The sequence below is a fragment of the Mesoplodon bidens genome, assembly GCF_964165515.1.
Source record: "Mesoplodon bidens genome assembly, chromosome: 3".
Taxonomy (NCBI): Eukaryota; Metazoa; Chordata; class Mammalia; order Artiodactyla; family Ziphiidae; genus Mesoplodon; species Mesoplodon bidens.
The window spans coordinates 107,760,716-107,904,894 of NC_138178.1; the positions used below are offsets into that span (position 1 = coordinate 107,760,716).

General features: G+C 35.7%; 1 protein-coding gene and 1 long non-coding RNA gene across 2 annotated transcripts; both read left to right on the plus strand.

The window, feature by feature from the left end:
- The first annotated feature begins 18,386 nt into the window (after positions 1-18,386).
- Positions 18,387-81,684, plus strand: LOC308613579. Its single transcript, XR_014015272.1, has 3 exons — positions 18,387-18,432; positions 53,575-53,733; positions 81,423-81,684. It is a non-coding gene; the product is annotated as an uncharacterized lncRNA (long non-coding RNA).
- LOC308614629 (sorbitol dehydrogenase-like) lies at positions 46,062-47,318 on the plus strand. Its single transcript, XM_081229154.1, has one exon. It carries the CDS (start codon positions 46,131-46,133, stop codon positions 47,199-47,201), a length of 1,071 nt encoding a protein of 356 aa, XP_081085280.1. The 5' UTR covers positions 46,062-46,130; the 3' UTR covers positions 47,202-47,318.
- Positions 81,685-144,179: the final 62,495 nt, after the last annotated feature.

Below are 144,179 nucleotides of genomic sequence, written 5' to 3' on the forward strand. Positions count from 1 at the left end.
AAGAAAAAGTTTCTTGCCTCTTCGGCAGCTCCAGACTTTTTCCTGGACTCCCTCCGGGCCAGCCGTGGTGCACTAACCCCTTCAGGCTCTCTTCCCGCCGCCAACCCCAGTTCTCTCCCTGAGCTCCGACGGAAGCTCGAGCCTCAGCTCCCAGCCCCGCCCGCCCCGGCGGGTGAGCAGACAAGCCTCTCGGACTGGTGAGTGCCGGTCGGCACCGATCCTCTGTGCGGCAATCTCTCCGCTTTGCCCTCTGCACCCCTGTTGCTGTGCTCTCCTCCGCGGCCCCGAAGCTCCCCCCTCCACCACTCGCAGTCTCCACCCGCGAAGGGACTGCCTAGTGTGTGGAAACCTTTCCTCCTTCACGGCTCCCTCCCACTGGTGCAGGTCCCGTCCCTATTCCTTTTGTCTCTGTTTATTCTTTTTTCTTTTGCCCTACCCAGGTACGTGGGGGAGTTTCTTGCCTTTTGGGGGGGTCTGAGGTCTTCTGTCAGCGTTCAGTAGGTGTTCTGTAGGAGTTGTTCCACGTGTAGCTGTATTTCCGGTGTATCTGTGGGGAGGAAGGTGATATCCGCGTCTTACTCTTCCGCCATCTTCCCCCGGCCTCCTGAAGTGACAATTTAAATAAATGATGGAACATTTACATAACAGAATAACATACCAAATCTATATGTATTGATATGGATCAATATGTAACCTATGGTTTTCAAGAAAAAAATTCAAGATGTTGTGTCATGTTAGAATTTCTATAAAGCAATATTTATGTAGCACAGAATATTTCTGGAAGTTCATGCATGAAACTGACATGGTTACCTGTGTGGAGCAGTAATGAATAGACAGTAGTGATGTGGTAGGGGGTACAGACTGTTCTCAGATTATTATTATTTTTTTTTTTTGCGGTACGCGGGCCTCTCACTGTTGTGGCCTCTCCCGTTGTGGAGCACAGCCTCCGGATGCGCAGGCCCAGCAGCCATGGCTCACGGGCCCAGCCGCTCCGTGGCATGTGGGATCTTCCCAGCCTGGGGCACGAACCTGCCTCCCCTGCATCGGCAGGCGGACTCTCAACCACTGCGCCACTAGGGAAGCTCTCAGATTATTTTTTTATACTTAAAATATTTCAGCTTAAAGTAGTTTAGCAAAGAAAACTATATTTTAAGATTGAGAGGGCACTTTAAACCTTATCTCAAAGTGGTCTACATTTTTTCAAAAAACTTTGGAAGATTAGTAATATAGGTAGAGGCAATATTGATTTATGCCTAGTGCTCTCCCCTTAGTATTCTAGATAATCTCCGGGTTTATTCTATCTTTGTCAGCAGAAAGTATGATTAGCATTTAGTGAAGGTATTATTTTTCATCTAGAAATTGAAAATGTGAATTCTTTAAAAAAAAAAAAAGAAAGGACAGAGCATTCACCTATTTTACTTAAGCAATTTACACTTTCAAAGTGGTGAAGAGGCCAGATTGATAACACTGAACTGGTACATCAAAATAATTAAGCTCTAATCTCTGATTCAAAGACTTCAGCTTAGGGGTCATGAGATATCAAGAAGTCTTTTTCTTTGTAATCAGTCTGAGATGATTAGTAACTTTGCTTGTAGAATGATCATTTTCCAAATACAGCAATGCAATGTTGTAGCAAAATAGGGGGAAAAGATTAAGGAGTTTAATTTACTTGGCATGTTATAACTATGTTTATTAAAACACTAAGAATTACAACAAAACTTTATTATTTGTTAATATTACTTTTGCCTCAATGGGGGTTATATTGAGAAAGTAATATTCTAGACATAAAGGCCACTGCCAAGCTGTATTTTTAAAAAATATAATTTTCTACTTTCTTGTACAATAACCCCCTGGGTACTTAAAATGAAACCTACTTCTTTGTTGGAGTGTAATTCCTCCCCCTCCCTCAATAAGCTTTCCATCTCTGGTTTATTGTTGCAATGTTGTTCAAATAAAAAGACAGGTTTAGAATACTGATATATTAATCAGCATGCCTTATACCATAAGAAATAGGATAAAGGGGGCTGTGAATTATTTCTCAACAAATGTTTTGTTTGCATAATGCCACACTTGGGATCTTCCTTCTGGTTTTATCATGAAATTAATTGAATTCAGTAAATACATGCAAAAAACAAAACCTGTTTTAAATGTAGAAAACCCATGTCAAATAAAAAAATACCTTCCCCAAAATAGGATTGAAGCTTTTATAAAGAGGTCAATGATTTTAACTTACCAGGTCTTATAACTTGTGCTTGTTTTAGTAGGCAGAGAGTCTTTTTCAGAATCAATAGGTAATCTTTGGTTTCCAAGAATGAAAGTTGACAGAAAGTTTGTTTTAATAGGGTTGAAATATGCAAAACAAACACCAAGAAAATATGGGCAGTTTTCTAAGCATTTCTCAAGTCAGTAGTATATTATTTAATAATACCTTATGATGGAAACCATCTTTACTATGAGAAAAATGATATATTTAGAAATGACATGAATATATTTATCAGGCCCTGAATAATATTTGGTAGGGTTTCCTGAGAGTTTAAAGAAAAAAATGTACTAAAAAAGTTGGTAAAGATGTATGTTTTGCTTCCAAACAGCAGCTTGTCTTACCAGCCTGCTCTTGTGATCTATGCCCTTCATGGTAGGATCCATAATGTTTTTGCTGTATTGAGAATTTTATGTCATGTACAAAATCTATGAGACACTCATCTTTTAGTGGACTAATTACTGTTTGTTAGAGCTTTCAGAACTCCCCAAGTTCCCAAATGGACTACTATTTTAAGATTTCCCTGTTAATTTTTGACACATTTTAAATTTACATACAGTGAAATTCACTCATTTTTTTTTTTTTTTTTTTTTTAACCAAACTCAGGTCTGGCTATTCACTGTTCAAAAGCCAACACTCGAGAGACAGGTGCTAGTAGGAACGGAAAGATTGCTTTATTCAGGAGGCTGGCAACCTGGGGAGAAGGCAGATTTGTGTCCTGTTCCAGAGCCAACCCTGAAGATTCTGCTCAGCCATGAAAGTTTTTAAAGGGAAAAAAAAGGGGGAAGTAATCTCAGTTAATCGTTGAGTTAGGGGACCAGATTCTTTGCCATTTCCCACTGTGTACAGGCTTGTTGACTCCTTGTGAGCTTTCTTTAGATGCTATATTGTTCATACCACCTGCTCGTGAGCTTACTGAAGGGGAAACTGGGGGAAAGATCTAGTCATCCGTTAATTACTTATTCTTAATTTCTACTTCTTTGATCTAAAAGAAGAATCAACAGTTTAGGCAAGGTATTGTGTAATCAAAAACTTTGAAAGTTGTGCTTGGGCTGGAGGTTAGTTAAGCATGGGGGCATCTGGTGTAAAGGTTAGTTAAAAATATAGCTTTGCTAAAGTGACAAGACAAAAGGGGCCTCCTGCACAGAGCTACTGCCTGCAAAGAGCTGTTTACAAATCCCCACTGTCAGACATTATTCCATTTCTGTGGGATTATGGGTGAAGGTCTGTCTTCTGTAACTTCTTCAGACTGACACAGGGCACCATATTCTTAGAGTGGAAGATGTAGATGTGGGTCTGTAGCATCTCTTTGCTAACAATTTTAGTTACCCACTTATATATACTGGCAGAACAAGCTACAATTATTTTGATGCCCACAAAGATACAGATTATTATGAGCAATAGTGTTTATTAATCCTATTCTCTTGAGGCCAGTTCTTGGAACTGTGCTAGCCAAAGATTCAGTACTGCTCAAGATGGAGTAGCTTATGTCATGGCTATAGTCTGGTCATCACACAATTAGCTTTTTCCCTCTGGTGACAGTTATTGTATCTGTAAAACAACTCAGGAATGCACATCAGACGCTGAAAGATTCTGTGACTCTGTTGTCCAAATCATTAATTGTTTTGAGCATACTCTTTGGTGACTCAGGAGGCTTGAGAGACTTCAGCTCTTCTGTAAACTAGAGGAAGGGGGCATGGAGGAGCCTTGGTACTTGGGAGGACCCTGCAGTGTTCTACTTGGTTTCCGTTTTGGTATATAGTATTCCTTGAGTTTTGACAAATGCATAGAGTTGTGTAACTACCACAATGAGCAAGGTATGGGGCAATGCCATTATCCAGAATATTTCTCAATGCTGCCCTTAGTAATCAACCCCTTTCCTTACCCCTAAAACCTGGCATCTACCATTTGATTTTATTCTCTGTAGTTTGGCCTTTTCCAGTATTTCATACAAATGGAATCATGAAGCACATAGCCTTTTGAGCCTGGCATTTTTCCCTTCTTATAATGCACTTGAAATATGTATGTATTGTTGCTTGTATCGATAATTTGTTCCTTCTTATTGCTGAGTAATATTGCATTTTATGAATTTACCAAAGTTTGTTTATCCTTTCACCAGCTGAAGAGCATTTAGGTTGTTCCCAGTTTGTAGATCACATGAATAAAACTACTATGAACATTCATGTACAGGATTTTCTTGAACATAAGTTTTATTTCGCTTGGGTAAATACCTAGGAGGGAGATTCTTGGGTCATATGGTAAATATATGTTTAATTTTATAAGAAAATGCCAAACTCTTGGCTGTACCACTTTTACATTGCTACCAGCAATATATGAAAGTAATGGTTGCTTTGCAAACTTACCAGCACATGTGGCTTTATCAGGTTGTTGTTGTTTGCTGATCTAATAGATGTGCAGTGGTATCTCTTTTGGTTTTAATTCACATTACCCCTAATGACTAATGATATTGAACATTTTTACATATACCTATTTGCCACCGGTATATCTTCTTTGGTGAAGTGGGGTTTTTTTTCTAATATTTTTCTTATTTTTTTATTGCGTTTTCTTATTTTTGAGTTTTGAAAGTCCTTTATATTTTATGGATCTAAGTTCCTTGTGAGATATCACCTTTGCAAATATTTTTTCCCAATCTGTAGTTTGTTTTTAAATTCTTTTAATAGTATCATTCACAGAAAAAAAATATATTTTTAATTTTGATGAAGTCTGATCTATCAATATTTTCTTTGGGAATCATGCTCTTGATATATATATGAACACTTTGCCTGTTCTAAGGGTCACCAAAATGATTTCCTATGTTTTCCTTTACAAGTGTTAGAGTTTTACATTTTATAGGTTTATGATCTGTTTTGAGTTAATTATTACATAAGATGAGAGGTCTGGTCAAAGCTTTTTTTTTTTTTTTTCTGTTTTTGCATGTGGATATGCAAATATTCCAGCAACTTTTGTTAAAAAGCTTGTTTTAAACATTGGCTTGCGTTTGCATATTTGACAAAAATCAATTGACCATAGTTGTGTTTCTCTGTTTCTGGATATTCTGTCCCATTGATCTACATGTCCATCCTTTCACTGATACCACCTGTTGTGATTATTGCAGCTTTATATCAGATAGTGTGACTCTTCCAACTTTGCTCTTTTTTGCAAACTATTTTTGTTATTCTAATTCCCTTCCCTTTCCATATGAAGTGTGGTCATCTTGTCAATATTTACAATAATCCTGTTGTGGTATTAGTTTGGATTATATTAAATCTATAGGTCAGTTTGAAAAAAAAATAACATTTTAAGAATATTGTCTTATGATCCATGAACATGATATATCTCTCTTTTTATTTAGAGATGTTGCTTTCTTTATTGATGTTTTATAGTTTTCATCATGCAGATCCTGTACATATTTTGTTAAATTTATATCTAACTATTTTATTATTTGGGAGAACTATTTTAAGTGGCACTTTTAAAATTTTGACTATTATTTGTTTATTACTATCATGTAGAAATACAATTGATTTTTGTATATTGATTTTGTTTCTGGTGACATTGCTATACTCACTTATTAGTTCTAAGAACTTTTATTGTATAGTCTAAAGGATTTACAGCATAGAAAATCATGTTATCTGAGAATAGAGACACTTGAAAAAATTCCTGAGAAAAGTGTATGGCCAGTACAAGCCACACTAAAAGCCAAGACTACAGCCAATGTCACTACAGTGCATTTGTTGGAGAGCTACTATAGCGTTAATTGGACATTGATACTGACCCAAACACCATCTGACAATATATGTCACTGATGACATTACTGCCACTGGATAATGGATAGCATACCACCACCAGTGGAATGACCTGCAGAATTGTTGATTTGTTACTATGTTCCCCCCAAGAGTAACATATTAACACATTTCCTAAATGAAATAGGAGGTTCATATGCTGGAAGAAGAAAAAGAAAAGATGGACAAACGTACACTAAATTTTTCTAATTTCTTTTTAAGCTGCACTATTGTCATCCTAGAATTCTTTTTATTACACTTGTAGATTATGCCTGCTCTTTCATTGATATTGCATCATGTGCATTCTTTGGTACTTTTAATGTTGGGGTGAGGCACATCTTCAAATATTTCTCATATTACAAGTGACTGATACTGCTTTCCTCTACCTTTCTGTAAGTCAGATTCCCCAAATTGTTACTCTTTTGGATGGGAGGGCTGACTCTCAGCATTTCCATTAATGGGCTTTTGGTAAGGAGGAGGAAAAGACATATGTGCTAACTTCACTGTCTGAACCAGAAACACCTAGAGGAATTCTAATATGAACTTATAACCACTCATAATAAGGAATTAGTGAAACTCCTTTGCCATGTTTGGCAAATGAATCATCTCTGGGGGGATGAACTTTCCTAAACTTTTCTGTTATATTATTTTTTTTCTGTGTTTCTCATTTTTCAAGTTTCCCACGTCAGAACTAGTATGTTGATTGTGTTCATTCCTCCTATCAGGATTCCTATAACTAATTGCATAAATGTTTAATATTCTTTCTAATTATCATTTTTAATGTTCTCATTTTAAATAACAAATTTGCTTGTTAATTAATCTCAAAATATTTCCATTGATATGGAATGAACAGTGACATTAATCAAACTACCTAGGGCAGAAAGTTAACTTAGGGCAGAAAGATAAACTTGGAGCTTGCATTATTAACCATTATTGTGTATGGTTTTCCTTTAAATCATTTTAATGTTTTAAAAGAGTGAATTTTTCTGCCAAGTTACCTGTCTTACACTCGTATAATAGTTTAAGGACAGGGAGAGCACACTTCAATCCACAGACTCCTATATTTTCAGAACTGGAAAGTACAGGGGTATCGCTCTAGCTCAGCCTCACTTTCTCACACATGCTAAACAAATCCTAGAGCTTAAATGATATGTTGATAAGTTCAACTATTATGAGAACTGTTACAAGGTTCTTCATTCTCATACCCATTGTTCTCCTAAAACTTCTAATTTCTTTACTTTTGTTAGAATACCACCACTACTGAAACAAACAGTCCATACTCTTTTAGCCTCATCAGTCCATTGCTGTATTCTGTGTTGATGTGCAAATGCCAGATCTATTAAGCATCTGAGGTAAGGTGACTAAATTCAGGTGCATATCACATGCAGTTTGACCAGTAGTATGTAACATGGTAATTTACATTTACATAAAATATTCCTGATCCAGTGGTTTTCTGAGCAGCATTAGAATCTGTGTCATGTTTACATGTTTCAGACTTTATGAATATATTATTTGCAAATGTTTGAGCAATAAGATAATAAAATTATAAAATACTTTCAGGATCCGCAAAGCACTATGTATACATAATAATTAAAACATTATAAAATTATAATAAGCAATCACCCACTAAGATAAATTCAGGGAGAAAAAGTTTAGAATAGTGTTACATAAATGTAAAGAGGATTAAATGTAAATTCAAAAAAGGACTGCAAACATGATTAAATGCAAAGACAAACACAAATCTTGCTGAACACATTTGTCTTTGGGAAAGAAATTATAAAAATGTTCGGCAGTGAAAGGAAATCGCTTATAAATCATTTCAAAATAATAATACACCCTGGATGATTTTATTATTTTTATAACTTTAAATCTGTGACCCAGTGCCTTGTATGTGCTTTCCTGTAAAGTTACAATTTAATTATGAATTGACCAAATATTAAAGAGCTGCTGTGAATCTGCTGCTGCCTCCAAATGTTAACTTTTGCTGTTTAAAAGTCTTCTAATGAAAATTGCATGCACTATCAATAGAAAAAGATTAAATACTATAGTGCAGTCAAATGAAGCAGAGAGTGGTTTTTCTCCCTGTTAAGGTTATGATTGAATTATTGTGAACTTAATATTGGTTCCAAAAGAAAATGATTTCTTTCTTTAAATATACATTACAATGATTGAATAAACAAGGTTATTCCTGGAAGTTAAGGGGTATTTTAAAACCATTAGAAATAGTTGTATATTGTGTCTTCCCTCTACTCTAAATGCCCCTTTCCCTCAACACCAACTCTGCTGTAATGTTATGAAAACACTATACAATGCTGCAGGGGAAAGAAACTGCAGCAACTTATTGGAATATTTTCTTGTACCTCTATTTCTATTTAGGCGTGTGTGTGTGGTGTTTGAGTTATTGATAAAAGAGGAGGGACATCTAAGTTCTGCTTAACTTACTTAGCTCATTACTGTCATTCACATCCCATAGGAAAACTGCTTTATGGTTCTTTATTGTCTCTGTCTCACTCATTCTTCTACTTTCTAGAATCCCTTTCAAGAATGCCACATTTCAGTATTCCACTCTTCAGCTTTCCTCTGGGAAATACCTCTCCAAGCTCTAAAATCACAGTTTCATCCTATATTTTCCTTTTCATGTCTACAGTTCTTATTCCTTAGGGCAAATTTCAGTTTTTAAAAGTTAATATTCTTACTTAACTCACTCACAGTAAAATGTGAATGTGAATAATGACTATATTGTCATGTTTAGGAATAATAATTTAATAAAAGTCTATTTATATATTCAAATAAATATATAACAGATGATGAAATTTCAGGCAAGATGCATATGGCAGGTGAGTTTGGCTCCCAATAAGATTCTACACCCCAATCGCCAGGCTGTGAATATGTTAACATATCAAAAAGAACTTTGTAGATGTAAATTTCCTAATCAGTTGAATTTAAAACAGGAAAATTATCCAGGATTATCCAGCAGCAGGGGCCCAATATGATCACATGATCCCTTAAAAGCACAAGACAAGGCAGAAAGGGAATCTAGAGAAATTCAAAGCGCAAAAAGAATTCAGTGCTCCTTTGCTTGAATTTGAAGAGTGTAATGTGTCAAGAAAACAGGGACTTAGTTCTACAACCACAAGAAGCTGAATTCTGTCAACAACCTTGAAAGAAACTAATATGGTACTCCAGAAGAGAATCATAGCCCTGAGAGGTATCCTTATACCTTAATACTACTGCACCATTCATCCGTTTAAAAATACTGCTTGTTAAAATATAAGCTATTTAAAAAATAAATCAATTAAAGCTCCAGTCCTTAAAACTTTCTAGAGGAACAGAAGAGATAAAGTACATGTTAAATGTATGGAACCACTGAAAGACAATTTTTTTCATAAAATTGCTCTGAGACCCCAGAAAAGTGAATTATTAAAGTTGGAACATGTTGGAAGGCTTCTTGGAGTAATTGGAGTCTAGGCTGAGTTGATTCAAATTTCACCATTTTATTTTATTAACGTGTACAGGTACATAATGTATACAACATTTTATTAGCACTGAGTTGGTAAAACGACATTTCAATATATTAACGTTCCATAATATTTTCCACTAAAAATATTACAATAAAAAAGTGCTTTTATTAACTAAATAATATTATTTAGAAAGGAAAACTGGTTCATGGTATCATCCTGAGATTTTTTTTTTATGGATTGATCCTCTCTTCAAGGATATAGTACAATCAAATTATTATTCAGTAATTGGGGTTTAACTGGGTACAATAGTGCTGATTTAAGCCATGCACAGAAGAAGGTGCATTAACAAATTCATGATTGCTATCCTCCCTTTTTAAAAATAAATTTATTTATTTATTTTTGGCTGCATTGGGTCTTCGTTGCTGTGCACAGGCTTTCCCTAGTTGCGGCTAGCGGGGGCTACTCTTCGTTGTGCTGTGCGGGCTTCTCATTGCAGTGGCTTCTCTTGTTGCAGAGCACAGGCTCTAGGCACGCGGGCTTCAGTAGTTGTGGCATGCGGGCTCAATAGTTGTGGCTCACAGGCTCTAGAGCATGGACTCAGTCGTCGTGGCGCACAGGCTTAGTTACTCCACGGCATGTGGGATCTTCCTGGACCAGGGCTTGAACTTGTGTCCCCTGCATTGGCAGCCAGATTCTTAACCCCTGTGCCACCAGGGAAGTCTCCCCCCCCCTTTTTTTTAATAGAGCAAATTTGCACAACACCTCAGGTCAAAAGATAAGCACAGCCAGGTTAATCTCCTACATGGTCTCCCCTACATTTCTAACTCCCACTTTACCCACCTGCCAACTAAGATAGGCATAGATACCTTTGTGTAATCTTTTCTAAATTTATCCCTAACATGTTTTTATGTGCCAACATTCATATTCATGTCTTTTGTTTTCCAATATTATCCTGACCGATGTGTTTATTCAATTCTGTTACATATAATTAAACATCTCAATGCTGAGCTGCCAACTTGTGATAGCTAATCTATATTTATTTTTCAGCATCCTCATATACTCTTTCAGAACTTTGTCACCTCTCTAGCTGGAAAGACTTATGAACAAAATGTGAAGACTAATGTTTGCAGAACAGAGGGTTTCATACTACCCATCTCCCTGGCTGCATATTTTCAAATTTTATGCCTCATCTGCTAAAATCTCTTTCAACACAAACCCCGACTGTACAGCTGTGTAAATCATGCTTTCCTGTGACCAGGTGTGCCAAGGATGACTGTGGAGATACCCCTGTTAAAGTAATCCTCCCACCAGAAGAGATACTGATAACATTGATTTTCAGATGTTGACAGGCTGGATGGCTTAGAAGCCAGATAGTTTAAGATTGTTCCAGAATGTTTTCATTTGAAGCATGATGACTAACAGTGTGTTATAAAGTTTGGGAACAGTAGGAGCATCTTTTCTGTGCTAATAATTACTGGAAAGCATTGTCCTTTGCAGACTCAGGAATCCTTAACACATAGGCTGCTCTTACCCTGCTAAGATTTTCCTGTTTTCCTTTTGCTGATGCTGAAAAAACAAATAATAAAAATCATAGTTTTCTGTCTAATGAGCATCAATTACTCAACAGAATCAAAAGAAGACATTCATTTTTCTTTTCTTTTTTTTTTTTTTGTGGTATGCGGGCCTCTCACTGTTGTGGCCTCTCCCGTTGCGGAGCACAGGCTCTGGACGCGCAGGCTCAGAGGCCATGGCTCACGGGCCCAGCCGCTCCGCGGCATGTGGGATCTTCCCCGTCTGGGGCACGAACCCGCGTTCCCTGCATCGGCAGGCAGACTCTCAACCACTGCGCCACCAGGGAAGCCCAGTGTTTTGCATTTTTGTCATCCTAAAAGGTGTGTGGTGGTATCTCACTGTTGTTTTAACTTGCATTTCTCTGATGACGTATGATGTTGAACATATTTTCATATACTTGTCGTTTGTGTGTCTTCTTCGGTAAGATGTCTGTTAAGGTCTTTGACCCATTTTTTAATCAGATTGTTTTCTAAAGGCTGAGTTTTAAGAGTTCTCTGTATGTTCAGAATAACAGTCCTTTATCAAATTTATTTTTTGCAAATATTTTCTCCCAGTCTGTGGCTTATCTTCTCATTTACTTCATAGTGTCTCTCACAGAACAGATTTTTATTTTAATTAAGTCCAACTTATCAATTATTTATTTTACTGATCATGCTTTAGATGTATCTGAAATGTCATCACTAAACCCATTTTCTCCTACCTTATCTTCTAGGAGATTTATAGTTTTGTGTTTTACATTTAGATCTATGTTGTGAAAGGTGTAAAGTCTGTGTCTGGATTCATCTCTAGGCATGTGGATATCTACTTGTTCTAGCACCATTAGTTAAAAAGACGGTATTTTCTCTGTTGTACTGTGTTTCCTCCTTGGTCAAAGATCAGTGTTTTACTTGAAACCCTGCATAATAATTAGTCGAATCCATTTCATCTGCCTTTCACTAATCAAGGTCATTTTAAGACTTGCCTGTGCTCCAAGAGGCAAGCAGCCTAAACAATAAGACATTTGCCTGAGTTGTTTTCCAGAAACTTGAAGTCAGCTGTGTCTAGTTGAAGCTGAGCTGGTTAAGACCGGACAGAACCACTGACCCTACAACTGGGCATGCTCTGTGACCTTTTGAACGTGCAGAGGCCTGTAGCTTGGTTATGTCTGTGTGCAGAACGATTACTGCACCTTTCCCCACGCCTCAGACCACCCAGCTTCTTTGTTATCCATAAATACCCGGAGCTCCTTACCTTTAGGGAGGCAAATTTGACAGTAGTTCTCCAGTCTCCTTGGCCTTGCGGAGAAACTTTCTCTTTGCTGCAAACCTCGGCGTCTCACTGTTTTGGCTTGCTGTGCACGGAGCGAAACCAACCTGGTTTGGTAACATACTTTTAATTGTTTCTCTTTATTTGTTTTCTATATGCAAAATACTACTGTGTCTTCATGTTTTTTCTATAATTTAAACTTAGTTTAAACTTGCTACTGCATTAGCAGTAACTAATGCCAAATATAAATAATTTTGCTCCTTAGCTTTTTAGAAGTTCCTTCTAAATTCACTGATCTTTTAAGTTCAGTACAGCAGCTAATTAATGGAAGCAGAAGCTAACCATACCTAAAAGGAGAAGAGTCTTATATTTCAATGAAGATGCAAATATTGATTACAATTTTGAAGTAACACAATATTTCTGAGTTGAAACTGTACTATAACCTGAAATGTTGAATGTCTGAGACTGAGGAATGAGCGAAAAAATGATGAGGGTTGCCGAATTTTCATACAATGGTAGGAGGGAAGCCTCTCTCTCTACATGCATTTTAAATTGGTAGTGGGAGACCAAACATATTTGTATTTTGATATCATCCAATGTGAGATGCTTGTTCAACACTGCACTAGTAAACTAAATGTGGTAATTTCAGTCAAAGTTAACAATGTCAGATATGGTATTGGGAACAGAGAAAGTGGCTGAGAGAGAATGCATTCTCAAGATTGTTAAAAATAAAAGTAAAAATAGTGAAATATGTGGAAAAAAGATTGTGTAGGAGTCAATAGACTTAGGTTCTAGAACCACGTTGCTCTCACTTAAAGTTATCTGTCTCTTTTATTTGTTTTATTTCTTCAACCATAAAATGGAGAATGAATACGTAGTTATTTTTTCTCTTCTTCAACTTGAAAATTCCAAGCTTCTAGTACAAGAAAAGTCAAATACAATTCTGGGTTAATCTGGTTCAATTAGCCAGCTTTAGTGACTCATTTAAACACATGTTTACTTGAAATTAAATGCATTTTAATAAAAACATATGTAAGAAATTTAAATCTTAAGTGGACTATAAAAGCTGACTTTTCCCACTATTTTTCTTTTAAAAGAAAATCAATAATAAACACACATGCAAATGATTGTAATGATTTGAATGCTCTACAAATTTGTGATTTTATATTCTGCATTTTTGAAATCCAACTCAAGTACTTGGAATTATAGGATTTTAGAATTAATAGGGGCATTTTAATTCCATACTTATCCCAACCTCAATTTAGGAAAGTGTAAACTGTGGTCCAGAGAACTTAAATGATTTGTACAGGGTCACACAGCTAATTTATGGCACAGCTGGAAGAATTAGCTAGATTTCCTGATCTTCAGCCCAGTGACCTTTCCACAATAAGCTTAAAGTCCTTAGCAATTAGTATTGCTTCAATAATCCATTGATAAGACATTTAATGCTTATTTGACAGAAATAAGTTTTGACACACATTGATTCATTTTATGCTTTAAACATCCCTGCAAGGTTATTATCAGTCTCTTTTGTGTGTGTGTGTGTGTGTGTGTGGTACACGGCCTCTTACTGTTGTGGCCTCTCCCGTTGCGGAGCACAGGCTCTGGACGCGCAGGCTTAGCGGCCATGGCTCACGGGCCCAGCCGCTCCGTGGCATGTGGGATCTTCCTGGACCAGGGCACGAACCCGTGTCCCCTGCATCGGCAGGCAGACTCTCAGCCACTGCGCCACCAGGGAAGCCCTATCATTCTCAATTTTATACACACACTAGAACAGATTAAATAATATGCCCAAGGTCATATAACTAATAAGGGGTGAAGTGTGAATTTGAAGAATCACTTTTGCCTGACTCCAGATCCCAACCTGTTTCAAAGCATTATGTTAACTTCTTCAAGTTTCCATTGAGCATTAGTATTATAACTATTCTGAGGGCACCTTATTTTTGTCTTTCACATTAGTCTTTATCAGGGCTGAGTAATAATCCAAATTTATCATGATTATTTTCTAGTACTGCTCTATCATGAGACTTTCCTTAAAGTGAGGTTCACATTAGGATATGTGCAATAATGAATGGGGTGCATATATAAATTATCAAGTAACCTTTACAATTGATTACTCTAAAAGTGATAAACTCATTTCATGCTTTAAACATATTTTTATTGTATTTGTGTGTTTGCATACACATATGAGAATTGTACTGATAATCTTCTTCTCACCCTATCAAGATGGTCTTAAATGCTGATCCAAGGTCCAATGTATAACTTCTCCGAGAATGCTAGCATCAACTTTCAGAATAAAACGTTGTCACTAGGGTTTCCCTGGTGGCGCAGTGGTTGGGAGTCCGCCTGCCGATGCAGGGGACACAGGTTCGTGCCCTGGTCCGGGAGGATCCCGCATGCCGCGGATCAGCTGGGCCCGTGGGCCATGGCCGCTGGGCCTGCGCGCCCGGAGCCTGTGCTCCGCAACAGGAGGGGCCGCAGCAGTGAGAGGCCCACGTATCGCAAAAAAAAAAAAAGTTGTCATTAGAGGCATTTCTCAATGCCTTTCTACTGCATTTCTGAATTAACAACAAATGCAGATTTTTCTTTGATGGCTCTTTTATAGCTGCATGCAGCTGGAGAAAAACTAACTGCCAAGGGAACTCAATTTTCTTTATCATCAATTTGACATTGGTTAACAGATGGCTTCTGGATACCATGGTAGTCTTCATAATTTGTCTTTTTATGTAGTGCTGCAGATACTCTTGGTTAATTGCCTGATTATTACATTTAATTCTTTGTCAACAACATACCTCATTGTTTTGGAACATATCCTAGGATATAGGTTATAAAAGGCAGATATTTGAGTGTTGAACTTCTACCATGCCTTTAAAACATAAAGCAGAATAATAAAGGTAGGCAAATACGTTCAAATATCCCCGTCTTAAAATGCAGGATGCTTTTTCTGAAATATGCCATTTCTCCAGAATACAGTTGATTTTCAAGAGCTAATACAAAAGGTAGAAGAAAGGAGATCTACCAAAAAAAAAAAATTGGAAATAAATTCAGAGACATTTTAAGGTAAAACATCTTTTTTTTTGCTATACGCGGGCCTCTCACTGCTGTGGCCTACTCCCGTTGCAGAGCCCAGGCTCCGGACGCGCAGGCTCAGTGGCCATGGCTCACAGGCCCAGCCGCTCCACGGCATGTGGGATCTTCCCGGACCGGGGCACGAACCCGTGTCCCCTGCATCGGCAGACGGACTCTCAACCACTGCGCCACCAGGGGAGCCCTAGGGTAAAACATCTTTGCAATTCAATATTAACCTAAGGTTAACTGCAACTGAAGTCTTTTTTTCTTTTTTTAGAATTTAAGTTGAATTTAAATGTTATACTTGGGATAGTGAAAATTTTTCCACTGTTTCAAAGGGTATGTAAAAATCAGCTTACAGTTGATTGAATCTTTGGCATTCCTTAAAATGCAAATGTGAACCCTTTCTCTGACTGCTTTGATAATTCAAAGAAATGAACAAACTTTAAAAATATATAGGGTTTGAGGAAGCTAATTCAATCAGAAAATATTGCATACAGTATTACACATACATGCATTCTTGTACATATATAAAGAGGAGAGTTCCATACATGATAAGAGAATTCATTTATCATTATAGTATTACCTTATGTTATCAATTCTGACAGTAGTATATTGACCACCCAAACATACCAATTAAAACAATTATTAATTTTTTATTTTAATCCTAGTTTTTTATTTTCATTTACTGATTGTTAAATGGTAAGGCTAAAGCTTTCTCAAAAAATAACACAGAATTAAAATTTTACTTACTATTGTACTTTAACAAAATAAATTACTCATTTCCTTCTTTAAGCATTTAAATAGATTAAAAAATGGGCTCAATGGAATCAGAAAACCCTCAAAATAGTACTTTGCTGCCATTATGATAGAAGATCTGAACTATTGCTAATAGTGAATATTCTATTGAAGTTTATGCTGCCACCTATGGGAAATGAAAATTCTTAGCAATTAATCTAAAATGTAGACATTTCTGTTGCCAATTATGAAAAAAAATGGAAACTTCTAAGTTGATTTTATTACTGTTTAACTGTCAAAGAAAGGTCTATTTGGAGAAAGCTGTAAATTCTTAGCTGTTCCTTAGAAAACCCAGATTTAGAAATTGAGCTACATAATCCACAAGGCTCATTTCTAAGGAATGTCTTCAGTATCAGAGCAGTATATTTGCAATTAAGTAATTAAAAATAGTACAAAGAGAGTTAACTATTCATTGTGAAATCTTATGTAAGATTTTGATTACATAAGATTTTGATTTGTATCTTGATTTAATAATGCTTCTATTGTCTTCACACCCCTTTCTTTTCACTTCTGCCCTTTTAACATATACCATCTTTTTCAAAGTGATGAGCAAATGAAACCATTTTATAGCCTCTAGCTTGCCGATATAATAATGTAGTAGAATGGAAAGAGAAAAGCTTGGATTAGAGGAAGTCTTTGGTTAAAATTCATGCTCTGACACTTGCTACTTGTGTCACACAAGGAAAATAACTGAGTCGTTATCAGAAAATAGCACTGGTAGTACCTATTTTATAGGAATGCCATAAGAAATACTATATGGAAATATAGTGCTTAACAGAATACAAAATTGTCTCAATAAATATTTTCTTTCCTTCCAAAATATAATCTCTGTTATGTCAACTAGATCCAGAAAAACGGAGTCATAACTCATCCTGTGGCTTTCTTTTAATCAATAAAATATGGGAAAGGTAATGAGATGTCACTCCCATGATTATGTTATGTAAGACTCCCTTGCTGCTTTTGAAGAAGTAAATAACCATTTTGGGAGGCCCAGTTCACAAGGAACTGAGGGAGGCCTCTAGGAGCTGAAGGCACCTTCCAGCCAACAGGGAGCAAGAAGTCAGTTCCCTTAGTCTATAATCACAAAAAAATGAAGTCCTTCATCATTTCAAGTGACTCTGGAAGTAGAATTTTCCCTAGTCTGTTCTCCACATGAGAACACAGCCTTGCTCATTACATGAACAACATTCTTCCAGAGGACCCAGTTAAGATATGCCTAGATTCCTGATTCACAGACACTGTAGGATAATAAATTTATGTCTTTTAAGCTGCTAAGTTTATGCTAATTTATTATGCAGCAATAGGAAAACTAATCTAGTGAAATAGAGATTTAAAATTTATTTATTTTAAGCTTTTTCTAATATTTGTCATGTACAAAGGTGAAATTTTTTATTGGTCTTTGGTTTTAAAGAGATTTGAAAGCTAATGCAAGAAACTACCATACTGTGTACATTGTCTTAAATTTCATGGACTATCTGTGTGAACTGAATAAAAAGGGAAGCAATGAACCCAGCCAGTGGAAGACTATTTTAATAAGCTTAGGTTCTTATGCAGTATTGCTGCCAACTGGCCATATATTACAGAAACTACTTTTTTCTATACCCTTAACTTACACATTTCAGATTTCAAGTTACATTTTTTAGATACATGCACTTTATGATTTGTGTGGGTTTTCTCTTTCGTAATGGTGCCTGGTGATTTTCAAACCTGGCTGATCACAGAAATCATACCCAAAGTTTATTATTCTTCTTCTCATTATTGTTGATGTTATTATTTTCATCATTATCAACTAGTTGTCATCTCTGGATATTCTGATTTAGTAAATTTTGGATGTGGTTATGGAATCTGTGTTACAATAACTTCACAGATTATTCAGATCAACTTGATTGGGAAACAATTTAGGTATTTTATTTATACACATATAACACTGTAAGATAATGGTATTCAATTCACTGTAAGCTACATGATAGAGAAAGCAATCACTCTGGTTGTAGACTATCCGAAAAGGCAATTGCAAATGAAAACAGTTAAGAAATCTTCATTTAACCTTTGATTCTCCTGTCTCATTTGTTCTATTTTTATTGATTCTTGCTCTGGAGGTTACTTTTGTGTCCTTAACAAAGCACGTATTCTCCTTGTCCCCTATCCAGAAATCCTCCTCCTTCCTTTAGAAGCTCTGATGCTGGGAAGACATGAGAGTTCCTCTTTGGAAATGTTTAAAGTCATCAGCCAAGGTTGGAGCATGCAGGTAAGTGTTTCCAGTTTTCCTTTCTTGTTTTTGACTTCCTATTCTCCTGGGTGGATCAAACCAGGGAGATGACAGCATCATCTGGTATCCTGATGTAATTAAGTTCTTTAGCTATATTTCCGATTCAAAAGTTGCTTTTGACTTATGCATTGTTAACTTATGTTAATTTTTTTGACATCACATTCTTCAGACCTAGCAAATGGTGTCTGTACTTTGTTATAAATATGCAATGTGTTGGCTATACATGACCAGGAAATGAAGATGGTAGTGGCTGTTTTTTAGTTTTTGAGACTGAAGCAATTATAAGAGGATCTAACCTCAAATATAAGAGGACTGTAGCTGCCTTCCTCTCATCTTCCCTAATTCTTTTAAATAGGTAGCTAGCTAGCTAGAATTCACATACCGTAAAATTTACCCTTTCAAAGTATATAACTCATTGGCTTTTAGTATATTTAGAGTTTTGCAATTATCACTGCTATCGAATTTTAGAACATTTTTTTGCCACCCCCAAAAGAAACCCCATATCCATTACTCACTTTCTGTCTCCCAAGTCTCTGACCGCAAATCTACTTGCTGTCTCTATGGATTTTACTATTCTGGAAATTTCATATAAATTGAATCATACAATATGTGTTCTGTTGTGACTGGCTTATTTTACTTAGGATGTTTTCAAGGTTCACCTATATAGCAGCATGTATCAGTACTTCATTCCATTTTGTGGCAGCATAATATATTGTATGAGTACACCACATTTTGTTTACCCATTCATTAGTTGATGAACTTTAGGTTGTTTCCACTTTTGGATCATTATAAACAATGCCTCTATGAACAGTCATGCACATGGTTTTTAATGTACATATTTTTTTCATTTACCTTGGGTATATACCTGGGAGTGAAATTGCTGGTTTATATGGTAACTTTATGTCTAACATTTTGAGGAAATGCCAAAATGTTTTCCAAAGTGGCTGCACCATTTTACATTCCCATCATCGAAATATGAAGTTTGTAATTTCTCCACATTCTTGTTTACACTTGTTATTGCCTGTCTTTTTTATTTTAACCATCTTAGTGGGTATCTCAGTGTGGATTTCATTTGCAATCCCCTAATAACTAATGATATTAGCATCTCTTATGCAGTTATTGGCCATTTGTCTTATCTTTTTTGAAAGAACATCTGTTCAAAACCTTTGCCTGTTTTTTAATTGGGTTGTCTTTGTATTGTTGAGTTCTAAGAGTTCTTTTTATATTCTGGATATAAATTTCTTATCACATTCTTATTTATTTATTTATTTATTTATTTTTTGCTTTATAACAAATTAAATCAGTTATACATATACATATGTTCCCATATCCCCTCCCTTTTGCGTCTCCCTCCCACCCTTCCTATCCCACCCCTCCAGGCGGTCACAAAGCACCGAGCTGATCTCCCTGTGCTATGCGGCTGCTTCCCACTAGCTATCTACCTTACGTTTGGTAGTGTATATATGTCCATGCCGCTCTTTCACTTTGTCACAGCTTACCCTTCCCCCTCCCCATATCCTCAAGTCCATTCTCTAGTAGGTCTGTGTCTTTATTCCTGTCTTACCCCTATGTTCTTCATGACATTTTTTTTTCTTAAATTCCATATATATGTGTCAGCATACAGTATTTGTCTTTCTCTTTCTGACTTACTTCACTCTGTATGACAGACTCTAGGTCCATCCACCTCATTACAAATAGCTCAATTTCATTTCTTTTTATGGCTGAGTAATATTCCATTGTATATATGTGCCACATCTTCTTTACCCATTCATCCGATGATGGACACTTAGGTTGTTTCCATCTCCGGGCTATTGTAAATAGGGCTGCTATGAACATTTTGGGACATGTCTCTTTTTGAATTATGGTTTTCTCAGGGTATATGCCCAGTAGTGGGATTGCTGGGTCATATGGTAGTTCTATTTGTAGTTTTTTAGGGAACCTCCATACCGTTCTCCATAGTGGCTGTACCAATTCACATTCCCACCAGCAGTGCAAGAGTGTTCCCTTTTTTCCACACCCTCTCCAGCATTTATTGTTTCTAGATTTTTTGATAATGGCCATTCTCTTATCACATTCTTGATGGTGTCATTTGAATCAGGAAAGAAATTTCATTTTGATTAAATCCAATTTACTTACCTTTTCTTTTGTTACTTATGATTTTGGTATCATCTGTAAGAAACCATTGTCTAATCTAAAATCACAAAAATGTCTGTGGTTTCTTCTAAGAGTTTTATAGTTTTAGCTTTTTTCATTTAGGCCTGTGATCCATTTGTAGTTAATACTTTATATGGTGTGAGGTAGGTGGTCCAGATTCATTCTTTTGCATGTTGGTATGCAGTTGTCCTCGTACAATTCAGTAGTTCAGAAGACTATTCTTTCCCCTATTGGATTGTCTCAGCACCTATGTCAAAAATCAATTAGCCATAAATTAATCTATATGTTACCCTTCCTGTATTTACCACTTATATGTTCCTTTATATATGTACCGTACTCTCTTGATCACTCTACCTTTGTAGTAAGTTTTAAAATCAGATCGAGTGAGTCCTCCAGTTTTGTTCTTCTTCAAGATGATTTTCGCTATTCTGGGTCCCTTGAATTTCCTTATAAACATTAGGATCAATTTGCCATTTCTTACAAAAATGCAACTGAGATTTTGATAAGGATAGCTTTGAATGTATAGATGAAGTTTGGAAGAACTGACTTATCAATATTGGGTTATTTAATCCATGAACATAGATTATCTTATTTATTTAGATCATCTTGATTTCTTTCCTCAGTGTGCTATATATACTTTTCTGCATACAGATACCATGCATACTTTTTAGGTTTACACTTAAGTATTTCATTTCTTTGGATGATATTGTGGTTGATTTTTTTTTTAATTTCAAATTCCAATTACTCATTGCTGGCATATATAAAAGCAATGAACTTTGTATATGGACAGTGTATCCTGGGACCTTGATATAATTACTTAGTTCCAAGAGTTTGAAGATTCTTTGGAATTTTCTACATAGACAGTCATGTTGTTTGCAAATAAAGACTGTTTTATTTCTTTTCAAACTACATATTTTAAAGTTATTTTTATAGTCTTTGTGCCATAGCTAGAACTTCTTATACAATACTGATTAGGAATGGAGAGAGAGGTGATTACTGAATTGCTCTCTAGAAGGGAAAGCCTCTTACCATTAAGTAAGATGTTAGCTGTGTTTGCTATCAGTGTTATAATTAGTTTAATATGCTACTGAATCTTGTTTGCTCGTATTTTATTGAGAATTTCTGCATGTATGTTCACAGGAGTATTGGTGTTTAGCTTTCTTTTCTTGTGATGTTTTTTGTCTGGTTTTAGTATGGTCATATTGACCTAGTAGAATGAGTTGGGAAATATTTCTTTCTATTCTTTTATTTGGAAGATTATGTGAAGAATTGATGTTGATTTTTCTATAGATGTTTAAGATTCACCAGTTAACCATCTTGACATAGGCTTTTCTCTGTGGAAAGTTTTTAAATGACAAATTTAATATCTTTACTTGTTACAGTTTTTTTCAGGTTTTATATTTTATATTGAGTCACTTTTAGTAGTCTGTTTCTAGGAAAATTTCCTTTCTACTTTGTTGGCATATAGTTGATCACAGTATTCTTATAATTCTTTTTACCTCTATAAAGTGAGTAGTGACAACTCCTTTCTAATTACTTATTTTAGTGATTTGATTTCTCTCTCCCATTCTTTCTCTCTCTCTCTTTGGTTCAGTGTAATGAAAGATTAGTGACCCAACTTTTGATTCCATTGATTTTTCTCTATTTTTTTTCTATTCTCTATTTATTTCCACTATAATTTCTATTATTTCCTTCCTTATACTTGCTTTGGGATTAATTTGCTTTTTTACTAGTTTCTTAATGTGGATGGTTAAGTTGATTAGATATCTTTCTTTTTTATTAATAAGTATTCATAAATATAAATTCTCTCCATGCACAGTTTTAACTGAATCCCTTAATTTTGGGCATGTTGTATATTCATCTTCATACATCTCAAAGTATTTTCTAATTTTTCTTTTTCTTCTTTAACCCACTGGAAATTTAATAGAGCATTGTTTAATTTCCACATATTTGTGAAGTTCTATAGTTTGCATCTGTTATTTCTAATGTTATTATATTGTGGTAATAAAACACACTTTTCATGATTTCTGCCATTTTAATTTTATATAATTAATATGACTTTACATTTATTAAGGCTTGCTTTATGGCCTAACATATGGTCTATACTAGAGAATGTTCTATGTGCACTTAAGAACACGTTTACCTCTGTCATTGGGTGGAGTGTTTTTTAGATGTCTATTAGGTCTACTTGGTTTATAGTGTTGTTCAAGTCTTCTGTTTCCTTGTTAATCTTATGCCTAGTCTTGCTATCCATTATTCAAAGTGGGGTGTTGAAGTTTCCAACTATTATTGTTGAATTATCTATCTATCCCTTCACTTATGTCAGTTTTTGCTTTATGCATTTTGGGGTCTCTCTTACTAAGTACATATGTGCTTATAATTGTTATGTCTTCTTAATGATTGGCCCCCTTTTTCATTGTAAAAGGTTTTTTTCTAGTAACAATTTTTATCTTAAAGTTTATTGGATCTGATATTAATGTAGCCACTTCAGCTCTCTTTTGGTTATTGTTTGCATGGTATAAATTTTTCCATTCTTTTATTTTCAGTCTGTGTCTTTGTATATAAAGTGTATCTCTTATAGGCAGGACAGAGTTGGATCATTAAAAAAAAAAATTCAGCCAATTCCTGCCTTTGGATTGGAGTGCTTAACCCACTTATATTTAATGTAATTACTGGTGAGGTAAAGTTTAGATCTGCTGTTTTGCAATTTGTTTTCTACATGCCTTATGTCTTCTTTGGTTCTCTATTCCATCATTACTGCCTTCTTTTATGCAAAATAGGCATTTTTCTTGGGTACTATATTCATTTCTTGGTTGTTTATTTTACTGTGTTTGAGCTATCTTTTTAAATTTTTGCCCTGGGGATTACAAGTAACATCTTAATTTAAAACAATCTAGTTTAGTTTAATGTCAACTTAATTCCAATAGTATACAAAAATTTTGTGTCCAGAATCTGGATGTAGAATTCTTGGTTGACAGCCTCTTTCAGCACTTTGAGTATATAACCCCACTGCCTTCTGGCCTCTATTATTTCTGATGCAAAGTCAACTCTTAATCTTATTGAAGATACCTTGTATATGATTCCACCCCCTCTCTTGCTGACAACTCCACAGATTAAAGAGTACAGTTTAAGAACTACATTGAAGGCATTGAATACTCACAGTTCATAAACAATAGCTCTGACCTTTCAGTAGGACTTTCTAGGCCCATCATTTTAGTGCTTTAAAATACAGATTGTGTTTATCTAAATTGCATAGATTTCTATTTTATTCCCATTATTAAATAGTGATTGGTACTATATGTACTAATCACAGTATCTATGAGATCTTTTCTTAGACTGTAATTTCTTTGAGGACTGAGTCTTCAGTGTATTGAGTTATTAATACCTCATGTCTTGTAAAGTGTCTGGTACTTTTGTTGCTTACTCAATTAAGAAAATATATTTAGAACCTAATATATACCAATCACTGTGAATTATACCAGAGATATAAGATGGAAAAAAGTCTAGTCTTGAAGCCCTCATTTCTCTTAGAAATTTAATGAATAATCTTCATTTGTATCATCAACACATTATACTCCTGTAAGTGTTTAAATGTTCCTGCATCTTACTGAGTACTATGAGTAACCAGAGAGACCGAATGAGACCATAATAGAACATTGAATGTAAAGTATCACAGTGTGCTTAATTTGTACATTTATGAAAATTGCACAGAGATCCGTAGGGAGACTGGTTCCAGGTATCAGAATTATCACTACATTTAGCTGAAATGATCCAGCTAATTTGCAAGTTCATCAATAATAATTGCTGAGTCCTTTTAATACTGAAATATTATAAAAATTTAAATATAAATAAAGATATAACATGCTAAGTAAATTAAATATAAATTAAGTTATTAAATATAAATTAGGAAAAATATTTTGCTGTCTTCCAGAAAGTTCAGTTATTAAAAATATCCTAACTTACATGTAGATTATTATGTTCTTCAGTTGAAAGAGACAGAAAACTGTATGGAATTTTTAATTGACATATTAAAATTGTGTCTTTGACACTTTAATTGTGTCTTTTCTGTAAGAGTAGGGTATAGAATATCGTTTCAGAATTAGCATTTCATGATAACAGGAATATTCCATATTCCATTCCCATGGGTAAAAGAAGGAGGCGTAGTTGAATACATGAAATGGATGTCATTTGAAGGAATACACAATGACTAAAAAAATGATTTTTATGTTTAAGGATCAAAAATATCTTAGCTCAGGCTGCTGTAAAAAAAATACCATAGATAGACTGAGAGGCTAAAACAATAGACATTTATTTCACACAGTTCTGGAGGCTGGGAAGTCCAACCAAGATCAAGCTGCTGACATATTCAATTCCTGGTGAGAGTCTTCTTCCTTACAGATGACCACGTTCTAGCTGTATCCTCACATGGCAGAAAAAAATATTTTCTTAATTTATATTTAATAACTTAATTATATTTAATTTTCTTCTTATAAGGACCCTAATCCCACAATGGGTCCCTACCTTCATGACCTCATCTAAACCTAATTACCTCCCAAGGGATCCATCTCCAAATACCATCACAACAGGAAGTTAGGGCTGCAGCATATGAATTTGGGGGGACAAAAACATTTGGTCCATAACAAAGCATAATGTAAATGAACATATAGTTTTATAACTGAATGCAGAGGATAATTCTTGAGATTTAACATTTTACAAGCATTGAGGGGAAAAAGATAATCAGACAAGGAAATGAAAGACATTGGTTTGGTCCTCGAGTTTAGTTTCCACTTTAGTGTCCAGATGGAAAGACAGAACAATCACAGAATACAGTGTCATATGCATCCCACAATAGCAATAATGTGATGCTTATGATGTGGATATACTGGAGACCACTTTTGGAGTTTACCTTTGATATTTTGAGGGAATCCTTTCTAACAGCTCTCCCCTATCCCCTACACACCTTCTCCTAAAAATGAATTTCTGTGCTTACAGGAGAACATATTATCCGAATGAATTAGCAAATACTTTCCAGATATCAAGGCTAAAGAGTGTTTATTTGCAGTCTTGTTTTATGTAGGTTTTAACAATTTTTGTTTATAACTTTATACAACTGCTTAATTTGACTTTTTATTACCATATCATCCTCAGGTTCGCTTAATAATATCATAAAATATAAAACCATATATGTGTATTAATAAAATATATTTCCCCTTTGGTATTTAACATATGCTTTATGATAGGTCTCTCATGGTATCTCTCCATGTATTTATGTTTATGAAACCTTAACATAAAGGGAGTTTCTGTAAGAACACTTAAAATATAGACTCTCAGCAAAATTCCTCCTTCATTAACACCCTTTAGAGGCAAGAGAAAACATATTATAAGTAGAGCAAGGTTAAAACCTCACATTTTGTTCATATTAGGATTTGCTTTGATTTACTTGTTTTTTTTAAGTAAATGAATACAATCCAGGGATTAATGATATGCCTCTGGGTTTTCTTGATGCAAATTTATAGAATATTTAAGATGTTTAAGACCACACTTGTTTAACTAAGTATTGGATCCATCTTTGAAACCCAGTTAGCTATAAAATTTATGTGTCTCCAAACTCTATCTTCCAACACTGAGAAAATCTGAGACATGCTGTGAGCACCTTCATTTCACATGATTGCTTTGAAATGACTACTACAGGCTTCTATTAAGGAGGCATTGTGGAAAGAACAGTTTAAAGAATTATAGTGGGGGAAAGTCATGGAATTTGATACTACTACTTATTAATTGCTCTAGGTGCTGAGTGTGAAACTTAATTTGTCTTAATCAATGTGAGGTGAAGAGAGCACAAATTAATTTGACATGCAGATTTCATGCTTTCGTAATGATGCTGAAAGTACTCTGGTCCCAAGAAAAAAGCAGTATATTCATTTCATAGCTCAGTGACTGTACTATGTCCTGTCTGTAGCAACATCGTACACATCTTTCTTAAGGCTGAACTGGGTGAAATCTCTAATCTAGTCCTATTGGTCTTTTTGATAATAAACTGATAAAGCGAAACTGACCTCTTGCCTCACAGCCATTGTGACTAAGCATGTCATATACCACAGTGCGGGGTCAGGAAGCAACACACTAAATCTGGAGATAAACTTACAAAAAGTAACTGTACCTTAGCTAACAGTAGTCCTCAAAGAAAACTTTGAACCTTTTCTCACTACTTTCTGAGTCCTTAGTGAAAGCAAAGAAATCCTTGACTTATCCGCTTCTGATGTCTACAGATATGATAAGCATGTGATGAAACTGTTCCTTTTACAGTTTGAACAGCCTTGTTAAATTAGTAATTATGTGTTTATTTCTGTTAAGAAAAAGTTACTGTGAACTGTGTTCAGAGAGCTCAGTATTTTGAAATCTGTACTCCCTTAAAACATTGCAGGTATTTTATTAATGTCTATGACTCAGTTTTCCCTTTCAGAAAAATATAGAGAGCTAAAAATAGAGGAGAGCAACAGACCTGCCTAACATAATGCCTGTTCAGTTAACAGCTATTTACCATAATAGCTCTTGAATATTTTTACTATGTTTTCAACGAAATCTCCTTTTGTTCCAGTATGATGACTTTTCAGTTAAAGGCACACTAAATTAATATGCTATAAAAAGTCATACTTTGACATTTTAATTTCAGGCAAAGACACAGTCAATAATTTATTAGACAAAACTGTTCCTAGAAAAATAATAGAAAAAAATAATTGAATTGTATCCCATGTCTGGATAAACCCCAAATATTTTTCTTTTGTATGTATGTCAGTAAAAGGGATGAAGAAATAGCATCTTTTGTTTACTCTTGCATCTCTTGTGCACATGAACAATTTCCATGTATTTCAAAGTGCTCTTATGTTTGATTGGCTTTTCTGTTTTGCTCTAAATATATTAAGTGAGGTTTGAGTGCAGGATGACCGTGAGCCACAGAGAGGGTGAAAAATCGGCGATGTGAAAATGGTGCAGTGAAAGAATGCACCACCCAAAAAAAGCCTGCATCTCATATTTTTTTCACAACTACTATCTTTTCCTTCTTAAGAATAATAAATTTATGTTGCATAACTTCTAGGTAAAATACATATTCTTTTGCAAATTGTTTTTTCCTTATATAAACATATTTTATTGTCAATTGATTTTTTTCTATGTGTGAATATATTTGTGTATCTATATATATGTAAATTTTCAAAACTTTTCACTTAGTGATGAGGTTTCCAACAGTGAATTAAGGCCCTTAAGAGATGGATGAATTTCCAAAGGTCATGGTGAAGAATATTTTTATTTCTTTTGATCTAGAATCATACTTTGATTCACAGTCTGAAACACTCTTCATGAAGAAATGAGATACTCCATCCAACTCTGCCTCCAATGTTTCCTATATAATTCTCTCAGATGAAGTCATTTTACTTTTGTAAACCCTTTCATCCAATTTGTCATCCATACCAAGATTCATAGCACCTATGAGATCTTAATTTCAGTAATTATTCAGATATTAAAAAAGTAATTATTGAACACTCTTGCTGTGTCAGTAATCACTCTAGGTGGTTGGGGATATGCTTAGTAAATAAGACAAACAAGATCCCAGTCCTCAAGAAAGAAGAACATACTAAGTTTTAATAGGTGCTAAAAACAACATGCTGGTGAGATAGAGAATAACTGTGTGAGAGAAGTTATTTCTGGTCATACTATTCTATACTTGCAAATTTCTCACTTCTTTATTTCTATCACTTTGATCACATCAGAACTTTCATTTCATAGATATTTTCATTTTCACATAGTGTATCCCTACACCCATTATCCAGTTTCACTTATTTTCTTATATAGTAGAGCTTCTATAATTCAGTATGTCAACTACTTTCTAACTAACTTTTTCATTTCCCATATTTTTCTTTATTTTTCCTTTGCCCTTCTGACAACCAACCTTGGACTAAAACTATGAACTACTTTCTGGAGAAGAATTATACCATGCTGATTGACCCATTAAAATGTATTATCTCTATCTTCAGTTAGGCCTTTAGCATTTCTCAGCCATCTTTGTATTTGTCTCTGATCAGCTCTTTGTTCCTGGTTCCCATATTGCTATTGAACAACATAATCGCTTTTCTCATAATCTCTACCCCTGCTCCTTAAAGTAACAGGTGATTTTCTTACTTTACTTAAAAAAAAAAAAAACTAGATATAACATACAAACTTTCTCAGTGGTGTGCTCTTGATATCAATGACATTTTCAATTAGTCCTCATCTTCTTTTTTCTGCCTGCCCTGCACATTTTAGAGGGAGTAACGTCCTTCCTTCAGTTTACTTATACTATATCCATATATCCTTCTTTCTTTCCATGGGCATTTCCCCATCCATAATGCAACATTTTCTTCTAAGCAAGTACACATGCTTATACCACTCTGGAGAAAAAAAATAATAATGATAATGAAATTCTCAACATTTATTCCTATTTCATTTTGGCATTTTTCCTTCTTCATTTCTCCTTTGAATTAAATGTAAGTGGGAAGAGTGTTTATTGAGTGACCTTAAAGCTTGAGGCTATGGGGTGCTGCAAGCCAGATAATTCTGTAGTCATTGTAGGGTGGAGTCTGTCAGGCTGACCAGAAACTTGTGTCCGCTGGCCAGCACCCGTCTCCCCTGGGCAATGCTAGAGGAAAACAGAGTAACCCTTACTTTTTGGCTGAACCTTTTATAACCTCACCCTTCAGATAGCATAAGCCTGCATAGTTTGAAACCTCACTAAACTAACTTGGGTATTACTAAATGTCCAGACTCATATTTATAGATAATTACCTTATTTTCATTTATAAATTCCTATATTTCTGCATAAAAATTATTATGTTGATACTTTAAGCTCTAGGTTTTGTTTTTTTTAATAGCTATGTAATGTAAGATTAGACAGTATTCAAATACTTATTTACTAAATTTCCTGATGGTGGACATATAGGATATCTCTTTTTTTTTTTTTTTTTGTAATGAAAAACCACTCAGTTATAAAGATTCTTATTCATGAATTCTTGTATTAAATATCTGTTTTCACTGTAGAATTTCATTTGTTTATGTTTATTTCATTTGCCAGTCTGTATTTTCCCTTCAGCTACTTTCAAATTTTGTCATTGTCTTTGGTTTCTGTAGTTATATTAATATCTGTCTAGGTATCTATCCTGCTGCATGTTTGTTTCTCAAATCTAAAAATTCATGTGTTTCTTCAATTATGGAAAATCCTTAGCCATTATGTCTACAAATCATTTTTTATCTCAGCCTTTTAGTTCTCCATAATCTCTCTTTAGACCTTATTCTGTTTTTCATGTTTCTTAATCTCTCTTTTATTTGGTTAGTTTATATCTTAATGTTAGAGTCTAGATTTCTTTATATTTTTACTTATCTCTAATCTACTGTTTCACCCAGCTATCCCGTTTAAAAAGTTTAAAGCAGTGTTTCTCATGTCTAGATTTTTATTTTGCTTCTGAAACTTCTAAAACTAAAGGTACTCTATCTCCATATCTTCCTGCTCTAAACCATGAACTTTCTTGACTTGGGGAAATATATCTTTATTTTAAAAAGCTCTGATATAACTTTGATTATTTTCTCCCTTGTACTCTCTCTTCATCATAGATGACAGATGGAATTTCTGGAACTAATCTCTGTGAATCTCAATTTGGATTTTTTAGTTATGTTAATAATTTTGTTTATTTTCATCTTATTTTTCCAGAGACTGCCCTTTAAATGTTATAATTTGCTAATCTTTTTCAGATAATTCCTAAGGTATTTATATGCAAATGACTTTGTTTTTAGTTCTAAAGTCCATAATCTTTTTTTTTTTAATAACTACAGTGTCATGGATTTAATATTCTTTTTAACCCACTAGATGTATTATTTACAGGTTTTACATTTTTGTTATTTTTCTAATAACTGTTTTCTCTGTTAGCTCTTCTGATTATTGAGTTTGGTGCTCATCTAATAATATTTTTAAAACTTTGCTTATATGATCATCTTTGTTTTTGAGATTCCCCCTAGTTATTTTCTGATGTTCTACTAGTTTCTCAAATCCTTACTCAGTGGGTCATGAATAATGGTGAGATGTGCTACCAGACACTAGAATTTTGACTTCTGGATATTAGACCTCATTGCTTTTCCAGAGTCTTGCCATTGGCCTGTCACTTCAATGAAAATTGCTATCACTATTGCTCCAGTGTAAGGGCAAGTGATTCTCTTGCCAACACTTAAGTACAGTGTTCAGAAAGGGGCTGACCTACACAGCTGATAGGGCTTTCTCAAACTCTCTAGTCTTCTGATAGTACTTTGCTTATTTGTATTTCAAGTATATTACAGCTCTTTCTATTTTTTACAAAAAAATTATGTACTTTGAAGCTAGAGATTTAAGACTATGAGTTATGCTTTTGTAATCATTTTGCCATTTTAATCTGTTCTCTTATTGTGTTTAAATCACAATATCACAATATCATTAAGAATTAAACGATCCTTTTTTCTTTTTTTTTTTTTTTTTGCGTTACGCGGGCCTCTCACCGTTGTGGCCTCTCCCGTCGTGGAGCACAGGCTCCAGACACGCAGGCTCAGCGGCCATGGCTCACAGGCCCAGCCGCTCCGTGGCATGTGGGATCCTCCCGGACCGGGGCACGAACCCGTGTCCCCTGCATTGGCAGGCAGACTCCCAACCACTACAATCCTTTTTTCTTTAACACAATTGATTTTTCTGTTGCTAAGTCCTCTTAAGTTGTCTCCTAATTTCCAAAGCTTCTTTACCCCTTGTTTCCTTTCTTTGCCTCATGTGACTTTTGAATTCTCCTTCCCTCATTTTTTTTTAGTTGGTTTGTTTATATGTTTTACTTCACTTATGACACAATTCTCTCTATATATATATATTTTTGTTCTTTTTTTGCCTTCTAGTAATTTTTATTTTACTTTTTTTTGGTTATGTAAAAAGCTAGAACATATTTACTGTATACAGTTCAATGAGTTTGGGTTAAGTATACACCCATGAAAACAGCACCACCATGAGGGCCATAGATATATCCATCAACTCCCAAAGTTTCCTCCCAACCCCTTTATTATTATTATTATTAATTTTTTCTTTGGAAATAACAGTTAATATAAGGTCTACCTTCTTAGAAAATTTTAAGTATATAATACAGTATTGTTAGCTGTAGGCACCATGCTATCCATTAGATCTTCACACTGGAAGATTTATATATTTGCATAACTGAAACTCTCCATATCAAAAGGGAAGATGTAAAATTGTCTCTTTTTGCAGTTGACATAGTCATATGTAGAGAATCCTAAATACTCTACTAAAAAACTCTTTGAACTGATAAATGAATTTAGTAAAGTTAGAAGATACAATCATACAAAAATCAGTTGTGATTTTGTATACTAACCATGGACTATCTGCAAAAACATATTAAGAAAAGAATTCCATTTACAATAGCATCAAAAATAATAAAATACCTAGGAACAAATTTAACCAAGAAGAAGAAAGATCGGTACATTGAAAACTATAAAACTATGATGAAAGAAATTGAGGACAGAAATAAATGGAAAGACACGCCATGGTCATGGATTTGAAGAATTAATATTGTTAAAATATCCATAATAACCAAAGTGATCTACAGACTGAATCCCTTTCAAAACTCCAATGGCATTTTTTCAGATACAGGGAAAAAAAAAATCCTAAAATTCATGTGGAATTACAAAAGACCCTGAGTAGCAAAAGCAAGCTTAAGCAAAAATAACAAAGCTGGGGCTTCGCTGGTGGATCAGTGGTTGAGAGTCCACCTGCCGATGCAGGGAACACGGGTTCGTGCCCCGGTCCGGGAAGATCCCACATGCCACGGAGCAGCTAGGCCCGTGAGCCATGGCTGCTGAGCCTGCGTGTCCGGAGCCTGTGCTCCACAACGGGAGAGGCCATGGCAGTGAGAGGCCTGTGTACCGCAAAAAAACCCAAAAAACAAAAAACAAAGCTGGAGGTATCACACTTCCCGATTCAAATTATATTAAAAGCTATAGCAATGAGAAGTGTATGGTACTGGCTTAAAAGTTGACATATAGACTAATGGAACAGAATAGAGAGCACAGAAATAAACCCATACATGTACAGTCAATTAACTTTTGACAAGGGCTCCAAGAATACAAGGTGGGGAAAGGATAGTTTCTTCAAGAAATAGTGCTGGGAAAACTGGATATCCATTTGCAAAAGAATGAAATTGGACACATATCTTATGCCATGCAAAAATCAAGTCAAAATGTATTAAAGACTTAAATGTAAGACCTGAAACCACAAAACTCCTAGAAGAAAACATAGGGGAAAAACTCCTAGACATTGGTTTTGGCAATGATTTTTTTTGAATATGACACCAAAAGACCAGGTAACAAACACATAAATAAAAAGTGGGACTACATCAAACTAAAATATTTCTTCACAGCAAAGAAAACAATCAACAAAATGAAGAGGCAGTCTACATAATGGGAGAAAATATTTGCAAATTATATATCTTATAAGGAGTTAATATCTAAAATATATGAGAAACTCCTACAACTCAATAGCAAAAAAAAAAAAAAGCACCTGATAAAAATTGGGCAAAGTTCTTAAACAGACATCTCTCCAAAGAAGACGTACAAATGGTCAATAGGCATATGAAAATATGTTCAACATCAGTAATTATTAGGAAAATGCAAATCAAAACCACAATGAGATATCACCTCATACTTTTTTAAATGCCTGTTATTAAAAATACAGCTACAAGTGTTAGTGTTGGAGAGGATGTGGAGCAGAAAGAACCATGGTATGTGCTGTTGATAGGAATGTAAATTGGTACAGCCATTATGAAAGACAGTCTGGAGGTTCCTCAAAAAATGAAAAATAGAACTGTCATATGATTCAGCAACCTCACTTCTGGGTATGTATGTAAAGGAAATGAAATTAGGATCCTGAAGGTAATATCTGCACTCCTGTGTTCATTGCAGCACTATTCACAATAGCCAAGATAGGGAAACAACCTACATTTCCGTCAATGGATGAATGGATAAAGAAGATGTGATATATACCAGGGAATATTAGTCAGCCTTAAAAAAAGAAAGGATATCCTGCCATCTGAGACAACATGGATGGACCCGGAGAACATTATGCCAAGTGAAATAAGCCAGACACAGAGAGTCAAATACTGTATGATCTCATTTATATGTGGAATCTAAAATAGTCAAGTTCATAGGAGCAGAGAACAGAATGGTTCTTTCCAGGATTTCGTGGGGGCAGGATGGGAAGATGATAGTCAAAGGATACAAAGTGATACAACTCTTCTGAATCACCTAATTTTTTTCTCAGAAGTTTTTCTCATCATTTTTGTCCATGTTAATAAATGATAAAAATACCCCGAGTTTTATTCCTCAATTGGTCATCATTGTTTTTCATATTTAACAACCATCCATGATAATTTGCTCAACATAAATGAATTACCACCTAAACCTAGATCTTATTATCTAGTACATCTTCAACTCAGTATATACTCTAAATTATTACCCATTAATCTTGTGAATTTGTTTTAAATATATGATCACATGACAACTTTGCAATTTCTAAGCTTCTTTAGATTCTGGGATTGTGAGAATCTACTAATAACAAAGCAATAGAAGCAATATACCTGTAATAAAAACATGTCCTTATAACAGTTAATGTCTGAGGAGTTCATGAGATCTGAGTAATTGAAACTGCTGTAATATTATTTCAGACATAAAACACCTGCAAAAAAAGCCATGGTTATCAAAAATAAATATTATTCTAAATAGCAAAGGCCATGCCATATTTTGTCCAACTATTTGAATTTTACCTGAAGGAAACATTAACTTGGAGGGACTGGTGTAATATAGGTACTATGCCAGGTATGTATGACAGATTATACCTTGCTGATGGTACTGTTCTCATCCAAAATGGCATCTAAAATATTCATCACTAATGGCCATGTATTCCTTGCATACAATTCTGGCAACTGAGTAGAATACTCTGTGTGGGGTTTTCAGAAAAGAATATTTACAATCTTGATATGAGGGACTCTCTTCTTTCATTTCTGAGTCTCTGTGGTTTTCTGTTCTCTGTCATCATAAGCTGTTTGCAATTTCTTTGGGCATTGAGCCATTCTGGTGTGGTGTATAATCTGTTTTGTTCAGTGGTTTCTCATCATGCAAAGATGAAATGCCTTTTTTAATCACTCATTTAAATTATTATTTTCCTCTTGTGATGGATTTTTGCAGCTTCTGTATTTACTTTATTACTTGTGACTAAGGCATATTTTCTCATCAGGAGCCCATCAGAGTTTTGCATTTAGTATTACTTCACCATCATTCAGCACTACATTCTCAACAATATCTCTACTCAAAGCGAGGCAAGGAGTCTGTGGGTTAAATAGTTTCAGTGAAATAACTCCTGCCTTCCTCATAGCCTCAGACTACACTGCAAATTATTTTAGGCTACTACTACCTATATTAACACAGTTAATTTATTTCCTGTGTCCTATATTTTATATGGTTATGTTTTTGCCTTGAACAGAAAGAAAGAAGCTATAAAGTAACATTAACAGTTTCCTTCCCATCTTTTCTTTCCAAACTCAAATATGGATATAAATTTCTTGTGGACAGCTAAACTTATCCCTGAAGATTTAAGTGAGTGAATAAACTATAGCCAAACTTTTGGAAATTTCTCTAAATCAACTGAGGATCTTACATCATTCACCAAAAAAAAAAAAAAAAGGAAAGAAAGAAACCATAAAAATTTTGAGTTATATTCTTAATAGCTGTATTTCTTCTAAATTTTCTTCTTAGTTAATTTCAATGGACCCAAATTTCTTCATTCATTCATAAAATTAAATAACTGGAAAGAAGTTTTAAGTGTTTTTAAATCCCATCCCCATTCTTCAGATAGAACCACTTGGAAGTTGTCATGGAAGATAAAAATCTGTCCTGTTTGTTAAGATCCTCATAGGTGAAAAGTCCACTTCCTTCTTTAATAATTATTCTACATCTCTCATCTCTTACTGTCAATATTTTCTAAGGCCTAACTAAAATTTTGATAATAATTGAAGTTTATGTCACTTATTCAGAAGCAAATACAACAATTTTTTTCAGCAAGTCACGGTGCTAGTGTATTTGTATTTCAGTCAGACACTGATCTTGCCATTATAAAATGTTTTAGCCTTCTAAAATGAATAAGCTAAGTAATTAAACAGCTGTGGAAACTAATGACAAAAAAAATGCACATAGTGGCATTATTGTTCATAGAAATGTTCAGTTCCTTTCAGTTGGAAGGACAAGGACATACTCTTGGGAAGAGCTGAGTTGAAGATGTGTCAGTGCTTGAAGAAGAGTTATATGAAACCCAGGGCATTAGGACGTATTAGTTAAGATCTAAGATGCCAGAAGAAAGAAGTTGGAGTTTATTCTGGTAGGAGCAGAGCAAAAGCTTATTTGAATCCAGGTCTGTTTTACGGCTTCAGGCAATCTACAGAAACATCTCTAAGCCTCAGTTTCTCACCTATAATCTAATGATAATAACATATAGATTTCAGCATATTTGTGAGGATAAAGTGAGATAGAATGTTCAGTGTTTATTACAGTTTTTGACACATAGAAAGTGATCAGTAAAAGAAAAGCTGATATCAATAATGATGACATTATAATAATATTTTATGGTGGCAGTAGGAAACCATCAAGAAATTTTGAGCAGTGAGTGTGATTATAGCCATATTTCAAGAAAATTAATCCAACAGTACTATGTAAATGTAACAAAACAGTGGAGATACAGGAAGTAAGGGGCTTAGTTTTATAAAAAATAAATATTTTAAAGGCTCAATTAAGGATAGTGACAATAATGAAGATGGATATGGGGAAGATTATGGAGACAATATTAAATCAAGGAGAAAAGTTTTTCATTCTAAGTATAGTGAAGTTTTATATATTTAATTAATTTTTATTTTTAAAAAAAATCCAATTCCTTTTGCTTACTGCTTATATTTTATAAACTATTTGGTCACCCCTGAAACTTGCCCCATCTTGCTTGTGCTGTGGATTAAGTAATTAAAACCTTCATCTCAATCAATTGTCATAAAGCTTTTCAAAAGTTGGCAGTTGGCAGTTCCTATCAATTGAATAATTGAATTTCACAAAATTTAAGTTAGGACACATATTAACTAGTAATAGATCATAATAAATTATAACTTTACTTTCCTATAATTCCTTCAAGAAATAGTCATTTCTAGCACATGAATGGAAGGAAGAATTTCTTCTGGGAAATTCCTCTACAACAGAGTAGTGTAAACTTCATTGAATTTTGGTAAATGTATTTCATAGCAGTTGAGAATTTATCGTCAGGTATCAAAAGGACTTATGTTTAATTCAAACACCGTCATTTACTTGAGCAAATTTACTTTTTTAAGTCGTAGCTTATTTATCTGTAAGTTAGAGGCAATGAGAGTACTCAACTCATAAGGTTGTTGTGAGGATTAAATAAAATATATATTTATCACATTGCCTGGTACTCAAGTATGCAATAGTATAATTGCCATTATTATCATTAACATTAAGCTTCAAAGCATGGTAGGTACTCTCCATTTGTTGGCCCTGAATTGTTCATGGTCCTGTTTTGCTCCATTTCCTTTAATTCTTAACCACCAATTTATAAATGAATGAGAAATAAACTAGTTTTGTATTATCAAGTTTGTTTCTAAAAGGCTCAACATTAATATGTTATGTGCTGTCAAGATCCAAGATTGTTGAAATATTGCAAAGATATTCAGAGTTCATGAATCAAACTGCTTCCATATTGGTGACTAGAAAGGAGTTAACCTCCAAATAATCTTGGATTCCATGGTAAAGAAATTGAGTTTAAAGACATGATCTCAGTTGACTTTGGACTCAACTCCTATTCTGCTTCCTGAGGGCAAATATGAAATCATTGTTACTGTTTTGAAATCTGTTGCTTTTCTTCCTCCTCTGACTGCTTAAATCTTACTACTAGTTTGGCTTTTAGTTAATCTCTAAGAAATCTTGTCCCCAATTTATGCAAATAATCAGAGAGAAATAAGGCAGGAGGAACCCTCAAACAGATCTGTATCTAAACAGTATCAGACAGATGTCAGAGACTGCGTAATTTCCTTTGGTGGTCTGCCATTGTGCTTATATTCCCTTATTTTCTGAAAGTAATGTCTGTCCTTGATCTCTCTGGCTGAACTTTAAGCTGATTTAATCTTGTTCTTTCCACTGTAGAGATCAAGAACATCTGGTTACCATCTCCTCCTTACTAATCTTTTACACATTTGAAAACTATTAATATATTATCACTAAATTTTTTCTCCTGCAAGCTAAATTATTTCAATTTCTTTAATCTTATCATTACTCAAAAGACCTGTTTGCCAACTCTTTAATCATTTGTGTGGCTTGTGTATAGCCTCTTGTTTACTTCTCCAAGCCCACTCAAAATTAGTAACTTTGAAAAGACAGGATTTTCTGAAAATTGTAGGCATCATTCATGAACAGGTGGAGAAATTATGCTTTCCAGAGTGTATGCTCTGGAAAAATTTTAAACTGTGACCTAAAATATGGTATATCACTTCTAGGATAATTCTTTCCAGCATGAGCTTAATAAAACCTCCCTACTTCTATTACTTGTCCTCTCCCTCTAAATTCCATAAACTGCAATCCATACAGTCTTCAGAATGAATTGCACACTTAGAGGAAAAACTGTTTTAGCTAGAAACTTAAGATGTTTATATCGAATTATAAGTTTTATAATAACCCCAGAGTAAGAAATAGAAAAGACCATTAAGTGAAATTTTGGGTTAAAAAAAATCATATATTAAGAGCAGAATCATTTATGAGTAAATCTTTCTCTCTGTTCTGTTCCCCCAAAGTCTCACCTTTAAAATTTTTCACAGAAGCTTGTGCTTTATATTTATGGAATTTATCACAGTTTGGAGCGTTCTATTTCTTTATGTGGTTAACATCTAGCCTCCCACCATACTTTAAGCTCCATGAGGGAAGGAGTCTAGGCTATTTTTCTCAAACTTGTATCTCTGGTATTTAACATGTAGTAGATAATCTAGATATATTTGTTGATTGCATAAATGAATGATATGTTATTTGTGGTTGCACCTGAAGAGATGTACAACTGCTATTTTCCTATTAAGTCTGAAACCATTTGATTTATTCCATTAAGGTACATGATTATTAAAAGGAAACACAGTCTAGGAGAAGATAATATGTCATTATTGAAAGTAAACATATTAACCCAAATTTATCGACCCATTCTTAAAAAGAAAGCAAAGACCTAAAAAAATATGGGAGATAGCAGAGGTCAGTTCTGATGAGTGTGGGAAAAGTAGATGAGAAATCAGTGGTCTTTTGCTACTTTAGTTGGAATCTGTACCAGGAAGACCTAGATAGCAAGGTATGGCTTCTGTGAAATGTCTTCTCTCTTTGGAATAAATTGGTCTCGAGAGTTTTAGGGGTAGGGAGAGCACTATATGGCCGAATAAAACTTTAGTAAAATAAATGCTATAAAAGTGAATGGCTTGGGGCTTCCTTGGTGGTGCAGTGGTTGGGAGTCTGCCTGCCAATGCAGGGGACACAGGTTCGAGCCCTGGTCTGGGAGGATCCCGCATGCCGCGGAGCGACTAGCCCCGTGAGCCACAATTACTGAGCCTGCGCATCTGGAGCCTGTGCTCCGCAGCGAGAGAGGCCGCGATAGTGAGAGGCCCGCGCACCACGATGAGGAGTGGCCCCCACTTGCCGCAACTAGAGAAAGCCCTTGCACAGAAACGAAGACCCAACACAGCCATAAATAAATAAATAAAAATTAAAAAAAAAAAGTGAATGGCTTTTTATCAAAGAGTCAACACCAGGATTTTAAAATAACCTCTCTATAATAATTTATCTGCTTGTAGCAAATTTTCTATGATAAATATGCAAATAAAATATTCTCAGTCTCTATCACTACAGGATAATTCTCTTCAGTTTCTAATCTTTTAGAGGAAGCCTATACATTTTGTTTACTTCTTGTTTCTGTAGGCTAGAAATGTAATTTCCAGCAATATTCTTATAATATATTAGCATAAATGTACTATAACTATTTTGAAAGATAATAAATAGTAGTAAAAATAATCTAAAATTTACTAGATTCTAGATTTCCTAATCTTCATGCAACTCAAAAGAATTTACTATATCTATAAAATGTAAATTCTTATTAAAATACATTTATATAAAATACAACATGTCATGGAAATGATATGTGAAAATGGTATAGTACTAGACTAAGAATTAGAAAATGAGTTTGGCCAAGGCTGTGTCACTGATGCTTTGTAAAGTTGAACACATCTCTGACCTTTTCTATGTTTTAAATCAGGAAAATCAGGAAACTGGTTTTCCTGATTTGAAATCAGTTTCAAATCAGGAAACTGATCTTACAAATACTTTAAAACTTTAACAGGCTGGAAAATGTGTAATCTTTACTTTTCTCTGGCTTTTAACACCTGTGTAAAATGGCATCCTGTTCAGGTATGGAAATATCTCCTCTACTGTTTCCTTATCTCTATCAGTACACAAATACAGGCCCTCTTTACATTTTATATGAGATGGCAACATTGTTCTAGGTCATTTGCCTGCCTCCTTCCATGATCGCCTCTCTTTTTTCCATATCACTGCTGCCAAACTCAGTTTTATGAAGCACTGATTCTCTTCCCAATTGCCTTGTTAAGGAACTTCTAATAGTTTATTACTACCTATTGATGCCGAGAGCTTGGCATCTGTGCACCAGTGCCAAATCAAATCTTGGAGACAGTTTGGGTGAAGTAGAAAAGAATAGTTTTATTGCTTTGCCAGGCAGAGAGGGGCACAGTGGGATCCTGCCTTTGAAAACTGTGTGTCCCAAACTGGGAGGATTTAGTGAGGAGTTTTATATCAGTAGTTCAAGGGTGGGGTTGCTGACAAGATTAGGATGTGTGCAGGGCCTGTACTGCTTTACACTTCTCCCAGGTAATCTTCTTGATGAGCTTCTCTGGTTCCTTTAGTCTGGCCTCAGGTGGTCTTCTCTGGTATAAAGAATGCTGACATCTTCCATTTGCTGGGTTTTAGTTCTATAAAGGGCTTAAAGACATTGTCATGTGTATCCCTTGAGTCAGAGCCAATACCCTGCCCCAAGGCTGCACTATTGTTTCTTGGCTGTTCCTCCCTTGACTCTGCATTCCTTCCCTTCCCCAGATTAGCAACTGTTCGAATCTGCCCTTTGGAACTCAGGGAAGGTCATGGAGGCTGGAGACTGTTTCCTACAAGAAATGGGGGACACTGAAAGGCTTCTGTGCCCAGGAACCCCACAGGGTCCTGCTTGGTTTCACCATCACATTGCATTTTTTTTTTTGAAACTTTTGGACCTATCTTAAGCAGATACTGCATGTTGCTTTCTGAATATACATTTTCCCCTTATTCCCTCTTCTCTGATGCATAAGTATGCCACTGTAGACTGCTAAGAATAAAATAGAACATGTTTTCCCAAGTCCCTTGTACATGGAGGTGACCATATGACATAACTGGATAATGAGAGGTGAGTTTACTGGAAGCTTTCAGGAAGGTAGGTTTCTCTTTGCCTTTCATCTGTCTGGAACACAGATACTCTTCTGGCAGTGCAGGAACTAAGTTGTAACCAGCAGGCTAAAGATGGTAAAACTGGCAGAACAGAAAGAGAGAAGGATCCAGGTAATAGTGCCTTAGAGCTTCCATACTATCCCCAAGCTGTCTACCTCTAGATTTCTTGTTTCATGGGAAAAATAATCCCACTTTTGGTTAAGCCACTGCTATCAAGTCTCTGTTACACACAACTGAGCATAATAATAAACTGATACATGCTCCTGACCCAAGTCTCACTTTTTCTGTGAAGCCGCCTCTAACAGACCAACCAGTCTTTGATTTCTGCAGCACATATGCTTTCTACTACACTACATTAAACCGTTATTTGTTCTGTAATTTTGTTCACTTGTAATTTGTTAACTCTAACACTCTGCTAGATTGTACATTCTTTAAGGGCTGGGGCTATTCCCAAATTTATTAGAATATAAATTCCTTAGAGGCAGAGGCAAATTTTATATCCAAATCTATTCACCACTTTTCTCTTCCTTCAGCACCACTTGTACATCATAAGTACTCAAAATAGGCTTTGGGTATATATGCATATATATATATATATGAGATTTTAATTAACTCAATGATTAATGCTTAATGATATTTATTCTAAATTTATTTCTTTAATCAAGAAATTTATCCTTTAGCCATATCCCTTATTGGGGATGTTCTCACTCCAAAATGTGTAGCAGATAATTAAAATAAAACAAATCTTGTATGCTCAATTTTTTTTTCCCCTCTTGTAATTGTATAGGAACTTTGTGAGGAATTATAGATGAAGTTGAAAACAAAATTAACCTCTATGTCTGGTTATTGCCCAAAGTCAGGTAAAACATAATGCAAAAATAATAAATTTACATGTTTTTTTATACTTCTATCCCCAATGAATTACCTTTGAATAAAGGGATACTTAAAGTACAAACCTTTGAAGAGTGAAACAGCTGCAACTTAAAGATTTTCTGACAATCTTAAGTCTTTCTAATAAAGAATCTTGTGTATTATTTTAAAACTCTAATCACTCTCTCCTAGGTCTGGGTGAACAGATTGTGTTAGTATTAAAATCACAGCAGTCATTCTAACATAAAGATCACCAAGGGAGACATGAAGATATGAATGCAATAGGATTTTTTCACACTCTATAAAGTTTTCCTCTTGTTAAGCTTTAAAGATTTTCTAGTGTGTGCCCATATTAGCACTATTTCTAAAATATCTGACAGTTGTTAAACTGCCTATAATAAATGAACTAGTATTGAAGATAAAGAATGTGCCTACACTAGCCATTTAAAATGAAGTACTTTGGAGAAAGTGGAATTGCTTCCTTCCTAAGAAAGCCTTTACAGTCTATATAGGCACTTACTGTTTTATGTGCTTTGTATTGTGCAAGTTTCGAATGTGTTACTTTGTGTTCAGTCCTCTTAATTTTACAAAGCACACTCCTGCTCTTGTTGGAAGAGAGTGGTCTGAAGTCTATGGCAGTGCTAACATAAGCTTGAGCTTATGTTAGCCCATAACATAAGGCCCAAGTATCACACTACTTGGGCCTTAATTGGTTTCCTGACTAATCACCTCTGAATGCCCACTCACATATCTCTTCCCGACACACACCATCTTCTCTACCTCACCTTTCACGTTTTGTGCTGGATTAGGCCCATGCTATAAAGTTTATATTGTTACATTATTAGCTTGATGTGTAAACTTGAATCTTTCTGGAAAAAGGTCTTTCGGATTCTGTGGGTGGGTAGTGAACCAGGATATTATGAGAACTTTTCCCTGACACAATATACCAAAGGCAAATGGAGGCAAAGATGAAGTGTAGATCCTTCTCTCCTAAAGCTGGTTGTCTGTGGCAGTTCCAGGGCTCCATGGCTCCATGGCTTCATGGTCTCTATGAAGACCAGGAGGCAGAAATGTCCAGATAAGCCTCATCAATTTGTGTAGCAGCCCTGATTGGCTGAAGCTTCTTATTAAGTGTCTTTGCTTTGGAGTAGTGAAATGAATCATTCATCTATTACTTCAGAGTTTAAGCTGTACCCCTTTTAAAGCGATCTGCTCCTCCATAATTAAAAAAGGAAACCTTGTATTAATACTGTAAAGAGTATGAGTTTAGGAAATAAAGTAATCTTTAGGCTAATTACATTTCCTAAATCTAAAATACTCAAAGGTCCATGTGATTTTTACTCTTTACCTTGGCCTTTGGTGATCAGTAAGACGTCATTAAGAATCTCAGAGCAAGTGAGACTCACAGGTCCTTATAGAATTAAAAGAATTTGGGCCGTTAGGAAGTTCTGGCCATAAAACCAGGATTCAGATGCAGAACTCCGATCCTTGAAGTGACCTTATTCAGAAAACAAATACTCCATCCCAGAAAGACTTGTTGTATGGTGGGTTATCAAGTCAGATACTCAGGTACGAGAACTTGACACACCAGAAGGGTTTTTTTTTTCAATGTGTGCCCAGAGCATAAAGTTAGGGTCAGATTAGCCCCAAGGAAGCTTCAGTTTTGAAACAGAGCTAAATAAATTCATCCATATTATAAACATGACCGATTTGTGAGTATATATTTGGGATCAAGGTGATGAGCGATTCAGTGGCTAAAACTAGGTATATATGTGTGTGTGTTTAGGTCCATATGTTGAAATACTGCACATGCTTAGGCTTTTGACAGCTTCTACTGCCCACCAAATATTCAGCTTGGATAATAGAGGTATATTTTTCAAAGATATTTACATTTTGCCTACCTACTTGATAGCATTGTATTTGGAAACGACATTAATTTTCTGAAAATACAAACTACTTGTGTGAAACTCATAAGTTTTCCTCTGATTTTTAAGTGTATATAAATCATTATTATTATCTCTAAAAGCTGGTTCTCAGGGTCAAATTCTGCCAGCAGAACAGCAGCAGAGATAGAGTGCATGGTAAATACAGCTGCAATCCTAAAACTGCACAGATCCTTAATGCTTTCCTTTGCACTTTTTGTTGGTGACCAGTGTTGAGGGAAAGTGATTGCTTTCTTTCTTTTATCAGTTTCTATTTGTGTGGTAAACTTTGCTTTCTTATCTTTCCTAATTTACTAGCAACAATGAGGTTAGCTTACTTGCTGATGATTGCACAATTTTCTTACTTCCTATAATGCTCTCTGTGATAACAAGGATAATCATGAAGATCTGAAGGTGCTTTCTGTGATTTAAAAACAAAACCAAATCGTTACTTGTTCTGTTAATTGAGGGCTTTGCAACTAATTTTCTCCTACTTTACTTCTTCTGTATCCATGAAGTCTATACAATGCCATCCATATGGTTTTAAATTTTTTAAATTTTATTTGTTTTACACATGAGACTCATCACTAAATTGTAAACATCTCAAGGGTAAAAATTAATGTTTTTGATGTGAGGGGGTAAGTAAGTGAATAAGATTTTATCCACATACCATGGTGTTTTAAAACCTAAGTCTGACCCTCTCAGAAGCAAGTAAATGGGAGGATACTGAAAGGTTCTGAGAAATCAAAAGTCAAATAAACGGTTGTTATTTCATTGTTCACTGCTGTTTGCTAATCCCACTGTCTGTGGCTGAAATATCAGTCAAAAAGCATCTCCCGAGGACAAATCTAGTTGTCGTATTTCTATATCCATGGATAGAATGTGGACGTGTTCACTACCTGCATGTTGACTTTAAATATAAATTGTCTGTCTGAAAATCAAACAAAAACGATGACTTGTCACTTTTTTCTAGCAAATTAGGAAACTTAAAAAGAAAAGTTTAATGACATTTATTTTTGAAAAGAGTAGGGAGCAATAGGTACCCCAGTATAGTTTTGATAGGTGTATATATTGGAAAAATATTTTAGAAGTCAGTTTTTATCTATAAAAATTTCCCAAACTTTATTACCCAATAATCTTAAGAAACTGTTCTACAAAAATAATAAAATGAAAAATAGAAAAGGTAGAAAAATATGTGCTGTAGCATTTGTTGTAGTCTTGATTTTAATAAAAATTGCCATCTGTCTAAATTGACTTTAGTAAGAAATTGGTTGAATAAAGTATGAACATACATGCAATGTACTATATCAATTAAAAGGAATGAATCTGTGTATATACACTAATTTAAAGAGGTGTACTCAAAAGGTTTTAGCTTTAAACAGTAACAGGAATAGTTTGATTTCATTGTGTTGAAAAACTTTGAAAAAATATATGTATACATACACAAATTTGTGTATATCTGACTTACTTACAAAATATAAGAAATATGAATTTTGCAGGCCTAGAGAGAAATATGGAATAATGTATATCAAAAACTTAGAAATTATTCCTTTGGTGGAGAAACACCAAGGCAAATTTCATTTACTTCTTTTATTTACAATGGGTAATTTTTACTTTTGGAGGCATTTTAATGTGTGTGTGTGGGGGGGAGGTTCATTTTCAAGTAATAATAATAATAAAAAAAACCCCACCAATTTTGTACTTAAAAATCAGGTAAACATATCTCTCTTTACTATTTGTATGAGCAAAAGCAATCACATATGTAAAAGACATGGCATATATTTGGCTTTCAAATTCACAAATGCATAGTTATCAAGCTGTCGTGCTCAACTGTTGTGATGAGGACAATCTTATAATCAGTTTGCTGTTCAAACAATTCACAATTATTGTCAAATACCCACAGCACAAAATTCTTTTGTAATTCTTAAGATGATTATCGGAACCTTCCCTCATCTTTCTCAGGATTTTAGGAGTTTATAAAATCTATAGAGCTCTGCACGGGACCGCCAACCGAACCACCTCAAGAGCTGCGGATTGCAGCCTTGGCGGACCCAAGAGGTAGAGAGCGACATGGCAGCGGCCAAGCCCAAGAACCTCTCCCTGGTGGTACACGGACCCGGAGACCTGCGCTTGGAGAACTATCCTATCCCTGAACCAGGCCCAAATGAGGTGCTGCTGAAGATGCATTCTGTTGGGATCTGCGGCTCAGATGTCCACTACTGGCAGCATGGTCGAATTGGAGATTTTGTTGTGGAAAAGCCAATGGTGCTGGGGCATGAAGCCTCAGGAACAGTCGTAAAAGTGGGATCATTGGTCAAACACCTAAAACCAGGTGATTGTGTTGCCATTGAGCCTGGTGCTCCCCGAGAAGCTGATGAATTCTGCAAGATTGGCCGATACAATCTGTCACCAGCCATCTTCTTCTGTGCCACGCCCCCTGATGACGGGAACCTCTGCCGGTTCTACAAGCACAATGCTAACTTCTGCTACAAACTTCCTGACAATGTCACCTTTGAGGAAGGGGCCCTGATTGAGCCACTGTCTGTGGGGATCCATGCCTGCCGGCGAGCTGGAGTCACCCTGGGGCACAAGGTCTTTGTGTGCAGAGCTGGACCAATTGGACTGGTCAGTTTGCTCGTGGCCAAAGCAATGGGTGCATCTCAAGTGGTGGTGACTGATCTGTCAGCCTCTCGGTTGTCTAAAGCCAAGGAAGTTGGAGCTGATTTCCTCCTCCAGATCTCCAACGAGAGCCCACAGGAAATTGCCAATAAAGTGGAAGGCCTGCTGGGGTGCAAGCCAGAAGTTACCATCGAGTGCACAGGGGTGGAGACCTCCATCCAGGCGGGCATATATGCCACTCAATCTGGTGGGACGCTGGTGCTTGTAGGGCTGGGCTCTGAGATGACCAGTGTGCCCCTAGTGCACGCAGCTACCAGGGAGGTGGACATCAAGGGTGTGTTTCGATACTGCAACACGTGGCCGATGGTGATTTCAATGCTTTCATCCAAGTCTGTGAATGTAAAGCCCTTGGTCACCCATCGGTTTCCTCTGGAGAAAGCTCTGGAGGCCTTTGAAACATCCAAAAAGGGATTGGGGTTGAAAGTCATGATTAAGTGCGACCCCAAGGACCAGAATCCATGATATGAATTGGGCTCTGTCCTTGTCCCCACTCAGCATCTTGGGGTTGAGTGGTTGGCTGGGCAGTGGTGGAAGTTTCTTTTGAGTAGTAAGAATAATTAAAATAATTCATTATAAAAAGAGAGGCTTACACAGAGGAGTTGGTGTGCCTTAAAAACACAAGTAGGGGGACTTCCCTGGTGGCGCACTAGTTAAGAATCTGCCTGCCAATGCAGGGGACATGGGTTCAAGCCCTGGTCCGGGAAGATCCCACATGCTGCGGAGCAACAAAGCCTGTGTGCCACAACTACCAAGCCCTCACTCTAGAGCTCACGAGCTGCAACTACTGAGCCCGCATACCACAACTACTGAAGCCCACGCACCTAGAGCCCATGTTCTGCAACAAGAGAAGCCACCGCAATGAGAAGCCCGCGCACCGCAACGAAGAGTAGCCCCCACTCTCCGCAACTAGAGAAAGCCTGCGCGCAGCAACCAAGACCCAATGCAGCCAAAAATAAATAAATTAATAAAAAAAAAACCCACAAGTAGGGAGGGACTTCTCTGGCGGCGCAGTGGTTAAGAATCCGCCTGCCAGTGTAGGGGACACGGGTTCAATCCCTGGTCTGGGAAGATCCCACATGCTGAAGAGCAACTAAGCCTGTGCACCACAACTACTGAGCCTGCGCTCTAGAGCCCACAAGCTACAACTACTGAGCCCACGTGCTGCAACTACTGAAGCCCATGCGCCTAGAGCCCGTGCTGCACAAGAGAAGCCACTGCAATGAGAAACCCATGCACTGCAACAAAGAGTAGCCCCCGCTCACCGCAACTAGAGAAAAGCCCGTGTGCAGCAACAAAGACCCAGTGCAGCCAAAATAAATAAATAAATAAATATTTAAAAAAAGAAACACATAGGTAGGGAGAATTTGGGGGAACTTGTAACCAGAATGACCTGTTCGTGCTGATCAAAGTTTGGCAAGTAGAGCAGAGCTTGGCAGGTAGGTGCCAGGACTCCCCTTCTTCCTGGAGTGCGTGGAAGTTGTGTAAGGAGAGAAATCTGCCCATTGGGTTCCTGGCTCAACTGTGACTGTGGCCAGATGGGGGATGAGGGTTCAGTTATGAAGAGACCATTTACAACTTTATCAAGACTTAACTGGCCCAGAACCTGACTTTCACAAAAATCTGCAGCTCAGAGTTGGGGATGAAAGGTTGTGAACAGTTTTACTTTAGGACAGTGCTTCTAGACATAAGTGCTATTTGGTATGATGATAAAAGGAGAATAAGGGACTCTAGGATAATTTAAAAACCAAGCAAATAAAACTGAAATCCCATGTGAGATAACAGCTAGCTTGCATCCCTCAAATGTAGAAGTAGACAAGGAACTTTTCAGCGCTGCTTGAAGAATTACGTCTTCAACTGTTGAGAATTCTGTGTAATTTACTTGGCAAGGTGAAGAATTGCCTTCCCAACGCGCCACACCCCCACTCTTCTGCACATTCAGAGGCAGCCACTGCAGGCTGCTTTGTCACTAGGCAACCAGGAGGCGCCTACCTAAGGACAGCCATGGGAAGTCCTCATGGGAGACCTTAAATCACGCTTTTGACTAGTCCAGGAGGTTTTGGTCAGTACATCTGTCTTACCCACCCCACAGGGTTAGCATGCCCTCCTAGGCTCCAAGCTCACTGATGATTATTAGACAATCTGTTCATTATGAGCAAAAAACCTTTTCCCTTCTCAGAGCCAAAAAATAAAATAAAATAAAATAAAATCTATAGCTCTGAGATTGTGTGTTGAGCCTATACTGGAGAATAATCATGCATCTGTTCTGCTCTTTGATCTCCTTATTCCCACTGGCAACCTTAATATACACTTCTAAGAGTATCTGTTAACTATTACAAATTCAGTTGACTTTAGCTACATCCAATTTGTAAGAATTGCTTAGTGAAATCTCAAGGCTCTGTTTTTCTTGAACTTCATCTCTCACAGAACTCATGTGCTTACCAAATACTCATTGCATTTATTCAATCAGTTGTTTATACAATCATTCATTTTGTCATTCAAATCTTTATTTCTTCACCATTGAAAGATAAGGCATAATTGCAAAATTATACTGGGAAGGGGATGATAACAGAATCAAAACATATTTCAAAGATAAGGAAATCAAGGTAAAGAAAAATTGAGAGACTAAGCTCAAGATATGTGATCTATTTTGATATAAACGTCACATTTTCTCAGTATTAATATGCTTTTGAAAAGTTGTCACAATTGCATTTAGTATAATACACATTAAAGATCAGTTAATTCAGCTTACCTAGAAATAGCTCAGTGACATTTAAAAATTTTTTAATTGTTTTGTCACACCCATAAAATAAGTTCAGTCATCCTGATCAATGAGCCAATGAAGATGCTTTAATAGAGATTAAAGCGTTAACCCAAAGCATAGCTAGAGTATGTAGGAAGCTGCTTTTACTGATTAAGAATAGAGCAACTTCAATGAGAAAGGCTACACTGTATCAGATTACTGGTAGAATTTTTGAATTTGAGAGTCAATTTTGTTTAATCTGATTTTCCTTTACTGACTTTTCTCTGTATTTGTAGATACAGAATTATTGATAAAATATTATACAATACTTAATTCATTCTTATGTTCACATAATCTTTATGTTTGTTGAACCATTGTTGATGGATGATGTTTAATATGCTAGAGGCCTTAAAAACTATGGAGCCAGTTGACTAGTGACTGAGTTCCCAGTCATCATCTAGCTCCAGGTTTGAAATATCAGAGAGCTGATCATCTTTTTGGCATACTGTGCTCACTGCTTGGAACCACACTTTACATTGTATATAGATAAACTGAAATGTGTGTAGAGAAGCTTAGCCAACATGGTCAAAAATAAGAGTAAGAGGTAAAGATATAAGGAATGATTAAGCTGGAAAAAATAAATATGAATATGATATTTTCCCTCAAATGTTCAGAGGGGTGTTACATAGAAGAAAGATTGAAAGTATTCTCTACACCTCCAGATGATCAAACTGGGATCCAAAGATAAAAGTTATAGAAAGACCTCTTGGTAAGGAGATTCTTCCTAGCTAGTAATGCTCTATTTCTTTCCAGAGATCATAGATGCTCTACCAGTAATGCCTGTGTTGTTATCTGGGTTTCTTATTTATTTAATCCTTAATATAGGCTTCTATAGCATATCACTGGAGAAAACCTCTTAGTTTGGCATTATTACCAATTGTCAGTTATATATTTACATAACTTTATTATTCCCTAAGACATATTTTCCCCAGTTATGCACACTATAGGATTTTTGAATGCCCTGTGGAAGTTTAGAAATCTGTTCTTGGCAATTTTACAGCATGATCAATATAGGAAATTATAGTTAAATCTGGCTACACTTGGTATTAATGAACAGATGCTAATTATGGGTGATTAATCTTTCTTATAAATGAAATTCAATATATTTAGAAATGTATTGCATAACTTTTCTTGGGATCTGTGTAACATTTATTCATCTTCAGTTTTCAGAACCGAATATGTTTTTATTTGTGAAAGCCAGGAGTTTTTTTTACCTTTCCTTTTTGACTCCTCTCCAACTCTCTGCTCAAGATCTTTGCACAGGAAGACCATTGCTGGGGAAGAGTAATTCTAGAGTACAGATGTTCTGGAATTAACAAGTATTTCTTATTCCTCTCTTCCTTTCCTCCTTTCCTTCCTTTCCTTTCTCCCTCCCCCCTTCCTCCTTCCCTCCCTCCCTCCCTTCCTCCCTGTCAGTTCCGATAATGGACAACTCCTTCCTTTCCTTGAGATTTCAGCTCAGAGAGTCACTTCCTCAGGAAGACTTTCCCTAACTCTAAAGAAAATATCTGATCACGCCCTACCCCATTGATTTATTGATTTTATTTTATCGAATTTATCAAAAGTTGTAAATTTTTTTGTCTTTTTAAAGAATGTGTTTACAGTTTTTCATTCTCACTGGAATGAAAGTTCCATCATATCCAAGATAATGTTTATCTCATTCATCATTGTGTTCTCTGCATTTTAGCAGAGTTCCTGATGTATGTGCAGGGGTGTATTTCATTATATACGCGTATTTGGACAGATACTGGACATATACTTGACTAATCTTTTCATTTATTCATTAAACACGTGTTTATTGAGGACCCTCTAGATTCAAAATTGACTAGATCCAACTAGGGTGACCTTTCAAATATGAGGGAGAAATGGAGTTATTGATAGATTATGCCAAAATTGAAATGGAATTTTTTACTATCTAATCAAACTGATTACTTTTTCCCAAAGGCATTCGAGGTATCCTTTTTTTTTTTTCTCAGCCTGAGATTTATTATAAAATACCCAAACCCAGATCATAATTTAATTTTGTTTTTATCATTTATGGATATTAATTAGGAAACAGTGGTATACTAAGTTAAATTTCCTGCTTGAAGCAAAAAGAAAACATCTATGAAAGATCTGAAAGTTAAGAAATACAAGTTTTAAAGAGAACATAAGGATTTTTTACATAAATCTCCAATCAGTTAATTACCTGTCTCAGATGCTTGTTTTATATTAAAACTTCAAAAATGAAAGAGATTAACTGTTAGAAGGTGACTATGAGAATTTTTCTTGTTTCTAAGCCTTTTTTTCTTTAAAATAATAGGCTTAGGGGAATCTCTCTTGTTATAATTAGAGAAAAACTGACTTCGGTCTAGATTAGAGTCACTAAAACTGATTAAAAATAAATCCTCCAAGTCTCCCAAATATTTATTTGGGAGACATATCTTACATAGCCTGGACTTTTACTGTCCTTCCAAAAGGAAATTCTGAATAGAAAGAGAAATAGATGCCTAACGTAGGAAGAGTACCTTAAGCATATATTTCATGTGATAATTGCTTTTCTTTTGCATTTAGGAACTACAGGCGAAAGCAAGAAAAATGTAGCTGGTTTTATTACCCAGAGGAGAAGCGATCACTATGCTTGTCAGGTCTATCTATGAACATTTCTCCCATCTTGGGAAATCTTTGAAAAATAAAATCATGTTGCTGGCTGTCTTGCAGTGTACTCAGAGTTAAGTTGTTAGGTTTTTCCCTAAGAAATGTCAGCCACTGCTATTACCAAGTAACTGACCAGGTCACATGGAAAATAAATGTGTTCACACTATACTATCTGCCTTTGTCAGGAACTGAGCTAAGAAGAAAGACTGACGAGAATCTCATGGGTATTTATTCTAATTTCACTCTGCGCAAAATTATATTCATCCTGCAAACTCTTTGACCACAAACTATTCTCTGTTGCTATTTCATTTACCTCTAAAATTTAGTACAATACAGAATTTTATAATTTAAAAGTGTAGATCAAGTGCAACTGGTTTGTGCATAGGCAGGATGAAAATTTGAAGAAATCTGCTTCATCAAACATTAATTGAAAATGGATGCAATTAGGTACTGGCTGCCCTGTTGAGACCATAGCTATACCTCTGATTTTAGTTACAGTAAAGGAGAGTAGTAGAAAGAAAGAATGAGTGAATGAGAATGTAATTGGGTTTCTCAGATTGTTCTGTCTGGAAAATGTCACATTTCAGAGATTTTGCTGCCTTTCTTTTCAGGATAGAAGGTTAGATTCAGGAAAGCTTGTGTGGATGTAGAAAGGGCAAATTGCCTCATCAGTCATCCACCCCATCTTCCAACCACTCTAATCACTCTGATTCCAGTACTTAGCTAAGCCACAGACCCAAGGCCAAGTCTACTGCTAAGACATGTGAAGAGTAGCATATATATTTTAGACCAAAGAACTCGAAAAAAATTAAAACGAAAACTACTGTTCTAGCTTGAGATACGTTTTCAGAATGAGTTTCTCATGTACTTTCTTAAACCAAATCCTCTGTTTGTCAATGTTTGCTTTTGTGATTGAGTTTTCTCTAATTTAGCCATTTGCACCATATGATATTGTTTCCAGTTATTTCAAAGAGCTCTGGAAATTGCCAAAGCTATCCAATGAACATTTCTTACAGACTATATAACTTTATCTGCCTGCTTTTAAATTTTTATTGAAGGATGGTGACATCATCTGCAAATGACTTCAATTCCAGTGGCTTTTTTTCCTGTAGATTTGTGCTAAAGATGTCTGCTTGATTCCTAAAGAGATGCAACTATTATTAATTCTATAACTATTCAATGAATATTTATTATTATACTTTTACATTACTAAAAATTCATCTCTCAAGAAGGAACTGTTCTATCACTGTTTTATCCACTCATGTTTTCAGATGACTCTCACTCAAGAATATCCAACAGAATTAGTTTTACAATTATTACAGCTATATCAGTTTTTACAATATTTTAAATTATCCTGACTAAATTTCCATTTTTTAAACAATATTTTACTTATCACAGGTTTCATTTGTATGAGAAACAAAAAGAAGTTTGCACAGATTACATCCTTGCCATGTCTGATGATATTAAATTCATTGAGCAGAGGAAGCAGTAGTGACCAAAATGGAACAAGGATGGAAACAAGGAAAAGTTCTTCGTTATTTTCTTCCTCTCAAATGAGTAAGTCTATTTGTATTACTTTTGATTTGTTACTTGAGATTTTTTTAAAGCTCCACAGATGAATGCATTTTACTTGGAGTTGCTTTGTTTCATTGTGACTGAAAATGTAACCCATCTCAGCAAGGTGATATAGCATCAATGCCAAGACAATATGTACACAGACTCTTCATGAAGAAACTAGCTCAGCAAAGGAGTCTCATAATAAATGTACACAATACATTACTTAAAATATAAAACTTGTTTAACTCAGAAGGCTTTCCATTTGAAACCTTGAATGTAATCAATACAAGTATTTGTGGAAAAAAAGTGAGGCTCTGGACTCTAGATGAGAAGTGGAACCATTGCTTGTAATGGTCAATTTCTTGGCAGTAATGGCTGAAATTAATAGTATGGAATAAAGAGCTAAAATGTCCAATTGTAAACTCTATCTTCTGGAACTTTGGATTCAAAAGATTAACTACAAATTATGGTGATTTGGGGCTTTGCTTATTACTCCTTGTTTATATTTTTTTCATTTAAAAAATACATAATCAGAGAATTACAGAAAGTTAAAGCTGAAATTGTACTATGATTTGTCAAATCAAATGGGTTCATTCTAGGGGAAAACACACACTGATACCTCCTCTGTGTTTAATTCCGCAAATGTCAAATATGAGTTCAAATATTCTTCAAATATATGTTTATTTGTCCATTAGATATATGTAATTCTGTTTCAAACTTACATTGCACACATCTTTCTAATAATGTAGTGTTTGTTTATTTGTTTTATGCTAAAGGTGATCTCCAAATATTTCTATTGTCTTGTTAAATAGGGACATGACTATATATGGGGAAAGAGATGGATAGTGTGGGTGAATAATTTGCCTTCAAAACAGGTAAATCTAATTTCCAGATCACACACTAAGCCTATATCACTCTTCAGGTAATATTTTATTGGAAAATAATAAAGAATCTGCCTTATAGCATAACCACAGAAACTAAGACAAAAATCTGCTTAGATAACTGTCTAGGCATGCTGCCAGTTTGAAGTAGGGCCATTTGGGGTAACTAACTATATGGAAGCAGCAAGAATTGGAGAGAATACCTTATATTTTCACACAGGATTTATTTTGTGGGTTGAGTTTTGCAAAAGAGGAAAAGAAGTTGGTAAGCAAAAGCACCAAAGATGTTTTGGGCTATATTTTTGTTACTCTTCCAAGTTTTTTTTTTTTTTTCTCAGACAATATCTTGAACAAGTTAAAATCTGTATTTCATATCGGTAATGCATATACCAAGTAAAAAGCCTATGCTATATAATATAAAGTATATACAGGTGAAAAAGAATATGATTGTGAAGTCTCCCTTTTATTCTGATACCTTATCAGGGGTGAGTTCCATATCAGGGAACTTCCCCTGAAGGTTGATATTTACAGTGAATGTAGTTATTCTCAGTTTTCCATTGTCAAGGGCAATGGAAAACTGCGATTTTAATTTCATGGATATCTGCCCACTCCCAAACCCCTCCTCAGATATCTTTAAAGGTATTGTCAATCAGCACATGTTTCTATCATCTGGATAAAAAGAATCTCCTTCTTCAGCAAAATAGCTTATTCTTCCCAGCTACACACTTTATGGTACTGTTAAATATTTTACTTACCTGTCCCATTTGTTCATATCCTGTTCTACATAGATTTCTAGTTTATTTCCAATGAAAATTATATTGCTGTATAAATATTCAATTGTATGAATTAAGGTGGGAAGGCTCACCAGCTTACTCGGGTCTTTGTTTATTTATTTATTTTTATTTATTTATTTTTTTCCCCTAATAGTAACACATGGCTCTGTCCCTGAGTTCAGACGATTGGGCAGATTTATTTTAGATACTATTGTACAGTCCTAGTGTTCAATATGAAAAAATATGTATACTTGAATCGTCGTTGGTGATTGGAATCGACATATAGAAATTGACCTAGTTTAATAATTAGTTAAAAAACAGAATATTAATTTAACTACCTTTTATTCCAGTAGGCCAGGGAAAATACTCCTTAATTAGGAGAATATGAACTCCACTATCTTCAGCATATTTTTTTTTAAAATGTAAGCTAGTTTATTGAAAGCCTTGTTACTTTCCTGTTTTTTGTATGTTTCTGTGTATGTGGTAAATACATAGCACAGAACTACAGGCATAAACACAAGATTTCAGGGAGTCTTAAATGCCAGAGTAGTTTTGTCTCTAACTAATCTTTCCTACTAAAGATAACTACCTCTGTTTCTTTTTAATAAAGTCACATGGTAAATTCGTATAAAGCAATGCAAATAAAAGACTTACACCGACATCACACATCTAAATCCTTTTTAATCCATGAAAAAGCAGATATTTCTCCCTGTACTTTTAAGAAGGTTAATTCATGGAAATCTCTATAGGACACTTTAAAACTTGCAATTCTTGATGGAGAAAGACATGTAGCCCTTTTAATATTAGAGCTGTGCCAGAATGTCCATAAATAATTCCTACTCTCCCACAAACCGGAGTGCTAGGAAATGTGCAGACACTGCAGATTTTTACTGTTTTCTCCACTTGCATTCATATTACAATAAATGAGAATAGATTTTTAATATCCATTTCTATTACATGCATTAACTGAAGCTGTGGGGATAACATGAAAAATTTCCTGTGATTTGAGTCTCTAGGGAGGCCCATATGCTTATGTGTGGGCAGAACATTCAACATTTCTGCTTCTTTTTTTTCTTTTTTTTTTTTTAGAGTAGCTTAAAATGTTATAGGGATTGCTAAAGGTCACAGAGCCTTCAAGCACTATTTTGTTTGTTCAATTGTAACCCTTTCCATTAATATTTTTGGAAGGATGAACCGGTTTCAATTAAAAAACCTGAACTGAGAAAAGTTAAGCCAAACTGAAATGTGCATGAACAAGTTTAGAGTGTACACTTCTTGGCATTATTTTCCTTCCAGTGGATAATTAATATGAAAATGCACCATAATACTGAATAATAAAGTCTTTCTGTCCACACTTGAAATTAAAGTAGGATACTTAGAACAACATAATTTTTTGTAAATGTTGATTTGCCTATGTCTAAATTGATTTCTTTACTGTGGAGGAGTATAAAGATATAACTTTCCACAGCATATACTTTTTGGTGGAATATATACCTGTATAAACCTATTATTTGGCAATACACATTATAGATACTTGCCAAAAAGGAATTAGAAAATCAATGACAAAGTTGGAATGTGGTCTCTGAAGTCTTAAATTAATGGAATTCTGCTAGAGACATAAAAGTTGATTCCCTGCTGTTCACATCTGTTGCATCCTGGATAGAAAAGAAAAGAAAAGAAAATGTTATGGGAAGAGCTGATGCTGGCATCACTGACTCTTCCTGATTTGTGCTGATGACAGCTGAAGCTGCAGTCTTGTCATCTTCTGCCGCATATTGTCATCAGCAAGGTGGGAACACATCCCTGAATTAAATTAGAATTCAATGTGAAAATCTGATTAGTTTCACAGAAATTCACTTCCTGGTCTAACCTGTAGAAATGCAACTGTTTTAAAAGTTACTACAACAATATCTGGAAATATTACTCAATGTAATCTACCTGTAAGAGCGTAGTTTTTGAAAAGTTTCCTCAAAGAGAGGAAAAGAAATCATAAATATAATGTGAAAATGAAGGCCACTGTCAAGGTAAGGAAGAATCTGGTCACAGCCACAAAGGCATGACGAAAAGACATAATCAAATGTTCTATAAACCGTGAGTTTACACCATTTCCAACACACTAATATTTTCTTCTTTGTCTTTTTTCCTTCTTTTTACTTTTCTTTTTCACTTTACAATTAGATTTGCTAGTCTTCTACCTCCTTAAGAATAAAAGTAGTATGTATCAGTGTCAGGAAATGGGCTGAAAACACTTACATGTATTACATCAATTAACACTTTATCCTTGACTTAGATACTACTGTTATCTCCAATTTACACATGAAGAAACTGAGGCTTACAGAGATTAAATAAATTACTTAAGTATTCCACTAATTGGTGTAGAGCTGGGATGTCTTTCTCAAGACAGAAACTTGAAGCCCCTGCTCTAGGAATGGAAAGAGGTAGATACAGAGAAAATACAAGAGTAAGTTGCAGTAGGTTGCAGGGATCCTGTTAAGAGAGCTGTGATGAAAAGCACACACACACACACAAATCATCAGAGTGATTCCCTTCTTTAGGCATTTCTGTAACAGGATAAAGAGCATAGAAAGAGGGGAAGTTTAGGTAAAATGATGAATTAAGGGTGAGGATTCTGAGAGAGCCAAATTCTAACCTGGAGGTCTTTGGAAACCCCTGACCTTGAGATATAGACAAGAGGATAAATAAATGTAGGTGGCTACATTAGAGCTGCAGGGATAGGTGAAATCATTTAGCAAAAATAAATAAATAAATAAAATAAAGATAGATAGATAGATTAAGTAGAGAAGAAAAAGAGCCAGCAAAGATACTGAGAATAAATAGCTATATTGGGACTTCCCTGGTGATCCAGTGCTTAAGACTGTGCTTCCACTGCAGGGGGCACGGGTTTGATCCCTGGTCCAGTAACTAAGATCCCACATGCCCCGCAGTGTGGCCAAAAAGAGCAAACAAACAAACAAACAAACAAACAAAAACTATAGTGGCAGGAAAAGAATCAGTGTCCTGTAAATTATAAAGTTAGAATTTAAAGTGAAAGGAAATGGCTACTTGTGTTAAATGCCACAAAGAAGTCAAGTCAGGTCAAGTCAAGGTTAGGGTCATAAAGTGCCTATCTGATTTGAATATTACCAGCTTATTAGATAATTATTAGGTGGCAAAGTGAGTTAGAAGGAGATTTTCAGAATAGAAGAAGAAATAAATGAATGTTACTTGAGCAATTAAAAATAGTGAGAGTAGATTCTTAGCAAATCTGGACATAGATGTATGTGAGGATGATAAACTGAAAGTTGATCTTCCTCAATGTATCATGCATACAGGCTGCTTGGAAGGAAGACATGTGGAGGAGGGATTTAAAATCTTGAACCCCAGAAAATGTGTGCAACAAACTGTTCACTTCAATGACTTGAAATTATTCACTTCAATGGCTTGAAACTTATTCCTGCTTGAGATTGTTATCAATTAGTGGATTTAGAAGGAAACTTGTTTTGATATAAAGCAAATGTAAAAGGTAACAAGTAAAGTTCCTAGACTGGATACAAAAATAATTCAGGATGAAATCCAGGAAGAATGCTATGCTAAAAAAGTTCATGATAATCCTCAGCAGCATGGCAGATGAAAAACAATGAGAAAAAATGGAAACAAAAGAGTCAAGGACTAGTATAGTTTCCTCACAAATTATAAGACGTTTTCAAAATTTAGAAGAACTAGCCCTTCAACTTCTATTGGAACAATAATGAGATTTTGCAGTCACGAGAATTTTGAAAGAATGGTGTTGTTAACCTCAGGAGGAAAAGATAACTAGGGACGTTGGCTCCAAAGGAAAATGAGCATAGACGATTTCCTGGAGTGGAATTATGGTTGGGGGCATGTGCCTGCCAAACAGAGGCCATCCTCAAGTACATCAATCCTCTTTTGTTTATTTGTTTAGAAGTTTTTACTTTATTCAGTTATCCTTGCACATAGTAAAAAGTGTCAAGTATTTCTAGAGGTGAATTTTGAGAAACAGCATCCCACTGCCATTGTTTCTCAGCAACAGTGGCTTCTATTCCTTTTAGCTGATTACGTTGAAAATTGACTCAATATCTCTAGATAATGACCTTCTATTATTAGATCTTTTTGTTTTTTTATTATTGTTTGGGTTTTTGTTCATTTGTTTTTAGTTTTGGAACATTATGTTTTGACTTCCAACTATAGAAAATAAGGGCTTAGCTGTTTTCTTCCCTGTTTACTCTTTGATTTTTTTTCTGGAGTTAATTTTGCTTTCTTGTTTGTTTAGTTTTCCTATGTTTATGTCTCTAATTCCACCCGAACTTTTGTCTATTACCTATATCATCTCTCGAGACATTTTGGTGCAGGAGGTATTCTGAAGATTTAATCTTTATGAAAAAGTATCTTTCAGAATCATCTCACCTATTATAATCTGGATGGGCTACCCCATGTACATGTACAACTATCATCCTGGAATCTCCTTTCCAAATCATCCTGAGGACTCTATCACACTCCTTTGTCTCTTTCATTTATCCATCCATTATTTCATCTATTCACATTTATTGACTGTGTGGGTAATTTGTTAGGCACTATATATCAGAGGGGCAGGGGGGAAGAAACAAAATTCATTGCTCTTGTTGGCATTATATTATAATGATTATCAAAAGAGAAAAATAATAACATTATATTAATAATAATAATATTCTCCACTTCTACATGGATGCCTAAAACCAAGTACAAGAAAAAACAGAGACTCATACTCATGGTATTTGGTAGAGAAATACGTGATCAGAGCTTATCTTGCATTGTTTAAAAACAATTTGAGAAATCCAACAGAATTTCTTAACTTTCCATCTTACTAGTCCATTCTAGAGTTGATTCCACTGTCCAAACAGTGTTTTGGAGGCACTAAAGGTGAAACCTCTTTCAAAAACTTTGGAACCCACAGTAAGATATTGCTACAGAAAGTATTAATGAACTTTTCTAACTACTAAAAAAGAGTTATGTGAACTTTGAGGACCATGGAAAACCTGTATTTATTTAAATAATTTTATTTATATATATTTACTGAAGTGAAAAAAATTACCAATAAGCTAAATAGAAAAAGAAAACACAAAAAAGCAAAGGTGTCATTAATATTGTCTTCACCTTCAAGTGTCCTTGAAATCAAAATCAAAACCCCAAAGCTAGATATAAGTTTGGATTAAAGAGAATGGTACTATATCTTACATATTTACTTTTTTCCTAAATAAATATTTTGAAGTATAATATTACTAATTAACTCTTGTTTCCCAGGTAGTTCTCTGTCTCTTTCTGAGAAAGGGGTTTTATAGGTAAATTTTTGCAGCTTTGTACATGTGAAAATATCTTTATTCTCCAGACACACTTAATTGATAAGTCAGGTCATTATAAACTTTTAGGTAGGGAATACCATCTTTCATCAATTTCATTTCTAGAAATGTAGAGGAGTAATGCCATTTTGATTCCTGATCTTTTGATTAGGACTTATTTTCTTTCTCTAGAATCTTTTAGAAGTTTCTCTTTGCCCCCCGTTTTCAAAAATTCCTGCATGATGTTTGGGTCTGTCTTCCCTGAGCAGAGCAATTGTTGGGTACCTTCAATCTGGACCTTATGCCCTAGAGTTCTGGGAAATTATCTTTATGAATGTTAATAATGTATTCCCTTACTTTTTTTTTTTCTTTTTCTTCTATCCAATTATTTGAACATTATTTGGGCATTTCAGGAAGGCCCTCTAATATTTTGCTCTTTTCTTTCCTACAGTCCACTCCTTCTCTCTTTCCCATAATATCTAGGAGATATCTTTAGCATTTTCTTCCGACACTTATTAGTTTTTTAGCACTGACACCAAAATGTTAATGTCCAAAAGTTCCTTTCAAATTTGTTGAATGTTTCTTTGCCAAGGGACGCTTTTCTTGTTTCACAGTTCCTGTATCTTATATCTTTCTGGTATATTTTATTTTTATGTTTTCTTTCCTCTATATGTAGTGATTTTTTCCAAATGTTTTCTTTCTTTTTGTTTGTTTTGATCAGCATCTTGCCCATTAGTATCTTTCAAATCTTTCTAGTTATTCTTTGTTGTTTTCTCATATTTAAGACTGTAGCACTACAAAGCTTGTGAAAGCACTGAGCATATGAGTGGAAAATGCAGATATAAGCTTTACTATGGGGTGATCTAACTGGATATTTTAGTTGAGGCTGTGCTACCATGGTCTTTCTTTTCTTTTCCTTTCTCTCCCTTCCCTTCTGTCCAGAACCATCCCATCTCTTCTCTTAGGCTACTAAGCTTCCTGATAGAAGATTCTTCAAATATTTTTCTTGGAGAGTAAAGACCTGGCTTCAGTTTCGGTCACCCAAGGAACCCGGTGAAGTAAAGGTGCTGCATGTAAATCAGCACCTTTTATATTCACGCTCATATTTTCTTCAATCTGAAGTATGGTGCCTAGCAATGAGACTCTGTTGCTGCTTATTCTTTTTAACTTTTTCATCCACAGAATAAATATCCAGTTGTTTTGCAAAATGAAGGAGAAGAAGTCATCTTGCTAAGCAAAGCAGAGAAAGGGATTTGTATTCTCGAGTGACTCTTGAACAGGTTTTCAGCTAGTTATCCTTTGTCTAGCCTTCTTGTCATTTACCCTGCATCCAAGATGCCTAGTGACTTTCAGGATTCTATGGAAAAAATTAAATTGGTTCTTAATTGAGCCTTTATGGATTTATGATTCAGATTTCTTGGCTATGTTAGGTATATTTCCACTCATTTTAATGCTTTCCAGCTTCCACAATTGTGATACTCTTGTCTTTTTTTTTTTCTTTTTTTTCACTTTTGTGGGTTAATGACTTAAAAATTCACATTATTGTTGGTTTGGTAGAATTTCATTAGATAACAAAATAGATGTGTGTATTCAATCAACTATCCTTACTTTAATTTCTACTCACCTTCAGCTTTTTTTGAATTGTACTGGGAAGATTATACTAACACCATTACAATGTCTGGCAGAGTTAGTAATACGCATTTGCTAAATTAACTAACACATGAAGAATGAATGAATAAATGAAAACAGAAAACTTGACTGTCTTTCTAGTGATATTGATGAGCAAATTAGTAAATATAATAGTAAAGAGAAACATTTGAGAACATACATAGAATAATCACCACTTGCAATTGAAGGTTAAAATTTGAAAGAACATGTGTTTATGAGCAGTGAACAGATGGCTGTGGATATGAAGTTAAAAATAGGGTTTTAAAATTCTTATTGTTGAAGACATTGGATCTTACAGTACTCAGAATAATGTAGTTAGCAAAACATTGCTGTCTGATCACAGTAATTTAAGCCGAAATATCAGATGAGGGAATTCTCAAAAAAAACTAGATTTTGTAAAAGAATGAGGTATGTCATGTAATCACTGTAGAGAGGATATAGAGAGATATAAAGATATTGATATATAGAGCTTCAGTAACTGTTTACCAAAACTATGCAACTAAAGTGAGGACCTGATATTTTAGTAAAAGTAGGTGGATGTGTTCTCATGGTTATGGCAGAAATTCAATAGAATAGAACTCATAATTAGAATATGGCTGTTGCTTTTAAGAAGCAATTCTAGTCAGAGAAGTTGGGTGTAAGGAAGTACATAGATGCAAAGGAATCCACAAACCCAGATAAGGACAGTGGTACTCACCAGATATCCAATTTATATCCCAATTCTTGCAATTAAGCAGGATTAACTATATGCCTAGTTCTGAGCAATAAATTATGGGCAGAAGTGATGTGTAATGTTTCTGAGACAGAGCATTGAAAATATGCACATGATTTTCCAGCCAGCACACAGTGAATCAGTGAATTATGAAATTCCGAGTAGTAGAGATACTCTCAGCCTGGGACCTTGAATAACTACATGGAATAGAAGACTCTCCCCACTACCAGGTCTACTTGAGCATATTATCATGAGCAAGAAATAAACTTACTATGTTGCTTGTAAGCAATTTACATGTTATGGTTAATTTACTAGTGCAGCATAGCCACCTAATCAAGATAAATTCATGAATGAATTTAGTGATGATTATTAGAATGATAGAAAGCACAGTTTAGCAAAATTTTAGCAAAGAAAGAAAATACACGTGTGAAATGAGAAAATCTTATCCACATTTTGACTGGAAATTTTATTCAATTAAAGCAGAAGAATTGATCCTTTTTTATTTGCCTGGCTGAAAAGTCAAGAATTTGAAGATCTGTTCTGTCTTACTAATGAACAATTACTAAATGGTAGTTAGAGCATGGAACTAAATTATTGGTACAAACTGATCATGATTAAAAAATATAAATAGGAATTAGGATGTATAATCAAAAACATGAACTTCAGGAAATACGTTAAGAACTTCACAGAAATAAAAGGCATCACACCATGTATTGAAATAATAAAAAGAAATAGATTGAAGACAGGGAATGTTTGCAAAAACACAAAGTAAAGAAATGTTAAAATATGTCTAAGAAATAGTAAAAGGAAAACAAGCTGCTAAAAAAATTACCCTAATCATACAGATTGCTATTCTATCAGTTTAGATTTTTAAAGGGTCAAGAAACATACAAGCAAATAAAAAAATACTGACTTAAACTTCAAAGGATATTGACAATGAGATTAGACTAGAAATGAGACAAACAGAAACAGAAGGTTTTTAAATTTTGTTTTGGTCATAAAAAAGAGAGACCCACAATTGAGGCAATGTTTACAGAAAACAAAATTAAACAGAAGTCAGTTTTATTTTGCTGCATCAAAGAAGATGGTCTTGAAATTGATAAACATAACATCTTGCTTTAATGAGAAAAATAAATGAGATAGTTAGGGGTATATGAAGAGACTACATATGTAATTTAATTTCATCAGAAACACCAGGCTTGTATAAATTAACTAATAGAATAGTGTAAGAAATATATATGTATATCCATATCTGTACCTCTCTTTCTGTCACATCATAGAACAGTAGTTGGAAATATTAGAGAAATCGTGGAGGATAGGAATAGAACCAAAATCATGGAGAATGGAAATAGAACTAAAAAATGAAGATTGCAGTTTTTGAAAAATATGGATTTCAAAAATTATAACTAAGTAAAATGAGCATCTTTTAAAAATTTTTTAGGTTTCTTCCTTCTCTAGGATTAAGATCTCATTTGTTATTTGACAGATCCTCAGTGTACAAAGCTTCTGACACATAGTAGGCAGTTATAAATATCTGTTGGATGAAGGACAGCTTCTTCAAATCATGTAGAATGGAAATAAAATTCCCTTCCTAGGCTCACTATGCTTCTATTTTATAAATTTGAGTTTGAGTCATCTGACAAACCTGAAAAAGAAATGTTAGAAAATGGACTATTAAACAAAGGTATTGGAGTAATCATAAAGGAATTTTAGGGGTACTAGGAACCAGCACTAATTCAGTAACATCAAGCCTTGCTGAACTAATGTTACTTATTTACTGGGATTGTATTTCTGAGTTTTAGAAAAGTTTAACATATTCTCATATAATGTATATAGTAACACATTTTTTTTTAAAGTTGATCAGTAAATAAAGTTGTGAGCATTCTAACCTCTTTGCCAAATACTAGTGAGAGTAATGGATAGATGTCTCTTTCGTTCTATAGTTGGCCCCCTCAAAATTATCATGATTTTGATGAATCATAAAAAACATGCTTATTGAATTTTATAATGACAGCTCAGAAATCATGCTAATGCTCTGCAATAGTGAAGCCCTCTATTTGAATAAATGTGGAATGACTGAAGGAAGGTTGAGCAGGAGAAAATCCAAGGTTTGTCAGATGACTCAAACTCAAATTTATAAAATAGAAGCACAGTGAACCCAGGAAGGGAATTTAATTTCCATTCTACATGATTTGAAGAAGCTGTCCTTCATCCAACAGATATTTGTAACTGCCTACTATGTGCCAGGAGCTTTGTACCCTGAGGATCTGTCGAATAATAAATGAAATCTTAATCCTAGAGAAGGAAGAAACCTATAAAAATTTAAAATATTTCAGGGTCTGTAGTTCATAAGGGAGATTGTACTTTTCTGTTTAGTTCTAAGAGATAAGAACCAGTGGCCTAAGGCATAAGTATTCAATATAAACAAATCCTTTCTATCCATTGAAACTGCTCATCAACAGAATAGGATGCTTGGTAAAGTTTGAGCCCCACCCCTTTCTGGCAGATTCTTATCTGGTGTGGATGTTGATTTGGTGTGAAGGATGCTGCTTGAGTTTCTCAAAAGATCATCTCTATTATCCCTGCCAAGACCCTATAGTGTTATTATTCTTAGCAGGCATGCCGTGAAATATATAGCATGGATGCTTTTATTTCTTTAGAAATATCGGTTCATGGCTAACAGAAGATTGGAGAGACAGGGTAACAGTGGATATACTAAATTTAAGTAACTTGGATTTCAATTACAAAAAAAGCAATAGAGGAGTTGTGAGAAATAAAGCAAGCACTTCATAAGAGTATTAAATTAGCATACTTTTATATAATAATGAGGTGTTATTGTCACATTTTGTTTTACTGCAAGGTGTGCATTTAAAGAAAGACACATAAATTAGGCTAAACTCAAGGTGCAGGGTTTTCAATTCTTATATTTGCTCACAAAAATACCATAGCTCTAAATGGGAGTCCATCGGGACATGAATAAGTTGCTTGTTTTAGTTAAGGGAGAAATCTGCCGTAGGAGGGGAGTTAGAGGTATGATTTTGATTCCCTGCAGGATAGAAGAGTTGACATCATTAGAATTAAAAACCCATCAATGCCTAGCATGTCATTGAGGCTGTAGTTGGAAATGCTAAGTGATACTGATACACAGGTATTTTCAGGGCCATTTGCAAAAAGAGAGTAGAGTCAGAACTAGACACTTTTAGATTTGGTGAACAGAAAAGGAAAATGAAACACAAAATAGTTGAGTTTGCAGAGGTATAGTCCTATTTCAAGGTTACTGTTAGTTAAGAATTGACACTAACTCTAAACCGTTCCCCGCAAACAAACAGCACAGGAGAGACATGAAGTATGTTAGCTGTTCACTCTGCTAAAAATTTAGCCAATTGATTCCATAGAGATTCTGGCTTAAAAGGTTAAAAAACCTTGCTATTCTAATTCTAATTTCCCAGGGTGACCACTATAAGATTAAGTGAGAAAGAACAACAATGAAAAAGACAGCACAGAAAATCTGAGCAATAATTCCACTTTAATTAGACAAGTTTTTATCTGAAACAGAAAGTCCAAAGGGAGAATGTAATTCACTGTACAACAGTTTATATTATTTTTAAGTTCATACATTTTAGTTGTAACTCCTTTACAAAACATGCCAATAGTAATTTAATTAATTTAATCCTAGATCATTTAAAGGGAAAATTCCTAGGTCAATATTTTGGATGGTTTGATTTAATTTGCTAATATCTTTTTTTTTTTTGGCGGTACGCGGGCCTCTCACTGTTGTGGCCTCTCCCGTTGCGGAGCACAGCCTCTGGACGCGCAGGCTCAGCAGCCATGGCTCACGGGCCTAGCCGCTCCGTGGCATGTGGGATCTTCCCAGACCAGGGCACGAACCCGTGTCCCCTACCTCGGCAGGCGGACACTCAACCACTGCACCACCAGGGAAGCCCCTGCTAATATCTTTATATCAATATTTCTCTTTGCAGTTTTCCAGTCCCCAAAACTGTGAAGGGTAGCAGAACTTGCCACCCCAAAATATCTGTCATAAGGATATTTTGAGCTGGCTATTTTTAAAAAACAGCAGACGTGGGGGAAGCTCTGAACACCAAGTAGAAGTTACCCTTTTGTAAGAGACATTTACATTTATAAGGGAAATCTCCATTTGTAAGGGTGCCTTCCTGTCTGTACCAGGGAGAGAAGGGTGGCTAAATCTCTAGAAACTTATTAATGAAGAGGGCAGGGACTTAAATCTGTATAACAACTATACCCTTGTTTACTGTGCTTTACCTGATGACCTCCAGTAACTGGCTTCTCCACCCCCAACATCTTCCTTTTGTCTTTAACTGGAGATGGTATTTAAGGTGGTGGCTTGGGCTGTTTTAGGGAGTCACTTGGTTTTCCAGTGTCTCTCCCAAGTATACAGTAGGTATACATGTTATCAAACTTCTGATAGTTTTTTTTTTTTTCCTATTAATCTGTCTTTTAGTACAGGGTGGTCTCAGCAAGAACCTAAAAAGGGAAAAGGAAAATTATATTCCCTCCCCTACAACTGCCTTTAGCTTTCATTGTTATGCCTCATTCATGAAAAGAATAGAGAACCTAAATAGAACACCTTTTTGAAATTTCTAACTGCCAATGCCATTCAATGGCATGTATTAACCCAAGTGAAGAATAATTTAACTTCCTTCCTTTTGTTCATTTCTTTGGAGATAAGAGTAGCAAGGATTTGCCAAGTAATTTAATAAGCCTTTAAATTTTGCAATTGAGGATTTGTCACTGAACTTAAATTTCAAGGCATAAATACTATTTATTTTGACAATCACAAACTTTACAAATGATAAGAAAAAAGAAAAGCTCTAAATAACTCAGCAGTAAATTCATCAGGTTGGCATCTTATTCCCCTTTTCTTTCCAAGCTAAGCCAGTAGAACCACTGTTGCCATAACTCAAGCAGAAGAGAATGAAGAAAGTTGGAGAAGGTGAAATGAATATATGTATTCTTTTTTGTCTTCTGTAGTCTGAGCAAGTGTTTTTTTATTCTCAATCATTAATATGCGTAGGAATTGTCTGGGGATTCTGTTAAAATGCAGATTCAGATTCAGTAAGTCTGAGCTGGGGGCCTGAGATTTTTATTTCTGATTAACTCCTAGGTTATGGTAATGTTGCTGGGCCTAAATTACACTTTTAATAACAAGAGTCTTCAATCTTAATTTCTTATTCTTCTCTTGATGTTGTTGACCTAAAGAAAAAGGAACAACGTAAGAGCTGTAATCAGGGGCCTTACTGAGGACTATAGCCTGAGAAACAGCCTCTCAGTGGCTCTAAGAAAACTGCTTCAAAGAGTCAGAAGGAGAAGCCTAGCTTATGTATGATTTTTGTCTAGGGAATACATGCAGTTAAGCATACATCTTGGTAAAAGATTACTGCTATTCACAAAAAACAGATTAATTCAACTTAATGATTTTAGTGCTTTTATTTGTATGAGAAGATGCAAGAATCTGGGTTCATTAAAATTCTTCCTGAGATATACATCTAAGGGGGCTGTTTTCCCAAAGCACAGAGTCCCTCGTCCTGTTTCTATTCCCAAATTCCTCTCAGGGTACACTATCAATCAGTGACTACAGTGGCTAATGAATTAAAGCTGGGTGCTAAGCAATACTACTTGTTCTTCTTGGTTTACATTTACATTTTCCTCCTAATGTTATTGTTTGAGTTGTTCTCATTTGAGTCTTCTCAGTATTGGCTAGTTTATCTTGGTGTTTCTACATTAGATTTATTTGTCTTTTTGTAAGAAATGCTCTACTCTTTAATTTTTTTGAAGCCCAAATTGTGGTATTAATGGAGAAGGGTGGAGAGTATGATGCAATATGATGGTTTCGTTAGCGTTTCAGAACAGGCCTCCCGAAAATGTGCCATTTTTGGCATGTGGATTATTTTGTGCTAAAGGCAGTGGAGAGCCTGTGGCTCAAGAGAACTACTGCCTCTTCCTTAACTATTTAGAAGAATTTAAATTGGAGATTTTTCCCCAAAAAACCACTATTACCAGAGGTAAATTTTATCTAAATGGCCCTATCTATATATGGCAGGGCAAGCATTTAATTACCAAACATCTGCTCTTATTATCATCCTGTGAATGACCCTCCTGTCCTTGGAAGCCTTAAGCCTCCATCCCATTCCTTAGCTCAGATGGCATATATACTTCATTTTATGAAATTGAAATTTGATTTTATCCTGTTAATCTGTCCCATGTCAATTTAATTCTTAGACCAGCCAGAAGAACCTAGGAGGATAGAGGAAAATTTTCTTTCTCTCTAACATTATCATGGGTGAAGCCTGTAAGTGGATGTAGCATGAGCTTTGGAGAAAGCTCCAGAGCAGAGTGCAGGAGAGAGGGACACCGCTGAGTTTCAGCTTTCCCTCTTTATTTTGGGTATTAGATCTATATAAATAGCTCTAGTTTCCATTCATGGAGCATCTTCTCTATTCTAATTCCTCATTTAACCCTTTTAAGAATTTTTGTTTTTAAATATTTTAATTAACTTAAAAGCTTATTATCCTTGTTTTACAGATAGGGAAAGGTCATGAATCCCATTTAAAAGGTGAGGGTTAATAAGTAAGTCTGTACAAAGTTAAATAAACACTTCTAAATTCAATTTCTGAGGCCAGCGTTAATCTTAACTCCAAAACCAGGTAAGAGATTACAAAAAAGAAAAAAAAAATTTTAATTACAGACCAAAATCTCTCATAAACCTAGATATAAAAATCACCAACAAAATATTAGCAAATTGAATCCAGCAAAATAGAGAAAAAACATTCTACACAACAACCAAGTGAAATTTATTCTAAGTATATAAGACTGGTTCAAAATATAAAACTCCATCAATGTAGTCTACCATATCAATAAGATAAGGAAGAAACTCATATGATCATATCAATTGATACAGAAAAAGTATTTGAGAAAAACCAATACCATTAATGATAAAAACTATCAGCAAACTAGAAAGAAGGAAACTTCCTCAGCTTGATAAATGCATCTACAAGTAAAATCTGCATCTGACATAATAGGTAATGGTGAAAGACTGATTGCTTTCCCTGTAAGATTGTGAAGATTGCAAAGATGCCCCTTTTCACTGCTCTTATTCAACATGGGACTGAGAATTCTAGCCTATACAGTAAGGGAAAAAAAGGAAATGAAGTCACACAATTTGAAAAGGAAGAAATACAACTATCCCTGTTTGCAGATGACGTGATTGTCTAGATAGAAAATCTCGAGTCTTAAAAACAACTTGAATAGGTAGGGTCAACAAGATTGCTGAATACAAGATCAACACACACACACACACACACACACACACACACAAACACAAGAATTATATTTCTATATACTAATAAGGAACACATTAAATTTACATCAGAAATGCAGTACCATTTTAAATGCTCCAAAGAATATGAAATGCTTAGCCATACATCTAACAAACATATGCAAGAGCTGTAGGCTGCAATGTATAAAATGTTGATGAAAGAAATAAATGAAGACTGGAGTAAATGGAAAGACATATCATGCTCAAGGATTGGAGGATTCAACATAGGACATATAAATTTAATGCAATCCCTATCAAATTCCCAGCAAGGTTTTTGTACACATAGATAAGCTTATTCTAAAATGTATTTAGGAAAGGCCCTAGAGTACTAAAAGCAATTTTGGAAACGAAAAATAAATGGGGAAAAATCACTCTTCTACTGTTAAGACTCACTATGTTATAGTAGTTATATAGTAAAGTGAAATAGACATTGTAACACTGTTACAGAGAAAGTTACATAGAGCAGTGGAACCGAATAGAGTAACCAGAAATAGATCCACACAGGTATATGCAATCATTTTTTGACAAAGTTACACAACCAATTCAATGGAGAAAAGAATTGTTTTGGAGAAATTTTACATACAAAGAGATTAAAAAAATAACCCTTTGCCTATGTCTCACATCTTAGTAAATATGAGTATATATATAGCTGGTGAAATATGAATAAACTCTGAATCATACCAATGATAATTACCTGATTTTGAGATTGCATTATTATTATACAAGATGTCAACACTGGGGGATACTGGATACATGGTAAATTGGACCTCCTTTTACATTCCTCTTCAACTTTCTATACATCTATAATTTTTTCAAAATAAACATAAAAATTGTCAGTAGTTCATTTAAGATCCTACACAGCTTGAAGAACATGCTGCTGACTTTCTAACCTCTCCAGAGCTAGAGTTCCTATCTGCTGCTGCATACTATACTCTTCTAACTTCTAGCAAACAACGTTCTGGCGTGGAGGTAGGAGGGCAATGCCAGGTTGTGGAAGTTAATATAAGGTATACAAATTCTGTAAGTAAAGATATATCCTGACTTACTGTTTGGGAAACCCCATCTTACTTGGAAAGTTGGGTTTATAACCTAAGTAAAACACCAATTCCTCTTTTGTTTCCTGACTCACATTTTCTGTGCTCACTGCTAAGTATAAACTATGTTAAGATGGAATTCTAGGGGAAAACCTTCAGTGTACCTGTTTGCACATCTTCTTTCTTAAGGCTTACATTCTACCCTCCTGAAAGGTTTTTAAGGGACAGAACTATTTCCTTACTCTAATTACAATTTCAAGCAACCACTATTGTAAAGACCTTTCTCTAGCTTAGTTTTCAGTTATTTTTCACTCTAAAATGTTTAAAGTTGGTTCTTCCTCCCTTAGTGAATTCTTTCCAAATTGCTAGTTCTGTTTTTTGTTGTTGTTTTTTGTTTTCTCTTCCTTCTCTCTGTTTTAAGCATATAGAATCACATCTCCTTAACTCAGGGACTGTTGAGATTTCATGGGGATTTGGGGAGTAGCAGGCATCCTGGACTGGAGATTGTTATAACTTTTTGATCCACCTCCAGTAAGCAGTCTAACAATTCCTCTCACACCTTCCACCAAAAGTTTTCTCCTCGGGCTAATTGACTGTTAATGGAAGATAAGTAAGGCATTTAAACATCCACATCTTCTCAGTATACATGATTTATATCACCCTCTTAAAAAACAGGATTTAGGTAGCAGTCATTCTTTTTTTTTTTTTTTTTTTTCCCTCTGTCACATCAGAAACTGGGTTTGTGGGATGGATTGGGAGACAGATTTTATTTTCTACTTGAGTTTTTCCAGGAATAGTAGTGAACTGCTAAAGTTGAAGTTACAGGGGTATAAGGACAGCTAGTTTTATACATAACTAATCTATAGTTGAATTGTATTTGAAAAAAATACTACATTTTCACTTGAAAATAGACTGTTAGCCAGATAAATATCACTTCTTTTCTGTGAAAATTAACTCATGAATTTAGATTTTGGTAGATTAGGAGTCTATATGCATAGCATCTAATCTCTGAACCAGTTTTTGACCTCTTTAATACAACAACTTTAAAATTACAAATTACACCCTTTAGTTTCTCTGGCTAAATAAATAAATAAAGATAAGGTCATTTAATTAGACTTGTTTCAGACTTGCTATGGAAATAGGTAGTCATTAATGAAAAATGAAGTAGAATCTCTGGAGTAAGATGTGCTCTGACTGAGTATTGTCTTACACAGTCTATTCCCTGATGGTGATTGTTACAAGATGGACCAAGAAATGAATGAGTGGCTCCCCAAGAGAAATACATTCTATGCACATAGTTATCTGAGCCAGTTGTTTGAAAACAAATATTTTATAAAATATAAATAATTCAGTTAGCTTCAGGAAGCAGTCCCTTATCCTGTAACTCTCTCGAAGCTGTTCCTTCTCTCAAGTTACACTTATTGTTCAAGCATCAATCAGCTCTTACAATAACCTTCAACCTGCCCTTCCGAATTTCCCCAAATGCAAGCTGTAGTCATTATTATCACCAGAGTTAACTTTCTCAAATGCAAATCTTACTATGATACCCTCTTTAAAAGTATCTCATTATGTTTCAGCCTTGCTGTCTGTGCCATGAGTAGCATCTTTACTTTGGCTTGCTCAAAGATTACTCTGTAACATGCAAACTGTATGTGAAACCAGATTATAAACAACTGCACTTATTCCAGGAATGGCAATTTTACTTAAATGTTGGGTAAACTCTTTAAATAAAAAATACCGATTTATTACAGAATAGCATGAAATGCCATATGAATTTTGAAATAAAATAAGAAACCTTGAAGAAATGTCATGCTTGTAAAATCAATCTTCTTTGGATTTTGTGTTTAGACTCCTTATCATAGTGTATAATTCTTTTAACAATTGGACCCCAGCTAACACCATATCCTGCAACTCCTTACTACTTACATTCCTTTGAGCTATCTCTGATGGACTACTAGTACCATTCCCCAAACTTCCCATGCTCTTTGTACATCTCTGAATCCTTTCATGCTGTTCTCTCTGCCTAAAATACCATTTCCCAGTTTCTCTGAGTTGTGAATTGCTATTCATCCTTAAAGTTTACAAATTCATTCAAACTACATAAATATATTATTCTTTCCTCTGTATCTAAAAATAATACTTCCCATAAATCTATTCAAGTATATTTTATGTCGTATCATGCTTATTTTATGTATTTGTTACTTTTACTAGTTATGAAAGCTTTAAAGTTAAAGGATATGTCTTATTCAATTTTTGTCTTCCTGCAGTGTTTTATAATATGGCCATAAATCAAATACTTTAACACTCCTCCTTCCAAAGATTTCATTTAGATCCCCTTTCCTTGAGTGTGGGTTGTACTTTATGACTCCCTTATAACAAACAGAATGTAGTGGAAATCACAGAGTGTAACTTCCAAGACTAGGTCATAATCAACACAAAGTTTAGTACCTGGAAGTGATCCAACATGCTGCCATGACAGAGGTGTAAAATCTCTTTGGAACTGGACAATGAATAAAACTGGTAGGATTTTGAAAAGACAAGTGGTAAAGGTTTTTAAAGCCTTGAAAAAAACTCTTTGTAGAAGAATGGTGACAATTCAGAAGACGTTGTGTGAGGGCTAAAAATAAAGCTATCAATGATTCCTGCTAAAACATGGAAAGTAGAAAATATGCCTAATGAACTGGGAGATCTAGCTATGGAGCTTTCCAGAACAAGTGTTGGAAGATGCCATCTGATTTCTTTTTGATACTTATGGTAAAATGTGAGAAAAGAGAGATGAACTAAAGTAAGTATTGTTAAACACAAAGAAGCAAGATTTGATTGCTTTGAAAATTCTCAACCACTCCAGATAGTAAACACTGCCAAGAAAACATCCTGTACAGATGAAATCAAGACTGGGACTGTAAAAATCTTTGTTAAGATCTCATAAGACTCTGAGGTGAAGCTTCAGAATACCATTCAGTCAGAAAAAAGCTCCTCCAAACATTTTAAGGGTATGCCTTGCCGATCCTCTAAATCAAATAATAGAGGTACTAAGGAGCTTAAGGAAATTGCCCATCAGCAAAAGTCTAAAATAGAAAAGGGCATATGTCAAAAGAGGTTTGTCAGTGTGACCTTTGGCACATTAAGATTAACAGGAGATCCAAACAGTTTTAAAAGAATTATTTTGGTGGAAACAATGTCATCTTGGACTGAAAGGGACAGTTTAAACTGGTGGTAATTTTGCCAATATAATTTTGATCCTCAAAGTTCTTGCACGCATTGGACAAACTACCTGGCATGTTGTAAAGACATTCCAGCAACTATATAAAGTCCACATTTTGAGGTACTGAGATATTCCACCAGTAACCAGTGAGAAACTGAAGTCTTTAGCCAATGGCTATGTGATTGAGTCAACTTGCTAGGGTATCATCTAGTCCAGGTAAACCTTAAAGTGACTGAAGCTCCAGCTAATATCTCAACTCTAATATCATGAGAGACTCCAAACCAGAACCACCAGTAAGTTGCTCTTGTATTTCTGATTCTCAGAATCACTGATATAATATTTGTTGTATTCCATTAAGTTTGGGTTAATTTGTTACACAGCAAGAGATGACTAAAACTATTCTTTTTGTCATCTACTGTATTGTTTGGTGTGTAGTTCTCAGTTATCAAATATTTGCTGGAAGAGAAAAGGAGAGAAAAGATGAAGACAGAGTGGGTGGAATACAGAATAGAAAAAATATGGAGAGAAATCGTGATATTTAAAATAATTTAAAGGTTTCTCAATGACATTTTTTTCATAATATATGGTAAAAGTTATTTGGTTTTAAAAGTAAAAATGTCTGAATTTATATCAACAAATTAAGACAAAGGTGGTGGGCACTGATACCTTTTCTGCACATCACATAGGCATTCTGTTATGATTTTCATTAAAATTTGTCATTTAATCTTAGCAAAAATTCTGGGAGTTAGGTTTTATCTCCAATTTATATATGAGAAAACAGCCTTAAAGATATGAAATAACTTGTCACAGTCATAAACCCAGTAAGTAGCAGAGGTAGAATCTGATCCCACATCTATCTGATTCCAAATTTTCTAATGTTTTGCTGTTGTATGAAACATATATTATTCATGATGCCTAGTGGATCTGGAACAGCAAGGAACTTTCTTTTTTCATTTATGCATTATTAATTCAGATTATTTACTAAGAAGTTAAAAGTACTTATTAGCAGAATATTTGGGGATATTCTGGAGTCAACTGTGTTCAACTTTATTTGCACATCAGCTTTGCCTGAGGAGACTTTTAAAAAATACAAGTGTGTGGTGCAACATAAGTAGGCCTAGTAATCTGTTTTTTATAATCTCCATAGAATGCAAAGTAGGGAAAAATTGTTCTAGGCATTAACTCTGACAATTCTAACTTTTCTTCTCTTCCACCTCACGTTGGTGTTTCAACTTTGCCCTTCCCTTCCTTTTTCTTTCTTATAAAAACATCTATTGACTGTCTCTTAGATGTTTAACACTTTAATAAAAATTTCTGCGTATAACTACGAAGTAGAAGGATTAGATCATACATTGAGTAGAATTCTGAGCTCCTTTACTGAAAATAATGTTGACTGTTGTCTATAATGACGATACTGGGAATAAAGGGTTGAACTGGTGGTAATGCACATATGAAACAATCTGAGAAAAATAGACTATTTACTTCTTACTCAATTAGAGTTTCTCCTACGTTTAGCCCTTCAGTATATACCACAAAATTTTTATCCAAAATTATTTTTCTTATATTCCTGTATACTTTAATAATCTCTAAACAAATACTATTATTTGTCTATAACATTTATAACTTTATGGTTTAAGTATCAGCCACAGAAATATTGTACACATTTGCTCATTCACTTAAAAACAATCATTTTACTTTCTGGACCTTTATCAGTTGTGGGTTTTTGTTTTTGTGTATGTGTATGAACTTTACAAATTTATTTTATAAGTTCAAAAATTTATTTTAGGTCGCCCAAGTAATTGCTGATTATGTTATTCTGACCTGTGTGATTGTGAAAGCATGTTGATGATATCAAAACAAGAAAAATAATCACTTCTATTCCTAGAGCCCTGAAAATGTTACTTTGTCTTTCTCCTGACATTCTCCATGACTCTTTTGACTCCATGGTTTGCACTTGAGCTGTTCTCACTGTGGAGAGAGCCCTGGATTCCCTTAAATCTAATAAAGTCCAATTAAGGACTGCTAGTTCCTGAGTTCCATACCCTAAGGACACATGTTAATGATGAGTTTAAAATGGTGTCCTATTAGAGGCTTACAGAGTTCCAGCCACCTTAGCACTTCATTTTTAAAATGAGTGATAATTGGTAAGACTTTAGCATTCCTATTTAAAAGATAAGGAAGTACAGATTCAGGGAACTTCAGGACTTCATCGAGGTTACCCAGACAAGCCACACTTAGAGCTTCTTAGATTATGAGTAGGTTAAATAATTGAATGACAGAACTAAGATCCATTTCAATAAGACCCACAGTTTTAGTGTTTGGAGATATGTGTGTGTGTGTGTTTGTGTATAGATATATATTTGGATTTGGGGAAGAGGATGTTTCTAGTTTTGCTTTCATTTTGAAAGATCTGTCCAGATTTTTATGAAATGGAATTCATTGGAACATTGACAGAAATTCCATTTTGTGCTATGGAAGAGTGCAGCAAAATTTAGGGCCTAATTCTATGATTTGCAGCTATGATGAAGGTAGTTCTTCATGAATCTTTTGAACTGTAAGATTATACAGGAGAAAGTGAAACTATTTGGTCACCATCATCACATTCTTAGAAATGAAATTTGCAGCATGTACATTTCATACCTCACATCCTTCTTCCACACCCTGCCTATATGGGGCCTTTTCTGTGTGTAATAATATATGAATAGGCCCAGAATTAGTACAGTTAATCTCTTCTACGTCCCAGGGTACTAAATCCTCTATTAACTCAATTCTTGTTGAAGCATAGAAAGAAAATGCCCTGGAAAATATCCTGGTGATTATATTTTTCCTTATGCAGTCTGAACCTAGGTATCATTTATATAGGCAACATACGATTATATAGGAAAACCTCTAAATACCACAGGCAGACTTTCATAGATTCAAAGTATTAAAGGATAGAAAGTGGTCTTAAAATGAATCTAACAAAGCCTATTATATGTATATAGTTTTTATTTAAGATATGAAATCAGCTAGATTCCTATCTTTTCAACAAGAGAACATCCTAAAAAACACAATATATTTAAAATAACATAAATAATGTTAATTTTCTGTGAAAAAATTGGAAGGAGTATGTCTAATGATAATATAGTAATTGGAAGGGGAACTCTTCAAAGAAATGAACCAAGGGATAGTGCAAAAACATTATCATAATGAGAAATGAAACAGCACACCAGAAATTAGAAGCAGACATTAATTCTTATACACACACACACAAACACACAAATAACAACTTCAGAATGAAATCACATGACAGCATATGTCCTTAAGTGTGTAAAAGGGTCTCTGACTCATACCTGTGGTCAGGTTAGCTTTGAAGATGGAATAGGGTCAGATGAGGATAATTCTAATGGCATTAGATTCCCAAAATCCATGAAGATGTTCAGTTGGAGTTCTTCCCTTTGGGGCCATAGTTATAGGTCACATACATGCTTCCCAGAAATATACCTTAGCAATTTGTCTGGCGAAGAGATATGTTGGCAGGTTTCTACTTTGGGGCATAAAATATTTAGAACATTTCTAGGATTGCTGTAAGATTTTGAATTTCCTACCATTTTCATATGTTTATGACCATTATCTTCTTGGTCACAAAATTATCCCAAAGATGGAGCCAGAAGGAAGTTATTTTGCAATCCAAGTCATGTGTTAAGTAGTAGAGAGTGGTCAAGAAGCATTGACAGGAAAGTGCTCACTGGTAGTCTCTTAAGTATATTATTCTTTCATGGAATTCTTTTATGGAAGTGTAGTGATTAGGTATTATCTTCATCTTGTAAATCCCACAATGCCAAATCCCGAATTCTGTCAGTTGTTCGTTCAATAAGTAGCACCGACAGTGAGATTTATTAATTCCCTGATGTATCAAACTTCACCAGCTGTCTTGAAGTTGCAGAGCATAATGGTAGGATCTCAGAATCATACCTGTGCCTGACTTTCACATGGGAATAAACACTAGATGTTGCAAATTAAAATTTTTTTAAATGAGTTAGATCTACTATACAGTTTTTGGGTTAGCTTAAGGTGATCTGAAGCTAAATTTCTGTGATAATAACTTCCATTTTGTGTTTTCTAGATATTACTGGAATAGATTTATAAAAGAAAGTGAGAAAAGTAAATAATTGTGCTATATTTTTACCCACATCAAGTTTCAACTGTTCTTGTGATAAATACACAATTTGTTCAGGCTTCTCCTTATTACTCAGCTCTGTTTAGGGAATATTTCCTAAAGCAGTGATATTTTTAGAGATATTTCTTTTGCTATTTGTGTAGTACTTTATAAGAGATAGATATTTGATGAAAATAGGAAATTTGAATTCGTCATTTTAGGGTTTCACCCTGGAAAGCATTTGTGTGATAATAATACTATAAACTATATTGTTCTGTCTTTATAATAATCAGTATTCTCACATGTTTATGGTTTATTTATCTGGTACTGAAAGGGAAAGTATACTCTGTTAGACAAAGTGTATGACTCTTTACTCCAATTTAGAAGCTTTAGGAGTTTCCACAATTTATTAAGACGTTTTCATAATGGGTCAGTTTCCAGAAGACATCCACTAAGGTTCAGCTCTTCACATGAATATTAAGAAAAAAATACATTTATAAAGATGGCACTTTAAATCTGTGACTTTAATGCAGTAGGAGTGCTGCCTGAATCTTTGTAAAGCAAGCAATACTGAGAAAATAGATATGGTTAAGAGATTAAATAAAATATTTAAAAATAAGGCTAAAGAAGGGAAGGTATTCTCCTGGTTCTCTGTTGCCTCATAGACTTTGGTTTCTGTTTTATGCCATGCAATGTTTACCACCACAGTCAGTGAAAAGAATTTGTGTATTTAAATGTTTCTACTGTTATCCATAAAAACTGTGAAGTGCTGCTTCAAGAGGTAGATGAGTATGATTTTTATCTTGGTGAGTACAGTTGTACTAATACGATGTCTAGTTAGGGCAAAGGATGTTTATTAAGGCCTACTGCAAGTCTGTGATTAAATTCATGCCACAGAGAAGCAAATTTGTTTATTCTGAAATTTATTTGCTCATGTGAAATAGTTCCACATCTTTTCCAATTTGGTCCTGGAGGGCTACTTTAGTCTTTTTTTTTCTGCTACAGTGAGGTCCATTTCAATAGTTGCCATGGGATAAAGAAGTTTGAATATTTAGTAATTATGAGAAGTCCCACAAGATCATTCACTACTTACTCTACCTTTTTGTCTTGGGTTTTGTTTGCTGCTCCGTGCATGGTGTTTTTTCCAGCAGACAATGTCAGAACAGGATTATTCCTCACTCTCTCTTATTTTCTGGGGTGTGAGTCACAATAAAACAGAACTCTTGGGCTTCCCTGGTGGCACAGTGGTTGAGAGTCTGCCTGCCGATGCAGGGGACATGGGTTCGTGCCCCGGTCCGGGAAGATCCCACATGCCACAGAGCGGCTGGGCCCGTGAACCATGGCCTCTGAGCCTGCGCGTCCGGAGCCTGTGCTCCGCAATGGGAGAGGCCACAACAGTGAGAGGCCCGTGTATCGCAAAAAAAATAAAATAAAAACAGAACTCATAATCCATTCTGGTTTCTAACAATTAGAAAAATAACTGGTAAGCCTCTATCTGTGCTCTCTCTTCCTCTTTCCTCACCAAAAATATATTACAGCAGTTGGAAAGAACAGTTTGTCTCCTTGAAAGCAGAGGACGAACAAGGATACTAGCTCCTGTATTCCTATCTTTTAGTTTACAGCTGGATAAGTATGAAGAAATAAAGATGATAAAAGGCAATAAATGTATGTGTACATCCCAATATGAAATAATGTTTTACCAAATGATAAAGTGGCTTTTTCTTTAAAGGGTCACTTTGTTTCCATAACTGTTGCAAAATCCTTTAGAGAAAACAAAAGACATGATGCTATGTGCACCCCATTGCCCACATGAGAAAACAGAGGCACAGACTGATAAGGAACTCACTCAAGAGGATGCATATGACAGTGACAAAAGAGGGATTCAAACCTTTGGAGTTCCAGCTTGCTTGTTTTGATACTGCGCCATTTTGCCTCCTAATATATATATTTTTCACAGTCCCGGAAAATGAGCAATGTCTTCAGTGAGCTAGTAATGTAAGAAGTTAATAAAGGTCTAAAGAGGCTAAACTGCAGTAGTGGCACAGAATACAATATCTAACTTAACCTTTGGTTGGCATATTTCCAAAGGCAGAGACACGCTTTATAAACTAGAACAACTGCACATAGCAAAGGAATGACTTTAATTCATCTCACTGCAGATGGAAATATAATGTGCTAGTAATTCCATATTTGTGTTTCCTCTTTAGTTGCAAACTCAGCTTTAAAATCTTACTATAGTGAAATATTAAAATATACTGAGAATATATGATATGTATATATTTGACTATCAAATCTATGCACATAAAAATGACTGTAATCTGAGTGATGGGATCAATGTAAATGATTTCTTCTGAGTAAAACATGAGGATATATTTAGAACCATTTAGGTTTAACTTTTATGTATGGAAGCAAACTTAGAGATCTAGTGTAAACACTTCATTTGAAGAAGAGAAAAATAAGGTCCAGAAAGGTGAAATGAGTTACCAAAGACTATCACATCTATATATCTACCATGGATGTAATTTCTGATAGAAATTAGTTAAGTATTGCATCTGTATTCTTTTTTTTTTTTTTTTTTTTTTTTTTTGCAGTACGCTGGCCTCTCACTGCTGTGGCCCCTCCCGCCGCGGAGCACAGGCTCCGGACGCGCAGGCCCAGCGGCCATGGCCCACGGGCCCAGCCGCTCCACTGCACGTGGGATACCCCTGGACTGGGGCACAAACCTGTGCCCCCTGCATCGGCAGACGGACTCCCAACCACTGTGCCACCAGGGAAGCCCGCATCTGTATTTTGAAGGTAAGAAGTTTCTGAGTTTCTGAGAAGATCTGATAAACAGAGGTCTGGAAATTTCTCATTCAGTAGTATTTTTGGAGGGGATTTCTTCCAGGAAATGCTTTTCTTTGTAAGTAGCAGGAAAAACAAGTCTTTAATCTCTCTTTTTCTGTGTAAGCAAGAGTGCATTTATGTGCTTGTGTAGATAGATGGATGAATGGATAGATGATAGATAGATAGATGGCATATATTAAAAGCTTAGAGGTCGTAGGAACATTGTTTTGGAAGAAAAAACATTTTAATTAAGTACTGAGGAGTAAATAGATGATTCCAAGTGGAATAATAAGGAGAAGAAATGTAAACATGAGACAGTAATATGTACAAAGACACAAACATAAAAACACTAGTTTATTCAAGATATTCAAAACAAAAGGTTATTGTTTGAAATGTCAGGTATAAGTAAGAGACAGTGAGATTGAAGAAGTAGTTTAAAGGCAGATAATGAAGTATCTTTTATGAGAAGTAATGGATTTGAAATTTATAACTAACAATGCGGTAGAATTAGGTTAGGTTTTAAACAGAGTAGCAGTAGTAGTAGTTAGTGTAGCAGCAGGTAGGGGAAAGACCAGAAAGGGGAAATATTGACAACAGGAAGTTCAAAAAGGAAGTTGCTATAATGATTCAGACAAGAAATGATGAGAATCTGAACAAAGGCAGTAGCAGTGGGGGCAGAGCAGGATAAACAGAAATAAGAGATGTTTTAATGGTTGAATGTGTTAAGACTTCTTTGCTAATGTTATATCACCTGTGAAGAGCATAGAGGAATCAAAGATGATACCATCATATCTAACTGGCTATCAGAACATCAATAACTGAGATAATGAGTACGGGAGAAACAGATTGGAGTGAGAATGAAGGTACTGAGTACCATATTTGATGTCCTAAGTTTTGGTTGCCAGTATTATTGGATTGGGAGCTCAAGAGCTCTCTCGAACAAAAGAAGAGATAAAGATCTGAGAATCACTAGTCATGTTTTGGTAGAAGCAATCATGAAATTATCCCAGGGAGTGTGTACAGAGAAATGTAAGAAGGCCAAGGACAAAATCTTAGAGAATACTAAAATGTGATAATGAGTGTTGAAAGTGGAGCCAATAAATGAAAAAGAAATAGTATTTTCAGATAATAGGAAGTAAGCTAGGCAAACATGATGTCCAAGATTCATAGGAGAAGAGAATTTCAAAAAGTTAGAATGGTGAACAAGGACAGTTGTGTTCATAAGAGTGAAAGAGATTAACGATTGAATATAGATCATTAGATTTGGCAGTTTGGGGATCATTGTGAAGTGAGTAAAAGCATTTGCAGACTGGAAGAAAGGAGAAAAAAATTGTAATGGATTAAAATATATTAGCGTATGAAGTATATAAACTAAAGCTAGACTTTCAGTAATATTAGTCAAAATGTAAAATAATGAGTATTAATTAAATTTTATTTACTGTAGAGATTATTGTATGAATGAGGCAACAGATCAAGGAAAAAGTATTAGCAATTAAGAGAGATATTCCCACAAATTATATTTTATGTAAAGTTGGATATTATGTTAGAAAGAATTAGCTGACAACATTGTTGGTGGGTTGAAAAGTTGAAATTATGTCAAAAATAGAAGATAACATCACAGTTACATAAAAAAGGCAAAGAGTTCTCCTTAGGGAGAAGGTGATAATTATTTCTAATGGTCTATAAATGAAGAAAATTTTGTTTTCAATAACATTTTAGCTTTAAAAAACTATGAAAATAATGTTCTTCATTATGAGGCTGAACTATAGAAAGTACCTAAAAGCAATCTTGTCAATCCACTCAGTTATTTTTGCCTTATTTTATATATCTTTGAGGTCTGTGTGTTTCTCGTGTATAATAAGAAAAATAAGATTTTTGAGATTTATGAGAATGAGACAGAGTAACATGGGTACTTGCTTTCTGCATCAACTTTGGCACAGGAGGACAAGTTAGAGAGTGGGTCTGATCAGCATGCAGTGGGCTGCACGCTGGAGGGGGAATTCATTTTCTTTGCCATAAGAATCTACTTAAGTTTCCGTAAAATTGGCAACTTTCTAAAAATAAGATAAGGGCTTCCCTGGTGGCGCAGTGGTTGAGAGTCCGCCTGCCTATGCAGGGGACACAGGTTCGTGCCCCAGTCCTGGAAGATCTCACATGCTGCGGAGCGGCTACGACCGTGAGCCATGGCCGCTGAGCCTGCGCGTCCGGAGCCTGTGCTCCGCAACGGGAGAGCCCACAACAGTGAGAGGCCTGCGTACCGCAAAAAATAAATAAATAAATAAATAAAAATAAGATTAAAAAATGTATGGCTTATTCTTTCTTAAACTAAGGAGATATAGACCAAACCACGAGTCATTTTAAGTTTGGTGCATGAATACGTGTCATAGTAAAACACTGATAAACATTCCATATTCTTTTTTTTTTTTTTGGCTGTGCTGCATGGCCTGTGGGATCTTAGTTCCCCAACCAGGGATCTAACCTGTGCCCCGTGCAGTGGAAACATGGAGCCTTAACCGCTGGACCACCAGGGAATTCCCAAAACATTCCATATCCTTAACAGTGCTAATTTGTTGGAGGACCACATTGTATCACTGAGATGACACTAGATAATAATTAAGGAGTCTAACTTTAGCCCCAACTCTGCAAAAAATTCTGAATAGAGAGGAAATTATAATATTTTAAGGACTTAGTTGTCCTTCATTGTGTATCAAAAGCTTAGGATGCAATAATATGCAAGAATCCCTCTAATTCTAAACTTTTGCAAGTTACAAAACCCAGGACAGACATCATATTTTCTAAAGGCAGTAGTATTAAACTAGGTTAGTATTTTTTTTTTCCATTTACCAGAATGTATTGGGTTGACCCAAAAATTTGTTCAGTTTCTTCCATAACATCTTACAGAAAAACCCGAATGAACTTTTGGGCCAACCCAATAACATACATAAAATAAAATGCACAAATTATAAATCCACAGTTTGATAAGTTTTGGCAAATGATACACCAATCAAGATATGAAACACTTCCATCACTTCAGAAAGCTGCTTCTTCCTCTTTACAGTACCCATCCTACCTCAGGCAATCACTTATCTGCTGTATCACTATAGATTAATTTTGGCTATTCCAGAACTCCATATAAATAGAAAAATATCATTTGTACTCTTCTGTCTCTGGCTTATTTCACAGAGTATACTATTTTTGAGATACATTCATCCTTATTACTGCATTTATCAGTAGTTTATTCCTTATTGTTGAATAACACACCATTGTAGGAATATACCACAGTTTGTTTTCCATTCTCCTGTTGATGGAAATTAGAATTGGTTCTAGTGTAAGGCTTTTCATTTATTTATTTATTTGGCTGCGTCATGTCTTAACTGTGGCACACGAGATCTTTGTTGCAGCACACTGGCTTCTCTCTAGTTGTGGCGCTAGGGCTCTTGAGTGCATGCATTCAGTAGTTGCAGCGTGCAGGCTTAGTTACCCCGCAGCATGTGGGATCTTATTTCCTTGACCAGGGATTGAACCTGCGTCCCTTGCATTGGAAGGTGGATTCTTAACCACTGGACCACCAGGGAAGTCCCAAGGCTTTTCTTTTTTGAACTTATATTTCATTACTCTTGTCTAAAATGCCTAGGATTAAAACTACTAAAATACTTCCCAGTATTGATGAATCTTCTAGTTATACCACATGCTTGCCAGCACTTAATTTTAAATTTTTATTAAATTATCAAATGGTTGCCATTATTTTAAAATTTAATCATTCTAGTAAGTGTAAAAAAATATTCTCAGAGTGAGTTTAATTTACATTTCTCTGATAACTGAAGTTGAGCATAGTTGTGCTTAGAGCTGTTAATGAAATCTGTGTCCAAACATTTTGCCCATTGTTCTATTTAGTTATTTGTCTTCTTATTATTGAGTTTCTAAATGTTCCTTATGGATTCTGGGTACAGTTCTTTGTGTGTGAGTGTGTGTGTGTGTGTGTGTGTGTGCATGTGTGTATACATATATTACATATACATATGTGTATATATTTTTTTCTTCCAATCTTTGGTTTGTATTTTTAATTTTATAATGGTATCTTTAAAAGAAAGAATAGTTTTAAAAAAATTTATTTTATTGAAGTACAGTTGATTTACAATGTTGTGTTAATTTCTGCTGTACAGCAAAGTGATTCAGTTATACATATTCCTTCCCATTATGCTTTACCACAGGCTATTGAATATAGTTCCGTGTGCAATACAGTAAGACCTTGTTGTTTATCCATCCCATATATAATAGGTTGCATCTGCTAATCCCAAACTCCCAATCCGTCCCTCCCCCTTGGCAACTACAAGTCTGTTCAAAGAGCAATAGTTTTTAATTTAAATTAAATATATTTAACTCTCTAATGGTTTATACTCTCAGTGGTATTCGTCTCCCGCCTATGTTATGCAATGCTTGCCTACCTCAAGTTTGTGAATATTTTCTCCTTTCTTATTGACCCATTTCAAATTACTTTTGACAATGGTCAATTTAGGAATTGAGGTTCTTTTTTTTTTTTCAGTGTAGGTATTCAGTTGCTCTAGAGCCACTTTCTGAAAAGACTGTTCTTTCCACATTCAATTACTTTGTAACCATTGTCAAAAGTCAACTGACCACATATCATTAATTGACTATATTTCTATACTGTTTAATTGACCTATACTTCTGATGGAACACAAAGTCTAGATTCTTATTTTTTGTAATGTTAAAAATAAGTCTGAAGATCAGGTAGTATAAGTTCTTTAATTTAGTCCTTCTTTTTCAAAATGCTTGCTAACCTATATTCTTTGCATTTTCAAATAAGTTTTAGAAACAGTTTGTCAATTTCTATAATATCTGCTGATATTTTGATTGCTATTTTGTTGAATCCATAGAAAAATTGGGGCATAATGAATATCATAAAAATAATAAATTTTCAGTACATGAATATGGTATATCTTTCCATTTATTTAGATCTTTATAAATTTCCCTCAGCAGTGTTTAATCATTTTTAGTATAAAGGTATTCTATATATTTAATTTTTTCCATAACAGTTTATGTGTTTGATGCTATTGACTTTTCAAAATTTTATTTTCCAATTTCTTTTTGCTAGTATTCAGAAGTAAAATTGATTATTATATTTGACCTTGAATCCTGTGATCTTGCTAAATTCAACCAATATTGTCTTATATTCCTTAAGACATCCTAGTTAAATAGATATACTATCTATATAAATAGAGACAATTGTCATTTTTTCTTTCTAATTTTTAAAAATGTAAGCTTTTCTTGCCTTATCAAACTAGATAATACTCCAGTTCAATATGTAATAGGAGGGGTGAGAATAAACATTCTTGTATGATCACATGATTTTTCTCTTTTATTCTGTTGGTATGGTGAATTGCAATGATTGATTTTCATAAATTGACTCAATCTTATCCAGGGAATATGATTATGTGTTCGTGATGGATTATCCTTTTCATCTATTTTATTATTCAATTTGTTAACATTTTGTTTTAGATTTATGTGTCTATTCTAATGAAGGATATGGTAGATCACTTGTTTTCTTTTAATAATCTCTTTGTCAGGTGTTGGTATCAGGATTATGTCAGTCTCATAAAATGAAATCAGTTCTGTTTTGTTTTCTGGTAAAATTTGTGAAAGCTTGGAATTAAATCATTTAAGAATTTTATTTATAGGATGATTTTTGTTTTGAATTCAATTTATATAATAATTTTTAAAGTTCGTTTTCAAAATTTGTGGGGGGTTTTTTGACATAAAATTATTATTAATATTCTCATTTTATTCTTTTAATATACATAGGATTGTTTGTGATATCTCCTCTTGCATTCCTAATATAGATAATTTATGTTTACATTTTTTATTCTTAATTAGCATTTCTAGGTGTTTATAAACTTTATTAAAATTTTCAATGATTGGCTTTTTTATATGTTGACTTTCTTTGTTATCTGATTTCTCTTTTTTGGCTTTTATTTATAGAAACTTATATCATTTATCTTAGCTTATATAGGCATTAAAAGTTCTAAATTTCCCTTCAAGTACGTCTTTAGCTGCATCCCAGATATTTTGACATATTTTGTTTACATTATCATTCATTTCTGAATATTTTCTCATTTACCTTAGAATTTCTTCTTTGATCTATAGGTTATTTGGAAATGTTTAATTTCCAAATATCTCTTTCTTATTGGTTGCTAGTATAATTTTGTTGTGATGTGAAAGACTACTTTATAGGATTTAACCTTTAAAATACATTTAGACTATTTCGTTGGCTTAGCACATGTTTTATCTTGGTGAATGTTCCAAATGTACTTGAGATTATGTTTGTGTGTGTGTGTGTGTATGTGCTCTGGAGGTGTAATGTTCTGTAAATGTCAATTAATTCCAGTTAGTTTTTAATGTTGTTCAGACTTTCTAAACACCCACTGATTTTTGGCTGGAATAGGGTGGGTATTGCCAAAAAGACTTTTTGTTGTCAGACTGCCCTTTTCCCTGTCCTTTGGCTAGGAGGAAGAGGCTTTCCTTGGAATGTTTTGTTTGTTCCTATTGACAGGTCCAAGATAGAGGCTTCTCCTACCCCCGCGCCCCCTCCCCAGCCAGGCTATAAGGAAGACAACAAGGGAACTCAGAAAATGTACCACCATGTTGTTCCTAAAATCTCAAGGTTCTAGGAAGCCTGTCATCTTCTTTTACCTTTGAAAGTGTTTCTGTGCTAATTTGCTGTTATGCCAGAATTTTTTAGTTATCAGAAGGAGATCCTAGGAGAAATGGGGTCTATCTTGGTTAATCAGAAGTCCAATAATTCTTTGTAATTCTAGTCCTCCAGCTGCAACACTCAAAAGACTAGAACTTCCCCTCCATACCCCACACGGCTTTGGTGGGCGAGCAGGGAGCTTATTTTCCATCCCCCACCCAAAGCAGTCAGTGCCCCTACGTAGCATTTGCAGTGCTGCTCAGGGAGGTAATCTTCCGTCCTCCACTCTGGGTAAACAGATTGTGCCCCAGTTTACACAATTTAGTGTCAGTGGGGTCCAACGGTGATCTGAACTTCCACCTTAATCTGGTAACAATATGACTAAATAAAGCAGCTGGAAGCAGCGCTGGTTGGCATCCCTATCCCTGGTGTCTGTGTGCCCATAGGAGCTGATCTTCAATAAGTGAATGGTTGAACTAATTGGTACACGTTCTAAAATTGCATAGAACTAAAGCACACACATGCACACACACACAAGTACATGCAAACTAGTGAAATCTGAGTAAGGTATATGGATTTTATCCACATCAGTTCCTTCGTTGTGACATTGTACAATGGTTATAACCAATAGGGAAACTGATACGGTATCTAGAATCTCTTTGTATTATTTTTTACAACTGCAAATGAATCTATAATTAAGTAAAAATACAAACAAAGTTAAAAAATAAACAAGCCGATGATCATGCCCAACAGCAACAACAGAATATCACTAAAATCTCTCTACTCTGTCTGGGACAAAATTCCAACATCTACCAGCAACACTTAACCTCTACTATCTCTGTTCTGTTCTCAACTCTGTAGCATCTGCTTTCTGGTAATCTTTTTATAGTCTCACCCTGTGCGTTCATAGCCCAGCCCCCAGCGCAGGATTCCCAGGAAACCTCCTCACATGGATTTCTGTGGCTCCAATACTATACCTCCCTCCTCTTCCAGAGATTAACGCTGAGTGTTGTGGTGTTTACCTCTGAGTTCCCCTCTTTTAGGGACCACAGTGTTCTGCTTGTAATCCAATGCCTAAAAACAATTGACTTATAATTTTTTCCATTTTTATGATTGTTTTTTGTAAGAAGGCTAGTCCAGTAGTAGTCAGCAATTATAGATGGTAGCAGAAAATTCCAGGTTAGTTCTTAAATAGTTTTCTAGCATCAGTTAATGTTAGGAGTTTGGGCACATCACCGGAGTCTCAGTTTCCTCATTTATAAAATAATCCAAAAATCCCTTTAAAAATCAATTTCTATGATCATCTAAATGAGCTACCATTCCTACTAAATACTACACTTATAACTTTGTTGTGGGATTAACATTTTGCAGAAGATGAATAAACTATTTTTGGAATTTAATTGTGTAATTCTAAGCTGGAGGTTAAGCTAGAGCATACATGAGTCATAACATCTGTACATTCAAAATGTGTCATGAACTTCACAATGCATGGATTTATTCTCTTAATAGCAATAATGTTTCACAAAGTTATATTTTCATTAAGAAAACTTAAAACATCAGCACATATTATAGTGTTGTAATTTAACAAAAAGAAGTGTGAAGTCCTCCATTATAACGACACATTTGAGAGAAACTGCATTTTGATATGAATCATCCCACTAACAAAAGAAGTTCTGTAAACAAAGATTACTTCTCTTGTTCTTCTGTGAGATATTAATACAAATTTGAAGGAAAATTATTAGTTTGCTCTGACAGTCTAAATACATATTTCTCCAGGAAAAAAAAATAAGGCTTAACCAATACTTTTCTCAAATCAAATTTATTTCAAATACAATTATTCAACTAGAGTTATTTGGGATCATTAAATTCCTGCTTCAAAGTTACAAGATCAAAAGGAAAAAAACATCTCAGATATAAACAAATTCTAAATTATAGATCATCATCTTGAGAACCCAAATATATTGAATCTCACTAGGCTGAAAATGCTTCCTAGTTGATTGAAGTATAGTTCACCTTTATTTTTCCAGAATCCAGTGGGTGTACTGAGCTAAGCACCATGGTAGATACTAAAGGTATAGTAATTAGTACCTGTCCTTAGGTTGTTATAGTTTCATTAATGACAACAACAAAAAAGATGTGCTTACTTAAAAAATTACATATTAGAGAGCAGATGTCTTAGGGAAATAGCATGTTTAATGTCAAGAATGTTGTACAGGCAACAAGCGCTGTATCTTCAATATTTCTATCTACAGCTACTACCTCAACCTTAAATTTTCTCAAACTGTTTAACCCTATGACCTTCATTCCTCTTCAGTTTAGTCACTTGGCAGTAGATTCAGACTGGCAGCATGTCAACATATGGAACTGTTCAACCCACAAAATTTTGAATTTGCAATGTCTTTATTCTGTTTTTGTTCTTTTCATAACTTCACTTTCTCTGTAACTCATCTGCCTCTTCCTAGCTACACGCATTTCTCTATTGAACCTGGATCTCATAGTCAGTAAACAAGCCTACTCAAAAGCAAGTTTTCTAGCTGCTGCTGAGGGGCCAGAAACAGTTTCTTTTATACTCTATATGACTTGGCTATTACACCAAAAATAAATAAATGAATAGATTCACAAACTGCGGCTAAGCTACCAACTAAGCCCTCAGAGACTGGGCCGCCCAGATACGAATCGCTCAACACATTGAATATCAAGTTAAAAGCATTGAGGCCTAAATGCAAATGCCTTTGTCATAATTGTGCTATAGCATGTTTAATATCTAAACATAGGCTTCAGCTACTTTAGAGGACAGCCTTAAGACAAAGGGAAAAAAAAATCTCACTTTTAAGTGGCTTTCACTGAGGAGTCTTAGACAACAAAAGGGAGATTGATTGTTTGCATGATCTCCCTACCAGTTCAGGCAGCTGTGCCATTTATTCAGTTATTCAGCAAAATTCCTCTACCTTCTTTTGGGTGTTGGTCACTATATAAATCACACAGATTACAAAAACTACAAAACTCTTATAAAGTCTTAAAATAAATTGATGATGTTTGTTGAATAATTGAACAATCACATACAGATTTAAAAGAGACTATGCTCTGAAATCAGAATAGCAGATTTTGAACCCTACCTTGGTCAGATTAATATATCTGTCTGTACCTCTTCTTCTTCAACTTTGTATATTGATAATTATCTACTTCTTACTCTTGCACAGATAAAGTGAGAACATATATATTAAGTTATTAGAATGGTGCTTGTTCTATGTAAAGTACTTAATGTATTTTGGCTGTAATTATCATTGTTATTATTTTTCTAATACTATATTACATAAATATTAATTTACTAGATACAGGGAGAAATAGATACATTTCCTCCTATCAGATAAGTTTCTCAGAGAACACAGCACTAGAGCTGAGACTTGAGAGGTATATAGGAGATCTTCCGATGGATGAATAGAGAGAAGACAAGACAAGCCAGAAAAGGAGTTAAGAGCCCATCACAACATTTGTGGGGAAAGGTGACGTGTGCCTAAAATAAAGAGAGGAAGAAATAAATTAGAGATATTTATGATGTATACTGATACCTTGTAGGCTTGATAAGTTGGAGTAAGTAAATGGGAACAAAATCCAAGGCCCCCGTTTTCTGTCTTAAGTTACATGGACAGTATTTTTCTTCATTGCAATTGGATACACAGGTGAGGAGGATATTGATGAGAAAATTAGAGGAGAAATAACTAATATTGTCTGTGTTATATTGGATGTATATATCTGCAGTCTGTTTTGTTTGAGGTGTTTAATGGAATGCTTACTGGATTGAGGCAGGTAACATAAATGAGGGAGATGGACTTTGTGCCAAATTGGACAACACATGCTCCACTACAGGGCACAAATACGGCTCAGCTTGAAAGGATCATTGCCATGCTGGAATGTAGGGTCAATGCTGCTAGATTTCCCTTTTTTTCCAAAAGAATTTATAATCTGCATTTAAAAAATTCTAAATATTGGTATGCAGTATATTTTAAATTATGTGATCTCTAAAATGTCCATGGTTCACATTCATCCCAAAGGTTTCTAGGTGGTGATCGATTCATCCATCCACCCATCTGTTTATTCAAAACATATTGATTAAATACTTCCTTAGCACCAAGAACTCTTGTAGGTGCAAGATATACGTGAATGATTTATCTGAGAGCATGTGGTAGTTAACATTTTTGCCCCAAAAAATTACATAAGGAAAATAAATAGATGGTTTGATTAAGTGCTTGGGGAAACACCAGTGGGAATATTCTTGAAGGAATGCTCATAGAAAGGATAGGAAGAGAGTCAGGAAGAATTTGCATGATAGAAAATGATAACCTATTTTTAAGATAGATACCGTGGTTAACAGAGGCAAAAACTGAGAAAAGACGAGTATACTTAGGATTAAAATGTGTGTGCAGTTGATTTATTAAGTGTGTTGATGGAACCCTTGGAGAAAGCAATTCAGAAAAATGATGGGCACGAAAGTCATATTTTAGTGATTGGAGAATGAATGGAAGGTGGAGAAGTGGACATGATGAGTATAGCTTATTATTTCTCGAGGCTTGACTAGGAAAGAAAGCTTGGGAATAGTGCAGCAGGTAGTTGTGAATGCAAGGTTAAAGGAAGAATAGTTTTGTGAGATGTGAGAAACTTGAGCATATTTTATATAAAGTCAGTGAAAAGAGGGATAATGATACAACAAAATAGGGAGAAAAAAAAAAAAAACTTAAGAAACTAGAATTCCAGAAGAGACTACTTTGTAACAACCAAAAGACTCCTTTCCTCTTAATCTTCTCTGTGACCATCAAATTATAATGCCTATATCACTTCTACTCCTGATTATTGCTTCTAGAACTACTCAATTTTGCTAAAGAAAATTGAAAATATCATATATATGTATATATATGATAGGTACAGTTATGGATATTTTATAGATGAGGAAACAAAAGTTATGCAACCTGCCCCAAATCTTAAACTGGTCAGAAGCCAACTGGGTAGACATATATGGGTTTATAACATTTTATCTGAATGTTTAGCCATCAAAGTACACTCAATTTCAGAGTCTGTATGTGGTGACAGTACCAAGAAAATATCACTTGTGAGGTGTTGCAGCAGCCAGCTGGACTTTCTCAGTGTGTCATCCATCCATTCATTCATCCATCCATCCATCCAAAAAACAGTTTTTGAGGACTTTCTCTGTCTGATTCTGAGTTGGGAGATGATTGAATATAGACCTGACTAGGATCCACCTGCAACAATCTTCTTTGACAGCAAATCCAAAAACTCATTTCACCACTGTATTGAGAGATCCCTTAGAGCAAGAATCATGTCTTATTTGTATTTCTGTGCAGTCCCTGGCATAAAGTAGGCCTTAGATAAATTTCATTTTGATGTATGATATGGCTCCTGTCTTCCTCTCCAACTTTATTTTTCATCAGTCTGCCTCTTAGTCTCTAGTGTTCAGCTCCATGGGTCTCCGTTTTGCTTCTGGAACATACCAAGTTTCGCCCTAGTACATCAGCAGTTGTTCTTCCCTTTGACTCCAGTATTCCTCCCTAGAAATTTTATTAGTTGGCTGAGACATATATATTACTTCTTAGCACCAATATGAATCCTCAGAATGGCCTTTCCTGACCACACTATCTAAAAAGAGACATCTTTTCACTCTCAAAGATATTACAAGTATCAATGCATCCCCACAATCTGCCTGCCATCACTTACTCTCCAGAGACTTAAGGTAGTTTTTTGTTTGTTTTGTTTTGTTTGTTTTCTGCAGAAAGGTTGATGTGCTTGGAAACTTATTATTAACATGTTTCGATTTTTAAAAAAATTCTGAAAAGAGTTTGCATCACTAGAAAAGTGCATTTTTAGATATTTTCTTAAAAATAAGACATTAAAAGTTTATGTTTTTTTAAAGTTTACATTTTTAATAATAGTCTTCAAAATAAAAAATGTGGAGATCTGTTTCCTGATAATACTCTGCCTCTAGGTTGCTGTTACATATTTTTTTTTTTTTTACAAATTTCTATTTCTGCTTCAATTCAATTAGTAAAGCTTTTAAATATGGCTAAGAAACTTACAGGGAGAGGCTTAAGCATTAGGAGTATCTGACTCATTGACTCAAAGACTGCAAGGACTCTGCAATAGCAACACAGGTCCCACATTTTCAGAAAATATTTGAGTTTAACAATTTTCTGAATCAAGAAACCTATCCTGTCTATAACCCATTTTTCTTTTTCTTAATTATATTTTTATATTTCAAACTTACAAAAATGATTAATGCACATTATGAGGTAATTACCTTCCAACTTCATTTTAACGATGCTATTTTTGGAGATAGCAGTGACACACATAACTCACATAGCTTCAATATTTATATTTTTGTTACTCTCTTTTTAACTCAAATGACTATTTTATTCCCTTCAGATTTATCAAAATCAGAGCTCTCCTGGGCTCCAACTTAGTATGCTAAGCTTTATTTTAGAGCAGATTTTTGTAGTGGAGAACATTAGGGGTTTATAATGGCTAAGTCAGCAGACCTTTAACTATAGTTACAATAAAGGGCATCTCAAGCGGAGAGATCATGCTCCTACAAAAATCTCCACAGTAATATCTCCAAGCTAAAGAGGAACAAGAGCCCCTGATTGGCACTTTGTTACTTGAATGGTCCCCCACTGATGAGGCAGAAAGGACATTAAGGATGGTTTTAGCACAATCTAAAATCTCGCTGATGCCAGACTTAAAGCAGTGAAAGCCATAATGCCATTTCTAAAATATGCTCTGGAATCATGAAAGCTTTGCTTTCCAAGACACCCAGGACTTATTCTTCTTCCTACTTATTACTTGTAAAAGACCCTCTTCATCATTATGTCTCCTGTCTTCCACTGCTCAAGACAAACTAGGGAATCATCTTCATTTATATGCCGCATGTTCTTTCTGCTGCTGGTGCCACAATATAAATGTGTTTTATTAAAAATTAAAAATATTGGTTTTACTCTCCATCAGGATGAAAAGTGAAGTCTCATTTTCATTTTCTGTCCTGTTTTCTCACTCCCATCCTTCTTGCATTGTACCTCAGGACACTGCTATTAACAGATAGGCCACATTCCCAGAGACCTTAAATTATGTCAGCCTTTCCTGAACTCTCAGTCATGAGACAATAACAGAAGGCAAAGGACTTTTCAATGGATAGGTAAGGAGATGCCATGCTCCACTGGGATTAAACCTTTTTCTTCATCTTGTGTCAGAATGATGCGGAGAGAAATATATGTGGTATCTTATCATTTTACAGCACATGGCTCTTAAAAGTTGAAAAGGCTATTATACATTGAGGAATGTTAAAGGCTCAGAGAATTACCTCACAGTATTCAATTCTCTTTGAAAAATAAAAATAACAGGGCATATTCTGGATGCTGTTCCCATGGAAGTTTGTCTGCTACATAGCATGCTTGTTTCCCTTTTGTAATGTTAACTTTCAGGCTCCTGTTGGTATTTTTGGAAAGCAGAGAAGCATGTATTCTGTTAGTTGCCAAAACTGGGCTCCACAGAGCAGCATGCTTTGCCATTTGAAGGTTAAATTCCTTTCAAAGAGACTTGTTGGAACTGTTCTTCTCACTCCTATTAACTAGTGGAACTGTCTGACCTTTATAAGTGCAAGTCAATATTCACACTGTCAGAGGAGTATCAGTGGGAGTAATCTTTTCAGTCCCAGAGAGAAACAGTTTGCCACAGGCAGATCATGAACAGAGAGGGGGAGATGGTGAGCAGTGACATAAAACATTTTTAAGTGAATTCGAACAATGTCTTTGACACAGCTAGGAATTTTATTCAATTTTAGTTATAACTGCCTACTGGTCCCTTTAAACTGCAAAGGTGCCATTGTGAAATAATAAAGACATAGAATGTGAAACGAAGCCTGTGAAATGAGCTCATCCCTTTTTATTTGTACCTTTGGGAACACAGGTGGCTCTTTCTCCCAAAATATACATCTCTGAAAACCATTCAGAAATGAACATTATTATTTTTAATGAGCACCAATGATCCTTCTTCCCTCCACACAAGACTTAATACTGGGGTGATATTTTAATAAACTTGAAAGAGGGAATTCTTTTTTTTTTTTTTGCCTTTTGTACCCCAATTGCCATGAGTTTAACTTCAAAGCAATTTTTTAGAGTAAGTCATTTTCCAATGTGATAGTCACAAAATAAAAGTAAGGAAGGGAGCACTATAATGTTGGTCTAAATTTCGGTTGGCTTTCTCTTCATTAATATATCATTATAATTACATGTGTGATCAAGTATGCTATTACAGAGCTTATTTTAATAAAAGCATCTATCAACAGGCTTATTTTTTAAAGATTGAGTAAAATATTCAGTTACTATTCCTATCAATGGATACAACACACTTTAAGAATGAAAAGAAATCTTGAATATTACTTAACTGTGTTGTTGTTAGTGGAATTAATGCAGTAAATTTGAAACTATTTCATTTGTATAATAGAATTGAGCAAATGATTTAATATATCGATATCACTGGGAATTAAGTTCTCACTATGGAAAAAAGGAGTTATGATAGAAAATGGAAGGAAAAAGAAAACTTTCGTGTTATTTGGAGATCAGAATAAAACATAATTTAATATATATGTATAATGCATATAGGCAGGTACACAAACATACATAATTCTAAACATTTATGAATGTAATTTTTTAATTATATAGGAAAGTACTCAAACACTGATGGGAATGAATTGACAGATGATAGATGTTAAGAGGACTCTCACTGGCCAAATTTAGGACATACTAAGTATGAAAATAAGCAATGATAGAAATGGATGATGATACTGAATTATAATCAATCCATTAATTTATACTGACAGCTATTTAAAAAAATAAAATTTAGGGTGACAGATAAATATCTTATTTACAAAAAGTAATAAGGCCAAATAACCATTAAATATAGAAGAAATTATAGAGATAGCACATCACCATTTCACAACCACCATAGCAATAATAGACTCAGGAAAAAGTCATCAATAGATGATAAAAACACTGATAAGATATCAGTAAGATTTGTAATATATCTTTGAAAAACAGGATATGCATGCAGGCTCAATGCATTGTTTTATAAATTATTTATTAATTACCAAGGGAAGAAGTACCTTTTCAACAGATATATCTGGTGAAGACCATTTTAATCACATGACTAAATATCACCTATAATACAAATTGACATCATGTGCTTTGCAATATGATGAACTATTCACCCAGGTAGTACTTCCACCTAAATTTCTTAACCTGAATCTAATCAGGAAAAAAATGAAGAAACAATTAGAAAACCCAAATTAAGGGATATTCTGTAAAACAATCTAGAATAGACTCTCTAAAAATGTCAACATTCTGTTGTTTTTAAAAAAAGAAAAAAGTCTGTGGGACGTTTATGATTTAAAGGAAACTAAAGAATATATGATAACTGCATGAAATATGCAAACCTTATTTGCATTCTGGATCTTAAAAAAAGTTTATAAAACACATTACTGGGATAATTGATAGTAGGTAGAATTTAATATAGGCTATGTATTAGATAATAGTATTGCATCAGTGTTAAATGTCCTTTCTATGACAATTTTATTATGGTTATGTAAGAGAATGTCCCTCTTTGTAGATGATTAATATTTCATGCTGAATTAATTAGAGATGAAGTGTCACAATATTTGCAACTAATACTAAAATTGTTTATTAAAGAATATGCAAGAGAGAGAGAGAAAGGCTGAGAGAGAGAATAGGACTGAAAGAGACAAAAGAAGAAAATTAGTAAAATATTAACAATTGACATATATAGGGAAAGGGTTTTTGCTGTTCTTCAAACATCAAAAAGTTCCTGCAACCTTTTGATAAATTTAAAGTCTTTCAATATAAAATTTGTGAAAAAAAGAAAAAAGCACAGTGATTTTTTTAACTGTTGTATATCCCCCATAAAAGAATAAAAAGGATTGTTAATGTATCACATTATATCTTTGTATTACTTATAATATGATGTCTAACAATAAATTCCTTATAAGATATAATAATTTATGTAGACAATTCAAATCACCATAGAAACTTAGAGCTACAAGTATTTTGAGAGTCAGAGAAAATTGTAGAATCATAAATTCTCACTTGCTATATATTAACCTTTTGATCAGGTTTTCTCTTTCCTGTATTTTAAATCTTTCTTCAATTTTTTTTCTTTTCAATCAGCATTTAACATGCTCTAGTTTCCCTCAACTTAAAAAATAAAAATAACCTCCTTTTCTCAATCCAAAGCCTGCCTCCAGATGCCACTTATCCTGCTTTCCTCCTTCACATTTAAACCTTCGATTCACTCTCCTCACCTGAGACCCCTTCCACACACACAACTCACCACTCTACTGACACAACTCTTGTCAAGGACACCAATGACTCGATTGTTGTTTGATCCAGTGACTACTTTGCGGTCATTTTCCTTCTCTTGCTTACACTCTAGAGATCATTTAACGAGGTTAATTTCTTTCTTCTTCAGGAGGGAAAAATCAAAGGAAAAAAAAAAAAGAAACTTCCCTCAGCTTCCACATTTCTTTCATTATTATAGGTCTTTTATTATCAGTCTCCTTTGCAGTTTCTATAACTGCCCTGGTTCCTTAAGTGTTTGTGATTGACGGATATCTGTCCTAGTGGTGTTTTTTTTCTCTCATAATATCTAGCAAATATTTCATTTGATCTTATGTTTTCAATAACCACCTATATGCTGGAGGCTATGGAATCTAAGCAGAACAAACATCTGTTGTAATTCAAAACTTTTACTTCCTGTTTACTATAAGCTATTTTCTTTTGGATATCTTGCAGATATCTGAAATTGAACATGTCCAGATTTTGTAATTCCATTAATGTACTCTATAGTAATGGAATGTTTCTTATTCAGAAATAATTATAAAATGCCTACTACAGGCCAGGTTCTTTCCTAGAAGCTTGTATTCAACAGGCAACAAAAGAGAGATTCTTGACCTAGCAGAGCTTACATTTAATTGTCCAGAAATCTGAATGGCATCTTTAATGTAATTCACTGCCCCATCAAATCAGATATGCCCTCAATTCACTTTTAATCTGTTCATTTCTCTCTGAGAATAATATATTCCTATTCTCCTTTTTCTATAATATTAAGTAATTACTAGACTCAGTTTTAAACTCATGCCAAGTTTAAACCCATGCCAGTTGATCAATTATAACTTCACATTAGTAGCCATGCTTCTGAAAACCAACCAATTAGTAGCAGACAGTTATCAGTGCCACAATCGACATCCGCCTAGTGGTCCAGTGGTTGGGAATCCACACTCCCGATGTGGGGGCCCCAGGCCCCAGGATGCCTGGTCAAGGAACTAGATTCCTCCTGCCAAAACTAAAAGATCCCACATGCTGCAACGAAGATCCCGCGTGCCACAATTGAGACCCGGCACAGCCAAAATGAATAAATAAATAAATACTAAAAAATAATAAAGAAGCCCTAAATAAATGGAAAAGTAAATCTTATGTTTATAGATTGGGAGACTTACTATAGTTAAGAGAGTTATACAACCCAGATCTGATCTGTGGATTTACCAAAACCCTTATTAAAAAATCCCATTTTCCTCTTTTGGCAGAAATTAACAGGTTGATCCTAATAGTCAAAACCATCTTAAAAAGAAAAAAGCTGAAGGACTTATACTTCCTGATTTCAAGACTTATTACAGAGTTTCAGCTATCAAAACACTATAGTACTGGGATAAGAATAGCAATTAAACCAATGGAATGTAATTGAGATTCCAGAAATAAACCCATACAATATGACAAATGATTTTCAGCAAGAGTTCCAAAACCATTTACTGGGGGAAAAAATGGTCTCTTCAACAAATAGTGCTGGAACAATGGAATATCTACATGCCAAAGGATGAAGTTAGACCCCCTACCTCACTCCATATACAAACATCAATTCAGAATGGATAAAAAAGCTAAAAGTAAGACCTAAAACTATAAAATTCTTAGAATAAAACATAGAGGAATACCATTGTGAACTTGGACCATGCATTCATTTCTTATATATGATAACAAAGTAACAAAAATTATAAACTGGACTTCATCAAAATCAAAAAGTTTTATTCTTCAAAGGACACCATCAAGAAAGTAAAAGCACTAGAGACTTTACCCCAGAATATATAAAGATCTCTTTCATTTCAACAAAAAGACAAATAACCCAATTTAAAAATAGGCAAAGACCTGAAAAGATATTTCTTAAAGAAAATACAGAAATGGTTAAAAGCACAAGAATGATGTTCAATATGATTAGTTATCAGAGAAATGCAAACCAAAATCCCCATGAGATACCACATTGTGAGATATCTCACAATGAGATAACCACCCCTAAGATGGTTAAAGAAAAATTTTAAAGATGTATAGTAAGAAGGCTGGCAAAACTGTGGAGAAAATGGTAACCCTCATACATTGTTGGTGGTAATGTAAAATAATACAGCCATTTTGAGGCAGTTTGTTCCTCAAATTGTTAAATCTATAGCTATCATAACCCAGAAAGTCCACTCCTAGGTACATTTCCAAGAGAAATGAAAACCTACGTCCATATAAAATCTTGTATGTGAAAGTTCATAATGGTATTATTATGATAGCCAAAAATGAAAACAAATATTCATCAACTGATGAATGGATAAACAAATGTGATATATTATTCAGCCATACAAAGGAATGAAGTATTGATACATGCTACAGTATAAATGAGTCTTGAAAACATGATGCTAAATAAAATAATCCAGTCATAACAAACTTATTTTATGATTCTATGTATATGAAATGTCCAGACTAGGCAAATGCATAGAGACAGAAATAGATTAGTGGCTGTTAGGGGCCGAAAAGAGGGACAAATGCAGAGTGAATGCTAATAAGCATGAGGTTTCTTTTTTTAAGATGATGAAAATATTCTGGATTAGATCTGACGGTTGAACAACTCTGAATTTCCTAAAAACCAATTAATTGTATATTTTAAAGAGTGAATTTTATGGTATATGATTTATTTCTCAATAAAGCTTTCATGAAAATAAAAACAACCCAAAGTAATTGTCTAAAGTGAAAATCTAACCTTGTTAAATCTAATTTTTAGAAAATGCTTTCCAATGGCCTCTTCTTGTAATTAGGATAGACTTCAAAGGCTTTGACCTGGGCTTCTTTTTTTTTTTTTTTTTAAATAAATGTTTTAATGTATTTATTTATTTTGGCTGTGTTGGGTCTTTGTTGCTGCACGCGGGCTTTCTCTAGTTGTGGGAGCGGGGGCTACTCTTCATTGTGGTGCGCGGGCTTCTCATTGCAGTGGCTTCTCTTGTTGCGACGCATGGGCTCTAGGCACACGGGCTCAGTAGTTGTGACATGCGGGCTTCAGTAGTTGTGGCTTGCGGGCTCCAGGGTGCAGGCTCAGTAGTTGTGGTGCACAGGCTTAGTTGCTCCGTGGCATGTGGGAAATTCCTGGACCAGGAATCGAACCCGTGTCCCCTGCATTGGCAGGTGGATTCTTTACCACTGCGCCACCAGGGAAGTCTGACTTGGGCTTCTTGTACTCTTTGTATGGTGATCTCTGAGTAATTCTAGTTTCATTTCTTGGCATTCCCTGCCCCAAATATAGATACACCAAACTCTATGCTTCTGTCATATTCAGGCTCCTTCAAGTCCGTACCTCTAGAACTTTGAGTTCTTTATGCTGAATTTTTCAAACAGCCCTTCTCCATCTTTTAGTCCACTATGAAACTTCCTTTGTCCATCACTCATTATTAATAGGTTAGATATACTTGTTCAGTTATTCTATAAGATACTATTAGGTACTCTACTTGACTATAATTGCTTGTTTAATTTTTTGCCTCTCCCACTAGACTGGTAAATCTATGAAGGTAGAAATTGTGTCTCTTCTGGTCCCATTTTCATTCCCAGTGCTAGAAGTAACAAAACACATGTTTGTTGAATGAATGTATCAGTGAATGAGCTCACACTAGTGTTATTTTCTGAGTACTTTTTTGGATGATGGCTCTAGAAATAATTCTAATTAATGAAGCTGGACATTTTTCTAAAAAATATTAAATTTTTCTTACAGAAAATTTACCTGAATTTGTATTCCATATTTATGATGTTGCAAAACTGCTACCTTGATAGACATTATAGTAGGACCATCCCTGTGGGTACATTTCTAACTATGAATATCTGTGTCTTCACAAGCATCCTTAGTCTTCATGTAAATAATGCTTAATCACCTGAATAATTAGTTTCTGCTTAATAAAAAAAATAATAATATAAATAAATTTTCGCAGCATCATATAGCTTGAAGGATGAACAAGAATTTGAGTTTTCTTTTCAAAACAACTCTATTCTTCCCATCTAACATCAAAAACTTATTTTGGTCAAACAAGTCAGTTTCCATAATCCTATGTCTGCTCAAAGTCAGCTATGCAGAGATCAAGATTACATAGGCCTCCTAACAGATTTCCAAGTTAGCTCTGCAGTTTGTTTTAATAAAAGCATTTGTGTCAACTTACATTTTCAGGTGGGTTATGTTATTAAAACAGACAGTCACAAAGATGATAGAATGCTTGTTTAAAACCAGTAAAGATGGGACTTCCCTGGTGGTACAGTGGTTAAGAATCCTCCTGCCAGTGCAGGGGACACGGGTTTGATCCCTGGTCCAGGAAGGTCCCACATGCCACAGAGCAGCTGGGCCTGTGCGCCACAAGTACTGAGCCTGCGCTCTAGAGCCTGCGAGCCACAGCTACTGAAGCCCGTGTACCTGGACCCCATGCTCCGTAACAGGAGAAGCCACTGCAGTGAGAAACCTGTGCCCCGTGGTGAAGAGTGGCCCCCACTCGCAGCAACTGGAGAGGGCCCGCTAGCAGCAACAAAGACCCAATGCAGCTAAAAAAAACCCCAAAAAACAACAAAGATGATGATGTTTCCATCTAAATAATGGGGTTTATTTGATAATGCTGGATTAGTAATTAGTGATTTGTTAGATAATGCTTACTTGGTGATTAATGTAACGTACTGTGATACAATCACAGCTTGACAGGTGTATTAGTCAATGTTCTCCAGAGAAACAGAGCCAATAGGATGTAGAAGTGAGAAAGGAAGAGAGAAAGAGAGAGATTGACTGATTGATTGGTTGATTATAAGGAATTGGCTCATGCAGTTGTGGAGGCTGATAAGTTCTAAGATTGGTAGCTGGCAAGCTGGAGAGCCAGGAGAGCTGATAGTGTGGTTTCAGTCTGCAGACCCACAGACCTGAGACTCAGAAGAGCCAGTGTTTCAGTTTGTGTGTGAAGGCAGGAAAAAACAAAACAAAACGGAACACTATGACCCAGCTCAAAAGTAGTCAGGCAAGAGGAATCCCCCCTTATTTGGGAGAAGGTCAGCCTTTTGTTTTATTCAGGCCTTCAACAAATTGGATGAGGCCTACTTACATTAGGGAAGGAAATCTCCTTTACTCGTTTTATTGATTTAAATATTAAATTCATCCAAAAACACTCTCACAGAAATGCCTGTAATGATGATTGACTAAATATCTGGGCACCCCATGGTCCAGTCAAGCTAGCACATAAAAGTAATCATTACAACAGGCATTTATTATGTGCATCTCTTAGGTATTTTCCTTTTTGTTATTATTTTATATTTTTCTTTTTTGAGGAATTGATAATAGGTGGACTTTTGAGGAGGTGGTAATAGGTGAAATTCCTTGTGCTTCAGTTTTCAAATTTGTATCTGTGGTAGGCAGAATTCTAGGATAATTCCCAATGAGTCATGCCTTTGTATAATCATCTTGAGTGGGAATTGAACTTGTGACTTGTTTCTAGCCAATAGAATATGGCAAAGGTAATCGGAAAGTCATTCCCTTGTTGTTATACAGTACCAGGTGCTCTTCTGTTTTAGCAGACTGGAATAAGAGTTTCTCCTGCTAGCTTTGAAGAAGTAAGTGGCAATATTATGAGAGCACTAAGTAGCAAGGAACAGCCAGGGCCTCTAGTAGCTGAGAGTTGCTAACAGCCAGCAGGAAAGCAGCGACCTCAATCGTACAACCACAAGAAATTAAAATTTTCTGACAATCACGTCTGCAGCCTGGCAAACAACTAGATTGCAACCTATGAGATGCTGAGCAGAGGATCCAGTTAAACCATGCCTAGACTCCTGATCCATCAAAACTGTGAGATAATAAATGTATGTTGTTCTAAGCCTCTAAGTTTATAATAATTTGTTAAGCAGCAGTATAATTAATGCAGTATCCCTGCTGCAAAACTCTGCTCTGACCTCAGCATCAAAAACTTTTCTAGTCATATTTTGAAAAGTGGTGGGCAAATTGCATTTAATTACAGCATACTAGGGCAGACATAGAAGGTCCAAAAATCAGATTGAGACTTGAGACCTGTGCAGGGGCAGGGCTATAAGAAATTCCAGTCTGATAAACAGTAAAGATTTGACTTAGAAATTTAACATGAAGCAAAAGCATGTTGTCAACAAGTGCAAAATGTATTCAAGTGTAGTATGGGGGATAAGAGAGTAGGCATATTTTGGTATCTAAGCAGGCTTTTCATGTTGCCAAGTTTGTAAAATCATAGCAGGGGTTTGGCTTCCAGGCATAACACTCAAATATCTAAGAGAAACTACACAAAGTCAAGGCTCTATTCTAATGAAAGCCAGCAGCCTAAGCAAGCAGGAGCAGGATTTAGGACTGTTAATAAGACAATTTCTCACTTATGAGAACCGGATTACGTGTAACAAATTCTGAAACTCCAGTATCTGTAATACAGTTACTTTTATAACTACAGATAACTTTTATCTGTAATATAGTTACTGTAATAAGTTACTTTTAATTAGGTTTAATTCAGAGAGTTCTAGATTTCTTCCTCATCTCTGACAAAATAAATATCATTGACATCTAAACAGTTAAAGCAAAGACCTTTGTACTAAATTGCAGAGTAGAATACAAATACATATATACATAAAATGCCCCTTTTAGTCCTGAGTAGCCCACAGGTGTTATAGAATGAGGACCTCCCTGAGAGGTTCCAGCTGCCTGATTATCACTGAGGACCCATAGTAGGGGAAGGAGGGTAGCACTAAAAGACAGATTTGGGCCCAAGCCCATGTCTCTGATACTGTTCAGAAAACATCCACAGTAACAACCCAAACTATTCTCACAAGATGATTTAATGAAAAGTATTAGCAGTTGGTCACTGCCTACCTCGTTCCAAACTGAATCAGGTCATGAAACATTTGGAGTTATTTCTAACTTTTTTTTTTCCTCATTTGTCTAACAAATCCACTTATCTCTCTTTGCCTTTATTTAATGAGCAGCAACCCTAGATTTTTCTTCCTACTCTTAGATGCACATTTACCTAATAAATGATTGTAAGAAATAGTTATACAAGTTTTTAAATGTTTGCTGAGGAATTATCAATATAAACTCATTTTCACATCATCTCTTAATACCGAGAGTACATAAACAGTACAAGCATGCAGGCACAACTGGATGGAAAAAACAACCTAAGATTATTTTGTCACATTAGGACTCCCTGTCTCAGGTCAGGCTGGTCCTAGAGAAGGAACCGAACAAGTTGAATGGCTGCGGCTTAGAATAAAAGGAATATAGAGTCTAATAATAAGGTTCCAAACAATATTACTGAAGCCAGCTCTTTGTAAGGCCAGCATTCAACTAAAATTTCTCATTTAGGTTCAGACAAAATTATAAAATTTTCAGCATCATATTCCCAATTCCCCACGATCTGGACACACTATATATTTCTAATCTTAAGTATTGCTTTTGATTTTTGTACTCCAGCCAAAAATAGATACTTTTCATTTTAGTCTAGGATGTCCTATTATTTTTGACCCCTTTATATGCACTCTCTCTGTTCTTTTTGTCTGGAACACCCTTTATCTGATATTACTTGCTGGAATACTTCAGTTTCCTTAAGTTTTACACCTTATATTCTGCCTGAAAACATGGTAAAATGTTTTTGTCCTAAAAGAAATATGTCCTAAATGCTGTTCTTGCTTTAAATTATTTCCCTATCTTTCTTTCATTTATACCAAAAATCATCTTATATTATCATTGCCAGCAAGATAGCTGACTAGATATCCTAGAAAAAACTGCTCCTTCCACTGTAGACATCCTAAAAAAATGCTAAGTAAAATACAACCACCAACCTTGTGCTCTCAAGAAAATAAGTGAAATCTGCAGGTGGTGGGAGTGATAAAGTAGAAAACAAGTTTGTTATGAGGATGCTGAAACCACAGGTGCCTTGAGGCTGTTTACAGATCTTATTAACCTAGAATCTTGGGAAAGTAAAATCTTTTTCTGAGATTTCACATGTGAAGGTCTTTCTCCTTTCACTGGGGATTCAAATTTGTTATTTATATTACGTATATAGTCCAAGAAATCCTAAGTTGGAACATTAATTTAAAAATTATTATTGCCTAGTGGTGCCTAGCAGAAAGAAATAAAAATATTCTCTGAAGGGATTCACCTCCATTTAAGACACATAGATTCCCACATGTAAAATCCTGCCAAAGTTGAGCTCACAATAAAACATTTCCAAAAGTAGAAATAAACAAGCCACCATAACTAAGAATTACTGGAAATAACAAGCAGCAAAATGAGAAACTAAAAAAACTACAGATATTGAAAATTTGGAAACAGAATATATGCTAAGTGTGTTTAAAAGATCTAAATAAATAAAGATTTTACTTGAATAAATAAAGAAGAAACTTTGAAAACATACCTAGCATTATTTAATGAAGGAGAAAGAAGTTATGTCCACACTTCAAAAAAATAGTCCAACTGGAAAAAGGTTTCCATGTAATATATGAAATAAAGTACTAGGAGGACTCATGGAAGAATATTTTATAAACTCTGAGTGTATAAATTCTTTCTGAAAATAAAAATTCTAAAAAACATTAAATAAAGGACTGAAAAATTCCTCTATAGAAACGTAAAAAAATTCTGCATGGTAACATCCAACAACAACAAATTGAAAAGAAAAATGACAAAGTGGGAAAAAAATTGTGACTCATATCACAGAAAAAGAAAGGTGGGACAGTCTCCCTTATATTAATAAAGTATGCCTACAAATTGAAAAGAAAAAGACTAAACTTCAATATAATATGGGCATAGGATATGAACATGTAGTTCTCAGGAAAAGAAATATAAATAACTTTTAAACATGAAAATGCCTTTCAAACACCAATATAAAGGCAATGCCAATTAAAACAACTAGGAAGTAGCGTATCTCAGATATCAGATTAATAATATTGCAAACATCTGATGATACACTGTACTATTTAGCCTGCAGGTTACTAGACTCATACATTGCAGATGGAACTGCAAATGACTTTAATCCTAAGAGAGTGCAATTTGACAGAATTATTAAGACAATAGATTCATATAACTTTGACCCAGCAAATCTACATGAACATTGATTTATACATTATTTATTGAAAGATCGCTAGTAATAACATGATATAAATAATCTAAATATCCATTGTTAGAGGGTTGAAAAAATAAATTAATGTATATTCATAAATGGACTACTATGCATCTATTAAATATCACAATGAGGAAGCTCTCTATGTACTGACAGGATCACCACCATAGTATATTATAATAACAACAAAAAAAAGATACCAAGTTGAAGAAAATTGACTATTGTATATCAATATTGTATATGCAAATAGTGATAATGCTTAACACCATTTGTGATAAAAAGGATGAGAATTCATAGTTTAACTGCTTTAATAGGTATAAAAATATCTCTATATTATCTCCAAATAGCATTAACAAAAATATTAACAGTAGGTAATGGGAATCGGGTGAATGGGGTTCAGAAGAGAGTTTTCATAGTATTTCTTTGTATCATTCAAGGTCATGTCAAGAAAGTGAATTCAATAGATGGTTAAATTGAAGATATTTTTAACCAGGAGGTTTCAACTAAGCATTAAGCAAAGTTGAAGAAATTAACAAGAAAATTTGAGGCACCTAGAGATTAGCAACACTAGGAAGCCATTATACCTGCTACCAATAGAAAAGGGGAGGGAATAGTTTTGTAGGAATTCAGTGACAGCCCCTGTAATAAAAGACCACCTGATCAGATCTGTGGTTGGAGTGGGACTCAGCAACTGGCAGAATCCCTATGCCAAAGCAGAGGAAAGGGGGAAGAAATATGTATATTTCTCTTCCCTCCAGCCCTCTCATCTTCTCCCTGTGCCTTTCATTAGACAAACTCAACCAGAAGCCAGATAGCAAGGAACCCTAGCAATGCAGTCCATAAGGGTGACTTGGAGCACAGAGCAGGAGAAAGAATAATAAAAATATATTCTTGGGCTTCCCTGGTAGCGCAGTGGTTGAGAGTCCACCTGCCGATGCAGGGGACATGGGTTTGTGCCCCAGTCCGGGAAGATCCTACATGCCACTGAGCGGCTGGGCCTGTGAGCCATGGCCGCTGAGCCTGCGCGTCTGGAGCCTGTGCTCCGCAAAAGGAGAGGCCACAACAGTGAGAGGCCTGTGTACCACAAAAAAAAATAAAATAAAATAAAAAAATATATATATGTGTATATATATATATTCTTATATGCAAATTAATATCAGAATTATATACTGTGTGGCACAGAGATTGAAAAACTTGTCTATGTTAGTAAGACTTTGGCTCAAAAGCAATTCTTGTACATGACCAATGGATAGGTAAATTGATAGACCCTTTGGAAAGCAATTCAGCAATATCTAAATAGTTAAAGTTGAAGATGTACATTCTTATGAACCAGGAATTCCATCCTACAATAAATCATTCTAAGGAAACTCACTCATTTGCACCTGGAGACATGCACCAGAATGTTCACCAAAGTTTCTCTGTAATAGTATAAATGATGACAAATCACTTGAATATCCATTAACAAGACAGTGGAAATTTGTGCCATATTCATTTCTTACAACAAGAGTGGACAGCAGTGAAAGTGAATGAATTAGAACTACATCTATCAAACACAAGTATCACACAAAAAAGACAAATTGCTGATGATATTATTTATGTAAAGTTTAGCAGCATGGAAAATTATATATTGTTTAGGGATAATAATAAGGATAATGCCATATTCAGGAGAGAGGTTAGCTCTGAGGCCTGAGAGATAGATATGCAGAAGATTTTCTTCTTTGAAAACTGTTTCTTTTTTCTTAAGTTATGAAGTGAATATGATAGTGCTCATTATATTTTGATAAGTTCTTAGGTATATCTGAAATATAATAAAATTTAAGAATATATTAAATAGGACCAAAGTAAAAAATATATATGTATATATATGAGTGTATGTGTGTGTGTGTGTGTGTGTGTATATATATATATATATATACATGTGTTATGAAAGAATACATGTGTTATGAACTGAATTCTATCCCCCAAAATCTGTATGTTGAAGCCCTAACCTCCAGTGTGACTGTACTTGGAGGTAGGGCCTTTAAAGAGGTAATAAGTTTAAATGAGATCATAAGAGTGGTGCCCTAATCCAAGAAGACTAGTGCCCTTATAAGAACAGAAAGAGATACCAGTGCATGGGGTGGTGGTGAGAGCACACAGAAAAAAGGACATATGAGGTCGCAGAAAGAATGTGGCTGTCTGAAAGCCAAGGAGAGAAGAGTCAGGAGAAACCAAACCTGTCAACATTTTGAGCTTGGACTTCTAGCCTCCAGAACTATGAGAAAATAAATTTTTGTTGTTTTAGCCACCCAAACTGTGGTATTTTGCTATAGCAGCCCTAGCAAACTAATACAGCATGCAATTTATTTTTTGGTATCCAAAGACATTACCTCTGAAATTCTGACATTTCTCTGCCTTTCTATTGAATTTCCTTTCATAATGCTTCCTAACAGTAAAACTCAGTGGTCCTTTAAGTTTTTTTTTAATATACCTCAATGTACCTCTGAAGAAATGACTGCCATTACACCTTCTTTTATATTCTTTTTTGTTGGTGTTCATCCTGTTGAGTTTTACTGATTCTCCTCCAAAATCTGTAATCTGCTATTTACTTCCACATTTGTTCATTCTCCATCTGCTGAAAGATAACTTCCCCCAAGTCTATGTCTCGCCTCTCTTGTGTCGCTTCACTTTTCTTCATAGAATATCATTAAACTAAATTATTTTCATTATCACACTCATGTAGATAATTCTCAAAGCCATATCTGAAAGCCTTTTCTCTCTCTTATTTCCCAAGGACAGAAACTAACTTCCGTTGGGCACTATGACTAGGTACTAGGTCATTTTATTATGCACTGACATATATTGTCACTTAGTATCTACAACTACTCTAGGAACACTGAGGGCTCTTAGTCACTGCTATTACAGTAGCAATGGGCGATACAATGTCACAAATAATGTAGTTTAACCAAAAGGAAAAATAATCCCAGCTAATAATGAGAAGAAAAAGGCAGAAAGGATCTTAGAGCTAACCACATGTAGAAATGCATTTCAACCCATACCCTTTTTTTAAAATTGGAGTATAATTGCTTTACAATGTTGTGTTAGTTTCTGCTGTACAATGAAGTAAATCAACTATATGTATACATATATCACCTCCCTCTAGGATCTCCCTCCCAACCCCCCCATCCCACCCATCTAGGTTGTCACAGAGCACCGAGCTGAGCTCCGTGTGCTATACTGCAGGTTACCACTAGCTATCTATTTTACACATGGTAGTGTATTTATGTCAAACCTAGTCTCCCAGTGCATCCCACCCTCCCCTTCCCACCCTGTGTCCACACGCCCATTCTCTACATCTACGTCTCTATTCCTGCCCTGGAACTAGTTTCCTCTGTACCATTTTTCTAGATTCCACATACATGTGTTAATATATGATATTTATTTTTCTCTTGCTGGCTTACTTCACTCTGTATGACAGACCCTAGGTCCATCCACATCTCTACAAATGACCCAATTTTGTTCCTTTTTATGATTGAGTAATATTCCATTGTATATATGTACCACATCTTCTTTATCCATTCATCTGTCGATGGACACAGGTTGTTTCCATGTCCTGGCTATTGTAAATAGTGCTGCAGTGAACATTGGGGTAAATGTGTCTTTTTGAATTATGGTTTTCTCAGGGTATATGCACAGTAGTGGGATTGCTGGGTTATATAGTAGTTCTATTTTTAGTTTTTAAGGAACCTCCATACTGTTCTCCATAGTGGCTGTATCAATGTACATTCCCACCAACAGTGCAAGAGGGTTCCCTTTTCTCCACACTCTCTCCAGCATTTATTATTTGTAGAGTTTTTGATGATGGCCATTCTGACCAGTGTGAGGTGATACCTCATTGCAGTTTTGATTTGCATTTCTCTGATAATTAGTGATGTTGAACAGCTTTTCATGTGCTTCTGGCCATCTCTATGTCTTCTTTGGAGAAATGTCTGTTTAGGTCTTCTGCCCATTTTTTGATCGGGTTGTTTGTTTTTTTTTTTTTGATACTGAGCTGCTTTTGAATGCAGATTTTGCTACTGATTCTCAACCTCTGCTTATAATTTACAGCTCCACATTCCATTAATACCTCTAAAAACATATTCTAAAATTGAATTCATAATTTTATCCTCATATCTGTTTTTACATTTTCTATACCACCTTTATTTCCATTGCCATCTTCTGAGTCACTCAAGCATAAAAACTTTGTATTGTTTCTAATTCCTTTTCCTCTTTCTTGCTTTCCACATGCAGTAAATTACTTCCATAAGCCCTTAATATTCATTTCCATCTTTCTCTTCCTATTGCTTTATGTCTTATAAGGCTGTTGAAATCATATTTTAACTGATCTTTTCTTTCCAGTCCCATTCCTCTAGTAGCTTAATTAGCAGAGTAATCTTCTTGAAACCTAACTGCAATCCTACCAAGCCCCTGATGTAAAATTTCTACTTCAGGACTAATACATTCCAGTGCTCCAGGGAAAATTTTCTTTTAAGGCTTTGCCACAGTTTCTTGACTGTCTTACCAATCTGTCATGATCTTATACATTCACTTTCATACCAGTTCCTGCTCGCTTCCCAATGGCCGTGAATTTTTTTTTTTATTAGTCTCTGTTTTACAACAAAGTGAATCAGTCATACATATACATCTGTTCCCACATCCCCTCCCTCCTGCGTCTCCCTCCCTCCCACCCTCCCCATCCCACCCCTCCAGGTGGCCACAAAGAACCGAGCCAATCCCCCCGCGCCACGCAGCCACCCCCCACCATCCATCCACCCAACGCCCGGCAGTGTATACACGTCCATGCCTCTCCCCTGCCCCGTCAAAGCACCCCCCCATATCCCCAAGCCCACCCCCAGTAGGTCTGTGTCTCTATTCCTGTTTTACCCCTAAGTACTTCATGACATATTTTTTTCTAAAATTCCATATATATGTGTTAGCATACGGTATTTGTCTTTCTCTTTCTGACTTACTTCACTCTGTATGACAGACTCTAGGTCTATCCACCTCATTACAAATAGCTCAGTTTCGTTTCTTTTTATGGCTGAGTAATATTCCATTGTATATATGTGCCACATCTTCTTTATCCATTCATCCGATGATGGACACTTGGGTTGTTTCCATCTCAGGGCTATTGTGAATAGAGCTGCAATGAACATTTTGGTACATGTCTCTTTTTGAATTATGGTTTTCTCAGGGTATATGCCTAGTAGTGGGAATGCTGGGTCATATGGTAGTTCTATTTTTAGTTTTTTAAGGAACCTCCATACTGTTCTCCATAGTGGCTGTACCAATTCACATTCCCACCAGCAGTGCAAGAGTGTTCCCTTTTCTCCACACCCTCTCCAGCATTTATTGTTTCTAGATTTCTTGATGATGGCCATTCTGACTGGTGTGAGATGATATCTCATTGTAGTTTTGATTTGCATTTCTCTAATGATTAATGATGTTGAGCATTCTTTCATGTGTTTGTTAGCAGTCTGTATATCTTCTTTGGAGAAATGCCTATTTAAGTCTTCTGCCCATTTTTGGATTGGGTTGTTTGTTTTTTTGCTATTGAGCTGCATGAGCTGCTTATAAATTTTGGAGATTAATCCTTTGTCGGTTGCTTCATTTGCAAATATTTTCTCCCATTCTGAGGGTTGTCTTTTGGTCTTGTTTATGGTTTCCTTTGCTGTGCAAAAGCTTTGAAGTTTCATTAGGTCCCATTTGTTTATCTTTGTTTTTATTTCCATTTCTCTAGGAGGTGGGTCCAAAAGAATCTTGCTGTGATTTATGTCATAGAGTGTTCTGCCTATGTTTTCCTCTAAGAGTTTGATAGTGTCTGGCCTTACATTTAGGTTTTTAATCCATTTTGAGCTTATTTTTGTGTATGGTGTTAGGGAATGATCTAATCTCATACTTTTACATGTCCCTGTCCAGTTTTCCCAGCACCACTTATTGAAGAGGCTGTCCTTTCTCCACTGTACATTCCTACCTCCTTTATCAAAGATAAGTTGACCATATGTGCGTGGGTTTATCTCTGGGCTTTCTATCCTGTTCCATTGATCTATCTTTCTGTTTTTGTGCCAGTACCACACTGTCTTGATTACTGTAGCTTTGTAGTATAGTCTGAAGTCAGGGAGCCTGATTCCTCCAGCTCCGTTTTTCGTTCTCAAGATCGCTTTGGCTATTCGGGGTCTTTTGTTTTTCCAAACAAATTTTGAAATTTTTTGTTCTAGTTCTGTGAAAAATGCCAGTGGTAGTTTGATAGGGATTGCATTGAATCTGTAGATTGCTTTGGGTAGTAGAGTCATTTTCACAATATTGATTCTTCCAATCCAGGAGCATGGTATATCTCTCCATCTATTTGTATCATCTTTAATATCTTTCATCAGTGTCTTATAATTTTCTGCATACAGATCTTTTGTCTCCTTAGGTAGGTTTATTCCTAGGTATTTTATTCTTTTTGTTGCAATGGTAAATGGGAGTGTTTTCTTGATTTCATTTTCAGATTTTTCATCATTAGTGTACAGGAATGCCAGAGATTTCTGTGCATTAATTTTGTATCCTGCTACTTTACCAAATTCATTGATTAGCTCTAGTAGTTTTTCGGTAGCATCTTTAGGATTCTCTATGTATAGTATCATGTCATCTGCAAACAGTGACAGCTTTACTTCTTCTTTTCCACTTTGGATTCCTTTTATTTCCTTTTCTTCTCTGATTGCTGTGACTAAAACTTCCAAAACTAAGTTGAATAAGAGTGGTGAGAGTGGGCAGCCTTGTCTTGTTCCTGATATTAGTGGAAATGGTTTCAGTTTTTCACTATTGAGGACAATGTTGGCTGTGGGTTTGTCATATATGGCCTTTATTATGTTGAGGAAAGTTCCCTCTATGCCTACTTTCTGCAGGGTTTTTATCATAAATGGGTGTTGAATTTTGTCGAAAGCTTTCTCTGCATCTATTGAGATGATCATATGGTTTTTCTTCTTCAGTTTGTTAATATGGTGTATCACATTGATTGATTTGCGTATATTGAAGAATCCTTGCATTCCTGGAATAAACCCCACTTGATCATGGTGTATGATCCTTTTAATGTGCTGTTGGATTCTGTTTGCTAGTATTTTGTTGAGGATTTTTGCATCTATGTTCATCAGTGATATTGGCCTGTAGTTTTCTTTCTTTGTGACATCCTTGCCTGGTTTTGGTATCAAGGTGATGGTGGCCTCGTAGAATGAGTTTGGGAGTGCTCCTCCCTCTGCTATATTTTGGAAGAGTTTGAGAAGGATAGGTGTTAGCTCTTCTCTAAACGTTTGATAGAATTCGCCTGTGAAGCCATCTGGTCCTGGGCTTTTGTTTGTTGGAAGATTTTTAATCACAGGTTCAATTTCACTGCTTGTGATTGGTATGTTCATATTTTCTATTTCTTCCTGATTCAGTCTTGGCAGGTTGTGCATTTCTAAGAATTTGTCCATTTCTTCCAGGTTGTCCATTTTATTTGTATAGAGTTGCTTGTAGTAATCTCTCATGATCTTTTGTATTTCTGCAGTGTCAGTTGTTACTTCTCCTTTTTCATTTCTAATTCTAATGATTTGAGTCTTCTCCCTTTTTTTCTTGATGAGTCTGGCTAATGGTTTATCAATTTTGTTTATCTTCTCAAAGAACCAGCTTTTAGTTTTATTGATCTTTGCTATCGTTTCCTTCATTACTTTTTCATTTATTTCTGGTCTGATCTTTATGATTTCTTTCCTTCTGCTAACTTTGGGGGTTTTTTGTTCTTCTTTCTCTAATTGCTTTAGGTGCAGGGTCAGGTTGTTTACTCGAGATGTTTCCTGTTTCTTAAGGGGGGATTGTATTGCTATAAACTTCCCCCTTAGAACTGCTTTTGCTGCATCCCATAGGTTTTGGGTCGTCGTGTCTCCATTGTCATTTGTTTCTAGGTATTTTTAAATTTCCTCTTTGATTTCTTCAGTGATCACTTCGTTATTGAGTAGTGTATTGTTTAGCCTCCATGTGTTTGTATTTTTTACAGATCTTTTCCTATAATTGATGTCTAGTCTCATAGCATTGTGGTCGGAAAAGATACTTGATACAATTTCAATTTTCTTAAATTTACCAAGGCTTGATTTGTGACCCAAGATATGATCTATCCTGGAGAATGTTCCATGAGCACTTGAGAAAAATGTATTTTCTGTTGTTTTTGGATGGAATGTCCTATAAATATCAATTAAGTCCATTTTGTTTAATGTATCATTTAAAGCTTGTGTTTGCTTATTTATTTTCATTTTGGATGATCTGTCCATTGGTGAAAGTGGGGTGTTAAAGTCCCCTACTATGAGTGTGTTACTGTCGATTTCCCCTTTTATGGCTGTTAGTATTTGCCTTATGTACTGAGGTGCTCCTATGTTGGGTGCATAAATATTTACAATTGTTATATCTTCTCCTTGGATCGATCCCTTTATCGTTATGTAGTGTCCTTCTTTGTCTCTTCTAATAGTCTTTATTTTAAAGTCTATTTTGTCTGATATAAGAATTGCTACTCCAGCTTTCTTTTGATTTCCATTTGCATGGAATATCTTTTTCCATCCCCTTACTTTCCATCTGTATGTGCCTCTAGGTCTGAAGTGGGTCTCTTGTAGACAGCATATATATGGGTCTTGTTTTTGTATCCATTCAGCCACTCTGTGTCTTTTGGTGGGAGCATTTAGTCCATTTACATTTAAGGTAATTATTGATATGTATGTTCCTATTCCCATTTCCTTAATTGTTTTGGGTTCGTTATTGTAGGTATATTCCTTCTGTTGTGTTTCTTGCCTAGAGAAGTTCCTTTAGCATTTGTTGTAAAGCTGGTTTGGTGGTGCTGAACTCTCTCAGCTTTTGCTTGTCTGTAAACGTTTTAATGTCTCCATCAAATCTGAATGAGATCCTTGCTAGGTAGAGTAATGTTGGTTGCAGGTTTTTCTCCTTCATCACTTTAATTATGTCCTGCCACTCCCTTCTGGCTTGTAGAGTTTCTGCTGAGAGATCAGCTGTTAACCTGATGGGGATTCCCTTGTGTGTTATTTGTTGTTTTTCCCTTGCTGCTTTTAATATGATTTATTTGTGTTTAATTTTTGACAGTTTGATTAATATGTGTCTTGGTGTATTTCTCCTTGGATTTATTCTATATGGGACTCTCTGTGCCTCCTGGAGTTGATTAGGTATTTCCTTTCCTATATTAGGGAAGTTTTCAACTATACTCTCTTCAAATATTTTCTCAGTCCCTTTCTTTTTCTCTTCCTCTTCTGGAAACCCTATAATTCGAATGCTGGTCTGTTTAATGTTGTCCCAGAGGTCTCTGAGACTGTCCTCTGTTCTTTTCATTCTTTTTTCTTTATTTTGCTCTGCATCAGTTATTTCCACTATTTTATCTTCCACCTCACTTCTCTGTTCTTCTGCCTCAGTTATTCTGCTATTGATCCCATCTAGAGTATTTTTCATTTCATTTATTGAGTTTTTAATCGATGATTGATTCATCTTTAGTTCTTCTAGATCCTTGTTAACTGTTTCTTGCATTTTGTCTATTCTATTTCCAAGGTTTTGGATCATGGAAATAAAATCTTGGATCATCTTTCCTATCATTATTCTGAATTCTTTTTCAGGTAGACTGCCTATTGCCTCTTCATTTGTTAGGTCTGGTACGTTTTTATCTTGCTCCTTCACCTGCTGTGTGTTTTTCTGTCTTCTCATTTTGCTTATCTTCCTGTGTTTGGTGTCTCCTTTTTGCAGGCTGCAGATTCATAGTTCCCGTTGTTTTTGGTGTCTGTCCCCAGTGGCTAAGGTAGGTTGTGTAGGCTTCCTGGTGGGGGGGACTAGAGCCTGTGTTCTGGTGGTTGAGGCTCGATCTTGTTTTTCTGGTGGACAGGTCCACGTCTGGTCGTGTGTTTTGGAGTGCCTGTGGCCTTATTATGTTTTTAGTCTGCCTCTCTGCTAATGGGTGGGGTTGTGTTCCTGTCTTGCTAGTTGCTTGGCATAGGGTGACCAGCACTGTAACTTGCTGGTCGTTGACTGAAGCTGGGTGCTGGTGTTGAGATGGAGATCTCTGGGAGATTTTTGCCTCTTGATATTACCTGGAGCTGGGAGGTGTCTTGTGGACCCGTGTCCTGAAGTTGGGTCTCCCACTTCAGAGGCACAGCACTGACTCCTGGCTGCAGCACCAAGAGCCTTTTATCTACCCAGCTCAGAAAAAAAGGGAGAAAAAGTAGAAAGAAAGAATTAGTAGAAGAAAGAAAGAGAGAGAGAAAGAAAGGAAGAAGGGAAGAAAGGAAGGAAGGAAGGAAGAAAGAAAGGAGGGAGGGAGGGAGGAAGGACGGAAAGAAAGAAAGAAAGGAGGGAGGGAGGAAGGAAAGAAAAAGAAAGAGTGAAAGGAATACGGGAGGGAGGGAGGAAGGAAAGAAAGAAAGAAAGACAGGAGGGAGGGAGGAATGAAAGAAAGAAAGAAAGAAAGGGGTGGAGGGAGGGAGCGAGGAAGGGAAGGTAGGAAAAAAGAAAGAGAGAAGATAAAGTAAAATAGAATAAAGTATAAAATATAGTAGCGTTATTAAAAATAAAAAAGTAATTATTGAAAAAAGAAAAAAAAAACGGATGGATAGAACCCTGGGACCTATGGTGGAAGCAAAGCTATAGAGAGAACATCTCACACAGAAGCATACACATACACATTCACAAAAAGAGAACAGGGAGAAAAAAATCGAAAATCTTGCTCTCAAAGTCCACCTCCTCAATTTGGGATAATTCGTTGTAAAAAGAGGAAAAGGGGAAAAAGTCTGAAATGTTGCTCTCAAAGTCCACCTCCGTAATTTGGGATAATTCTTTGTAAAAAGAGGAAAAGCGGGGCTACCCTGGTGGTGCAGTGGTTGAGAATCTGCCTGCTAATGCAGGGGACATGGGTTCGAGCCCTGGTCTGGGAGGATCCCACATGTCGCAGAGCAACTAGTCCTGTGAGCCACAACTACTGAGCCTGCACGTCTGGAGCCTGTGCTCCGCAACAAGAGGCCACGATAGTGAGAGGCCCACACACCATGATGAAGAGTGGCCCCCGCTTGCCACAACAAGAGATAGCCCTTACACAGAAACGAAGACCCAACACAGCAAAAAGAAATAAATAAATTAAAAAAAAAAAAGAGGAAAAGGGGAAAAAATCTTAAATCTTGTCCTCAAAGTCCACCTCCTCAATTTGGGATGATTCACTGTCCATTCATGCACTCCACAGACGCAGGGCACATCAAGTGGACCATGGAGCTTTAATCCACTGCCTCCGAGGCTGCACAGAGAGATTTCCCTGTCTCTTCTCTGCTCTCACAGCTACCGGGTCTCAGCCTTGGACCTGGCCCCGCCTCTGCGCGTAGGTCGCCGGAGGGCGTCCGTTCTTCTCTCAGACAGGACGGTGTTAAAGGAGCCGCTGATTCGGGGGCTCTGGCTCACTCAGGCCGAGCGGAGGGAGGGGCACACAGTTCGGGGTGGGCCTGCGGCAGCAGAGGCTGGCGTGACGTTGCACCAGCCCGAGGCGCTCCGTGCGTTCTCCCAGGGAAGCCGTCCCTGGGTCCCGGGACCCCCGCAGTGGCGGGCTGCACAGGCTCCCTTGAAGGGGGGGTGGACAGTGACCTGCACTCGCACACAGGCCTTGTGGCGGCGGCAGCAGCAGCCCCAGCGTCCCACGCCCGTCTCCGGGGTCCGCGCCTTTAAGCCGCGGCTCGCGCCCGTCTCTGGAGCTCCTTTAAGCAGCGCTCTTAATGCCCTCTCCTCACGCACCAGGAAACAAAAGGGAAGAAAAAGTCTCTTGCCTCTTTGGCAGCTCCAGACTTTTTCCCCGGACTCCCTCCGGGCTAGCCGCGGCGCACCAACCCCTTCAGGCTCTCTTCCTGCCGCCAGCCCCAGTCCTCTCCCTGCGCTCAGACCGAAACCCGATACCCGAGCCTCAGCTCCCAGCCCCGCCCGCCCCGGCCGGCCGAGCAGACAAGCCTCTCGGGCTGGTGTGTGCCTGAGGGCACCGATCCTCTGTGCCGGAATCTCTCCGCTTTGCCCTCCACACCCCTGTTGCTGTGCTCTCCTCTGCTACTCCGAAGCTTTCCCCCTCCGCCACCTGCAGTCTCCGCCCGCGAAGGGTAGTGTGTGGAAACCTTTCCTCCTTCACGGCTCCCTCCCACTGGTGCAGGTCCCGTCCCTATCCTTTTGTCTCTGTTTATTCTTTTTTCTTTTGCCCTACCCAGGTATGTGGGGAGTTTCTTGCCTTTTGGGGGGTCTGAGGTCTTCTGTCAGCGTTCAGTAGGTGTTCTGTAGGAGTTGTTCCACGTGTAGATGAATTTCTGATGTATCTGTGGGGAGGAAGGTGATCTCTGCGTCTTACTCTTCCGCCATCTTCCTCCGGATCCCTTGAATTTCCATTTATGAATGCCATTCGTGTCTTGGTTAAAGTATGTCCTTGATTTATGATTTATTATGAACATAGCTTAATTTCTGTCTTGAGGTCCTCTGTATTAAAATATTTTTGTCTTGGTATCAACCATGTATTTGTAACATCTCTTCAGTCATTGAGGGATTTTTCCAGCTTGTTTATAAACTTGACTATTGGAGGGAGACTCAACAGTTGGTTTGGGGTTTTAATACATGTGGTCAGCAAAAACAGTTCCTTCACAAAACAGTTATAATATACTGTAATATTTTCTCCAACTTTCCCTCTTATGTACATGATTCTCCAACTTTGTATAACATAGCACATGTAGAAAATTATATTTGTGTTTATATGGACTAATATCATGAATGAAGGCAGATGCTGTAGAAATGACAAGATGAGGCCTTCTGCTAATCCACACAAATTAGATGCACATTTTGGCACACAATTCATTCAAGATATGCACATCAATTTCTAAAGCTCACCAGTTAGGAAGATTTTCTTTAAGTAACATATTGATTATTGAACACTATATTTAATAATTTAATTGAAAAAGGAAAAAGTCACAAATCCTTTGTATTTTGACATTTTTAATATTTGTGACGCCTATACCAGAATTATCAACGTTCACCCACATTAATTTCTCCTCAGTTCTTGAGTACAGGAACAATGCCACTATCTACCCACTTAATTCATTGTCAAGGGGATTGTTTCCATATACCATTTTTTGTTCATTTTAAGATGCCAATGATTGCAGGACACTCTGTCTCTTTAACAATAGCATGTTGATGAAACATAAAGAAACATTACATTAAGTGCATTTATTGACTGTCTGAAAATTCTCAATGTCAGAAATATTTATTTAAATAAACAGTTATGTCTATTTCATAATCAAGGAAATACAGTGTTTAGGAATTATCCATTTATTCAAGAGAGAATGTATCTTTACACTTTGTTTCCAGGTGACATTTTCTGATGGACAGAAGCTTTTAATTTTCTTTGTAAACTGACAAACCTAGTAGCGGTGTAACCATGTCTATTTAACTAGCTCTATGTATTGCCTGTTTGAGCCTTTTGTGTGTCACATACATTCTCTTTGTAGCTATGTGAAAATTAAAGTAGACCTCCAAGTGGCTGTTAAAAGCCATGCATGAAATACCCAAAGATACAGGACAGAATAGGATTCCTTCCCAATCATAGTACATATGATTTCCCCTCTTTCACATTTGTGATCTCCATTTGAAAAATGGTAGGTACACGTGTGAGTGCAAGTACCAGCACCAGGGCTTTAGTTGTGAAAATTAAGTTCACTATCTAGACAATATATGTACATTATCATATACAGTTTCAAAATTCTCAATACTATTAGTGACAGCAAAATGTTGATTTTTAAGCTTACTTTTTTTTTTCCCCCCCTGAGGGCTTGCTAGGGTTGCTTCACTGAGAATTCCAGATGGAGAAGAACTGTTCTCTGGCTCATGAATGGAAGCCCGCCAAAGAGGGAGAGGCTGTAGTTTAAATTAATCTTCAAGGGGGTGGGGAAGACCTCAACAGTCCCCTGGAGGGTTTGAAAAACATATTTACACCTCCTGCTTTGCCAACAGTGACAGCAAAACAAATCATTGCTCTGTACAGACAGCATGATGGAAGCATATTTAACTGAGGGGAAATTAAAAACAACAATTGCTCAGATTACCTCAGAACAAGGCATTTCAAGAAGGCACTCCATTTTTTTCTGTCCCTTATTTTTTTCAGAGATAACAGAACATTCTCCACCTTATTTTCCACCCCTCCCCCATTCTAATCTAAAGGATACTCTGATCTCAGAAAGGGTTCTTTCCTAATACCCTTTCCCTAGTCCCTACAATTCCAAAGCAAATATATCATTGACATATTGTAATTGTCAAAGGGGTAAAGACTTGAGTCTGGCTTCTGTAATGTCTTTGACTCTTAATCCAAAGTTAACAGATGCAGTACTGAGTTCATGGAGATGTTATTGCTAAGAGTCATAATGACCCATTCCTCTTCCCTGTCCTTGTTTTCTTCATTCAGTTTCTTGGTGTGGGATGGTAAGGAATGTGTCAAGATTTCAGGAAAATGTTTCATGCATTTTATCTCATCTTTTCTCTGCTTATATCCATTTACGCATATATTTAACTCTTATGTTGTATTTCATGTTGCAAATTTGCCAGCCTGTTCTCTCAAATCCTCAGAAAGCCAATTCACATGACAGTTTTGTGAATTTCAACAGTCCTGTAGACATCTGTGATATTACTACATTTGTGAACACGATATCACAACCAATTCCATGGAAGTGAAAACTTACATTCCATTATGCAAAGTCTCCTTTTGTTTAAATTTTGTCATAAAACTATACTGATACATATTTCTGATAGAACTGTTTAGTTTTCAGAATGGAAGAGCCCTTAGTGGCCTCATGTTTTTTTTTTCAACATAAGAGATTGGCTGGTTACTGGCAGATCAATATATCAGTTTTCTGGACTTATAATCAAGTGCTTTGCCTACATTAGCCTTGCTTTGGGACATATTTAATATTTCTCAGGTGCCCCCAGTTATAATTTATCAGCTTTGAGAAGCATTCATTCCGAAATGGTGTACCAGGTAACCAGAATCAATTCTGGATAATGGCAAATTAACAAGCATTTCAAAACTGGACTTTGGAGAACTCTTTGGATCAGTTGGTGATAGAGTCAACTCATGAAGTGACAAAGAGAAGAGAATGCCAAATACTGTTAAGAAAAAAATCAAAGTCTCATGCAAATATACACTCATGCCAAACATTCCAGATACCCACTCCCCGTTGATCACACAGATTGTATAGCATGCCCTCCCACTCTCCTGTGTACCACCAGGCTGTATGATTACTCTCTGTAGCATATTTTCTCATTAAAGGGTATCCTTGATCTTGATTTAATCTGTAGTCATAAAATTGTTGTAGTCTATAAAATACAACTTAAATTAGAGGAAATGTTCAGAGTTTGACTAAGTAATCAGACATTCCCAATAGTGCTAAATATTTATCCATAAAGAAAAGTGTACATTAAATATAACAGGAAAATCTTTATTTAAAAATTCACTACCATGTACCTTAAATGACCCTTTTTCATTAATTATTTGAAAAGTGAAATCTTTTTGGAAATATATTTATCATCTGGAGCGTCATTAGGATTATATTTAAGTAGAGGATTAATCCATTTAAAATAGCCTTGAAAAAGTTAAAAATACATTCTCAAGAACCTGTTTCACCATCCGAGTTACTAGCTCACAGAGGACAGTAAAACATCCTCTAGCCATTCAGACAACAACTGAATGTTGAACACTCTCAGAGTTCCAAGTGGTATGGGGGACACTTGGTATAAATATATAAGGACAGATACTTTCCTCTAAAGTCTAACAGTGAAAAGAAAATACAGGCCTACCTTGTTTTATTGCACTTCACTTTATTGTGCTTCACAGATACTGTGTTTTTTACCAATTGAAGGTTTGAGGCAACCCTACTATGAGCAAGTCTATTGGCGCTATTTTTTTCCAATAGCATTTGCTCACTTCACATTTGATAATTCTTGCAATATTTCACTTTTCCATTATTACTGTATTTGTTATGGTGATCTGTGGTTAGTGATCTTTGATGTTACAATTATAATTGTTTGGGGGCACCACGAACTGTGGTCATATAAGACAGCAAACTTAATTGATAAATGTGTATTTTGACTGCTGCACTGACAGGTTATTCCCCCATCTCTCTCCCTTTCTTTGGGCTTCCCTATTTCCTGAGACAACAATATTGGAATTAGGCCAATTAATAATCTTACAGTGGCCTCTAGATGTTCAAGTGAAAGAAAGAGTTGCATGTCTTTCACTTTAAATCAAAAGATAGAATGATTAAGCTTAGTGAGAAAGGCACGTTGAAAGCCGAGATAGACTGAAAGCTAGGCCTCTTGTGCCAAACAGCCAAGTTGTGAATGCAAAGGAAAGTTCTTGAAGGAAATTAAAAGTGCTGCTCCAGTGAACACATAGATGATAAGAAAACAGAACAGGCTTATTGCTGATATGGAGAAAGTTTTAGTGATCTGGATAGAAGATCAAACCAACCACAACATTCCCTCAAGGCAAAGCCTAATTTAAAACAAGGCCCTAATTCTTTAATTCTGTGAAGGCTGAGAGAGGTGAGGAAGCTGCAGAAGAAAAGTTTGAAGCTAGCAGAGGTTAGCTCATGAGGTTTAAGAGAAGAAGCCATCTCCAGAACACAAAAGTGCAACTTGAAGGCAGCAAGTTATCTGGAAGATCTAGCTAAGATAATGAAGGTGGCTATAATAAACAACAGATTTTCAATGTAGACAAAACAGCCTTTTGTTGGAAGAAGATGCCTTCTAGGGCTTTCATAGCTAGAGAGGAGAAGTCAATGCCTGGCTTCAAAGTTTTGAAGGACAGGCTGACTCTTGCTAGGGGCTAATGCAGCAGGAGACTTTAAGTTGAAGCCGATGCTCATTTACAATTCTAAGAATCCTTGGGGACTTCCATGTTGGTACAGTGGTTAAGAATCCACCTGCCAATTTAGAGGACACAAGTTCGATCCCTGGTCTGGGAAGATACCATGCCATGAAACAACTAAGCCTGTGCGCCACAACTACTGAGCCTGCGCTTTAGAGACTGCGAGCCAAAACTACTGAGCCCGCGTGCCACAACTACTGAAGTCTGCGTACCTAGAGTCCGTGCTGTGCAACAAGAGAAGCCACCACAATGAGAAGCCCACCCACCACAATGAAGAGTAGTCCCTGCTCGCCGCAACTAGAGAAAGCCCACGTGCAGCAATGAAGACCCAATGCAGCCAAAATAGTAAATTTAAAAAATTAAAGAAAAAAATCCTTGGGACCTTAAGAATTATGCTAAGTTTACTGTGCCTGTGCTCTATAAATGGAACAGTAAAGCCTGGATAACAGCACATCTTTTTACAATATGGTTTACTGAATATTTTAAGCCCACTGTTGACAACTGCTTAGATATCTTTCAAAATATAATAGCTCATTGACAATGCACCTGGTCACTCAAGAGCTCTGGAGGAGATCGATGTACAATGAGATTCATGTTGTTTTCCTGCCTGCTAACACAAAATCTTTTCTGCAGCCTATGGATCAAGGAGTAATTTTGACTTTCAAGTCTTATTATTTAACAAGTATATTTTCTAAGGCTATAGCTGCCATAGATAGTGAATCCTCTGATAGATGTGGGCAAAGTAAATGGAAAACCTTCTGGAAAGGATTCACCATTCTAGATGCCATTAAGAACATTCATGATTCATGTGAAAAGGCCAAAATATCAACATTAATAGGAGTTTGGAAAAAGTTGATTCCAACACCCATGTATGATTTGAGGGGTTCAAGACTTCAGTGAAGGAAGTAACTGCAGATATGATGGAACTAGCAAGAGAACTAGAATTAGAAATGAGCCTGAAGATGTGACTGAATTGCTGCAATCAGATAAAATTTTAATGGGTAAGGATTTGCTTCTCATGCATGAGCAAAGCAAGTGGTTTCTTGAGATGGAATCTACTCCTTATGAAGATGTTATGAAGATTGTTGAAATGACAACAAAGGATTTAGAATATTACATAAACTTAGTTGATAAAGCAGCAGCAGTGTTTGAGAAGATTGACTCCAATTTTGAAAGAAGTTCTACTGTGGTTATAATGGTATCAAACAGCATTGTATGCTACAGAGAAATGGTTCATGAAAGGAAGAGTCAATGGATGTGGCCAACTTCATTTTTGTCCTATTTTAATAAATTGTCACAGTCACCCCAGCCTTCAATAATCATTATATGCAGAACCAAATAAATAATGAAATTATGGGGGAGGGAGGAAGGGAGGGAGGGGGGGAGGGAAATCTTAAGTTGCAGGCATATCAAATGGAATTCAAGAAAAGGAAGTATAGTTGAATCTCACAAGGCCCAAATCCAGCAAAGTGCTGAAAAGATATCAAGAATTAGGGGTTCCAGCTTCTCTTTCTCTCATGGGTCACAGGGTCTCCTATGACAGCTTACAGCTTAGATCTTTGGCATTGTTTTTCTCTTTCTCTACAAATCAGTTTTTTCTCAACTTACGTAAGGCCCAAATAAAATTCCTAATATGCCTTCATACCCAGTAATAACAGCTAATTGATAGAATCTCTTTGTGTCTAAATTCCAAACTCCTAAGACAAGTTTATCATCTTAGTTTGGTGCAGGTGACTGCCCTTCATCGGGTTAGACTTGTAAGCCATTTTTGAGTAAAAATTATCTATGAAATTGGCACACAGATAGTTAAGAAGAACTCACTTCAGGAGATAATAATTGGCTGGCATTTCTAACATATTCTGATATAGTCTCATTTATTCAATTATTAATTGAGCACTTCTATGGGAAAAACACTGTGCTAATTTGACAAATATAGAGATTAACAGTTCATAGTTCTTGCATGTAAGGAGTGGGGTGGAGGAGACAAAAGAAAACAAATCACCAATTTCGGGGATATATATGATACCAGTGGTCCCCACACTTTAGATATATCCACCCTGGTTGTCTCTTGTTGACTCTTCTCAACAGAGTGAGGTGTACACAGAGCCCAGATGTCACAGAACTCTCTTTGCATATCCTGGCATAGAAGTAACCTCCCAAATGGCCTGAGGCCATGTGTAGGCTTCATCTACATGATTGTTTTCTAGAGGATTGTCCCACCAGTGTGCATTCCCCCTATGCCTGAAAGGTAAGGCAAGGATAGTTGTTTGGGGAAAGGGTATGTGACTCAACTTTGGAAGAAACCTGTGTTTAAGGCCCCTGGAAAGGAAGGGTGTAAAATAGAGATAGGGTAGAAAGCTAAAGAACATGGAACTTGAACTGAGCACCTTTCTTCCTACTCTGTCCTAGATAACAAATGTTAGGGGCTAGTCTGGATACCTACTAAGGGACTATGATATAGATATTTTCTTTGTGTTAAGGGAAGACAGAAGACAGTAAAAGCTGGTCAAGATATATTGGAAAATAAGGTGACATATCTGAGTTTTAAAAGGCTATTAATAGTTATGTGAGCAAAGTGATGAATTTCTTAGAAGGTGCAGCATGTGAAAAGGCAGGCAAATCTATATCTGCTGTGCTATTCATAAGGATCTACAGAGGGACTTTATGCATGGCACAGAATTCATGCATGTGAATGGATACTAAAAGTTTTCATCTTCCTCTGATATCAACAGTGGCCTAAGTTATTCCCCTTCCTTCCCATCTGTGGCCTCACAAGTTTTCTAACACTCCTTAGTTGATGATTTCCTAGGAGTAAAAAAATATTCACCTATTCAGAATATTTAACAATCATTTCAGGACAGACACTCCATTCATCTGAGCTTTTCCTCTGGCAATTATTTATGGGCTGGTTATTTCATTTGCTATAAGTGTGAATATAAGAGCACCCTAAGGAGTAGATAATCTGCATGTTCTCCATACAATAAAGTAGACTTTCAATTAATGAAGATTTAAATAAATATTAGGGGCATCCAGTTAAATATGGTGGATTTGTCATACACATTGTCCTGCATCCCTTCCTGAAATACCAATAAATTGACAACAAAGGAACTTATAAAGATACTGAAGCCAAAAAAGGCAAAGATGTTAGAGTATAATAGTGCAATGTTAAGAAAAGTAGGAACCAGATGTATACATGGTATGATGTTTAATTTTATGTGTCAACTTGACTGGGCCTCAGGATGCCCAGATATCTGATCAAATATTATTTCTGGGTGTGTCTAGGAGGGTGTTTCTGGAGAAACTGGCATTTGAGTTGGTGAGCTGAGTAAAGCAGATTGCCCTTCCCAGTGTGAGTGGGCATCATACAGTCTGTTGAGGACCTTAATAAAACAAATAGGTGGATGAAGGGAGAATTCCATTTCTGTGTGACTGCTAGAGCTGGAACATTGGTCTCCTTCTGCCCTTGCATTGGGATTTATACCATCTGTGCTCCTTGTTCTTAGGCCTTTGAATTCAAACTAGAACTACACCACTGGTTCTCCTGGACTTCCAGCTTGCAGAGGCAGATCATGGGACTTCTCAGCCTCCATAATTACATGAGCCTCATAATAAATCTCATAATCAACTAGTCTCTCTCTCTCTCTCTCTCTCTCTCTCTCTCTCTCTCTATCTATCTATCTATCTCTATCTCTATGTATATCTGGGGCTTTCTGAGGAGAACTCTGACTAATACATAGGACAAATTACTTTAGAAACCTAAGAAGGATGATTTATACCTAGAAATGAGCAAAGCTGATTTTTAAAAATCTGATATTATACTTTGGAGCCCTCAAAAAGGGATACCCAGGTGCCTTTTTAAGTGGAAAAAATGTAAAAACAAAATAAAAAGATTGTTGAAAATTTCATATTTAAACTTGGACTCCCTCCATCTATTGTGAGCCACTACTCAGCTGTCAATACCATTTACGTATTTATGGATTGTATATAGGGAACATTTATGTAAACTAAATGACAATAATATAAGTATATCAGGAGGAGGAGGGTTTAGGAAGTGTGCATGGGTGTGGGGGAGGGGTGATGGGGGGAGGTGGTGGTGTGCAAAGGATATCTAGATCCTCATTTTTTATGAAGGGGTGTTAACAGAGAATGCCTAAGAGTAAAACATTTTAAAATAGTAATATAAATATTTACTTACATATATGGATATTTATATATCCGTATATATTGATATGGATATATCAGTAGAATAAATTTTAAAAGATGAAAGTGGTTGCCTCTGCAGAGTGGTAAATTGAAGTGGGGATTAGCATACTGTTGATTTTTGCCATAAGTCGTATAGTATTATTTGAGCCTTTAAACTATATGTAACTATTGCTTAGAAGTAAAAATAAAATCAAAAGAAATAACAGCAAGTTCCCATAAATTTGATATTTTCCCAGAAGAGTACTTGAAGTGTTAATGTTCCATGTTGTACTTTTACTGTAACCTTGCATCTTTAATAATCAAGTGAGCTAAAGGTACATTTTTGCCCTTATTTGAACCTTCTTAGTTTCTCCACCTGTAAAATAAATACAGTTGTGTGCAGTCTTATATTCCTCGCATGGATGTTCTGAGGATACTTGATATACCACAGGACAGAAATATAATCTATTTAGGTCAACTGTAGGTAATTTAAATTTTATATATCATTTGATCAACGTTGAGAGGAGAAATAAATGAGACCATTGGAGGTTAATGACTTGCATGAGAAATTTCTATTGGCAAATAATCATAATGATAGGAGAGTCCTTTAGTACTGCCAGGGGCTTAACAGAGGCATCCAAATTAAAATATTTTTTATTCTCTTGTTCACACCAAAAAAAAAAAAAAAAGGAAGAGAGGCTATACTTAAATTTAAATTTTAATTCTGATTACTTTCACAAAAACAAAGGAAGCAGTATCTCTATAGACATATCCTGGAATATTTCATAAATATACTGCATGATAGCTCCATTAATTTAATTTGAAAGTGTCAGCATGAAAAACTTTGATTCATAAAGAATTAAAAAAATATATCTGATGTATATTTTTGTTTTGTTTTGACATGTCATTGTTATGTGAGTCTGTGAGCTCATAGCTAGATGACTGCAGTCAGCAGAGCCAGCTAGCCAAGGATCATCCTTGATCCTCCTACATCCATGCTACACAACACTTTCCTTATCATCTGCTCCAGAAAAATGCTATTTATCAAGCCTCCTCAGGCAAAACCTCCCTAGGGTAAGGTGAGTTCCAGAGTCAACTTTAACAGTACAGGAGAAATCTAGCTGAAATAAATACTGAGGAGAAATTCAAACAAAGAAATAATTCACAGAAGTGTTGAAGTACAAAAACAGAGGAATATAAGGTATCTAAGCGTTCTTTTGCATACCTCAGGTCTTTTATTTTTTCACTCACTGCAGAGGGAAATTCAAGTATCTCTAAGCCCTCTACTCTGTCCAAGATATATCAGTGATTGGTAAGAATGTTTATTTTTACTCAAGCACACAATTTCTTCTTGACAAAATTAGGTTGCTGTAAATCTTCAGTATTTCTATCAGATGATTCAATCAAGGTTTTTTATTTAAATCGTAAGAAATATTCAATAGACAGTACTTATTGATAGAAGTAAAGGTTAACTTAGATGAAGGTCTTAAGTCTCTTTCTGTAAAGGATCAGATAGCAAATATTTTCAACTTTGCAGACCATACAATCTCTTTGACAGATAGTCAACACTGCCATTGTAGCATAAGAGCAGCCAGAAATAATACACAAATGGATCGGCATGGCTAATTTTCAATAAACCTTTATCTATAAAACAGGCATCCAGTGGAATTTGACTCATGGGCAGAAATTTGCCAACATCCTGGATTAGGTGGTATTACAGCTAAGTAATCAGAGATGACTGAATCGGATGTCCACTACTTCCCAAGAAGTTGCCAGGAAGAATATACAAAGTAGTAGCAGTCATATGGGAAATTAAATACCAGTTTAGGAGGGTTGAAGTCAGGCAATATCCAATGCAAAGCTATGGATCTATCTGGGTGAATCACATGAATAAGCCTATGGGCCAAAATGGGGGTTTCTTTTTTTCTTTTTTTAGCATCTTTATTGGAGTATAATTGCTTTACAGTGGTGTGTTAGTTTCTGCTTTATAACAAAGTGAATCAGCTATACATATACATATATCCCCATATCTCCTACCTCTTGCATCTCCCTCCCACCGTCCCTATCCCTCCCCTCTAGGTGGTCACAAAGCACAGAGCTGATCTCCCTGTGCTGTGCGGCTGCTTCCCACTAGCTATTTTACATTTAGTAGTATATATAAGTCCATGCCACTCTCTCACTTTGTCCCAGCTTACCCTTCCCCCTCCCCATGTCCTCCAGTCCATTCTCTACATCTGCGCCTTTATTCCTGTCCTGGCCCTAGGTTCCTCATAACCTTTTCTTTTTTTTTCTTTTTAGATTCCATCTATAAGCGTTACCATATGGTATTTGTTTTTCTCTTTCTGACTTACTTCACTCTGTATGACAGACTCTAGGTCCATCCACCTGACTGCAAATAACTCAATTTCATTTCTTTTTATGGTTGAGTAATATTCCACTGAATCTGATTCTTTGGATATTATTGATCTCCTTCTGGTCACACCCCACAAAAAATAGAAACAGTGGCAATCACGCAGAGGTAAAGAGTGTTTGGTGCAGCTCCTGAAAGCAGCTGAGCACCCACTAAGCCACCATGCTGAATGTAGTAGGGAGGGATGGACCGGAGCAGCTCCAGCACAGAACTGGCCACAGTTTAATTTACTGAGATAACTAGACACTCAGAGATTTCTCTAAGTATAACAGAGATCATCCGTGAATTAGTATGAATTTGCTTTTCAGAGGATGGAGATAAAATTAGTAGTGAATGTGGAGTAATATATCATTAGTATCTAATCATTCAGGTTATTAATTCTTCTTCCCTGTATGGGGAGCCAAGGAGTAGAATAAAAAGGACTGAAACTCCTCCCAGAGAGAGAGAGAGTTTAAATGAGATAAAAAACAAATAGTCTTTCAAAGCAGTTCATAACACTTGATAATGCCTCAATAAATGTTGCTTTTACTTCTCCCTGAGATCTAGCCTTGGCCTTTCCACAAATTAGCTGCATATATGGCAAATTTATAAACATTCCTAGGCCCTACTTTTGTTATCTGAAAGGTATGATAGTATTAAAACAACTTTACTCAAAGCCTATTCCCAACTTCAGCTTTGTCAGGAAAGCCTGGTGTGATCTCCTCCTGACTTAGGGAAGTCAGCCTAATATACATTTCATTGTTCCATCTACCACAGTATCATGTACCTCTCCTTTATAATCACACAGTAATCACCATGTTGTTTTATATTCACTTATGTAGTTATTTGGTTAACCTCTGTCTCCTCACTAAACCATATGTCTACTGGGGGAGACACCTTATTCACTCACTAGTGCAGATTTTGGAACTCTTTTCTATTAGTAATTCCAAGGAATATGCACCCAGATACAAAACTATGATTCTGTGATTCTCTAGAATAATACAATATTATTTAATTTTGTATTTATTCATCCTTATATGCTTTCATTATGGAGGCACTCCCATTCTATGACCATGCATTGTGCTAGGTCCTGGTGGGACAGGCATGGAATGGCAGAAAAGGTCACCCTCTCATGGAACATGGAGTCAAGAGTAGGAAACTGTACATGTCAACATACAAATACTTATTCAAGTATAGTTTTTAAAAAGGTGGCAAAAGACAAGTATAGAGTGTTATGAGTATATAAAATTAATAGATTTGACCCAGTTTGGGAGTGAGGTGAGTAGGTGTTAAAGAGGAAGTGACATTTAAGCTTATACTTGAAAGATGAATGCATAAGTGAAAAGACATTAGATTAAGTACACATATACAGACACACACACAGTCCACAAGGCAGTGCATGATAAATGCACATACCATAATATAATAACTGTAGATTTTAATAAGAAAAGAACAGAATGTCCAGAAGTAGTCTAAGCTTAGATTTGAGGCATGATTTTTTCAGATCAAGACAGAGTTAGGATCAGAATATTACCCTAGTAATGAATTTAAAGGCAATCCAGGTTAGCCTGTGGTCTTCTCTCCCTCCCTCTCCCCCTTTCTTCTGTATCTCTCTCTCTCTCTCTCTCTCTCTCTCTCTCTCTCTCTCTCCCTCTCTCCCTCCCTCCCTCCCTCTCCCTCTCTCTCTCTCTCCCCCCCAAACACACACAGACATACATACCCACACATTTACCACAACTCAGCATGGAAAGTCTAAAGTACTATACCTAACAAAAATAAAATTTCTGAGATAATTTGAGACTTTATAGATATAAAATACCTTATTCATATTCAGACATAGCTTAATTTTTTTCAAGTCCCTATTTTACAATCTTTATTGTATGAGAACTGATCATCCACATTGTCTTCTCTCTGAATTTTAATAAAGGATAATTTAAGACACAAGTGTTCTCCTTTCCTGTCTTAGATAGTTTTTCAAGGATAATTAAAGTAAATGGGGCAAAATAAAGAAAGAATATAGCTTCCAACCAAAAGTTTCTAAAATGGAAAAAAAACAAAAACAAAAAAAACCCCTAAGTACTTTGGACTAATAGAAGGCCAGTCTAAACTGAAAATTATTTTAAATATATATATTTTACTTATTTTACCTACATTCAGTAACTAAAATTGGATGTCAGGACTATGTGTTGGAAGTTGCTTTAAGGAACAGGTAAGAATGATTTATAAGTAGACACACTGATAAGATAAAAATTACTTTGAAATACCAGAGAGTACTTAAAAGCAGTTATCCAGATAATAGACTATATGGATCTGATAATCTATCTACAATTTTTTTTACTATCATAAATACGTAGGGAAAATTTTCTTCACAATTAGTAAAAAGATCAGTGTCAACTCAGACATTTATTTAATCATCTGAAATTATAAAGTCATGATGTTTCTTCTTTGTATTTTTATTTGTATGCTATAAACCTGCAGCGTTCCTCTAGGCATATCACACCACCTCTAATATGTTCCAAAAGAAAACATGAGCAATTTTAATGCATGCACTATTTTCACCAAATCTAGTAACAAAATTTCAAAATGTTTAGCAGTTTTCTTGTTTTGTTTAACCCTGCTCCAAACATGGAGATTATTTGATTGCAAAACAGTCAGATTTTTTTTTTCCTTTTAAATGAGTGGATGAGTCATTGAATAGGAAATACAATTTTACACTTATTTTCAGGGAGCCCTTTGTAGGTTTTAAAAACAAAGCTTGGGGAGAGGAAGAGACCCTTGGGTGCTGAGATGTCAATCCAAAGATAATAATAACACATTTTTTTGGAATACTGCTGGCTCAGAGATGTGTCAGAAGAAAACAGTACCACTTATTCTGGTAGCTTTATTGCTTATGGCATGCTGTGATTAGAGATGTGTGTGGTTTTAAAACTACAAAGATTAAATTGCCTAACACACTATGTATTGGAAGGCCTGGACCAAGTGGAAGCTTAATCAGCATTTTTCTTTTTTCTAAATGTAAATGGTATGATGCAGTGTCCTGTAAATGATGCTGTTTATCATATACTGTCAGAAGATGCTGATGAAAGATGCATTTCCATTTGTTTCCTTACTTGAGTTTGATTTGTAAAATCAGATTTAAACAGTGAATGAAATTGAATTTAAATTTCAAGGACAGACAACCTAATGATATTTATCATAACTGGAACTGAGTCTAGAAATGTTTATTCTAAGTCCAACTTCCACGATTTGAAGAACAATATGTCTTTATTTTTATCTTTAAAATAATTAGTCCAAATGTAATTAATTTTATGGTAATTATAGGCATTAGCATTGGAAACCTAATCTTAGCCAAAATATTCCTGTGTGTCCTGCATTTTGTATACTCTTTTTTTATTATTTATACATCAGGTTCTTATTAGTTAACTATTTTATACATATTAGTGTATATATGTCAATCCCAATCTCCTAATTCATCCCAACACCACCCACCCCACTTTTCCCCCTGGTGTCCATACGTTTGTTCTCTACATCCGTGTCTCTATTTCTTTCTTGCAAACCGGTTCATTTGTACCATTTTTCTAGATTCCATATATATGCATGAATATATGTTATTTGTTTTTCTCTTTCTGACTTACTTCACTCTGTATGACAGTCTCTAGGTCCATCCACGTCTCTACAAATGACCCAATTTTGTTCTGTTTTATGGCAGAGTAATATTCCACTGTACATATGTACCACATCTCCTTTATCCATTCATCTGTCAATGGGCATTTAGGATGCTTCCATGACCTGGCTATTGTAAATAGTGCTGTAATGAATATTGGGGTGCATGTGTCTTTTTGAATTATGGTTTTCTCTGGGTATATGCCCAGTAATGGGATTGCTGGGTCATATGGTAATTCTAGTTTTAGTTTTTTAAGGAATCTCCATACTGTTCTCCATAGTGGCTGTATCAATTTACATTCCCACCAACAAGAGGGTGCAAGAGGGTGCCCTTTTCTCCACACCCGCTCCAACATTTGTTGTTTGTAGATTTTCTGATGATGCCCATTCTGACTAGTGTGAGGTGATACCTCACTGTAGTTTTGATTTGCATTTCTCTAGTAATTAGTGATGTTGAGCAGCTTTTCATGTGCTTCTTGGCCTTCTGTATGTATTATTTTGAGAGGTGTCTATATAGGTCTTCTGCCCATTTTTCGATTGGGTTGTTTGTGTTTTTAACATTGAGCTGCATGAGCTGTTTATACATTTTGGAAATTAATCCTTTGTCCATTGATTCATTTGCAACTATTTTCTCCCATTCTGAGCGTTGTCTTTTTGTTTTGTTTATAGTTTCCTTTGCTGTGCAAAAGCTTTGAAGTTTCATTAGGTCCCATTTGTTTATTTTTGTTTTTATTTCCATTATTCTAGGAGGTGGGTCAAAAAAGATCTTGCTGTGATTTATGTCAAAGACTGTTCTTCCTATGTTTTCCTCTAAGAGTTTTACAGTGTCTGTAAAACTCGTACATTTAGGTGTTTAATCCATTTTTAATTTATTTTTGTATATGGTCTTAGGGAGTGTTCTGATTTCATTCTTTTACATGTAGCTGTCCAGTTTTCCCAGCAACACTTATTGAAGAGACTGTCTTTTCTCCATTGTATATCCTTGCCTACTTTGTCATAGATTAGTTGACCATAGGTGTGTGGGTTTATATCTGGGCTTTCTATCCTGTTCCATTGATCTATATTTCTGTTTTTATGGCAGTACCATATTGTCTTGATTACTGTAGCTTTGTAGTATAGTCTGAAGTCAGGGAGTCTGATTCCTCCAGCTCCAATTTTTTCCCTCAAGACTGTTTTGACTATTTGGGGTCTTTTGTGTCTCTGTAGAAAATGCCACTGGTATTTTGATAGGGCTTGCATTAAATCTGTAGATTGCTTTGGATAGTATAGTCATTTTCACAATATTGATTCTTCCAATCCAAAAACATGGTATACCTCTCCATCTGTTTGTCCCTTCTTTGATTTCTTTCATCAGTGTCTTATTGTTTTCTTCATACAGGTCTTTTACCTCCTTAAGTAGGTTTAATCCTACGTATTTTATTCTTTTTGTTGCAATGGTGAATGGGATTGTTTCCTTATTTTCTCTTTCTGATCTTTACTTGTTTTTGTTTGTTTGTTTGTTTGTTTTTTATTCATTTCTGCTTTATAACAAAGTGAATCAGTTCTACATATACATCTGTTCCCATATCCCTTCCCTCTTGTGTCTCCCTCCCTCCCACCCTCCCTATCCCACCCCTCAAGGCGGTCACAAAGCACTGAGCTGATCTCCCTGTGCTATGCGGCTGCTTCCCACTAGCTATCTACCTTATGTTTAATTGTTAGTGTATAGGAATGCAAGAGATTTCTGTGCATTAGTTTTGTATCCTGCAACTTTACCAAATTCATTGATTAGCTCTAGTAGTTTTCTGGTGGCATCTTTAGGATTCTCTATGTATAGTATCATGTCATCTGCAAACAGTGACAGCTTTACTTCCTCTTTTCCAATTTGTATTCCTTTTATTTCTTTTTCTTCTCTGATTGCTGTGGCTAGGGCTTCCAAAACTATGTTGAATAATAGTGGTGAGAGTAGACATCCTTGTCTTCTTCCTGATATTAGAGGAAGTGCTTTCAGTTTTTCACCATTGAGAATGATGTTTCCTGTGGGTTTGTCATATATGGCCTTTATTATGTTGCAGTCGGTTCCCTCTATGCCCACTTTCTGGATAGTTTTTATCATAAAACGGTGTTGAATTTTGTCAAAAGCTTTTACTGCATCTGTTGAGATGATCATATAGTTTTTATTCTTCTGTTTGTTAATATGGTGCATCGCATTGATTGATTTGCATATATTGAAGAGTCCTTGCATCCCTGGGATAAATCCCATTTGATCATGGTGTATGACCCTTTTAATGTGTAGTTGGATTGTTTGCTAGTATTTTGTTCACGATATTTGCATCTATATTCATCAGTGATATTGGTCTGTAATTTTCTTTTTTTGTAGTATCTCTGTCTGATGTTGGTATCAGGGTGATGGTGGCCTCATAGAATGAGTTTGGGAGTTTTCCTTCCTCTGCAATTTTTTGGAAGAGTTTGAGAAGGATGGGTGTTAGCTCTTCTCTAAATGTTTGGTAGAATTCACCTGTGAAGCCATTTTATCCTGGACTTTTGTTTGTTGGAAGATTTTTAATCACAGTTTCAATTTCATTACTTATGATTGGTCTGTTCATATTTTCTATTTCTTCTTGGCTCAGTCTTGGAAGGTTATACCTCTCTAAGAATTTGTCCATTTCTTCCAAGTTGTCCATTTTATTGGCCTAGAGTTGCTTGTAGTAGTCTCTTAAGTTGCTTTGTATTTCTGTGGTGTCTGTTGTAACTTCTCCTTTTTCATTTCTAATTTTATTGATTTGAGTCCTGTCCCTCATTTTCTTGATGAGTCTGGCTTATCAGTTTTGTTTATCTTCTCAAAGAACCAGCTTCTTGTTTTATTGATCTTTGCTATTGTTTGCGTTGTTTCTCTTTCATTTATTTGTGGTCTGATCTTTATGATTTCTTTCCTTCTACTGACTTTGGGTTTTGTTTGTTCTTCTTTCTCTAGTTCCTTTATGTGTAAGTTTAGATTGTTTGAAATGTTTCTTGAGGAAGGATTGTATTGCTATAAACTTCCCTCTTAGAACTGCTTTTGCTGCATACCATAGGTTTTGGATTGTCGTGTTTTTGTTGTAATTTGTCTCTAGGTGTTGTTTGATTTCCTCTTTGATTTCTTCAGTGATTTCCTGGTTATTTAGTAACATATTGTTTAGCTTCCATGTGTTTGTGATTTTTACGTTTTTTTCCCTGTAATTGATTTCTAATCTCTTAGTGTTGTGGTCAGAAAAGATGATTGATATGATTTCAGTTTTCTTAAATTTACCAAGTCTTGATTTGTGTCCCAAGATGTGCTCTATCCGGGAGAATGTTCGGTGTGCATTTGAAAAGAAAGTGTATTCTCCTGTTTTCAGATGGAATGTCCTATAAATATCAATTAAATCTATCTGGTCTATTGTGTCATTTAAAGCTTGTGTTTCCTTATTAATTTTCTGCATGGATGATGTGTCCATTGTTGTAAGTGAGGTGTTAAAGTCTCCCACTATTTTTGTGTTACTTTCAATTGCCTCTTTTATGGCTGTTAACAGTTGCCTTATGTATTGAGGTACTCCTATGTTGGGTGCATATATATTTATAACTGTTATATCTTCCTCTTGGATTGATTGTTACATAGTGTCTTTCCTTGTCTCTTGTAACATTCTTCATTTTAACATCTATTTTATCCGATATGTGTATTGCCACTCCAGCTTTCTTTTGATTTCCATTTGCATGGAATATATTTTTCCATCTCCTCACTTTCAGTCTGTATGTGTTCCTAGGTCTGAAGTGGGCATGTTGTGGACAGCATATATATGGGTCTTGTTTTTGTATCCATTCAGCAAGCCTGTGTCTTTTGGTTGGAACACTTAATCCATTCACATTTAAGGTAATTATTGATATGTATGTTCCTATTACCATTTTCTTGATTGTTATGGGTTTGTTTTTGTAAGTCCTTTTCTTCTCTTGTGTTTCCCACTTAGAGAAGTTCCTTTAGCGTTTGTTGTAGAGCTGGTTTGGTGGTGCTGAATTCTCTTAGTTTTTGCTTGTCTGTAAAGCTTTTGATTTCTCTGTCAAATCTGAATGAGATCCTTACTGGGTAGAGTAATCTTGGTTGTAATTCTTCCCTTTCATCACTTTAAATATATCGTGCCACTCCCTTCTGGCTTGTAGAGTTTCTACTGAGAGATCAGCTGTTAACCTTATGGGAGTTCCCTTGTATGTTATTTGTCATTTTTCCCTTGTTGCTTTCAATAATTTTTCTTTGTCTTTAATTTTCGTCAGTTTGATTACTGCATGTCCCAGCATTTTTCTCCTTGGGTTTATTTTGCCTGGGACTCTCTGCCCTTCCTGAACTTGGGTGGCTATTTCCTTTCTCATGTTACAGAAGTTTTCGACTATAATCTCTTCAAATATTTTCTCGGGTCCTTTCTGTCTCTCTTCTCCTTCTGGGACCCCTATAATACGACTGTTGTTGTTTCTAATGTTGTCCCAGAGGTCTCTTAGGCTGTATTCATATCTTTTCATTCTTTTTTCTTTATTCTTTTCTGTGGCAGTGAACTCCACTGTTCTGTCTTCCAGGTCACTTATCCGTTCTTCAGCCTCAGTTATTCTGCTACTGATTGCTTCTAGTGTATTTTTCATTTCAGTTATTGTATTGTTCATCTTTGTTTGTTTTTTAATTGTCCTAGGTGTTTGTTAAACATTTCTTACATCTTCTCAATCTTTGTCTCCATTCCTTTTCCGAGGTCCTGGATCATCTTCACTATCATTATTCTGAATAATTTTTCTGGAAGGTTTCCTATATCTACTTCATTTAGTTGTTGTTCTGGGGTTTTATATTGTTCCTTCATCTGGTACATAGTCCTCTGCCTTTTCATTTTGTCTATCTTTCTGTGAATGTGGTTTTCACTCCACAGGCTGCAGAATTGTAGTTCTTCTTGTTTCTTCTCTGTATACTCTTTTTTTCTGACACAATTATAGTACCACAAGCAATTTTAAAATGTGACAGAGACATTGTTTTGATTTATAAGTATTTTTATAATATAGTTATTCTTATGTGTATTCTTCACTAACTTGGAAAACACATGGCAATGTATGTATACAAATCTTTCTGGCAGATAATCATGTACTTAAAAAAGTTAGAAAACCTTGATATACTTTATCCATGTTCTCAGCTGATGGTACCCAGTCTGAAATCTTTGTGAACCCCCCAGGCATGCCAAAAGCCTGGGATCTTTTAGGATTTCGTTCTGATTATTGTTATAATAAATATATTACAAGATTGCAAACTTTAGGCATCAGGGTAGTGCCATTCTTAGTTACAGGCATCATTAGCAACCCACTTTAAAGATCTTCTGCAAATCAGAAACACTGATTTTTTTCATTTTTCCCTGTTATGCCCAAATGGAAATTTTTTAATGTTTGCTAACAAATTCCAGTTTTGTTAAAGAGTCACTCGAACTGAACTACTGCCAAAGAAAACTTGTGGAGATAACTTATATTTGGGAGTTAATAGCTTAGAGATTATGTGCTGAATTATGGGAGGAGAAGGAAATCCCTTTGGGGGACATATAGAAGGAGAAAACCTGAGGGCTATAGGCAAACTCCAAAGAGTATACCATCAGAGAGGGGGGATGTGCTACAGAGGGAGAGGGAGAAGGAGAAAAAAATTGTCAAAATGGTATGAAATAGCCAAAAAAGAGTGCTATGATAGATGTCTAGGAAAGAGGTTGAGAATTATGAGATATTCACTAGGGACCAATGTTAGAGTGAGGAATATTACAATAAGGAAAAAAGTGAGATACTGTTCTGGACAATTAATAAACCTTTGGTTACTTTAGCAAAAACATATTTAGAATAAAGCAAGAGTGGAAGAACTCAGAATTTAATTTGAGGAGTCAGTGATCATTCAGGTAGTTGGAAGAGAAAGGAATAAATAAATAAGATAGTACATTAAGAATCCAGGGGGTGTTTTGTTTGCTTGTTTTGTTTTTGATTTTTTATTTTCACAGGAGAATTCAGCTTGTTTTTTTTTTTTTTTTTTTTTTTTTTAGCTAGGGAAGCCAGAGAAGATTGTAGCTATCAGAAGGAGAGGATATAATTAACTGGGCAAGATCTCAGAGGGAAGACTGGAGAGAATAAAGCCCAGTTAAAAGGTTATCAGGAGTAGAAAGAAGGAAAATCACCTTTTATTTGACAAAAGGAAGCATTAGCCATAGATCATTCTAATGCCATTTCAATCTAAACTTCATAGAAACATTATTGAGAGAAAAACAAATTGCCTTCTTTTAAAATGTTCATAGGCTGCTGACATCCTATTCCAGCTACATAATTAAATTACGTTTATAACAACGGACATAGGCTATGGCTATACTGAGACCTTATATATACTCTCCCAAATACAGAGATAATTTTTAATATTAATACATACAGAAGAGAACTCCATATAAGCAGAGATTTCATTAGCTACTAATGAGAATTTATGTCCACACCTCCCACATAGTAGTTTAAAGTGTATGATAATATTAGTACTAATGGGAGAGTGGAAGAAATATATAATATGTTGATGCTATCTTGTAACATCCAGTGTAGCAACAACAGAGCTAGGAACTCTGACACTCGTGTATTTAATGAACGTCTTTTGGTTTTGAGAAAATTTGGAAAAAACTCTCAAATATTAATTGCACTTTTTCAAGTGATTGCATTGAAAAGTTGTTAGACATGGCTGTAAAGAACACAAATCTCATTATGTTGTAACAACAAAACTAAATTCCCACAAGTTTCAGAATTTTGATATTAATATAGCATGTGCAAACACTGGCCACACTGGTAATGGCTTTTGTATAGATCTATTGTCTTTATTTTTCCTTATTTTGCTTTTCTTCCTTTCTTATTTGTTTTCTTTCAATGCATGTATTTTGTTTCCTAAGCTCAGTTTTGAAACCAGTCAAATATGTTAATGAATAAAATAACATGTCCATATCAGAGTTTTACATTCACTTTATAAATACAAAACCATTCCTTGATTTATTCTAACGAAGATGAAAATTAGATTTTTTTCCCAACATTATAGATAATGCTGCTGAGAATGTTTTGTCCACACATCATGTATACATAAACACACTTTTGGTATATATAATTTCAACATCACTAGAAATGTCTACACTGCTTTCAACAGAAACTATACCACCTACAGGATATGGATATCCCTAGTAGTCTACATTCTTACCTATTCTTGATATCGTATTACTTCTTACTTTGTACTAAGTTGGTTGTATAGTAGTATTTCATTGGAGTTTTAATTTTCATTCTAGCAATGATATATTTCTGGCCCCCTCAGCACCATCAGTGGATATGGAGGGCAGTGGTTATGGTTAGGAAGGTCCCTTTGATACTGCAAATTGGGCATTTTCCCCCATGAGAATATGAGGTTTTTATCTGTCCAACACCAGAGAGCATATTGGGCATTGATATCCTACAAGGTCAAACTCTGCAAACCTCTGTCGGTGAAATCCACCTCCTGGTTAGAGTAATCAAACTAGTACCTGAGGGGAAAAGCCAACTGGGAAACAGTAAGTCTACAGTCCCTAGAAGAGTGGTAACTGTCAAATAATATAAATTGTCTGAGAGACATAGGGAAGTAGGAGAAACTATCCAAGAACTGCACCAAGTGCATATTGCACCTTTCATCCATAGTGCTTTCAACATCCCAGTATAGCCAGTAAAAAGCAGATGGCTCTTGGCAGATTGCTACAGATTACTGATCATTGAACAAGGTAGTGTCCTCCATTGGTACAGCTGTGCCAACATTTCCGCCATCTTAGATACTTTGGTCTTGGTTCTAGGAGTGCACCAAGCCATATTGGACTTAGCAAATGCTTTTTCAGTACAGTATACCCCTGGCTGCTGAGTCACAAGATGAATTTGCCTTCATGTGGGATGGGCAGCAATGGACATTTCAAGTGCTTCCCCAAGGCCATCTACACAGCCCCGTGATAGATCATGTGATGGTAGCCCGAGAGCTGTCCCTGTTCTCCTTCCCCACATCAGTAAAATGGGCCCATTACATTGATGACATAATGTTGACATGGGAAGACTTGTCTCTGCTGCAGGCCACTCTGCAGATTTTGCTGGAATATCTGTGAGCAAATGGATGGGCAATGAACCTGCAGAAAATTCAAGGCCCAGGCACTGCTGTAAAGTTCTTGGGAGTCATATGGGTGCGTGACACAAGTATTGTCCCAGAGGTTGTTATCAACGGTGTGCAGGCCTATCCAAACCCTAAAAATGTGGAAGAAGTGCAAGCTTTTGAGGGATTTGTGTTTGGGAGGACTTTTATTCCTCACTTGGCACAGTGCATTTGTCCATTATACTGCCTACTCCCTGGTAAAGAAAGGTCACATAGGGGATCAGAGCAACAAGCTGCCTTTGAGAAAGCAAAAATACTAGTGAAGCAGATTAAAGCTCTGGGCATCTCCAAAGTGGGGCTACAATTTGAGTTAAATGTGCCCATGACTCTGGAAGGTATGGGTTGGTCACTTTGGCAGAAACAACAGAAGGAGAGAGAATCCCTAGGATTTTGGTCCCAGCTCTGGAAGGGGGCAGACAACTGGTATATTCCTGTAGAACAACTGTTCTTGTTAGTGTACACAGCACCCCTCCAGGTAGAGCCTCTTATGAAGGAACAGCATATCATGGTAAGAATGTCCCTTCCTTTCAAGAGGTGGATGGAGAATATGTTCCATCAACCCATCTCCACCAAGGCTCAACTTGTCACTTTGACTAAGTAGCATGCCTCTTTGCATCAGAGGAGTATCCTGTATGCCAGCCAACTGTCTGTAGAAATGCAGGTTTTACTAGGCCCTGTAAAATATGTATCAATAGATCCTTCAAATGCCCCCACTTCCTCTGGCAGCCTTTGTGGCCTGTAGAGAGGGAAGGGGGGAAATTCCCACTGATGCCTGGCATACAAATGGGTCTAGTCTGGGCAGACCACCCATATGGACTGCAGTCACTATTCAGCCCAACGCTGACACCATCTGGCTGAAAAGAGGAATGAACTGAAGCAGCCAGTGGGCTGAACTCAGAGATTTGGCTGGTGATCATCACTCATGAGCCTTGGCCATTAACCCTTTGCACTGACAGTTGG

Coding starts and splice junctions, on each gene's coding strand:
- LOC308614629 (XM_081229154.1), top strand. CDS start 46,131: ATGGCAGCGGCCAAGCCCAAGAACCTCTCCCTGGTGGTACACGGACCC.